Here is a 142,766-nt window from a genome sequence, read left to right as displayed (position 1 = left end):
AACTGATGGAAGTCAGCAGCCAAGACAGCACTGGCCTGCAGTAAGTGCCACCCAAGCACAAGTCCTCATAGTTGTTGGGGTTAGTGTGACAAACTATGCCATACTATGAAGTCCCAGGGCCTCTGAAAGAGCTGGGACCACGCCACTCTCAGTAACTACCGAATGAATACGAGTTGACAAATGAATGAATTGCAGTCTTCCCCTAAAATGTGAGACCCGTTTCCCTTCTCTGGAGCTCGACTCAGCTCCAACCTGGATCCAAGACAGAAGCAGCTAGACTTATTTTGGAATCGGCTCTGGGCACAGTCTCCTTTCTCAGCTGAGTGGGTTCAGTTGTGCAAGAGCTGCAACCTCACGGTGCCCTCTGCTGGTGACTCTAGGACTGGACTGGAAAACTGAGACTCACATGGGGGCCAGGTGAGGGTGGGGTCTCTTGAGCCCCTTCTCTGTCACTGCAGATGCTCCTGCTTCCCCCCCTCCCCTTCTGCCCTGGGTGCTACACCCACTTAGCATGCCTTTTCTAAATGCCCCTGGGCTGTGGGGCCTGCTCCAGACGCACGCTCCCACTGGATGACCATAGGGCCCTCTTGTCCAGCAGCCCAGGTGCTGGAGGAACTTTCTGCTCCTTGTCTGTGTGTCTGTCTCATTTCATACCTTCCCTGTGAGCTCTTCAGAGCAGGACCCATTCGCCATCCCCGCCCCCTGCTTGTCTGCCCCTCTCAGATCTCTTGCTAGAGTCCCTGCAAGGACAGGACTGGCGCAGCGGAGGCTGCATGCACGCACATCTCCCTGAGCTATCTCTGTGAACTTTGCGGTATCTCTGGGAAGTCCAGTCAGAATTAAGGCCTAGGCTTCCACCAAACCCTACCCCTTGCCATCAGCAGGGAGAGGTTCTAGACTCTAAACTGGTTTTCTCTAAACCAGCTCCTTTTGGAGAACATTGCTAAGTGTTTACTTACGATCTTGGTGGTGACTCCACACTCTCTCAAAAGTTTAGAAGAATTCAGGCTGAGGACCTGTAACTAAGTAAACTTGAGACACTGTCTAGGGATGTGTGAGGACAGCAGAATAGAAGCCCAGAGAGAGAGGGCGGGATCTGCTGCAAGTCTCAAATGGAGATGACATTGTTGGAACTCTGTCGTTGGGCTTCCTGGAAGCCCAGCCGATGGAAGCTCTGGGATTCTTGCAGAGGTCCCAGAGGTGGCTTCACTTGGCTCTCTGCTGAAGCTCAGGGGACCCCCTACTTGGGTTCCCGAGGTCATGCGGAGCAGTGCCCCCTTAAGCCAAGGATGGCATCTCCAGCAATGTGCTGCCCCTCTGCTACCCCATGTCAGTGGCAGACATAGCAAATCAACTACCTCCTACTCAGCCTGGATGAGACCCTAGAAGGCTTTAACCCTGCAGTTATTACCAAGGGATCTGAGACTGGAAAATAACTTGTCCAGCTCTGCCTGGTATTTCTGCCAAGCTCATGTCTTGTTCACATAGGAACTGTGACTGAGAGGGGAGAAACCAGAGCATGCAGGAGAAGGAGCCTGCAGGAGTGACTGACTCAGCCAGTTCAAGATTATCCACATCCTATAGATCCCTGACTGATCTCCTGGGGACTTACATACTCACAAGAAAGATAGGATCTGTAAATAGGTAGGACCAGGGGTCCGGAAACCCCTTCCCCCTCGCGGCCCCGCCAAAACGCCCGTGCCCCACCTTGAGTCATGAGGTGCACGTAGGACCTCAGACAAAGGAATCACAGGCCCCTTGCATGGACACTGTGAAAGGCGTATAAGATGTAAGATACCTAACTTTGGAGAGCTCATGCTTTGGTGCTACTCGCCCCATGTGCTCTGCTGGCTACTTCAAATTCTCCTTCCTCGCCTGACCTGTGGTGGCGCAGTGGATAAAAGCGTTGACCTGGAAATGCTGAGGTCGCTGGTTCGAAATCCTGGGCTTGCCTGGTCAAGGCACATATGGGAGTTGATGCTTCCAGCTCCTCCCCCCCTGTCTCTCTCTCCTCTTTCTCTCTGTTTCTCTCTCCCTCTCTCTCTCCTCTCTAAAATGAATAAATAAAATAAAATAAAAATAAACGCAAATTCTCCTTCCTCTATTAAGCTGTCTGAGTGTCTTACCCTCCATCGGTGTTGTTTCATGCAACGCGACATTGGCAACCACAAAAGTACTATCACATTCCATGTGGAGAGTTGCAAGTGTGAGCCTTTTCCCCAGCAAGAACATACTCTGGAGAATGACCTTGACCACTTGTGTTGATCTTTTTTGTGTCCTGTGTCCGCACTTCCTAGGTGATCATCTCCCCTTACACTGATGAGGTCTGCTTCCCAGCACTCCAAAGGCAGGTAGGGGGAAAGGTGCTGTGCGCTTTGGACGCAGTATCAGAAAGAGAACTGAGGGGTCCCGAGCCGGAAGCACCACTGGGTCTGACGAGGAGGATGAACGGATGCATCCGAGATGCCTTAACACCACACCCAACGCCATGCTTTTATTTGTTTTAACTTCTAACAATGAAAGTAATGTATTTTTCTCTGAGTATGGCTTTACTCCATAAATTTTACATACTTACTGTTGTTTAATTTGAATTTTCTTAGTTACTACTAAGATACTATATTTTCATGTTTCATAACTATGAGCCATCAGTACTTTTTTTTTTTTTTTTTTCTGAAGCTGGAAACAAGGAGAGACAGTCAGACAGACTCCTGCATGCGCCTGACCAGGATCCACCCGGCACGCCCACCATGGGGCGACGCTCTGCCCACCAGGGGGCGATGCTCTGCCCATCCTGGGTGTCGCCATTTTGCGACCAGAGCCACTCTAGCGCCTGGGGCAGAGGCCAAGGAGCCATCCCCAGCGCCCGGGCCATCTTTGCTCCAATGGAGCGTTGGCTGCGGGAGGGGAAGAGAGAGACAGAGAGGAAGGAGGAGGGGTGGAGAGGCAAATGGGCGCTTCTCCTGTGTGCCCTGGCCGGGAATTGAACCCGGGTCCCCCGCACGCCAGGCCGACGCTCTACCGCTGAGCCAACCGGCCAGGGCCCATCAGTACTTCTTATTAATTTTCTCATTCTTAGACATTTCTCTCCTCATTCCTACCTGGATATTTATCATTTTTGTTGATTTATCTGTTATGTACTTTGCAAATGTACAGGTCTAATGCTTGGGCCTGTTTTAGATGCCTTTTATGTTGTTGTTCTATCCATTACTGTGTCAGTAGCACGCTATTGCAATTTTATTCTTTCTGTAAAACACTTTTATGTAAGAACCGAGTCCATTTTCATTGTTTTTTTTTAAAGATTTTATTTATTCATTTTAGAGAAGTGGGGAGAGAGAGAAGGGGGAGGAGCTGGAAGTATCAACTCCCATATGTGCCTTGACAGGGCAAGCCCAGGGTTTCGAACCGGCAACTTCAGTGTTCCAGGTTGATGCTTTATCCACTGCGCCACCACAAGTCAGGCCATTTACATTGTTTTTTAAAGTAATTTTTCTACCCAGCAAATATTTTAAGGTCAATTTAAAAAAATTTTAAAGGGGGGAGTCATATCCTGGAACTCCTACAGGTCTACCATATCATGCTTTTTACTTAAAAATTTTTAAATTTCTTTTGAATGCTGAGGAACAGGAGACGCCAAATTTGTTTCTCTTGCAAACTTCTACCTTCTTTTATTTGATCCAGCTAATAACTCTGTTTTGTCTTTTTCCAAATAGCTCCAGATATACGGAAAAGGTTTATATAGGCAGATGGGGGTCTTCAAACCCCTCAGCGAGATCTTCTGAGCATGGCTTTTAAGGCACCAAGAGACAGAAAAAGCCCAATAGAGATCAGGTGAACTACCAGCTTTTCAGATACGCCCTTAAAGGAGGATTCCATCTGGGTCCTGCTTCAATAGTGAAAAGGAAGGTCATTGAGCTAAAGCCTGCCAGGCTTACATGCCTTTGCTGTGAGGAAAAAGGGACACTGGAAGGTAGGCTTCCCCCTTGCTCCTCTAAGGGAGGGTTCAGTCTCTTCCAGCCCTGCTCCAGCCACCTATGACCTAACCTTGTCCAGAATGCTGGGGTTTGCCACTGATGGCTGAAGGTGCCCAGGGCCGTCAGCCCCATCTACGACACTGTGGACAAGCCTAGGGTATTTCTTCCAAGAAGCAGGTAAACTGATCTCATTTGCACAAGGGCCACTTAACTATGTCTGGCTGAATAGTGAGGTTTTTTTATTCTTCCTTCGAAGATCTCTGTTGTGAGTGTTGATAGTCCTATTTTCTGCTGCTTTGTTTAATATATAGTGTTTCCTTTATTCCTCCTACCTCAATGCCCCACTCATATTTCAGGCTGAGACCTACTCCTAATTTAGAGCTCTCTTTCCCCCTTTTGCCAACTTCTATTACGAATTTACCTTTGCCATCCAGCTTAATGTATCCCAAGGTTCTCTTTACCATGCCACAGTTGCAGAGCTCCAGGGAAAAGCATACTGGTCTCATCTCTCCAGGCAGAGGAGAACAGAAGCTCCATCCCCATACATGCTGCAGATGGCTTTTCCAGTCTATCTGAATCATTACCAGCTAGAAGCAGTGGTCATTGGGACTTGGACATGAGCTGCAAATTATAGAATGGTGACAACAATTTCAGTGCCATGCAGACTTTTCCTGGCTGTGTACTTTTCCTGGACTCCTGCTCCTTGTGACAGGTCCTAACGAACTGGAGTTGAGTTGCATTTGCAGGGATCTGGAATGGTGTTGGTGCCAACTTGGACTTGGTGAACATGTTAAGGACACTACTCTTTTATGGATTGTTGTTGTATTGGCCAAGAGTTTGCTTAAAGGCTTTAATCACTGTAAAAAAAAAATAGAAGACTGGATAAAGAAGATGTGGCACATATACACCAGTGCTACTCAACAATAGAAATGATGACATCAGATCATTTACAACAAAATGGTGGGATCTTGATAACATTATATGGAGTGAACTAAGTAAATCAGAAAAAAACAAGAACTGCATGATTTCATACATTGGTGGGACATAAAAATGAGACTAGGAGGCATGGACAAGAGTGTGGTGGTTACGAGGGGGAGGGGGAAGGGGGAGGAGGATGGGGAGAGACACAAAAAAAACTAGATAGAAAGTGACGGAGGACAATCTGACTTTGGGTGATGGGTATGCAACATAATTGAAGGACAAGATAACCTGGACATGTTTTCTTTGAATATATGTACCCTGATTTATTGATGTCACCCCATTAAAATTAATAAAAATTTATTTATAAATTTTTTAAAAAGTAATTTTTCTGACAGTCCTGGGATGTGTGTTCTTTCCTAAGGCCGATGTTTGTTCTTTTCTAAGAGGAGGTTTTTGGCCCTGTGACCATGCCTTTGGAGAACTCCCCTCTCCTACATCCTCCTCCTGTTCTCACAGCAGCCTCTGTAGCCAGGGCCAGGCTTTCTGCTGTCTCAACACCCAGCACTGGGGATACCCTCCCTTCCTGCTTTGATCCAGCCGCCTGGTCACAGAATGCATTTGTTTGGCCAGAACTTGTCACCTGAACTTTCTGCCCTGGCCTGGTCTTGCCACTTACTGTGAAAGGAAGAATCAGGGGATGTGCAGAAGTGCAGAGAGGCTGGCAGTGTGGTCACAGCACTACGGCCTCGGGTCAAAGGCCTGGTAACATCTTGAAGACACTCTTGCAGCCCTACGCACAGGCATACCGATAGGAATGTAGGATTTCATTCCCTCAGCTCTTCCAGATTCACTCATGTCATTCACTCTGCCTACTTACTAAACAAATTTAAAAAGTACCATTTTGCTCATATATGGAAGGCCCTCCTGACTTCCTCTGTGGCTCCAAGTCATTGAGCCAGCCAGTCTGAGAGAAACGGTAGTGGTCAAGTAGATGGAAGTCAGATAGGATAATACTCAAAACTCATCCAGTGAAGATGGGCTATGAATGCTGCACTAACAACCCCTAAATCCCACGCAAGGACCAGGTAGACCCATCCAGCTGATCTCAGATGATCTTGTTTTCCATGCATTTGCTCAGTGCTGGATTATACAAAAATGCACTGGTGAGTGCTTCTGTTATCACCATGGCAAGACAAAAGAGAGAGTTTCAGAACCGTGCGCTGGCCCTCACCTGCGACACAGGTCATGGGCCTGCCTTCATAAGCTCTCTCCTATTGTAATATTGGAAGAGAAAAAGTAGAATCTATCCCAAGATACCTGCTATTAGCCATACAGAGGCCGAAGAGTCACAACTAGATTGAACAATAATGAGTGTCTTGATCTCTGAGCAGCTTGCTGATTGCACAGAGAGATGGCTCCCCTTTATTCTCCAGTTAAAAGATGTTACAGTCATCCACTCATTTCAGATACACTTGCGCAGCACCTCTCTTGGGTGCAGGAACACAATTCTACAGCTTATCCTTAACGTTAAGGACAGGCAGGGCTGTCGCATCTATGAGGGTATGACCAGGGGCCTGGATAAATATTGGACTTCTAAATTAGTATTTTGTTCTCCCTAATAGATACCTGGTTTCTTGGCTCTAGTTTATAACACACAGCTAACTTGAAAAGGTCAAGCACATCATTAAACTTGAATTAAGGACATCCAAAAGATAAGAGTGGTTGAAAGAGCCTTGAACTTAAGCAACTCAGTTGTCAGGGATTTCTATTAAGAGAATTCAGAACACAGACAGGATCCTAAAAGAGCAAATGTCAAGCACTCCCCACAATCAGTTCACTGTGGGATGTGGGCTGGTTTAGTGGCAGGAGGGCTGAGAATCAGGAGGTGATTTGAGAATATACCGTTAAACTGAAAGGGGGCTTTTGTATGAAACTGCTGTGGTTGTCACCTTCCAGACATGGAAGGATCCCCGTGGGCTCCCGTGATGTCACCTGGCACTGTGAGGATCGTAACATCTCCTGAGATGTAAGAGTCACAACAGTCCTGGCTTCCCTGGGCACCTAAGCTCCTAAGCTAGAGACCACGGATACTATGGTTGGGGTGGGCGGATACTGTTGACCTTTGCCCATGATGTGTGTAGGACCAGTGCCTGTTGCCATGGCCATGCAGGTTCACACTGAATTCAGGCAGACAGGAAAGGATCTGAGGAGTCAGAGGATGGTGGGCCATTCTGTTTGTAAAAGTATCATAACAGAGGACAAGCTAATAAGGCAGGGAAAACTGCTTCTCTTTCCTCAGGGCTTCCAAGCCCTGATTCCAGCTCCAATTCCACAACCCAGACTCATTCTCTGGACTCATCCTCTGGACTCCACGGCCCCCACAGGTAAAACAGCAGTCCCCAGACAGCTGGCCCGTCTGAAACCCCTCTGGACTCCACGGCCCCCACAGGTAAAACAGCAGTCCCCAGACAGCTGGCCCGTCTGAAACCCCTCTGGACTCCACGGCCCCCACAGGTAAAACAGCAGTCCCCAGACAGCTGGCCCGTCTGAAACCCCTCTGGACTCCACGGCCCCCACAGGTAAAACAGCAGTCCCCAGACAGCTGGCCCGTCTGAAACCCCTCTGGACTCCACGGCCCCCACAGGTAAAACAGCAGTCCCCAGACAGCTGGCCCGTCTGAAACCCCTCTGGACTCCACGGCTCCCACAGGTAAAACAGCAGTCCCCAGACCGCTGGCCAGTCTGAAACCTCAGGGCTCCCCAAACCCCTTAACACACTCTCTCTCTCTTTGCCAAAACAGGCTGTGGAAAGAAACCCCTTCTCCAACAAACAATAGCAAACAATGGCCCCTCCCAAGCAGGAAGGCAATCCACAACTTTTAATCTGCCACCCTGAGGGCAAGCACTGCAGCCTTTCACAGACTACACACATGTGGCACTGCCCCAGTACAAACCTAAAAACACTTATTACAAACCTCTTCGCCCAATATTCCACCCCTTTAGGATTGCTTGCTTCACAATCTATATCACAGGTATCACTGTGCAAGGAATGAGGTACATTATTACATGTATTACCAAGGGTTGCCACCGTCGTGGCCATGCACATGCAGGTTCTCATTAAGTTCGGACAGACGGTAAAGAAACAATGGAGCCAAAAAATGGTGGGCCATTCCTTGATTAAAATCTGGTACTGGCAGATGAGCAAACACACAGGGAAAACATTTCCCTTTTCATTCAGGGCTCCCAATGCCACTGACGCATTCTCCAGTTCCACAACCAGAAGAATCTTCTTCAGTTCCTCCTAGAATCAAAGGCCCCATCAGTCTTAGTGGAGCTCACAACACCTCTCAGCTCTGGTTCCCCATTTGCAGACCTTCTCTCTCTCTGCCAACGTGGCTTCTTCTTCAGCACTCTGCATTCTCTCTGCTCCCTCTGATCCTCTCTGCAAATATAGCTTCTTTCTTACCTCTTCTCCTTCTTCTCTTTCTCTTCAAAACTTTCTGGCACAAAAACCTTTCCTCCAGCAAACATTAGCAAAACAATGGCCCTTCCCAAGCAGGAAGGTAATTTGCAATCTCACAGACCACATTTACCTGGCGCTGCCCAGCCCCAAATGGAAACTATAAGCAAGCAAACATAAAAATCATACTTTCCAAACTTATTTGACCAACATTTCATAAACAGATTATAGCTACAACACAAGTTATATAATTGCAACAATTTCAAAGATGTCCTTCACAATGTTTCCCTGAGCACTCTGCCCAAGGTGCAAACTGAAGGCCCATCCCTAGCCTCCTACTCCGCTATAGATGGGAGGGCCTGTATATTCCAGGGCTGTGGCCCTGAAAACCTTAAAGCATCCTTGGAGTGTCTCTCCAACTGGATGAGAGCAGCTTTCTGGTGCAGGAGGCCTCCAACAGAGCTGGGTACTCCGCATCAGGGTCTCTCATACTGTCCAAAAGCTACACGTCTATTCAACAAGGGAGCTAGTGCTCCCATTGGGTTGCAGTCCAAGAGTCAGTCTATGATAGATAGCCCTGCTGACTGCAAATCACCAAGGTAAAGGTCCATTACAGGCAACTAGGTTCACATAGGGCCTCCGGCCTCCAGCCTCATCCCTGCTGTCATGGCAGCTCTGAAGATGCTGCCCCAAAGAGCAGCATGTGGCAACATTGGCCAACCTCTCCCCCTCTGCTCCAGAGAGTATGCTGCCATCCACCCCTTTGTCTCACAGTTGCAGCAAGCCTACCACGGGCTCAGTAGGTACTCTTTGCTGCTGGGATTTTACCTTCTGAATGACCACTGGCGGGGCTCTGAGTGTGTGGACGGCAACTTCAGTCCAAGTCTCCTCATCCTCAGAAAAGGAGATGGAAACACCTGCTCCCACTGACCCAGAGCCACTCTGCCGTCACAGCTCCGTATTTGGCTCCTGCAGCTGCTGGCTCTTGGCCTGAAGCTGAACCTGCAGTTGTTCCTCCAACAACCGCCGCTGCCAGCGTTCAACTTACAGGGCAAACTGCAACTCATGAACCTGTAGCCTGCTCCGGTTCCAGACAACACTGGTGCTCAGCAGCTCTTGAACCTGCTTGGCCTCCTTTTCAAGTGCTCGCTTTAGTTCAGGCCGATGCTGCTGCCCCATTTGACCTTGGGAAGCCTCTTACACAGAGCTCTCTGTTTCCTCGCACAGGGCTGTAAAAAAACAAGCCAGCCCACGGTCCCCTAAAGGGCAGACATAGGGAACCATAACAATGACCAGTCCTCTATCCCACTCCTGAAGAGTGACTGCGGATCCAAATCTTGCTGACTCCACCAGATGTAAGACCAGTGGCTGCCGCCATGGTGCTATGCGGGTTCCCATTGGATTTAGACAGACGGTAAAGGAACTGTGGAGTTAGGGGATGGGAGAACATTCCATTTATTAAAGTTTCATAACGATGGAGGAGCAAATAGGCAAGGAAAACTGCTTCCCTCTCCTCAGGGCTCCCAAGCCCTGACTCAGTCTCCAGTTCCAAAAACCAAGACTCATTCTCTGGACTCACCCTCTGGACTCGAAGGTCCCCACAAGCAAAACAGCAGTCCCCAGACCACAGGCTGGGCTGAAGTCTCAGGGTTCCCCAAGCCCCTTAACACACACACACTCTCTCTCTCTCTCTTTGCCAAAGAAGGCTAGGGGAAGAACCCCTTCTCCAGCAAACAGTAGCAAACAATGGCCCCTCCCAAGCAGGAAGGCATTCTGCAATTTGCATTCTGCCACCCAGAGGGCAAACACTGCAGCCTTTCACAGACTATACAGACATGGCGCTGCCCAAATACAAGCCAGCAAACCTAAAAAACAAACTAGTCTGCCCATGATGTGAGGCAGGAGAGGTCTCTGGTAAGGCCGGAACTTTCTGAGATCCTTGCCTTGGTCTTCTGCTTTAGTCAGGCTGTGCCTACAGAGTCCAATGACCCTCCTTTCTTGTCCTCTGTGCTGGAGAGCAAACCAGAGCCCAAGTGGAGGTTGATCTAAAGCTTCTTCCTGGACAAGGGGTCTCACATGCCTCACCTTCATCACCATGGGAGAGTTTTTCTGCCTCCTGAGTCCCATAGTTCTTCCATTTTCTCCTTCAGTTTTGTCAAAGAATTGGTTTGGGCACTGGTCACTTACAGAGGGCCTTCCCAGACCATCATGACCATGCATGGGTCCCACAGGCCAAATCTGTCCTGTGTGGTCAACCCAGGTTTAGCTTAGTGGACCACAGGTGGGCATCTGAGACAAGTAGGTTCATTCCACAGGGATTTTTGACTTGACATCAAGAAGAGTTGTCTGATCTCTGGGACACATGATTCCCTCTGCCTGGGCATCGACAGACCAGAAAGGTGGTATGACAGGAGACAAGAGGCTGAAGGATAGAAAAGAAAGGCTCTTAACATGAATAATTTTTGGCAAAACTTACTTTCTCTAAAACAAAGAGACTTTTAGCAGAACTTACTTTTTCTGCAAAGACTCCCTATTCCTGGCCTTAAGGCAGTTTCCCAGACTGTGGCCTTGGGCTAGCTTTGCAAAGTTGCAGATGTTCTCAGAATGTTTCTCCCTGAATTAACCCTATAGATAAACATTGTAAGAAAGCTTGTTTCCTTGCTCTGTTTTGCTGCTATGCTTTCTCTCCTCCCCATTCCTCAGTCAGAATGTAATTTTCCCTTTAAAAGCTAGCCCCAAACTGTGTTAGTAGCCACATTGATTTGAATGACTTAGGTCTCTATGTGGTCCTTGCAACAGGTTAATTAAAGACTCCCTAATTTGACTAATTGATTGTGTGGCAAGACGTTTGTTTCTGGCTGTTCTGATACAACAGATTAATGAAGGCCCCAGCAAGATAAGAGTCCCTTGGACTCATTTGTATTTTTGTCTTTGCAACACAAGCAGGGCAGCCGACCTCCTCGGTCTGACTGCCAGGAGCAGAAACCCAGCAGGAGAGGCACCACCTGAGACGTTCCAGGGCCCTGCTGGTCTTTTCTGTCTGCCTGACAGTCAGCTGTGGGCATTCAGCATGCCCATCCACCCATTTGGAGGCATTAAGAAAGCCTCTGGAGGTAAGCAGAGCAGATTTGCAATCTGCTCAATCTGTGGTTTGTTTGTTTGTGGCTAGCCATTTCTACTATTGTGATCGAAGTTGGACGCGATCGAACTCACACAATAGGCTCTCCAGTGCCATGACATTGGCAGAGAGTTATTTGGAAGAGGGATCTGTGTGCTCTTGGGAGGACAGTTGCTGGGACTGAGTCCCACCTCAAGCTTCCCAGGACACGTTTGGATTTGCTTTCATATGTCTGTCCTTTGTTTGTTTTGCTGTTTTTGTTTATTTTTACAGGATAACCTTAGAGATATCTCCTGGTTTGATCCTTCTTCGAGATCTTCTTCCTGCATTCTTCTCTGGATAGAGGACCTTTATTTTCAAGGGTCCCTCTCTGATTTTACTCCTGCCAAGATCTCGTTCTTCGCTTTTGTTTTGTTATTCTGTCTGTGTTGAAACCTCCTGAGTGAATGTGTGAATAAAGAGCTCAGGTACCTGAGCCTGAGTTTCCAGTGTGTGGCTCTTCATGGGCACCCCCTTCCCTTTTGTCTGAAAGTTCTTTGTCCTTTGATTCTCCAGGATATGATCCAACAGGGGACATTTTAGAAAACTGGCACAAACCTCAGTTCTTGATCCCTTTTGTGATTTTGGGAAGTTCATTTGTACTCGTATTGTTTGTAACAATAGAGGAAGGGTAAAGTAAGAGTCAAACTCCTCTTGAGTGTATGCTTAAGAATTTCCAAATTGGATTTTCTGATGATTATGATGTAAAACTAAGCAAGGGAAGACTTTGAACTCTTTGTGAACTAGAATGGCCATCCTTTGGGGTAAAGTCACCAAAGCAGGGCTCATTAGATCCTAGAGATGTCAGAGCTGTATGGAATATAATGGCTAAGCCTCCAGGCCACCCAGACCAGTTTCATATATAGATCAGTGGAAGGCTGTAGTAGAGAACCCCCCTCCCTGGCTGAAAGGCTGTGCTATTAGAGACAATCATCATGTTTTGTTAGCAACAGCCCCAAAATCAGACAAGAAGGTCCCTGTTTTACAAGCTATTCAGGGAGATTCAGGATTGCCCCTTCCATATCTTCCTCCTCCATTGGCTCCATCTGCCTCGGAGAAGCCTCGGGCTCTAACAGGACTGCTGGAATCTGTGCTGTACACACATTGCCCCACCTGAGACTATTGCTAGCAGCTTTTAGTTACTTTATTTACTACTGAAGAGAGAGAAAGAATCAAATTAGAGGTAAGAAAAGCTGTCATACTAGGGAGAAATAGCTCTGAGGAGGACAATCGGGACCACCTTGATAAGGTGTTCCCCATTGTCTGGCCTAAATGGGGCCTTAACATTACTGCGGGACAGGAAGCTTTGAACACTTTTCACTAGTTTCTGTTAGCCAGGATCAGCGGAGCTACTAAAAAACCCATGAATCTGTCCTTAGACTCTAAGGCCTTAAAGGTTATCCAGGGCCCCAGGAAACTCCCTCAGCTTTCTTAGAGAGACTGCAAGAAGCTTACAGGGTCTTCACACCTCTAGACCCTGAAGCACCAGAGAATGCTAGGGCAGTTAGCTTAGCTTTTGTGTCACAGTCCACTCCGGATATCAGGAGGAACCTACAAAAATTAGAAGGCTTCCCGGGGATAGTAATTTCCCAATTGTTAGAGGTAGCTCAGAAAGTTTATAATAACAGAGACATCCTCAAGGAGAAACAGACTAAGAAAATAACAAAGGTAGTTGTAGCTGTTTCAAAACACCAGAATAAAAAGAAAAGAAAGCCTGAGTTAAGCAGAAATATTGCACTTATTGTAAAGAAGAAGGACATTGGAAGAAAGGCTGTCCAAAGCTGACAGGAAAGTTATAGCAGACCCCAAGAATCCTTACTCTAAAGGAGGACTGACGAGGCCAGGGCTCCGTACCTGTTAGCCTTTTCAAGTAGGAGGCTATCCAGTAGACTTCCTCACTAACACTGGAGCTTCTCGCTCTGTTCTCACTGCCCCTGCTCGGACCGCTCTCAGGGGAGCCAGTGCCCATACAAGGTGCTACTGGGAATTCAATTCTTTGTCCATGGACTTCCTCGTGGACTGCCAATTTAGGAGATAACACTGTCACCCATTCCTTCTTGGTTATTTCAGACTATCCTTATCCTTTACTTGGGAGAGACTTGTTAAGAAAACTAAAGGCTACTATCTCTTTCAGTCATAACTCTGCTGAGTTCCACGCTTAGACTGATAGCCAGGTATGGCTTATGGTCACTTGCCCTTTGTCAGAAGAATATCTATTAAATATAGATACTAAGGAAGAACAAGGAATTTCAAATGACTATTAAACAGACCTACAGCATAGATTCCCTTCAGTTTGGGCAGAAACCAATCCACCTGGGTTTGCAAAGCATAAAACCTTAGTAGTTGTTCAGCTCACTGCAAATGCCATCCCCATATGGGTGAAGAAATACCCTATGTCAAGGGAAGCTAAAAATGGAATAACCCCCCATAGTAAGAGACTGGTAGAAGCTGGTATTCTTTTCATTTTATTACTGATTTTAAATTATTGTGTTTACATAGATTCAAGTGTCCCACCAAATACATCCCTCCCACCCCCATGTTCCCCTCAACATCCCCTTTGCCCCCCTCCGCCCAATGCCCTCCCCCCATCCCTCCAGGATTTGATTTCCAGCTCTCTGTTATATACATAATGCTGCGTTATGTGTATATAATTTCACCAATCTCTTTCCCTTCTCTGATCCCATCCTCTCATCCCCTTTCCCTTTGTCTGCTTTCCCTCTGGTCCCTTTGATCCCACCTCTGCCTCATTTCGTTCCTCAGTTCACATTGTTCATTGGATTCCTCAAATGAGTGAGGTCATATGATATTTTTCTTTCTCTGCCTGGCTTATTTCACTTAGCATATTAGTTTCTAGTGTCATCCATGTTGTCGCAAAAGGTAAGATTTCCTTCTTTCTCATGGCCATGTAGTATTCTGTATATGTACCACGGCATTTTAATTAACTTATCCACTGACAAACACTTGGGCTGTTTCCAGATCTTGGCTATTGTAAACAATGCTGCAATAAAAATGAGGGTGTATTTCTTCTTTTGAATTAGTGATTTGGTACTCTTAGGATATATTCCTAAAAGTGGGATAGCTGGTTCAAAAGGCAGTTCCATTTATAATTTTTTGAAGAATCTCTATATTGTTTTCCACAGTGGCTGCTCCAGTCGGCATTCCCACCAGCAGTGCAGGAGGGTTCCCTTTGCTCCACATCCTTGCCAGCACTTATTCTGTATTGCTTTGTTAATGATCGCCATTCTGACTGGTGTGAGGTGATATCTCATTGTGGTTTTAATTTGTATTTCTCTAATGATTAGTGCTCTTGAACATTTTTTCATCTTCCTATTGACCATCTGCATGTCCTCTTTGGAGAAGTGTCTGTTCATTTCTTTTACCCATTTTTTGATTTGATTTGTTTGTCTTCCTTGTGTTGAGTTTTACAAGTTCTTTATAAATTTTGGTTATTAACCCCTTATCACATGTATTGTCGAATATGTTCTCCCATTGTATGGTTTGTCTTTTTATTTTGTTCATATTGTCTTTAGCTGTGCAAAACTTTTTATTTTTTTTTTATTTTTATTTTTTTTCATTTTTCTGAAGCTGGAAACAGGGAGAGACAGTCAGACAGACTCCCGCATGCGCCCGACCGGGATCCACCCGGCACGCCCACAAGGGGGCGATGCTCTGCCCACCAGGGGGCGATGTTCTGCCCATCCTGGGCGTCGCCATGTTGCGACCCTCCTGGGTGTCGCCATATTGCGACCAGAGCCACTCTAGCGCCTAGGGCAGAGGCCACAGAGCCATCCCCAGCGCCCGGGGCCATCTTTTGCTCCAATGGAGCCCTGGCTGCGGGAAGGGAAGAGAGAGACAGAGAGGAAGGCGCGGCGGAGGGGTGGAGAAGCAAATGGGTGCTTCTCCTATGTGCCCTGGCCGGGAATCGAACCCGGGTCCTCCGCACGCTAGGCCGACGCTCTACCGCTGAGCCAACCGGCCAGGGCCTGTGCAAAACTTTTTAGTTTGATATAGTCCCATTTATTCATCCTGTCCTTTATTTCACTTGCCCGTGGAGATAAATCAGCAAATATATTGCTGCGACAGATGTCAGAGAGCTTACTGCCTATGTTTTCTTCTAAGATGCTTATGGTTTCACAACATACATTTAATTATTTTATCAATTTTGAGTTTATTTTTGTGAATGGTGTAAGTTGGTGGTCTAGTTTCATTGTTTTGCAGGTAGATGTCCAATTTTCCCAACACCATTTGTTAAAGAGACTGTCTTTACTCCAGTGTATGCTCTTACCTCCTTTGTCAAATATCAATTGTGCAAAAAGGTGTGGGTTTATTTCTGGGTTCTCTGTTCTGTTCCATTGATCTGTATGCCTGTTCTTATGCCAGTACCAAGATGTTTTGAGTACAATGGCCTTGAAGTATAACTTGATATCAGGAAGTGTGATACCTCCCACTTTATTTTTCCTTTTCAAGATTGCTGAGGCTATTCGTGTTCCTGTTTGGTTCCCTATAAATTTTTGGAATATTTGTTCTATATGTTTAATGTATGTCATTGGTATTTTAATAGGAATTACATCAAATTTATAAATTGCTTTGGGTAATATAGACATTTTAATGATGTTTATTCTTCCTAACCATGAGCACAGTATATGCTTCCACTTGTTTGTATCTTCCTTGATTTCTTTTATCAATGTTTTATAATTTTCTGAGTACAAGTCTTTAACCTCCTTGGTTAAATTTACTCCTAGGTACTTTATTTTTTTTGTTGCAATAACAAAGGGGATTGATTCCCTAATTTCTCTTTCTGACAGTTCATTGTTGATGTATAAAAATGCCTCTGATTTCTGAATACTAATTTTATATCCTGCCACCTTACTGAATTCATTTATCAGGTCCAGTAGTTTTTTGACTGAGACTTTAGGGTTTTCTATGTACAGTATCTTATCATCAGCAAATAATGATAGTTTTACTTCTTCTTTTCCAATTTGGATGCCTTTAATTTCTTCTTCTTGTCTGATTGCTGTGGCTAGGACTTCCAGCAAAACTAGGGGGAGTAAGTTAGTCCAGTTTTCACTAGTTTCTAAAATGGATTTAGTTAGGACTTAAGAGCTCGGGACAAGGTGAAAGAATGAACTGAGGCCCTGGCTGGTTGGCTCAGCGGTAGAGCATCGGCCTGGCGTGCGGGGGACCCGGGTTTGATTCCCAGCCAGGGCACATAGGAGAAGCGCCCATTTGCTTCTCCACCCCCCCTCCTTCCTCTCTGTCTCTCTCTTCCCCTCCCGCAGCCAAGGCTCCATTGGAGCAAAGATGGCCCAGGCGCTGGGGATGGCTCCTTGGCCTCTGCCCCCGGCACTGGAGTGGCTCTGGTCGCGGCAGAGCGACGCCCCGGAGGGGCAGAGCATCGCCCCCTGGTGGGCAGAGCGTCGCCCCTGGTGGGCGTGCCGGGTGGATCCCGCTCGGGCGCATGCGGGAGTCTGTCTGACTGTCTCTCCCCGTTTCCAGCTTCAGAAAAGTAAAAAAAATTAAGAAAAAAAAAAAAAGAATGAACTGAACTCTGAGGCCTGTAAGCATAGTGTAATTTCTAATTAGTGTTGAGTGCCTTTCCTACTAGCTGTGAGACCTTAGATACAAATACAGTCCCGTTATTGGACCCAATATTGATGGGCAAGCTAATTCTGGGAATAATATAGCAATTTCTTAACAATTATTATTGCGGTCTCATTTCCAGTAGGAAAAGCCTCTACCTATCCTGAAAAGATATCAATAAAAACTAATAGATACTTATATCCCTATGCTGGCAGCTTTATCTCAATAAAATCTATCATCTAATGTTTACCTGAGAAAGCTCCTCTAGTTGGTTATAAAAAGGCGTCTCTGGCAACAAATGTTATGGCAAAGTTACTAAGATTTGTAAAAGCCCTACTGGTTTTTCTTTACAGAGACAGAGAGAGAGTCAGAGAGAGGGATAGATAGGGACAGACAGGAACAAAGAGAGATGAGAAGCATCAATCATTAGTTTTTTGTTGTGACACCTTAGTTGTTCATTGATTGCTTTCTCATATGTGCCTTGACCACAGGCCTTCAGCAGACCGAGTAACCCCTTGCTCGAGCCAGTGACCTTGTCAGGCTAGGCCCTACTGGTTTTAAAGCGACTTCTTTGGCTGCCTTATCTGCTGCCTGACTTCCTTTTGCCTCTATTGAGTTCCCTTTCTTTCTTTTTTTTTCTTTTTTTTTACAGAGACAGAGAGAGAGTCAGAGAGAGGGACAGACAGGAACAAACAGGAATGGAGAGATGAGAAGCATCAATCATTAGTTTTTCATTGTGCATTGTGACACCTTAGTTGTTCATTGATTGCTTTCTCATATGTGCCTTGACCACAGGCTTTCAGCAGACCAAGTAACCCCTTGCTCGAGCCAATGACCTTGGGTCCAAGCTGGTGAGCTTTGCTCAAACCAGATGAGCCTGCTCTCAAGCTGGTGACCTTGGGGTCTCGAACCTGGGTCCTCGGCATCCCAGTTCGATGCTCTATCCACTGCACCATTGCCTGGTCAGGCTAGCCCCTACTAGTTTATTTGTTTGTTTGTTTGTTTTTGTATTTTTCTGAAGCTAGAAACCGGGAGAGACAGTCAGACAGACTCCCGCATGCGCCCGACCGGGTTTCACCCAGCACGCCCACCAGGAGCAACGCTCTGCCCACCAGGGGGCGATGCTCTGCCCCTCCGGGGCATCGCTCTGCCACAACCAGAGCCACTCCAGCGCCTGGGGCAGAGGCCAAGGAGCCATCCCCAGCGCCCGGGCTATCTTTGCTCCAATGGAGCCTTGGCTGCGGAAGGGGAAGAGAGAGACAGAGAGGAAGGAGAGGGGTAGGGGTGGAGAAGCAAATGGGCACTTCTCCTGTGTGCTCTGGCCGAGAATCGAACCTGGGACTTCTGCACGCCAGGTCAACGCTCTACCGCTGAGCCAACCAGCCAGGGCTGGCCCTACTAGTTTTAAAGCGACTTCTTTGGCTTCCTTATCCTCTGCCCAACTTCCTTTTGCCTCTATTGAGTCCCCTTTCTGGTGTCCTGAGCAATGAATAAGTGCTACAGTTTCTGGCAACCAAATAGCTTCTAGTAAAGCTAAAATCTCTTCTTTGTTTTTAATGTCTTTACCAGCAGATGTCAGGAATCCTCTCTCCTTATAGATTGCTTCATGAACATGGGCAGTAGCAAAAGCATACCTACTGTCAGTGTAAATGTTGACCTTCTTTCTTTTGGCCCACCTCAATGCTTGGGTGAGGGTGATAAGTTCTGCCCGCTGAGCTGAGGTCTCATGGGGCAAGGCTTGGGCCCATAAGGTTTCATCAGGAGTTACTACAGCTGCTCCAGTATATAGAACCCTATCTACGACAAAACTGCTGCCACCAGTGAATAGCTATACTTCTACGTTAAAAAGAGGTACATCAGTAAAGTCTGGTCTTGCAGTTTGAACAGAGTCTAAAACTTCAGAGCAGTCATGCAGGGGGATGCTTGGTTCTTCATCAGACATCAGGCTTGCTGGGTTGATAGCCTACAATATAAAAGTAATTAAATTTATATACCCAGCAATACCACTTCTGGGTATTTATCCAAAGAAAGTGAAATACTCATTTTAAAAGCTATTTGTACTCTCCTCTTCATTGCAGCATTATTTACAGTAGTCAAGAGATGGAAACAGCCTGTGTCCACAATGAATGAATGGATAAAGAAGATGTGAAAAACACACACACACACACACACACACACACACACACACACACGGAATGGAATAGTATTTAGCCATAAAAAGAAAAAATCCTGCCAATTGCAACACCGTAAGTGAACCTTGAGGAAATTATGCTAAGTAATATACTCTTTAACCAATAGAAAACAGACTAAATTATGATCTGCTGTGTCATTAGGTAGAAAAGCATGCTGTAAATACTATGTTCGATACTATTCTCTTTCATAAACATGTGCAGACATGGTACGGTGTGTGCATGTGTAACAGACTGAAGAACCACAGGAAAGGTTGTGCGAAGTGTTGAGATGTGTTCTCAGTGGCACAGTTAAGGTCATCTTCACTTTCTCCTGTTTATCTCAATGACCACATATTTCTATTGGAAAAATAAACAAACATTTTAAAATAGACCTGTTACCTCAAGAAGGGGCTGCCTAAGCTGGAGATTACAGAAGATTTACCCAAAAAGACTAAAGGGAGCCAATGCCTATTAATATTTAAAAATCTTAAACTCAGTTCTATGAGTTTGGTTATTCTTTTTATTGAGGTTAAATGTAGATAATGTAAAATGAACCTTTTTAGAGTATACAGCTCATTGGTCTTTAGCACCTTCACAATGTCGTGCAACTACCAGCACTATTTAGTTCAGAAACATTTAATCACCTCAATAGAAACGCTCACAGCCATTCAGCAGTCACCCTGTCCCGTCTCTCCTGCCCCAAGGCCCTGGCTATCACTATTCTGCTCTCTGTCTCTATTACCTCTTACGGATATTTCATATCAATGGGATCAATCAAAATATGACCTTTTGTGTCTTTTTCTTTTTAACTTGGAATGACTTTTTGAGCATTATCCACTTTGGCATGTCTCAGTACTTCATTCCTTTGTATGGCTCAATAATAGGCCACAGTATGAGGAGAACACATTTTGCTTTGTCTCTCCCTGTTGATAGAAAGAGATCATGGTTTGGCTTCTGGGTCCCACGTTGGTTGGATGCTCAGGAGAGCTGGGAGCACCAGTAACGAGCAGGGTGGGAACCACAGCAGCACCAGTAGGACCAGCAGGAACCTGAGACACACAAGCTAAAATCTCCATTTGAATTAAAGAAGTGGGCATCTCTCACACTATTAATGAAAGCATTAATTGTCATAACCTTTTAAAAAGTAATGTGGGCCCTGGCCGGTTGGCTCAGCGGTAGAGCGTCGGCCTAGCGTGCGGAGGACCCGGGTTCGATTCCCGGCCAGGGCACACAGGAGAAGTGCCCATTTGCTTCTCCACCCCTCCGCCACGCTTTCCTCTCTGTCTCTCTCTTCCCCTCCCGCAGCCAAGGCTCCATTGGAGCAAAGATGGCCCGGGCGCTGGGGATGGCTCTGTGGCCTCTGCCTCAGGCGCTAGAGTGGCTCTGGTCGCAATATGGCGACGCCCAGGATGGGCAGAGCATCGCCCCCTGGTGGGCAGAGCGTCGCCCCTGGTGGGCGTGCCGGGTGGATCCCGGTCGGGCGCATGCGGGAGTCTGTCTGACTGTCTCTCCCTGTTTCCAGCTTCAGAAAAATGGAAAAAAAAAAAAAAAAAAAAGTAATGTGGGCCTGACCAGATGGTGGCACAGTGGATAAAGCATCAGATTGGGATGCAGAGGACCCAGGTTCGAGACCCTGAGGTCGCCAGCTTGAGCGCGGGCTCATCTGGTTTGAGCAAAAGCCCACCAGCTTGAACCCAAGGTCGCTGGCTCCAGCAAGGGATTACTCAGTCTGCTAAAGACCTACAGTCAAGGCACATATGAAAAAGCAATCAATGAACAACTAAGATGTTGCAACGCGCAATGAAAAACTAATGATTGATGCTTCTCATCTCTCTCCATTCCTGTCTGTCTGTCCCTGTCTATCCCTCTCTCTGACTAACTCTCTGTCTCTGTAAAAAATAAATAAATAAATAAATAAATATTTTTTTAAAAAGTAATGTGGAAGTAACTATTAAAATTGAAAATCTGCACAGGAAGAGAAACCATCAGCAGAATGAAAAGGCTACCTACCAAATGGGAGACAATATTTGCAAATCATATATATCTGATACAGGATTAATATCCAAAACATATAAAGAACTTCTACAACTCAATAACAAAGAGCCAATAATCTGATTTTTTTTGAAAGGAAGGCCTTTATTCTCTTTTCTTTCTTTCTTTTTTTTTTTTACAGAGACAGAGTCAGAGAAAGAGATAGATACGGACAGACTGACAGAAACAGAGAGAGATGAAAAGCATCAATCATTAGTTTTCCGTTGCAACACCTTAGCTATTCATTGATTGCTTTCTCATATGTGCTTTGATTGTGGGCCTTCAGCAGACCGAGTAACCCCTTGCTCGAGCCAGCGACCATTGGGTCCAAGCTGGTGAGCTTTGCTCAAACCAGATGAGCCCATGCTCAAGCTGGTAACCTCAGGGTCTCGAACCTGGGTCCTCCGCATCCCAGTCCAACACTCTATCCACTGCGCCCAGTCATTACCAATAATCTGAATTTTAAATGAGCAGAGGATTTCCAGTCAAGATGGCGGCACAGGTAAATGCGTACTTGAATCCTCCCACAACCACATCAAAATGACAACTAAACTACAGAACGACCATCATTGACCACCTGAAATCGAGCTGAATGGAAGTCCTACAACTATGGATTTAGAGGAAAAGCCACATAGAGTCTGTTAGGAGGGGCGAAGACGCAGAACAGGCTGGTCCCACACCTATATGTGGTGAATACAGAATGGGAGGGATAGCTGTGGTGTTTCCTCTGAGGAGCGCAGGTCCCAATCCCACACCAGCCTCCCCACACAGCGTTCCAGTGACAGAAAGAGAAGTCCCCAAAACTTCTGGCTGAAGAAACCAGCAGGAATTCCAGCTGAATGAGACAAAGGGCTGCAGGAGTCCCAGACAGTTTCTCTAAAGGGTCCCCACACAGACTTAGGACTTACTTGGACTCACTCCCACGAAGCTCCAGCACGGGGCACCAGGTTGAAAGGAACCAGGACATACAGGGAGGAACTGAACTGTCTGACATCAGCATGGGGGGGGGGGGGCAGCTTTTAGCCAGACAATAGTGCTGGCAGAAGCCTCTCTTCCTTTTCTGAGACTGCCAACCACACACACACACACACAGCTGGCAGGCAGGTACAATATCTGAGTCTCCATCAACCCAGCTAAAACTATTTTACCCCTGCACCCCTGGCAATTTGGAGACCTAACCCCACTGAACCGTCAGGCCCACCCAAGAAGGAAAAAAAGAAAAATAGACAACAAATCAGATGCCACCATTATGGGGCTTAAATTCAACTGAAAAGAGATAATAAAAATTAAATGTACAAGATGTGGGTAATTGCACCAGAATTAGTGCCACAGAGGAAATGAACAGAGTGTTGTCAGGGGTTCTACTAGCAGGGTGGCCAGAGAGGGGCTCACTGAGCCGGTGCTCTGTCCATTGCACCAATGCCTGGTCAGGCTGAATATTCTTTTTTTTTTTTTATTCATTTTTAGAGAGGAGAGAGAGAGACAGAGAGGGAGAGAGAGGAGAGAGAGAGAGAGAGAGAGAGAGAGAGAGAGAGAGAGAGAGAGAAGGGGGGAGGAGCTGGAAGCATCATCTCCCATATGTGCCTTGACCAGGCAAGCCCAGGGTTTCGAACCGGCGACCTCAGCATTTCCAGGTCGCTTTATCTACTGCGCCATCACAGGTCAGGCAGGCTGAATATTCTTATTTTGCCTTTTCCCCAAGTGTCAATTCCTGTAATAGATGCCACCACAGTATAGATTCCTCAAACAAAAATAGGCAAAGGCCTGACCTGTGGTGGCGCAGTGGATAAAGCGTCGACCTGGAAATGCTGAGGTCGCCGGTTCAAAACCCTGGGCTTGCCTGGTCAAGGCACATATGGGAGTTGATGCTTCCAGCTCCTCCCCCCTGTCTCTCTCTCTTCTCTCTCTCTTCTGTCTCTCTCTCTCTCCCTCTCTCTCCTCTCTAAAATGAAAAAGAAAATAGGCAGAGGCTCTTTCACAAATTACCTGACACAGTATTTCAGGTGCCCATCCCTAGGAGAGGGGTATACACCACATTAAAAAATAAACTTTGAGCCTGGCCAATGGTGATGCAGTGGATAGAGCATCGACCTAGGATGCTGAAGACCCAGGTTCAAAACCCCAAGGTTGCTGGCTTGAGCATGGGCTCATCTGGCTTGAGTGAGGGCTCACCAGCTTGAGTGCTGGATTGCCGGCTTGAGCGTGAGATCATAGACATGACCCTGTGGACACTGGCTTGAACACAAAGGTCACTGGCTTGAGCCCAAGGTTGCTGGCTGTAGCAAGGCACATAGAAGCAATCAATGAATAACTAAAGTGATGCAACTACAAGTTGATACTTCTCATCTCTCTCCCTTCCTGTCTGTCAGTCTTTCTCTTTCTCTCTGTCTCTGTCTCTCTGTTTCTTAGTCTCTCTCTTTCATTAAAGAAAAAGAAAAAAGTTTTGAAAAACTTTTTACTTTCTAATCCTCTAGACTAAGAGTCCTCTAAAATCTCAGTGAACTGGAATTATTTACCCTGAAACAATCTCAGAAAACCTTGCTCCAATTAATTACATATCTTTTGTGCTACTGGGAAATGAAATCACTCAAAAAATACAAGATCTAATCAAGATAAAGCTCTTTCCGAGGGAATTTTGCAGGTACAGTACTCTACTTCCTAGGAAAAAGTAAAAACAGAGCAGCCCTCTGAGAGAACTGATAAATCACAAGTCATGTTTCCATCATTTGTTGTTATTGTTTTGTTTCCATGAAGAGCAAAAGGCAGTGGAATATAATGGAATTGGGTCCTTGGCTTTTGAATGACAACTCTGTTCAAACTGTTACCTCATTTCACTAGCTGTATCACCTTGGGTAAATTTTATCCTCTCTTTGAGTCTCAGTGTCTATTCCCCTCTTGATCTGTTTATTTCCTTTTCTTCCTGCCCCCATTTGCAGGCAACGATTACAATGTGTTTTCTTTGCATGTATTCTTGCAAAATATACATCGTTGTTTTGTGAGCATGTTTTTTATTTGTTTGTTTTGTTTTAGGTGAGAGGAGAAGAGATAGTGAGGCAGACTCCTGCATGAGTCCTGACCGGGATCCACCCAGCAGCCCCATCTTGGGCCAATGCTCAAGTACTGAGGCTGACATGCTTGGACCAACTGAGCTACCCTCAGTACCACACTCGAAACAATCAAACAACTGGCTAAAGGAGGGGAAGAGGGAGAGAGGAGGAAAGGGAGGGGGAGAGAAGCAGATGGTCACTTCTCCTGTGTGCCCTGACCGGGAATCGAGCCTGGGACGTCCATATGCTGGGCTGATGCTCTATCCCAGGGGTCCCCAAACTTTTTACACAGGGAGCCAGTTCACTGACCCTCAGACCATTGGAAGGCCGGACTATAAAAAAAAACTATGAACAAATCCGTATGCACACTGCACATATTTTAAAGTAAAAAAACAAAACGGGAACAAATACAATATTAAAAATAAAGAACAAGTAAATTTAAATCAACAAACTGACCAGTATTTCAAAGGGAACTATGGGCCTGCTTTTGGCTAATGAGATGGTCAAGTCTGGTTCCATAATTGTCACTGCTAGCCGTAATAAGTGATGTAAGTGTGTGGTGCTGCCACATACAGTACTCTCACTGACCACCAATGAAAGAGGTGCCCCTTCCGGAAGTGCTGTGGGGGCCAGATAAATGGCCTCAGGGGGCCACATGCGGCCCATGGGCCGTAATTTGGGGATCCCTGCTCTATCCACTGAGCCACTGGCCAGGGCCATGAACATGTATTTTTAACTTAAATAAATAGTGTTGTGATAAGACCCAGTCATGTTACAATATGTCAACTGCTGCTGAATTCTGGCATCTTGAGGACTCCAAGGACAGTGTGAGTTTGGTTACTGGATCTGATTTCCATTTAATTCTCGACACTTTGCTAGCAAGAGCCAAGTTGCCTCCTCCCCTTGGAGGAGGGGAAAAAATCTGTCTCTAAGACAGTGTGAGTGCCAACTGGAACCTATTTGTGAACAAGACCAGTAAAAACAGAGAAAGTCCAGGCTGGCCAACTAGTATGGCTTATCTTTGATACCTCCAAAAATCTATCTTAATTTTGCCGGATTTTGCTACAATTGCACTAATCTACACAGGATGTTAGATAAAGACATGTTTGTGTCTACTTGTAATCAGAAAGCTGGAAGGGACTGCAGAAATCTTCAGACAGGCCCCCTCAGTTGACACTGGGAGAAACAGAGGGCTTACAAAGCAGAGTAACCCCCAAAGCCACACAGCTGATCTGGTGGCAGATCTAGGTCCCTGAATCCTCAGTATTTCACCAAGCTGCTTGTCAGCAGTGTTGGATGAAATGTCCAAAGTAATGTTCTCAGCAGCTTGCCTCACCTCCCAAACATTTTACAAATATTACCCAAGAATGACCCATTTAGAGCGAGAATAGTTTCCTTCATTGTTAGCTGCCCTAACCCCCTACATCCTGTTCATGTTATTGGCGCCTGCTTTTGATACCGTATCCATGGCAATGGACAAATACTGTAAACACTCTGCAGACCTAGGGATTTTCTTGCTTTGCTTCAAGGTGAGGCAATAATATGTTGCACATGTACACAGAATAGAGGTATTCATAGCATTTATGAAGCTGTAACATCTGCACAGCTAGAGAGCTTGCTGGGTTTTCAGAGTACTACAGACTATTTTCTAAGAAACTGAAAATAAATAATATTATAAAATTTCCATTTTCAATGTGTCACCAATATTGTCCTGGCATCCTGTCATGCTTGTTGCAAAACACGCTGATCGCCAGAGGCAGGAATTCCTTATGAAATCTCATTATATCCTTTGAATCTGCAGGAATGCCACTGAATGACATCTTTTTTAATATTATTAAGAACCAACATTAGCCTGACCAGGTGGTAATGCAGTGGATAGAGCATCAGCCTGGGACACTGAGGAGCCAGGTTTGAAACCCCAAGGCCACCAGCTTGAGTGTGGGCTCTCTAGCCTGAGCATGGGGTCACTGGCTTGAGCATGGGATCATAGACATGACCCCATGGTTGCTGGCTTGAGCCCAATGGTTGCTGGCTTGAACAAGGGATCACTGGCTCGGCTAGGGCCCCTCGGTGAAAGTACATATGAGAAAGCAATTAATGAACAACTAAGGTGCCACAACTATGAGTTGATGCTTCTCATCTCTCTCCCTTCCTGTCTGTCTCTCTCTTTCATGGAAAAAAAAAAAAGAACAAACATGAATTTGTGGTAAGGTGCCAAAGAACTGTAAAACTTAGTATTGGCAAAGCCGTTTTAAAGAGGGAAAGTCAGGCTTTCTGTTCCATCCTGTCTTTGGAAAATGGAGGGAAAAGCATTTAGAAGTCTCTTGACTTACAAGGACAACTGGGTCATTTAGTTTTAGTTCTCTGAAAGAATTAAGGTTATCTGAAGAACTTCCTTTCCCTTTCAATAAGAGACAGAATTTACATACCACCCTACACTGATTTTGGCTCTCCCTCCCTTCCTGAAATACTGAGATTAACGTGTACCTCTAGGCAAAGGAGGGGAGATAGATACTAAAAGGTTTATGAATGTATTTTAAAATGACATCACCATTGTGTTACCTTGAAAGTTTTAACGTTTTTTGAATCCCCTAGATAAATCTTATAAGCTTGTTAATGATTGTGTCATGCTGTCATGCTCCTCCAACCTGTGTGTGGTCAAAGGGTATATAACCAGCCTCTGAGATACATTTGGGGCTGCATGATTTGAGTCTGATATGCCCCATGTCAGTCATATGCAGCTGGCATATTAATAAATCTCCTCCTTTGAATAAAACCCTTTAAAATTCATCTGGATTTGGTGTCTCTACGTAAACCCACAGAAGTGAGGTATGGTACTTTACAAATTTGGGGGCTTGTCTGGGATCTAGTATTTCGTGTCACTGGTAGAGACACCCTGAATTGGCTGGTGTCTCCAGGGGACTGCCCAACACTGCTAAAATCTTGAGGAGAAGCACCACCTGAGACTTTTTCAGGGCTCCCCATTTTCCTGTAGGGTTCAGACAGTTCTTCGGCAGACACCCCCCCGGTTCCCAAATTTGATGACTTGGACAATTCGGCAGAGAAATCAAGGAGGTAAGTAAAGCAACTCTTTTGCTTTACTGAATTCTAGCTTTCTTGCTTTTGCTTTTCTATTTGGGACTAGTCAATTTGGACTACCGCATGAGGATTGGATGCAATCTTACTCATGCAGTAGGCTCTCCAAAACTGAGACATCAGTGGGGAGTTTTTAGGTCCTGCTTTGGGCTTCTCTAAGAGACATCTAGTTGTACTCTGGAAGGATGATTGGTTGGGATTAGGTCCTGTCTTGGACTCCCAGGGACATCCATTCGTACCCTAGGAGAACATTAGTGGGGACTGAGTTAACCAGGTTGGTCAGTCCTACCTCAGACCTCTAAGAATGTCTGTTTGTGCTCTAGGGGGACAATTAGTAGGGACTTCAACCTTCCCAGGGCACCCAGGGACATCTAGTAGTGCTCTCAGAAGAAGACATTAGTGGGACTATGTTCGTGCTCTAGGAGGGCATAGTGGAGATTGAATTAGTCAGGATAAATCAGTCTCACATCACACTGCATCAGTGGAGACTGAGTTAACCAGGTTGATTGATCTCAGCTCGGATTTCCAGAGACATCTTCTTTTCGTGCTCTAGGAAGGTGTAAAGCCAGTAGCCGCGGCCACCATTGCAGCTGCCTGGCCTGTGCAGGTTCGCATTTGATTCAGACAGATGGTAATGAAACAACAGAGTCAAGAACTGGTGGATTATCAGCTTTAATCCTAGCTTGCACCCAGCGGACAAGAAATACACACAGTGGGAAGACACTTCCCTTTCCATTCAGGGCTCCCAAAGCTACTGACTCATCTGAGTTTCCTAGAATCAAAGGTTTCTAGCTCACAAGCCTTATTCACTTCTGTTTCTGAATCTCCTTCTCTCTACACAAACTCTGCACAAACTGGCTTCTCCTTCAGCACTCCGCCATCTTGGTTGCCTCTCTTCTCCTCCATAAGGCCTTTCTTTGCTCTCTCCTTTAATGCTAATCTCAGGAACTGAGAGAGAGAGAGCTCTCAGTCTGCCCTATTTTATAGTGTAGAAATCAAAACCTTTAATCCAATATAAAAACAAGGAATTCTCTGATACAAAGTCATGTAGGGTGGGAAAGGCTTAGTCTTAAAACTATGCCTTAGGGCAGTGGCCCTGGCCGGTTGGCTCAGCAGTGGAGCGTTGGCCTGGCGTGTGGGGGACCCGGGTTCTATTCCCGGCCAGGGCACATGGGAGAAGCACCCATTTGCTTCTCCACACCCCCCCTCCTTCCTCTCTGTCTCTCTCTTCCCCTCCCACAGCCGAGGCTCCATTGGAGCAAGGGTGGCCCGGGCGCTGGGGATGGTTCCTTGGCCTCTGCCCCAGGCGCTAGAGTGGCTCTGGTTGCGGCGGGGCGATGCCCCAGAGGGGCAGAGCATCGCCCCCTGGTGGGCAGAGCGTCACCCCTGGTGGGCGTGGGATCCCGGTCGGGCACATGTGGGAGCCTGTCTGACTGTCTCTCCCCATTTCCAGCTTCAGAAAAATACACCAAAAAAAAAAACAAAAAAAAAACTATGCCTTAGGGCAGTGATTTTCAACCTTTTTTTTTTTTCATGGCACAAACACACACTAATTACTAAGGTCAGTGCCTGTTGGGAGCCGATCCACTAGTGCTGGCTAACAAGGTCACAGCAGAAGAAGATCCACAACTGCTGGTTGACAAAGTCACAGCAGAAGAAGACCAATGGCTGCTGGTTAATAAAGTCCCCGCAGTGGAGACTAACAGCTGCAGTTGACAAAGTCACCGCAAAGGAAAGGCACAACGATACTTCCCCCTTTTGACCTTTTTGAATTAATCTGGCCTTATATCCCCCTTTTTCTGGGTGTGTGCTATCATTTATGGCACAGGGATAATAGTACTGTACTTTCCCTATAGATTCGTAGTAATGTCTTTGGAAATGAGACAGAGGGTGTGAGTTCCACAGAAAAGCCTGTAAGCCCCTTGAACTAGGCTCATAGATATAAGAGGCTGGCTATGATATCCCTCATAGAGGGTTAAGTTGATAGGAGAATTTCTTCTTATTAATCATGTTAGAAACAATAGATTGTGACTTATGAATAGGTAAGAAACAGTAACTATACACAGAGCACCTTTCAGCCTTCACTTAATTCATCACTTTACCTCCCTAAGCCTTTTCATGTAGTAGAGTAAAGAAACTTTCCTTTCTTCTTGCATACCTGACCTGCAGGTGGTGGAACACTGAGAAAAATAGAGTTGGAACTTAACTAGAGTATGAATATAGTAATAAATAAAATTTGACTAGACAATAGCATCATAGGTAAGGTAGAGTTGTTATTCAGTACTGACCTTTTAGAAGTTTGTACCAACATTGTAATTGCTGTTCAGGTTATTGTATAACTGTACTTTGAATCACTTACCACTTGATTTATAGTTACCTAAAAAATGTAAGCATAGTGATACAAAAACAATAATTAATCAATGTATTCTGAATATCATGTGATTGTAACTTAGTGTGTGTGCATAAAAGGAAAGCTAGACCAGCAATTGAGAGAGATGCCTGGCAGTAAATGCTAACTAGAGAATAAAGAGAAAGAAAAGAATTCGGCTCTTTCACTCGATTCGTGCCAATGCCGTCTCTTCCTGTGGGACCCCTGGATTCCCCCCAGGGCTGGACCCCGGCAAGTGCCCCTGACTAAATACAACCATTTTCATGTCATGGCACAAATAAATTAGTTACTAAAGAAAAAGAGGTCAGGGCCCCCTTTTTTTTAGTAATTAGTTTATGAGTGCATGAGAAACAAAGGTTGAAAATTACTGCCTTAGGATATAACAATCCTGCCTGCTTACAGCCTGTCCCCCACACTCAATGCAACCTATAAGCGAGCAAACCTATATATCATATTTATAAACTGATTTGACCAACATTCCACCCCTTTTGCTCACTTCACAATCTAAAGCACAGGTATACCTGCACAAGGAAATTAGGCACATTACACAAATTACAACAACATAACAAATCATACAATTTCAACAATTACAAAGATACACTTCATCAGTGTATGACCAGGAGCTGCCATCATGGCCATTCACATGCAGGTTCCCATTGGATTCAGGCAAACAGTAAAGAAACGGCGGAGTCGGGGGGTGGTGGGCCATTCTGTTTATTGGTATCTCACCAAGACAGGCAAGCCACAAGAGAAGAGAAGGGAAAAGGAGAAAATCTGCTTTTCCCATGAAGGGTAAGGGCTCAGGGAGGCCCCTGCAATGGCAATAGCAGGAACCGAGAGAGAGCAAGCTCCCGGTCTGCCCCACTTTATAGTGTAGAAATCAAAACCTTTATTCCAATATACAAACAAGAAAGTCTCTGATACAAAGTCACTTATCTGAGGCATAATGGAATTCCTCATGACGTGCACCACCCCACATCATGCAATCAGTCAAGGGTGTAGGAAAAGCTTAGTCTTAAAACTAAGCCTTAGGCTATAATGACCCAGCCTGCTTACAGCCTGTCCCCCACACCCAATATAAACTATAAGCGAGCAAACATATATATCATATTTACAAACTAACTTGACCAACAACCAGTCTCTGAGCACTTTGCCAAAAGCACAAAATGTCTTCAGCCTTCTTTCTAGCCATGGGAAGAGCTTCCTGGGGCAGGGGAGTGCTTCCAGCAAAGCCGCCCCCCACCCCCATCAAGGCATTTCACATTGTCCAAAGTCCATAAGTCCATCCAACAAAGGACCCAGTGCCAACTCCAGTTGTAATCCAGAAATCAGTCCATGCACATGGGGCCTCGGACACCCCCCTCATCCCTGCTGTCCTGGCAGGTCTTACACTGTCCCAATGAGGAGCACGTGGCAATGGCAGTCAGCATTTCCATCTCTGCTCCAGAAAGCATGATGGCATTCACCCCTATGTCCCAAAATTGCAGACCTACCCAGGGCATAGCAGGTACTCCTTCCAGCTGGGCTCTCATCTTCTGGAGATTACAGATCATAACTCCAGACCAATTCTCCTCATCCTCCAAAGAGGAACTAAAAACATCAGCTCCTGCTGCTGGCCTTGCAGCCCCTGGCCCAGCCTCAGCCCCGGCCTCAGTCCCGGCCTCCCACCGCTGCTGGCTCTCCACAACGTCCAGGGCAATCTGCAACTCACGAACCTGTGATTCCTTCTCCAGCAGCTGCTCCATCTCCAAATGAATCTCACAAACCTGGTTGGCCTCCTTCTCTGGTGCTTGCTCCAGCTCCAGGGTCGGCATCTCTTTCTCCCACATTTGCTCCAACTCCTTCCACTGCTCAGTTTGTAGGTCCCAGGAAGCCTCTTCCACAGAGCTCTTGGTTTCCTCACGCATGGCTGTAAAAGTCAGCCAGCCTATGGTCCCCAAAAGAACAGCCATGGGGAACCATAACAGCAGCCAGTCCTGTGCTCCACTGCTCAAAGGTGGTGGTGGCTCCAAACTGAACTGTATCGAATCCTGCCACAGACTATGTCAAATGTAAAGCCAGTAGCTGTGGCCACCATCACAGCCACCTGGCCCGTGCAGGTTCACATTTGATTCCGACCGTCGGTAATGAAACGACGGAGCCAAGAACTGGTGGGCCATCAGGTTTAATCCTAGCTTGCACCTGGTGGGCAAGCAATACACACAGTGTGAAGACACCTCCCTTTCCATTCAGGGCTCCCAAAGCCACTTACTCATCCGTGTTTCCTAGAATCAAAGGTTTCTACCTCACCAGCCTTATTCACCTCTGTTCCCCATCTCCTTCTCTCTGCACAAACTGGCTTCTCCTTCAGCACTCTGCCATCTTGGCTGCCTCTCCTCTCCTTCATGAGGCCTTTCTCTGATCTTCTTTCTCTGCTCTCTCCTTTAATGCTAATCTCAGGAACTGAGACAGAGAGAGAGAGGGAGAGAGAGAGAGAGAGAGGGCTCGGTCTGCCCCATTTTATAGTGTACAAATCAAAACCTTTAATCCAATATACAAACAAGGAAGTCTCTGATACAAAGTCACTTAGGGTGGGAAAGGCTTAGTCTTAAAACTAAGCCTTAGGGTATAACAATTATGCCTTATGCCTGCTTACAGCCTGTCCCCCACACCCAGTGCAAACTATGAGCGAGCAAACCTATATATCATATTTATAAACTTATTTGATAAACAGAAGGCATTAGTAGGGATTGAATTAGCCAGGATTAATCAGTCTCACATCGCTCTGCATCAGTGGAGACTGAGTCAACCAAGTTAATCGATCTCACCTTGGACTTCCAGAGACGTCTTTGTGTTTGTCAGGTATTTGTCAGATCTCGTTCTTTGTTTTTATTGTTTCTGTCTAGGACCCCTGAGAGATTGGTGTGTAAGTGGGAATCTCTGGTGCCTAAGCCTAGGGTTAGACACTTTCCACAAGTTTCTGTTAGCCAGGATCGGAAAAGATACTGAGGCAGTCAACTTAGCCTTTACATAGCAATCAGCTCTAGAAATTAGAAAATACATTATAAATTTTAAAAGGGCAGTATCATTAGCTGCTAAAAATAAATAAATGAATAAAACTAAGTATTTCTGAAGGAACATTGCTCCTCCCTCAATCACATAACTCTGTCTGGCTCCCAAGATGGCTGGTTAGTCAACGATAGGTAAGATTCCTGAAAGAAGGAACAACCTAAGACAGGCACAGTCAAAGAGGGGCCATAAGGAGAAGGCTTAAGAACTAACAAAGGTGAGGCTCAAACCCTCACCCCAACAATGCAGGAGCCTGCTTCCCTGAGATAGTGGCTTTCATCCACTGACCAGGACACCAAAAGCAGGGAGACTCCCTAAAACTTAAGAAAAACCAAACAGCTGAACATGCTACCTAAAACCAGTGGGGCTTCTAGAAAATTTTAGTAACTTTACTAAAACTCTTATTGCTAAAGGTTTATTTTTTCAACAAGAAAGGAATAATTTAAAAAGCCAGACTTAGAATCTATTGCAGAAGGCGTATGTCCGAGTGTTTAGTTTGTGCCCAAATAAATACTAAGCATAAGTAGAAAAATTATAAAAAATACAGAGAGAAAGAAACTTTCCCAGGTAAACATTTAGAAATAGATTTTACTAAAGTAATTGACAAGTAGGTAGAAGCTTTTCCTACAAATGAAACCACAATAACAGTTGTTAGGAAGTTGCTATATGAAATTCTTTCCAGATTTAGCTTGCCCATTAATATTGGGTCTAATAATGGGCCTGCATTTGTATCCAGGGTCTCGCAGCTAATGGGAAAGGCACTCAATATTAATTGGAAATTAATTAGAAATTACATTGTGCCTACAGACCCCAAAGGTTCAGGGCAAATAGAACGCATAAATCAAATCATAAAGGAAACGTAACCACTCCTTCCTTAAGTACTTGCAGAGTCTGCAAATTACTCAGAAGGCTGTTCAAAAAACTGTCCAACAGGTGCTTCCAGCACTGCCGGAGATTCAGTACATCAGGTGTCCCCAAACTACAGCCCCGCAGGCCGCATGCACCCCCCCCCCGGCCGCCACACTTCCGGAAGGGGCACCTCTTTCATTGGTGGTCAGTGAGAGGAGCACTGTATGTGGCGGCCTTCCAACACTCCGAGGGACAGTGAACTGGCCCTCTGTGTAAAAAGTTTGGGGATCCCTGCAGTACATCCTTTTCAGCCTGGGGACTCAGACCGGGTAAAGAAGTACATCACCCAAAGACTGACTCCCACGTGAACAGATCCACACACCATGATCATGACCACTCCCACCGCTACCAAGGTAGAAGGCATGTCCGCCTGGGTCCACCATAGCCAGTTGAAGCCTGCAGTCCCAGCAGAGGCACCTTTGTGAACACCAGAGACTGACCCACCAACCCTTGTAAGTTAACCCTGAGAAGGACGCCGTGCCCCGCTCCAACTACAAACCGGAAGCTGGTTGGTCTACATACAGCTAATACATGAAGAAACTCACTGAGGACCTCCTTTTAATCATATTTTGGGGGGAAAGGGGAAACTAGGGTAAAAGGAAAGCCAGCTTGGTTGTCACTAAAGGTTAAGATTTTTTAAGAATTCTTACTAAAAAAGAATTGTATAATTTTAGTAATAAAAGGTATAGGGTATGGCAATACTTTTGAAAGAGAAAGGAAGAAAGTAAATTGTTATAAAAATTAGTTATTTCTGAATAATTAAGAAAATCTATAAAAATTTAGGATTGCCTCATGCACCTCGTTAAAATGAGTCAAGGATTTGACTCGGAATATAAACCAGTGGGAAATGTGGTAAGGTGACAGAGAACTGTGAAACTTAGTATTGGCAACGCCATTTTAAAGAGGAAAAGTCAGGCTTTCTGTCCCATCCTTTCTTTGGAAAATAGAGGGAAAAGGCTATAAAAGTCTCTTGACTTACAAGGACAACTGGGTCATTCAGTTTTAGTTCTCTGAAAGGATTAAGGTTATCTGAAGAACTTCCTTTCCCTTTCAATAAAAGACAGAATTTACATACCACCTTACACTGATTTTGGCTCTCCCTCCCTTCCTGGAATCCTCTAGGCCAGAGGTCCCCAAACTTTTTACACAGGGAGCCAGTTCACTGTCCCTCAGACCATTGGAGGGCCAGACTATAAAAAAAAAATGAACAAATCCCTGTGCACACTGCACATATTTTAAAGTAAAAAAACAAAATGGGAACAAATGCAATATTTAAAATAAAGAGCAAGTAAATTTAAATCAACAAACTGACCAGTATTTCAATGAGAACTATGGGCCTGCTTTTGGCTTTGTGGCGTCACCACATACAGTACTCCGGAGCACAGGATGCGGATGCCAGCCTCCAGTTTGTGGTTGGAGCAGGGCATGCTGTCCTTCTCAGGGTTAACTTACAAGGGTTGGTGGGTCAGTCTCCGCTGACCACAAAGGTGCCTCTGCTGGGACTGCAGGCTTCAACTGGCTATAGTGGACCCAGGAGGGTATGCCTTCTACCTTGGCAGCAGTGGGAGTGGTCATGATCATGGATGCATCCTGTGCTCCTCTCACTGACCACCAATGAAAGAGATGCCCCTTCCGGAAGTGCGGCAGGGGCTGGATAAATGGCCTCAGGGGGCCGCATGCAGTCCATGGGCCGTAGTTTGGGGACCCCTGCTCTAGGCAAAGGAGGAGAGATAGACACTAAAAGGTTTATGAATATATTGTAAAATGACATCACCATTGTGTTACCTTGAAAGTTTTAACGTTTTTAAATCCCCTAGATAAATGTTATAAGCCTGTTAATGATTGTGTCATGCTGTCATGCTCCCCCAACCTGTATGTGGTCAAAGGGTATATAACCAGCCTCTGAGATACATTTGGGGCTGCACGATTTGAGTCTGATATGCCCCATTTCAGTCATATGCGGCCGGCATATTAATAAATCTCCTCCTTTGAATAAAACCCTTTAAAATTCATCTGGACTTGGTGTCTCTACGACGTAAACCTGCGGAAGTGAGGTATGGTACTTTACAACAAATTGAATACTCACCATGTGCGATGTATGATGCTAAGACTTTGCCTGCATTCTTTTATTTCATCCTCACTTTAACCCTTTGAGTAGTGAGTTTCTTTCATACTCTCTGACCCCTGGGAGTGAGTTTGGGTTTTTTTTGTATTTTTCTGAAGTTGGAAACAGGGAGGCAGTCAGACAGACTCCGGCATGTGCCTGACCAGGATCCACCCGGCATGCCCACCAGGGGGCGATGCTCTGCCCCTCTGGGGCATCGCTCTGCCCCAATCAGAGCCATTCTAGCACCTGAGGCAGAGGCCACAGAGCCATCCTCAGCGCCCGGGCCAACCTCTCTCCAATGGAGCCTCGGCTGCAGGAGGGGAAGAGAGAGACAGAAAGGAAGAAGAGGGGGAGGGGTGGAGAAGCAGATGGGCGCTTCTCCTGTGTGCCCTGGCCGGGAATCAAACCCAGGACTCCTGCACACCAGGCCGACACTCTACCACTAAGCCAACCGGCCAGGGAGTGAGTTGTTTATTTTTTTCAAAAATGAAATTAGTTCCAATTATAGTTTTATTAATTTAAAATCATGTTTGTTTGATAATCAATTTATGGAAACAAGAAGAACATACATTTGCCTTTTTTAATGTTGCCTTACACATTTTTAAAATAAAAATTTTTGTTACAATCATGCTCTGGACGGTCAGGAGGCATGAGGACGTACATGAACACTCATACTACTCAAAGGGTTAATGGAGATAGGTGCTGCTATGCTGTTTTTCCAGTTAGAAACTGAAGCCTAATGAAATTAAGTAGCTTGTTAATAATCATAGCTCGTGAGAGGCAGAAACAAGAATCAAAATCTAGATTTCTGTGACTCCAAAGCAGGGGTCCCCAAACTTCTTACACAGGGGGCCAGTTCACTGTCCCTCAGACTGTTGGAGGGCCGCCACATACAGTGCTCCTCTCACTGACCACCAATGAAAGAGGTGCTCCTTCTGGAAGTGCAGCGGGAGCCGCATGCGGCCAGCAGGCTGTAGTTTGGGAACTCCTGCTCCAAAGCCTATGTTTGTACGTGTGTGTTCATGGCCTATAGGTTGTAAATTACAGGTATAACCAGAGCCTTTAAAATCACTCCCTGGCATCAGTATTTTCACAGTGAAATATATGTGTCTGTGGAATATATATTTAAAATGGACTCCACCATCTGATTCCTTATGTAGAAATTATTCCACTTCTATTTCAAGCAAGGGACCCATTTGAAACATCTGTTGGAAATGTTATTTAGTAGGAAGATATTTCCACCTGAACATTAGTCTGAGCAAGGTTTGGCTAAAGCAGCCTGCTCTGACCACTGGGAAACTGTACAGCAGAGGCTCGGAGCCTTGTAAAAGATGCCAGTGGTACTTCTTGACTTCCTACCCTAAGTTCATTCAAGGGGAGGAGGAGGGGCCAGCTAAGGAGCGCAGAGCCAGCCATGCTGCCTGGTTGGGAGGGAGGGTTGATGTGGCTAAGAACCATGGTCCAAGGTCATGTCAGTGGTACTGAGAGCTTCTGGGAGTAGGTGTGGCCAGGCGCTGACCCTGAGCAGGTACCAAGCCTTTCTTCCATGGTCATTGTGGTAAAGATAACCCCAGACCCTGGCCGGTTGGCTCAGCGGTAGAGCGTCGGCCTAGCGTGCGGAGGACCCGGGTTCGATTCCCGGCCAGGGCACATAGGAGAAGCGCCCATTTGCTTCTCCACCCCTCCGCCGCGCTTTCCTCTCTGTCTCTCTCTTCCCCTCCCGCAGCCAAGGTTCCATTGGAGCAAAGATGGCCCAGGCGCTGGGCATGGCTCTGTGGCCTCTGCCTCAGGCGCTAGAGTGGCTCTGGTCGCAATATGGCGACGCCCAGGATGGGCAGAGCATCGCCCCCTGGGGGGCAGAGCACTGCCCCTGGTGGGCGTGCCGGGTGGATCCCGGTGGGGCGCATGCGGGAGTCTGTCTGACTGTCTCTCCCTGTTTCCAGCTTCAGAAAAATGAAAAAAAAAAAAAAAAAAAAAAAAAAAAAAGATAACCCCAAGCAGGTCAGCCGTAACTGCTTCATCCAGAGTAGGTGGAGGGGGTAGGTAAATGGACGTTGGCCTTCAGGGCCTTTGAATCAGAGAACAAGCAGCTTCAAGAAGAATCAAGGTAGATATTAAAAAACCACTAAGACTAGAGTGGGCTGGGAACCCAAAAAGGTTCCGGGAAGGGGGGAGGAGCTTAATCATCCATCCCTGTGACATTGGGAGTGGGCTCAAAGAGGACTGTCTTACAAAATGTAGAAAGAAGAACCTGGCCTTTATCATTGAGAAGTTCTAACATAGAGGTTCATATCCAGAGGTTCATGGATGGGTCAATGAACTTTTGATACTGTCTGAGATCCAAGGAGGCTCAGCAAACAGTTCCTCTTCCTTTGTTCTTTTGGATTTTTAAAAATCAGCTTATCTGATTTGTAAAATGATGCCATTTTTATTTCATTTGTAGCTCATTTAAGTTATAAATTAACTAAGGGAATATTGACATTTCCATGTTGATTCTTCTTATCTGAGAACATGGTATCTTTCCATTCATTCAAATCTTCTTTGGTATTCACCAATAGCATTTCCAAGTTTCTTCATGGAGATTATAACAGTTAGCAGTTACTGTAGTAAGCCATCCCCGAATTTAATAGTTTTAAACAATAGCCATTATTTAGCTCATGATTCTGCACATTATCAATTTGGTCTGGGCTCAGCTGGGTGGTTTTTCTGCTAGTCTTTGCGGATCTCAGATGGGCTCACTTATGAACTTGTGATCAGCACCTTGTTTGGGAGGACTAGAACGATTTAGGACTCCACATGATGTCTCCTCCTCCAGAAGACTAGTTTGGGCTTTTCACATGATGTCTCATACACTGAGATTGTCAATTGGTTATTTGAAATTATATACAAAATTGTATGTGCATATGTGTGAGTGTAGGTGTATACTGAGGGCACAATCCTTTCCTTTTATAAAATCCTAAAACAGGGCCATGTTCCAAAAAAAATTAAGAAGCAAATGTTGCAATCCTCCTGCACCTACTTCAGGAAGCAGAGTCAACTGCTGGTTCTTCCTTTGTCAGAAGTTGACTTTCCTGACTCCTTGGCTTCTGTAGGCCTGGCAGGTGTAGCACTCGCCGGGTAAAACAGACACTGGAGACGCTTGGAGAGTTTAAGACAAATCTTTATGGCCAAAAGAATTAGAGAACAAAACAAAGGAAAATAAACCTGCGCAGGGGTGGACTCTAGTGGTAGTAATAAGAGCCACACCGAGCGCCTACAGTCTAGGGGTTTTTATAGCGTAGCAAGCAAGCAGTTCATACAGAAGCAAATTTGGCATTTAGCAATTGGCTCCCCTAAATTAAATTCTAGTCACGTGCCTTAGTAACCAGTCATACAGTTGAAAGCCCCAGCTGGAAATATCCCTATCTATCCCCTAGGATGTGGTTACATTTACTGTCTTAGGAGTTCTTTGTGACTTCCTTATCTCAAGGACTCCTTAGCTCCTAACCATCCTGGGAGTCTAACGACTTCTCTATCTCAAGGACTCTTCAGTTCCTAGCCATCCTGGGAGTCTGGGCTCACCTGTTTACTGGACTAGTTCCTTTGAAGTTATTTCTAAAGCCTATTAATATATCTTATAGCTTTTATTCGAATGTCACAGCAGGCACCCCTCACACTCTTTGTACCCTCAGGAAACTCCCAATGTGCAAATAAATAAGGCAAGGGAACAGTGACAGGTTGGAGAGACCTAGAGAAGTAGGTCAGAGGCAGACAAGGGAATTCACAATTTTCACTGTGAAGCAGGTGTTATTGTTAGTTCTCTATGCTAGTGAGGAAGTTGAAGCTCAGAGAAGGCGAGTGACCTGCCTGAAGCTACGCAGCAGTGAGGCTAGAGTCGGGTTTGAAGCCTTCCCTCGCTGAGGCCTGCTGGCGGAAGTGCTCTGAGTGGTTGGGCAGACCGGGTCCTCAGCCAGTTTACACTTGACTCCAGCAGATGTCCCATCTTCCTTACCTGGGACGATTCAGGACTGCATGCAAGAGGGTGGGTTATTTGGGGGTTTTTTTTGTAACAGGCTTTATTGAAAGGAAGAAAGGAACCCAGCCGGGCACTTCTCCTGGGGAGAAGAGCCCAAGGGGGTAGATTTTTTATGAAAACAAAAAACTTCTTAAATCTTGCCTGGCCTGTGGTAGAGCAGTGGATAGAGCATTGACCTGGAATGCTGAGGTCGCTGGTTGGGAACCCTGGGCTGGCTTGGTCAAGGCACGTATAAGAAGCAACTGCTATGAGTTGATGCTTCCCACCCACCCCCTGTACCCTTCTCTATCCTCTTTCTAAATTCAATAAGTAAAATCTTTTAAAAAATAAAAAACTTTTTAAATTTCCATTTGTCAAGTCCCCCTTCTTTTTATTCCCCCAACAGAGACATTCATACCCACACCCCACGGGTTCAATTTCTCTGACCATAATTTGTGTGGCTCTGGGCCCCTGCATCTCCGCGGAGAGGAGGTAGCCTCTCCTGGACCTGGTCTTGGGGTGCCACGACGGAAAGACAAGGAGGCTCAGTGCAGCTCCCCCCTCCCAGCCACCAAGGCCCTCCAAGCAGCTGTCCCTCTCCCCGCATCCCACCCTAGAGAAATGGTCAGCCCTTGCTTCCTGTTTCCTGGCCGCCCGCCAGGGTGTTCCCCCACCACCTGTCCTCCCAGCACAGCCAGGCTGGGGGGCCCATGCACACCCGGGGGCATTGCTCTGGAAGTCCCGGGAACAAATCCCACACATCTACATGGGCACCTCCTACCATCTCTAAGCCTCCCACTGTGTTCACTGTGGCTCTTGATGCTGCCTGCCTCACAGGAGCATTTTGAAAGAGAAGCTGTATACATTACGGCATTTCGTGCATGCAGATGGCTAAGGGTGGGCTCCCCCAACTGCTGAGAACTTGCTACTCTGAGCCCACAAACACCCACTTGTCCACTTCTTACTTCCACCTCTCTCCAGATTCCCTCACTACCTAGCTGCTCTCCTGTGGCCTGACAGGAAAGACGCCTGACAATGCTAAAGAGCATGAGGTTTAGTGTTGTAGACTGCAAGTGGCAAAAAGCCTTTGTAAGCCTGGCCAGGCAGTGGTGCAGTGGATAGAGCGTTGGACTGGGATGTGGAGGACTCAGGTTCGAGACCCCGAGTTCGCCAGCTTGAGCGTGGGCTCATCTGGCTTGTGCAAAGCTCACCAGCTTGGACCCAAGGTCACTGGCTTGAGCAAGCGGTTACTCGGTCTGCTGTAACCCCATGGTCAAGGCACATATGAGAAAGCAATCAATGGACAACTAGAGTGTCACAATGAAAAACTAATGATTGATGCTTCTCATCTCTCTCAGTTCCTGTCTGTCCTTATCTATCCCTCTGACTCTCTCTCTCTCTGTCTCTGTAAAAAGAAAAAAAAGCCTTTGTAGATTCTAGGCTTAGCAAAAGGCTAAGTTCTCCCCCCCACCACGTCCATATTGGCCACGTCCATATTGGCCACGTCCATATTGGCCACGTCCATATTGGCTATGATGCTGAGTATTTGAACCCAGTTCACTTGTTTGCTTAAGTTGCTGGAAGCAATTTACATGCCCTTCCTCTCACTCTTTGTTCAGATGTAGGTTGATTTTACTTTATGCATGGTGGGGGATTCCTGTTTATGCCTTGGGAGAGTTCCTGTTTTAGCCTCAGATGTGTAACTTTGTATCAAGGACTTTCTTGATTTGCATATGGCTATATAATAAAGCAAACTGGGGCTCTGGGACACCCGGATATTGCCATCAGCATTGAAGAGCCTCCCGATCCCATCCTTTTTTCTCAATGGGTCTGTTTTCTTAATTCCACACCGTTCTCCCTCAAGACCCAGAACTACGAGCTGCGCTGGTCCGCGGCAGTTTAGAATCGGACCTACCTGCTTCCAACCTTGGATCTGCCACCTCTGACCTTGCTCAAGTATATTGTACTTAAAAAGTGATAGAAGAATACCTACCTGACAGGTTTATTGGTGCACAGCCTTAGCACAATGCCAGGTTCTAAGAAGGTCAGTAAATAACAGATTAATGATACATATTGCCATTAATTCAACTGGCCATCAACCTGCTCTGAGGTCTGGCATATGGGTGACACATTTTCTAAGTTTCTGGCACTGACGTCAGTGTCTGCTATTTTTAGTTTCATTGGTCATTTCTAGAGAATTTTGGAAGGAGGACATTAGCAAACTGAGTCCTTGCACAGAAGTTTTCCTGTATGTGTTTAGGCTGATTTCTGTTGGTGTAAGAAAAGAAAATTGATTTCCAAACATATCTTAGTTCCTCTGGTTCTACTGGATTTTCTAAGAAAGCAATAAAATTTACCACTGTTTAGCAATATTTTGTCTCCTTCATAACACCTCTGCTTTTCCTTTGTGCATCATTGCCATGATCAGACCCTGGATAATTAATAGTGCTGATGGTGGCTCCTTTCCTCATGCCTGGCTTAACAAGAACTCTTCTCTCCTTCCTCCAGTGTGTACGTATAACTATTCTTTTAAGAAAAAGGTGGTTATCCCGTTAAGGAAATGTCCCTTTGTTTCCTTATTTCTGCCTCTTAGGTTTGTTATTGTTTTTAAGTCTGGGATGGCTGTTTAAATTTAATCAAATAATAGTTTCAGTATGAATTAAAATAAGTGTTTTTGGTTGTTTTTCTGAGAAAGAGAGAGGGACAGACAGGCAGGAAGGGAGGGAGATGAGAAGCATCAACTCATAGTTGCAGCACTTTAGTTGTTCATTAATTGTTTTTGTTGCATCCACTGGGTGCGAGAACAAACGTCGGAGACTTTCAGGAGTGTAGATGGTACTTTATTGGCCAGTTTAACCTGCGCAGGGGCGAACTCCCAAGATGTCTGGAGACACCATACTCACAAGGAGCTGCAAATGAGAGTCGCGCCTGGCGCTTACAGCTAGGTCCTTATATATCCTAAGAGAGCAAGCATTATACAGAAGCAGATGTGGCAGTTAGCTATTCACTAGGGAGGTCGCACGCAGCATAGCAAAAGGGGCCGGCATAGCAACAGGGGCCGGGTTTAGCTTAGTGGCGAATTTCAAGCATAAACTTCTGATAAGGATCTCTGACCTTCTTTGTTCTCAGCCTCACAGGGGCCCTATCTCAGCCTCACAGGGGCCCTGCTCCTTCAATAGTTACATTCTAGCAGCCACAGCACACCTCCCTGAATCTAACAGTTTTCTCAAATGTGCCTTGACCAGGGGGCTCAAGCTGAGTCAGTGACCCCTTGCTCAAGCCAGCATCCTTGAGCTCAACCACCGACCTTGGGCTTCAAGCTAGTGACCTTTGAGCTCAAGCGAGGGACCACGTTGTCATGTCTGTGATTCCATGCTTAAACTGGAGAACCTGTGCTCAAACTGGTGAACCCACGTTCAAGCCTAATGAGCCTGTGCTAAAGTCAGCGACAACCTCAGGGTTTTGAACCTGGGACCTCAGAGTCCTAGGCCAATGCTCTATTCACTGCGCCACTGCCAGGTCAGGCTAAAATGGTAAGTTTTTATTTTTGTTTCCTTGACCTTATGATAGACATGGCTAGAGATTTTCTGGACCTCCACTTGAGAACGAATAGCTAACCAACAATTTTTTTATGTTCAAATTAGTGGCTAAAGGATGACCTATGCAATAAAGAGCATTAGGATTTTAAATGTCCATTTGGGAAAAAAATTAAGTTTGAATCTTACAGACATACAAATTCTAAATGAATGAGAGGTTATGCCTTTAAAAATACTTAAAACTATTTGAAGAACATATTGGAAAATATTTTTATAGTCTTGGTGTGAGGAATCATAAACAAACCTAGAAACCATAAAGGAAAATATTGAGAAATTTGACGACCTAAATATATAAATATTCTATATGATGAACAATACCACAAAGATAGTTAATAACAACAGGAGAATGGAAGAAAATGTTGCCAACATATATAAGACAGTGAATTAATAATTGGAATCTGTAGAAGAAAAAAGGGGAGAGAAAAAAGCATTTGAATTGGCAAATGAAGCTCAACTTTATTCATAATAAATAGCATATAAATAAAAACAACAGGATAGGATTTTTCATCATTAAATTGTCTATATTTTAAAAGATATATATCCAGTGTGGGAGAATGTACAAGGCTACTAGATCTAAAACTTCAGGTCTTTCCACCACATGTTATTTTACATAAATAACACCACCTGCAGCACAACTCCAATACAGAATAAAATTAATTGGGGGTCCTCTGGAGTAGCTCTCAATGCCAAGCCCCTCTAATGGGCTTAGTGAGAGTTTGGGGCATAGCCAGAAAAATGTAAAAGGCCCTCCAACTCAATGACTCCTCTTCTAGAAATCTAGCCTTCTAGAAATACATGAGTATGTAATGTGTACACCAGATATATGCAGCCTGACCGGTGGTGGTGCAGTGGATAGAGCATCAACCTGGGACTCTGAGGTTCCAGGTTCAAAACCTCGAGGTCACCAGCTTGAGTGCAGGCTTATCAGCTTGAGCGTAGGGTCACTGGCTTGAAGCCGAAGGTCACTAGCTTGAAGCCGAAGGTCGCTGGTTTGAGCAAGGGGCCACTAGCACAGCTGGAGCCCTCCAATCAAGGCACATATTAGAAGCAATCAATAAACAACTAAAGTGCCACAACTATGTGTTGATTCTTCTAATCTCTCTCCCTTCCTATCTGTCTGTCCCTTTCTCTCTCTCTCTCTTTCAAAAAAAAAAAAGATATATGCAAAAGGATGTTCATTAAAGATTGCTTTATACTGGGGAAAAAAGAAAACAAACTACACGTCTGTCAGAAAGGGATTGTCTGGACAAATAATGGTGCCTCCATTCACAAGGTATTTGCAAGTCTTCAAAGAAATGAGCTAAATTTATGTGTACTAACATAGAGTGATCTTCAAGAATTGATGCTATGAGTGAGACAAACATGAATACAAAAGCAATTGCCAAAAATATCTATTTTTCAATCCCAGGAACATGTTTGTGTCTGTCTGGATATGTATTAGGTAGATAGGGACTGCACAGGCAGGAAGAACCCACCCAGCTGAGGGGACTAGACTGGAATCACTGCTCCAGGAGAATTAGCAACAGAGAGGAGTTTCACATTTTCCTTTCTGCTTCAATACTTTGACTTTAACACAAGAAAATATTGCATGTGTGTCATTCTTACTGCAAATTCAAAATATTAGGTAGCCCACTGGTTCTGACCTGCAGAAAGCCCTGTGGGTTTGGCTGTTCTTTGATAACTTGCCACCTGACTAACCTATCCAGGAATGTCCTACTAAAAAAATGTGGGAATTCTTGACATTCTTAAAATAAATCCTTCTGAGCCAGCTCATCTGGGCATAGTAATCCCCATGAAAGCATTTTAAGAATTAGATCCAAGCCCTGGCTGGATATATCAGTTGGTTAGAGAAGGGGTCCCCAAACTTTTTACACAGGGGGCCAGTTCACTGTCCCTCAGACTGTTGGAGGGCCAGACTATAAAAAAAACTATGAACAAATCCCTATGCATACTGCACAAATCTTATTTTAAAGTAAAAAAATAAAATGGGAGCAAATACAATATTTAAAATAAAGAACAAGTAAATTTAAATCAACAAACTGACCAGTATTTCAATGGGAACTATGCTCCTCTCACTGATCACCAATGAAAGAGGTGCGCCCCTTCCAGAAGTGCGGCGGGGGCCAGATAAATGGCCTCGGGGGCCGCATGTGGCCCGCGGGCAATAGTTTGGGGACCCCTGGGTTAGAGCATTGTCCGGATATGCAGAGCTGTTTTGATCCCTCGTGAGGGCACATACAGAAACAGATTGTTTCTGTCTGCTGTCTCTTCTCTTTCCCTTCCTCTCTCTCTCAAATCAATGTATGGCCAGTATCCACTGCCACCATCACAGCCGCCTGGCCCATGCAGGTTCGCATTGGATTTGGACAGACGGTAATGAAACAACAGAGCCACGAACTGGTGGACCATTATCTTTAATCCTAGCTCGCACCCGGTGGGCAAGTAAAAGCACACTAGGCTCCAAAACCCACTCATTCAGTGCTCACAAAGCTACTGACTTATCCGAGTTTCCTAGAATCAAAAGTTTCTAGCTCACTAGCCTCATTCTCCTCTGTTCCCCATCTCCTTCTCTCTGCACAAATTCTGCATAACTGGCTTCTCTTTCAGCACTCCACCATCTTGGCTGCTTCTCCTCTCCTCCACGTGGCCTTACTCTGCTCTCTAACCTGCTCTCTGCTCTAATGCTAATCTCAGGAACCGAGAGAGCAAGCTTCCAGTCTGCCCCACTTTATGGTGCAGAAATTAAAACCTTTTAATCCAATATACAAAATAGGGAAGTCTCTGATACTAAGTCTACCCCACATCAAAAAGGGTGGGAAAGCCTGACCCGGCGGTGGCGCAGTGGATAAAGTGTCGGACTGGGATGCGGAAGACCCAGGTTCTAGACCCCAAGGTTGCCAGCTTGAGTGAGGGCTCATCTGGTTTCAGCAAAAGCTCACCAGCTTGAGCCTAAGGTCGCTGATTCAAGCAAGGGGTTTCTCGGTCTGCTGAAGGCCCGCGGTCAAGGCACATATGAGAAAGCAATTAATGAACAATTAAGGTGTTGCAACACTCAACGAAAAACTAATGATTGATGCTTCTCATCTCTCCATTTCTGTCTGTCTGTCCCTGTCTATCCCTCTCTCTGACTCTGTCTCTGTTAAAAAAAAAAAAAAAAAAAAAAGGTGGGAAAGGCTTAGTCCTAAAACCAAGCCCCAGGCTACAAGGATCCTGCCTGCCCACAGCCAGCCCCCAACACACATTAATATAATTATGCCCATTCCAAGCATAAGGGCAACTAATATCATCACCTCAGAGATGGGCTTCCATGTGGGCAGCGCCATCTTTAACAAAGTGAGCATAATACAGTGTGTCCGTAAAGTCATGGTGCACTTTTGACCTGTCACAGGAAAGCAACAAAAGATGATAGAAATGTGAAATCTGCACCAAATAAAAGGAAAACTCTCCCAGTTTCATACCTATTTAGTGCAGTTCGATGTGGGCTCACGCACAGATTTTTTTAGGGCTCCTTAGGTAGCTAACCCGTATAGCCTCTACAGACTCGTCACTGACTGATGGCCTACCAGAACGGGGTTTCTCCACCAAACTGCCGGTTTCTTTCAACTGTTTATCCCACCAAGTAATGTTATTCCTATGTAGTGGCGCTTCCTTATAAACATGCCGATATTCACGTTGCACTTTGGTCACGGATTTGAATTTAGCGAGCCACAGAACACACTGAACTTTCCTCTGTACCGTCCACATCTCAACTGGCATGGCCGTGGGCTGCTCCACTGTATACACGGTGTTACGTCATCATCTGCGCATGTGCACATGCTGCCACATCATCCTACAGAAACTGGGAGGGTTTTCCTTTTATTTGGTGCAGATTTCACTTTTCTATCATCTTTTGTTGCTTTCCTGTGACTGGTCAAAAGTGCACCATGACTTTATGGACACACTGTATATTTTATCTGCCCAACAACCCACCCCTATGCTCACTCTACTACCCACAATCTTCAGCACTGGCATCCCTGTGCAAGGAAATTCGGCACATTACACAAATTACAACAACATGACAAATCATACAATTTCAACAATTACAAAGGTACATTTCACCAGTCTCTGAGCACTTTGCCAAAGCGCAAAATGTCCTCAGCCTTTTTCCTAACCATGGGAAAAGCTTCCCAGGGCAGGGGAAGGGCCTCCAGCAAAGCCGCCCACCACCCCCATAAGGGTATTTCACATTGTCTAAAATCCGTAAGTCCATCCAACAAAGGAGCCAGTGCCCTTTGTAGTCCAGGAAATCAGTCTATGCACATGAGGCCTCAGCCTCCCCCTCATTCCTGCCATCCTGGCAGGTCTTACACTGTCCCAAAGAGGAGCATGTGGCAATGGCAGTCAGCATTTCCATCTCTGTTCCGGAGAGCATGATGGCATTCATCCCTTTGTCCCAAAATGTCAGCGAACCCACCAGAGGCTTAGCAGGCACTCCCTGCCATTCCAGCGACCACTCCGTGATGAAAGCCTGGCTTCCGGGATGTCTGTTTATCCTCCCGCCGCAACTGCCGCCGTTTACCTTCTGGAGTCTGCGAGTCGCAACTCCGGCCCAATTCTCCTCATCCTCCAAAGATGAACTGAAAACATAAAGCTTGCGCTGCCAGAATCGAGGCCCAGGCTGGTGCCGCCTTCTGCTCAGCAGGCCTTGCAGCCCCAGCTCCCATCTCAGCCCCAGCCTCGTGCCGCTGCTGGCTCTCCCCAACGTCCAGAGCAATCTGCAAATCACGAACCTGTGATTTCTCCTCCAGCAGCTGCTCCATTTCCAGGCGAATCTCACAAACCTGGTCGGCCTCCTCTAGCGCTTCCTCCAGCTCCAGGGTCAGCATCTATTTCTCCCACATTTGCTCCAGCTCCTTCCACTGCTCGGTTTGCAGGTCCCGGGCAGCCTCCTCCACAGAGCTCTCAGTTTCTTCACTCATGGCTGTAAACGTCAGCCAGCCTATGGTCCCCAAAAGGACAGCCATGGGGAACCATAACAGCAGCCAGTCCTCTAATGCACCACTCAAACGTGGTCGTGGCTCCTTGCCGATCTGTATCGAATCCTGCCACAGACTACACTAAATGTAAAGCCAGTGGCCACGGCCACCATCACAGATGCCTGGTCCATGCAGGTTCGCATTGGATTTGGACAGACGGTAATGAAACAACAGAGCCACGAACTGGTGGGCCATTATCTTTAATCCTAGCTTGCACCCGGCGGGCAAATAAAAACACACACTGGACTCCAAAACCCACTCATTCAGTGCTCACAAAGCTACTGATTTATCCGAGTTTCCTAGAATCAAAGGTTTGTACCTCACCAGACTTATTCACCTCTGTTCCCCATCTCCTTCTCTCTACACAAACTCTGCACTAACTAGCTTCTCTTTTAGCACTCCGCCATCTTGGCTGACTCTCCTCTCCTCCACATGGCCTTTCTCTGCTCTCCACCCTGCTCTCTGCTCTAATGCTAATCTCAGGAACTGAGAGAGCAAACTCCCGGCCTGCCCCACTTTATAGAGCAGAAATCAAAACCTTTTATCCAATATACAAAATAGGGAAGTCTCTGTTACAAAGTCTACCCCACATCAAAAAGGGTGGGAAAGGCTTAGTCCTAAAACAAAGCCCCAGGCTACAAGGATCCTGTCTGCCCACAGCCCGCCCCCAACACACATTAATATAATTGCACCCATTCCAAGCATAAGGGTAACTAATATCATCACCTCAGAGACAGGCTTCCATGTGGGCAGAGCCATCTTTAACAAAGTGAGCATAATATATTTCATCTGCCCAACAATCAATAAATAGATTTTTTAAAAATTTGATCCAAGTCTGTCTAAAATCTGCTGATTCAGAAACAGAATGTCTGCACCTAAGGCTGATATCTGGAGGAGGAAGTGAGAAGTGAGGATTACTAGTCAGTGTGGTGACCGTATGGGATAACTGCACAGCCACAGTTGGGAATGGGAAGACAGAGAGGCAGCCTTGATCTGCGAGGACTTGGGTTAGCCCTGATGCGGCCCCGCTGGGTGAAGACGTCCTCCGGGCTTGGTGGTCAGGCACTCCACTGAAGCCAGGCTCTGCACCCGAGGCTCTGCAGCGCAGATGTTAGGGCTGCTGCAGTTTTTGCTTTCATTTGACTAAAACTTAACTGTTTTTGCATTTGTTGGGTGTCTATTGGATAAGTGTTCAGTTATTGTGTTCTAAACTGGAAGGAGGTGGATTTGAAGTTCACTGAAAAACCCACCCCACTCTTCTTCTGGGCTTGCTTAGAATGAAGAAAGACGAGCAGGCTCTCAGGGATGCAGGCCGTAATATGATCTGAGGGCTGGCCCGAAAAGGCAGTAGAACTGGATTCAAATCTTTACTTCACATTATACCAGCTGGGTGCCTGCCAGCCAGGTTTGCAACATTTCTGAGTCTCAGCTTGTTGGTTTGCAGAATGGGTGTAATGACAAGCCCCTCATGCAGTTGCAGTGAAGATCAGAGAGAGGGTGGGTGTAAAGGTAAATCGAGCAAAGCTCATCTACTATTTATTACTATTATGGTGGTTGCTAGATGGTGAACTCAAGGGCAGACATAAGTGAATGAGAATTCTTTTCTTCCTTCCACCAGAGCCTCTAGAACAGAGCTGAACACTCTGATTCTTATTGTATAAGGGCTCTGGGTCTGTTACTGCCTTTAAGCTGCTTTACAAGTCTGTACATCATAGATAGGAATGCTAAGTAATGCTTGTCTGTATAAGCAAATTATTCCTGTAATAGGTTCAATTAATTCTCCCTCAGAGTGTGGAAGAAGCCGGTTCCACCTTTGTCTGCACATTCATGTCAATACTCCAGATCTGTGTCTGTCCTTCCATCTGGTTGTCTCTCACTGATTCTTCATTAATAATGTTCGTTTTACATCTGTCATGATTTTACCTTGGAGATAGAGAAAAACTTCCACTCTCCACACAGACAGGGAGTTAGATACTGTGCCACCGCAGGAGGTGACACTGAGGAAGAAGGCACTGCTCTTTAAGCTTGAGTTGGCCGACCGGTCTATAAAGAGGGATCGTAACGACTCCTGTAACGACTCCCGGCCCTGGGAGAGTCCTCTGGAGCCCATGCCTTCGCCTTTCTCCCTCTGCGCTGCGCCCCGGCCCCCGGGAGGCGCGGGGACTCGAGGGTGGCTCCTCGCAGGGCAGGCGCCCAGGCGGGCACGTCCGCCTACCGCCCGAGGGGGTCTCTGCGCTCCGCGCGGCACGCGGGGTGCGGAGGGGCCTCTGGAGGGGGCGGGTGAGCTCAAGCCAGAAAGTTCAGAGCCGCCCAGGAATTTTGGCAGGGACTGCGCGCATTTCCTCCCGGGCGGCCGGCTCGATCGGGCGCGACCCCAGGGAGGGCGGCGGCTGGCGGACGGCACGATGCGACCCCTGCTCTGCGCGCTGGCCGGGCTCACCCTGCTCCGCGCCGCGGGCGCCGACGCCGGTGAGTGGGGCCCGGACGCCAGGACTCGAGAGAGACGCGCACCGCGAGGTGAGGAAAGCGAGAGAGATGGAGGAGGGAGGGACAGGGAAACAGGGCCAGATGGAGAGAGAGGGGAAGATGGTGAGAGAAAAAGAGAGAGGAGGATAGGAAAAGGCAGAGAAATAAAGGCAGGGGACTGAGACGATGAGAGAGAGACCTAGGGAAGAACAGAGAGAGAAGGGTAGAGACAGAGAGACGGGATAAACAGATGGGTGTGAACTGTGAGTTGTGAAAGGGGACAGAAGGAAAAGGAGTTTGAGGGGCAAAAGGAGCAAGAGGGAAAGAAATAGAGGAACTGACATGGCAAGAGAAGTGGGGGCATACAGAGGAAAAGAGAAAGATCTGAGAGACCAAAAGGAAGAAAGACTGGGGGGAAACCCCAAGTCTGAAGGAGAGAGAGGAGGAGACAAGGATCACAGGGAAGGAGGGCAGGACTGCAAGTGGGGCAGCCCCAGCTCCTTCTACGGGGTCCACAGAGCCTCTTGGGCCTGGCTTCACTGCCCTTGGGAACGGAGCCCCAGTAGGCGGTGACCCAGCCTGGCCCAGCACAGAAGGTCTGGGATGGGCAGGCAGGCCGGCCCAGGAGAAGGCCCCTGTTTCACTTGCCAGGTGGCCTGAAGGGGCCTCTGCAGTTGGGGCGAGGAGGCCTGTCTCCAGGCCCCCAGAGGTCCCTGAGAGCCTGAGCTGCCCTGGGGGGAGGGAGGGTGCAGGAGGGAGGAACCCTCTGGGTGCCCCGCTGGCTGCGTTCTTTGCCTAGTGCTGTTCCTAGGCTGCCCTGACAGTCTAGTGCTGCCCCTTCATAAGTGAGGCTCAGCTCAGGTGGCTGCAGGTTTATTTATTTACTGTAAATATGGTCATCCCCCCAACCCCCAGCAAGAATCTGCATGTTGCACAGTACATTACAGCTGACCAGCCCTGGTCCCATTTACTTAATGTCTCCCGAAGGCCTCAGCCAGAGGCAGTTGGTGCTCATCCAGTTGTCCAGGTGAGGGGAGGCCCGGGTCTCCCTGTGGTGCAAGGCACAGGCCTCCCTGAACACCCAGCCTCTGCCTCCAGTCAGGCCCTTGCCCCAGGCTGCGCTGCTCTCCCATCAACCTGGAGTCAGTGGGGGTTGAACCACCCAGGCACAGTGCCCTCCCTGCATTAGGATGGCAGCCCCAAACCCAGTCCACCTCAGGGACTGTGGGAGTAAGCACCAAATGCAAGAACGGAGGCCGTTCTGATGCTGGGCAGCCTCTGGCTCTGGAACCTTGGGTCAGTCGCTTCACCTCTCCGAGGCTATTTCCTCCTCTGTTGGTGGGGAGAATGATACTCACCCCACAGACCTATCTGGAGCTGGGGGGATTGGTGAAAGAGGAAGCGTACAATATGTCAACACACAGTGGTTCCTCCTCTGTTCCCTCGACCGCCCCATGATCCCTCTGAGCCTCATTTCTTCACCCATTAAGAGGACCTCACAGGCTGTGTGAGGTGTGGCTCAGCACGGTATGTGTCCTTCCCCCACCCCCCGCGTTCCCCTCTCCTGTAGTCCCACTGCCTGGAGCTGGAGGAGACAAAGCCGTCTGTGTTCTCCCAGAAGGAGAAGCTGACTACCTGCCCACAAGTGGTTGACTTTCTGTGGTCCCTTTAGCCACAGCTGTTATATCCTCTTTAATTTAAGAGTGGTTTTAAACATTATTCTCTTTCTGATTATGCATACTGATTGATCCAGATTAAGAAAAAGGAAGAAAGTATAAATGTATTAAAGTAATTTCACTCTGAGTTCACACATTTTTTTTGTGTATAACCTTTCAAACTTCAGACAGTGTTTTTTCTTAACTTTTAATTATAGAATCTTTGGGATAGAGAGCCATAGCTCAAAGATATTGTGGGCTCAGTTCCAGACCACCACAATAAAGTGGCTATAGCAATAGTCAGTCACATGATAGTTTTGGTTTCCCAAGACCTACAAAAAGTTATGGTTACACTATGCCACCCATAGCCTAGTAAGTGTGCAATAGTACTATGTCTTTAAAAAATAATTTAAAAATACTTTATTGCGAAAAGAAAATGCTAACCATTATCTGAGCCTTCAGCGAGTCATCATCATTTTGCTGGTGGAGGTCTGGCCTTCAATTTATATAAAACTAATTAATATCTGCAAAGCGCAAGAAATTGAGGTATGCCTGTAAAAATAGAATAAATAGTTTAATGAACCCATGTACCCATCAATCCCTTCAGCAAGTACCAATTCGTGGCCAATTTTCTTTCATCTATAATCTTTACCTCTTTTCCCCTCCTTCAAATTGTTTTGAAGAAAATTCCAGACATCATATATTTTTATCTCTAAAAGTTTCCTGATGTATCTCTAAAAGATAAGTAATCTTTTAACAAACAGAACTACAATGCCATCATTACAAACTAAAAATGGACAAGAATCTCTTTACATTATTAAATATTCATCCAGGGTTCGAATGTCCCTAATTGTACCATGTTTTACATGTAGTTGGCTTGATCCAAATAAGATGCATACATTACTTATGGTTGATATGTCTGTTAAGTTTCTTTAAATATAGGAGTTCTCTTTCCTGCCTTTGTTTTTTCTTAAAATGTATTTGTCGAAGGAACTAGGTTGCTTGTCCTGTAGTTTTCCACATTTAGATTTTAGCTGCTTGTACCCCCCAGGTGTCGTTTACATGTTCTCTTTGCCCCTGTATGGTCTATAAACTAGTAGTTAGAGCTAGAAGCTTTATCTAATTCCAGTTTGAATTTTTTTTCTGCAAGAATACTGTAAGATGGTCTTTATTGCTTTAGTTTGCATTTCCTTGATTACTACTGAGATTCGACTTTTTCTTCAAATGCATATTGGTCAATTCTACTACTTCTTGTAAGCTGTTTTTGACTTTTCAGTTGTACCATTGGTTTATTTTCATATTGATCTGTAAAAGCTCTTTATGTATTGAGCGAGGCAGACTGCTTTGTGTCACTAGTAGAGTATTTTTTCTCAGGTTCGAGCTTTGGCTGAGCTCCTTTCCTATTTTGCTATCAGAGAGATCTGAAGTCCTAGAGCCTGGTCTTTCTACCCCATAGAACCGTTCTCACTGACGACTCAGGGCCCACTGGGGAAGCTCTCACTGTCACCACCGACCCAGGGCCCACTAGGGAAGCTCTCACTGTCACCACCGACCCAGGGCCCACTGGGGAAGCTCTCACTGTCACCACCGACCCAGGGCCCGCTTGGGGAAGCTCTCACTGTCACCACCGACCCAGGGCCCACTGGGGAAGCTCTCACTGTCACCATCGACCCAGGGCCCACTGGGGAAGCTCTCACTGTCACCACCAACCCAGGACCCACTGGGGAAGCTCTCACTGTCACCACCGACCCAGGGACCACTGGGGAAGCTCTCACTGTCACCACCGACCCAGGGCCCACTGGGGAAGCTCTCACTGTCACCACCGACCCAGGGCCCACTGGGGAAGCTCTCACTGTCACCACCGACCCAGGGCCCACTGGGGAAGCTCTCACTGTCACCACCGACTCAGGGCCCGCTTGGGGAAGCTCTCACTGTCACCACCGACCCAGGGCCCACTGGGGAAGCTCTCACTGTCACCACCGACCCAGGGCCCACTGGGGAAGCTCTCACTGTCACCACCGACCCAGGGCCCACTGGGGAAGCTCTCACTGTCACCACCGACTCAGGGCCCGCTTGGGGAAGCTCTCACTGTCACCACCGACCCAGGGCCCACTGAGGAAGCTCTCACTGTCACCACCGACCCAGGGCCCACTGGGGAAGCTCTCACTGTCACCACCGACTCAGGGCCTGCTTGGGGAAGCTCTCACTGTCACCACCGACCGCTCCAGAGCCCTGTGGACGTCCATCGCCCCTTGGGATTCTGCTCTTTGCTGCGGGTGCAGAGGAAGCTGCTGAAGGGAAGGGCAGTGGAGAGGACCACAGCATGTTTTCTTACAAAAAATACATGTTGTTGGGAGCGAAGCACTCGAAGGCGGTTGGAGCCAAGACCTACATGGCTCTGGTGCCCCAGGCCAGCTGCAAAGGCGTCAGGTGCACAGGCCCCTTTTGCCCCACACCTGTCCAGCCCCGCACTTTATAAAAGAGGCAGCTGTGGCCCCAAGTGGGAGGGCCTTAACTTACATAAGATCACACCACTGCCAGGACACTATATAGACAGTGTCAGGTAGGACTCAAGTCCTGTCACCACCACCTACTAGCTGAGTAATCTGGGGCATCACCATCTTTGATCTTTGCTTTTCTAATCTGTACAAAAAGGATGCAAGAGTACTGAGTTCATAATGAGTATTAAATAAGGCATTTAAGCACTCAACAAAAAGCACATAGTAGTGATCACAAATCAAGAGGAGCTTGAATATAGAGTATGCTATGCCCACGCTGGAGTTGAAGAAACCAGGAACCCAACAAGTGAGATTGGCTTGAAAGAGCTGGGTGAGCACTGAGCCCTTCTGTGTGGTTGGAGCAGCCCCTCCAGAGCACCCCGTGGACCGCTGCACGGGCTGAGTTCCAGAACAGATGCTTCCCCATGTTGAAGAGAGCTGGTTAGAGTGATCTAGCCCAGATCACTGACTCCATGCAGAGGGGGAGCCCTAGGGAGCTTTCACTGACCTGTTCCGTCTTCAGCTCACCTGTAAAAGCCTGACCTGGCATTTGTACATCACTTGGCAGTTCCAAGGCACCTTAGAGAGCAGCAATCCCCCAGAGGAGACAGAGCAGGGCAGACCCCTTCAAAACGAGGACGCTGATGGGGAACAAAGAGTGCAGTCAGTTAGCACGTGGAGAGAGGTGATCCTGACTTGCTCTTTAGAACTTCTCCACATTATGGGGGTGTGGACTGTTCTAGTACATTGTAACCCAGTGGGTTAAAAAACAATATTCCAAGAAAGAAGGAATCTCGGTCTTTGTGCAGCCTCAGGGAGCAGAGCCACCTGCCAGCCTTGACCACCAGCTAGTCTGCATTAACTGCTGCACGAGCAGGACGTGAACACGTGCATAATTCACAAGGCTCTTCGTTACAGCCCCCTACCTGTCTCCTAAGCAGAACGGTAACTTAGGCAGACACTGACCGGATCGGAATGACATGGTTCTGCTCTGAGTGATCAGCAAGGCTCAAATCTGCAGCTGGAAAGCAACCAGAGGTCAAGGGAGTCGGACATGTCTGTCCCAGAACAAAACAAAACTAAGCAAAACTGTGCCTTTCGGGGGCCAAGGGGGGCCTCTCCTGTTTCAGCCAGAGTGGTACCCCGATTGGAGTTCACATAATTGCCTGACAATAATGCTCTTCCGCTTTAAAAATAAAGCAAAACCATTGATGGTTTTGAAAGAATCACAAATTTTATTACAGATATCAAATGTGGTAAAATTTATTATTGTATTATAGTGACTGTGGTCAAATACAATTAACCCCCTAGTGACAAGGGTTGCTGGTCCAAGCAGAGGGTCTCTGACAATTCAGCAGCACCTCTGAGCGTCACCACTGAGAGGTGCTTGTGGTCACCTAGAATGGCAGAAATCACTTGAGTGGTGGGCGCTTTCTTTGTGTTTAGGTCCAAGATAAAAAAAAGATCTCTTCTACTTGTAAGTGGGAGGAAGCTGTCTTTCCTGCCCCCGAGGGGGACCCAGTGGCCATGTCTCTTTAACTGGAGAAGTCAGCCCAGCACGTCCGCCTGGGCTCCTGGCCTCTCCTGGCAGCCTCCTCTCACCAGCACAGGGCACCCCGCCCCTGGCCACCATCCAGGGTGTGCAGAGGCCCTGAGCAGGAGCCAGGCCCCGGAAAACAGCCCAGCATCCAAGAAGGGCCATTTCCCAACCGGCCGGAGCAGGGAGGGTGGGAGCAGAAGGGAGGGTGGGAGCAGAGGAAGGAAAGGAAGACAGAACCCCAGCCGGAGCAGGGAGGGTGGGAGCAGAGGGAGGAAGGGAAGACGGAACCACAGCCTTGGCTCCTCGAGGTCGATCACGGTCATCCTGCAGCTCTCCGCACTCCTTCTCTTGGTGCAGCTTTCTAAAAGCCCCTTTCTACCGATGGGGAAGCAAGGCTCTAAGGCGTGCGCGCACGCGTGTGTGTGTGTGTGTGTGTGTGTGTGTGTACAAACTCAAAAAAAAATAATAATAAGGCACTCAGTTCTTGCCCTGCTTGAGGTTCTAGTCCAGGAAGCAACTTGTCCTTGATTCATCCCAGTTCTGTCCTTGTAGCTAACTTCTGAGACCTCTTGGCAGGCTCTGAAAGACCCAGCGGCACTACGGATGAGCTGTACCTGGGCGCCAGTGCCCCTGGCTTTCCCCACCCGTGTTACTGAGAAGACTGCAGAGGCGCAGGGAGGAGAGAGAGTTTCCCACAGGCCCACACCACTCCATGGCTGAGCTGAGATGAGAACGGGGGTGTCCTGTGTGTTTTCTGCCATGCGTCAAGGTCAATGCCATGGGGACCCACGTAGCGGGCAAGGGTGCGGTGGCGCAGGGTGGTTGAGACGGCCCTGGCTCTGGCCCTGCTTTCTCTCTGCGATGAGCTCGTGGATGGTTGGGCCGTGGAGCCCAGGGCGAGGTTCTGTCCAGATGGGAGAGATTAATGCTGTGTGACGTGGAGAGCAAACTCAGTCCAGCTTTTTCCCTGGAGGGGTTTCGGAGCCAAGTTAGATCTCATCACAGACATGTAAAGAACAGTATGTTTTAGGCCAGTGGGAGTAGCATTTTCATATTGTTCATGAATTACAAAGCTGGCCGACAGGGTCATAGTGCTTCCTCTTGGCCTACTAAGCTGGGAGAACAAGGAGGAAAAAGAATAGGTTGGAGTCGGGGAGAGGGCAGAGGGACAACTTGACCAAAGCCCCCTGGGTAGACTTGACCAGGGTGGGTGTGGACAGAACCACATTGAGTCGGCCATCTCTTTCCCGATAACCCTCCATGGGGGTAACAGCAGCTCTTCCTGCCCCCTCAAAGTCTTTCCTCTCCGAGTTGAGCACCCCAGCTCATTCAGCTGAGATAAATAAGTCAGAATATGGAATCCATTCCGTTCATCCTGGCCACCTCTAGACCTTCTCAGGCCATGGGACACACAATGGAGCACCGGCCCACGGGGGGGGGGGGGGGGCCTCTCAGACGCCCCTCCCTCGTCTGGAATATTTTATGTCAGTGTATGCAGCCCACAACGTCTCCTGTTTTCTGCTCACAACCCATCAGACAACCGGCTTTTTTTAATGGAAAATTTCAAACCACACACACACAGAAAAGTAGAGGGAAGAGTACAACGAACGCCCAGGTCCTCGTCACCCAGTTTCAACAGTGACTAATCTTGGCCAGTCTTGTTTGTTCTACACTCCCACCCATGTCTCCGGCCACTCCCAAGCCTAGATTATTTTGAAATAAACCCAAGACATTATAACATTTCATCTGTAAACATTTTAGTATAGCTCTCTAAAAGACTCCCTTTAAAAAAAAGTAAGCAAAGCACCATTATAACATCCTCCTCCCTCCCCAAAGTCAACAAGAAGACCATTGTTTTTTGAAGAGGCTGTTGTAAGTTCAGTGGAGGGAAATAAGGAAATGGAGAGTGTAAAACACAAATCATTTTCCACCAAAGATGCTCAGAGTGGAAGGAAGTTTTGTCTCTGCTCATGGTTTTCGCTGAGTGGAAAAGCTGGGATTGCAACAGAATTGGAACCAGAGAATCTCAGGGCAGGGGTTCCAGCAGAGCTCCAGAAGGCCAGCCAGCTGAGGACGGTCTGGAGAAGGCCAGCCTGCTGAGGACGGCCTGGAGAGGGCCAGCCTGCTGAGGATGGCCTGGAGAGGGCCAGCCTGCTGAGGACGGCCTGGAGAAGGCCAGGGTGCTGAGGACGGCCTGGAGAGGGCCAGGGTGCTGAGGACGGCCTGGAGAAGGCCAGGGTGCTGAGGACGGCCTGGAGAGGGCCAGCCTGCTGAGGACAGTCTGGAAAGGCCAGGGTGCTGAGGACGGTCTGGAGAGGACCATCCTGCTGAGGACGGTCTGGAGAAGGCCAGGGTGCTGAGGACGATCTGGAGAAGGCCAGCCTGCTGAGGACGATCTGGAGAAGGCCAGCCTGCTGAGGACGGTCTGGAGAAGGCCAGGGTGCTGAGGACGGTCTGGAGAGGGCCAGCCTGCTGAGGACGGCCTGGAGAGGACCAGCCTGCTGAGGACGGCCTGGAGAAGGCCAGGGTGCTGAGGATGGCCTGGAGAAGGCCAGGGTGCTGAGGATGGCCTGGAGAAGGCCAGGGTGCTGAGGACGGCCTGGAGAAGGCCAGGGTGCTGAGGACGGCCTGGAGAGGACCAGCCTGCTGAGGACGGTCTGGAGAGGGCCAGCCTGCTGAGGACGGCCTGGAGAGGACCAGCCTGCTGAGGACGGCCTGGAGAAGGCCAGGGTGCTGAGGACGGCCTGGAGAAGGCCAGGGTGCTGAGGACGGCCTGGAGAGGGCCAGCCTGCTGAGGACGGCCTGGAGAGGACCAGCCTGCTGAGGACGGCCTGGAGAGGGCCAGGGTGCTGAGGACGGTCTGGAGAGGGCCAGCCTGCTGAGGACGGTCTGGAGAAGGCCAGCCTGCTGAGGACGGTCTGGAGAGGGCCAGGATGCTGAGGACGGTCTGGAGAAGGCCAGGGTGCGGAGGACGGTCTGGAGAAGGCCAGCCTGCTGAGGACGGTCTGGAGAAGGCCAGCCTGCTGAGGACGGTCTGGAGAAGGCCAGCCTGCTGAGGACGGTCTGGAGAGGGCCAGCCTGCTGAGGACGGCCTGGAGAAGGCCAGGGTGCGGAGGACGGCCTGGAGAGGGCCAGCCTGCTGAGGACGATCTGGAGAGGGCCAGGATGCTGAGGACGGTCTGGAGAAGGCCAGGGTGCTGAGGACGGTCTGGAGAAGGCCAGCCTGCTGAGGACGGCCTGGAGAGGGCCAGCCTGCTGAGGACGGCCTGGAGAGGGCCAGCCTGCTGAGGACGGTCTGGAGAGGGCCAGGGTGCTGAGGACGGTCTGGAGAAGGCCAGCCTGCTGAGGACGGTCTGGAGAAGGCCAGCCTGCTGAGGACGGCCTGGAGAGGGCCAGCCTGCTGAGGACGATCTGGAGAGGGCCAGCCTGCTGAGGACGGTCTGGAGAGGGCCAGCCTGCTGAGGACGGCCTGGAGAGGGCCAGGGTGCTGAGGACGGTCTGGAGAGGGCCAGGATGCTGAGGACGGTCTGGAGAAGGCCAGGGTGCGGAGGACGGTCTGGAGAAGGCCAGCCTGCTGAGGACGGTCTGGAGAAGGCCAGCCTGCTGAGGACGGTCTGGAGAAGGCCAGCCTGCTGAGGACGATCTGGAGAGGGCCAGGATGCTGAGGACGGTCTGGAGAGGGCCAGGGTGCTGAGGACGGCCTGGAGAAGGCCAGCCTGCTGAGGACGGCCTGGAGAGGGCCAGCCTGCTGAGGACGGTCTGGAGAGGGCCAGGGTGCTGAGGACGGTCTGGAGAAGGCCAGCCTGCTGAGGACGGTCTGGAGAGGGCCAGCCTGCTGAGGACGGTCTGGAGAGGGCCAGCCTGCTGAGGACGGTCTGGAGAGGGCCAGGGTGCTGAGGACGGTCTGGAGAAGGCCAGCCTGCTGAGGACGGTCTGGAGAGGGCCAGCCTGCTGAGGACGGTCTGGAGAGGGCCAGCCTGCTGAGGACGGTCTGGAGAGGGCCAGGGTGCTGAGGACGGTCTGGAGAAGGCCAGCCTGCTGAGGACGGTCTGGAGAGGGCCAGGGTGCAGAGGACGGTCTGGAGAAGGCCAGGGTGCGGAGGACGGTCTGGAGAGGGCCAGCCTGCTGAGGACGGCCTGGAGAAGGCCAGGGTGCGGAGGACGGTCTGGAGAAGGCCAGCCTGCTGAGGACGGTCTGGAGAGGGCCAGGGTGCTGAGGACGGTCTGGAGAAGGCCAGGGTGCGGAGGACGGTCTGGAGAGGGCCAGCCTGCTGAGGACGGTCTGGAGAGGGCCAGCCTGCTGAGGACGGTCTGGAGAGGGCCAGCCTGCTGAGGACGGTCTGGAGAGGGCCAGGATGCTGAGGACGGTCTGGAGAAGGCCAGCCTGCTGAGGACGGCCTGGAGAAGGCCAGCCTGCTGAGGACGGCCTGGAGAGGGCCAGCCTGCTGAGGACGGCCTGGAGAGGGCCAGGGTGCTGAGGACGGTCTGGAGAGGGCCAGGGTGCTGAGGACGGTCTGGAGAGGGCCAGGGTGCTGAGGACGGTCTGGAGAGGGCCAGCCTGCTGAGGACGGTCTGGAGAGGGCCAGCCTGCTGAGGACGGTCTGGAGAGGGCCAGCCTGCTGAGGACGGTCTGGAGAGGGCCAGGATGCTGAGGACGGTCTGGAGAAGGCCAGCCTGCTGAGGACGGCCTGGAGAAGGCCAGCCTGCTGAGGACGGCCTGGAGAGGGCCAGCCTGCTGAGGACGGCCTGGAGAGGGCCAGGGTGCTGAGGACGGTCTGGAGAGGGCCAGGGTGCTGAGGACGGTCTGGAGAGGGCCAGGGTGCTGAGGACGGTCTGGAGAAGGCCAGCCTGCTGAGGACGGTCTGGAGAGGGCCAGCCTGCTGAGGACGATCTGGAGAGGGCCAGGATGCTGAGGACGGTCTGGAGAGGGCCAGGATGCTGAGGACGGTCTGGAGAAGGCCAGCCTGCTGAGGACGGTCTGGAGAAGGCCAGCCTGCTGAGGACGGTCTGGAGAGGACCAGCCTGCTGAGGACGATCTGGAGAGGGCCAGGATGCTGAGGACGGTCTGGAGAAGGCCAGGGTGCTGAGGACGGTCTGGAGAGGGCCAGCCTGCTGAGGACGGTCTGGAGAGGGCCAGCCTGCTGAGGACGGTCTGGAGAGGGCCAGCCTGCTGAGGACGGTCTGGAGAAGGCCAGCCTGCTGAGGACGGTCTGGAGAGGGCCAGCCTGCTGAGGACGGTCTGGAGAGGGCCAGCCTGCTGAGGACGGTCTGGAGAGGGCCAGGGTGCTGAGGACGGTCTGGAGAAGGCCAGGGTGCGGAGGACGGTCTGGAGAGGGCCAGCCTGCTGAGGACGGTCTGGAGAGGGCCAGGGTGCGGAGGACGGTCTGGAGAGGGCCAGCCTGCTGAGGACGGCCTGGAGAGGGCCAGCCTGCTGAGGACGGCCTGGAGAAGGCCAGGGTGCGGAGGACGGTCTGGAGAAGGCCAGCCTGCTGAGGACGGTCTGGAGAGGGCCAGCCTGCTGAGGACGGTCTGGAGAGGGCCAGCCTGCTGAGGACGGTCTGGAGAGGGCCAGCCTGCTGAGGACGGTCTGGAGAGGGCCAGCCTGCTGAGGACGGTCTGGAGAGGGCCAGCCTGCTGAGGACGGTCTGGAGAAGGCCAGGGTGCGGAGGACGGTCTGGAGAAGGCCAGGGTGCGGAGGACGGTCTGGAGAAGGCCAGGGTGCTGAGGACGGTCTGGAGAAGGCCAGGGTGCTTGGGGTCTAGTCACTTGTGACTGTGTGACCTTGAGCAAGTCATTCAACTTCTCAGAGTAACACATTCATCACCAGCAAAACGGCTTAACATTCCCATTCTTACCTCAAGACCTGCCAACCTTCTGGGCAACTTTAAATGTCCCCTTGGACAACCGAGCCGACACTGAGGCCTTACAGTTCCAGGAGTTTTGCACCTACAGAGGTTAAGTGCAATAATTCTTACCCCCCTCTACTTCAGATGTCCACGTCCATAGCCACAACCCTGATGCTGTCTCTGAAGTTTCTCCACCTTTAAAGGCTAATATTGGGCCCTTACCGGATGGCTCAGTGGTAGAGTGTTGGTCCAGCACGTGGATGTCCCAGGTTTGATTTCTATTCAGGCACACAGGAGAAGTGACCATCTGCTTCTCCACCCCTCCTCCTTCTCTCTCTCCTACTCCCACAGTCATGGCTCAATTGGTTTATACGCATCGGCCCCAGCTGCTGAGGATGGCTCTGTGAAGCCTCAGCCTCAGGCACTAAAAATAGCTCGGTTGCGAGCATGGTCCAGATGGGCAGAGCATCAGCCCCAGATGAGGGATCCTGGTCAGGACACATGCAGGAGTCTGTCTCTCTATCTCCCTTTCTCTCACTTGGAAAAAAAGAAGAAGAAGAAAAGCTAACATTGCAGTATTCCTTACTGCCTGTGCCTTCTGTTTCTGCTGTCATCACATCAAGACTGCTAGTCCCTTCAAGCCCTCTGCTTCTCCCAGTGGTCTTCTTGTTGACCTCTTTTCTTCTTTATCTATGCAAGATTCCAGAGCTCATTCCCTGAACCCCTTACTGGTCAAACCCTCAGGCCCTTGCCCTCTTGTGGCCCACCACACTCATTCTGGAGACCCGGGCTCCAGCTCCAGCCAGCCATCTTCACTGCTCTACACCTGTCCTGCTGAGTGGCTGGCTAGGACTCGCGCTCCCAAAGTTCCTCGCTGACACCAGGTCCCTTGGGCGGAAATTCATCAACTCTTTGGCCCTCTTAAGTAGACCTTTTTCCTCCCTTTTTTGCTGCATTCCCTCTCTCTTCCTTTTATGTGTTCTGGATTGTATGACCTCTAAATACATCCCTCAGTTCTCCTCTCTTCTTGTCCCTCAGGATATAGCATGACTTTGTTTCTAAATGGCAATAAGACAACGACAGCAAACTTTCTCTATACCTTGTGATCTGCTCTTGCTTCCATCATGAGAATCTTTCCCAGGATCCAGGTCTCCACCTGCTGAGCTCTCCTTCCCTTTTCATCTCACTGCAGCCTTTGCTCTGCTCCACCTCTCCACCAGGAGTGCAGGGCTGGGATTCCGCAGTGACTTTCCTCTTGCCTTTTTTCTGCCCTTATCTTGCTAGACCTCTGGGCTGCTTTGATCATGCTGACCACTTCACCCGCTGTGGAGCTCTTTGAGACTTGTTCGGAGGTTCCAGCAGGGGAGCGCAGCTACTCGTGTGCCCTTGACCGAAGAACAGTCCTCTCCTCTATCGGGGAAGGTCGTCCTCTTCCACCGAGCGCGCATCTTCGGGAAGGACGCACCTGGAGTGGTGAGAGAAGAAGGGGACAGCCGCCTGCCAGCCAGACCAGCCGATCAACCCTGGCGACCAATGGGGTGACAGATGTCGCAGCCAGATCACCCTCACACCCGAAGCTCTTTGCTCCTTTTAGTTTCTGGGATAGTACCTTCCTGAGTGTCAGCATTCATCAAGGTTCCAGCCAACCCTGAGGCCCACTGGCATCTCAGAGCCACCAACGCTAAAACCTGAGCTCAGAACCAGGGTTCTAAGACTTCTGGTATGAGGGCTGGTGGTGCCAAGAAGAATCAAGGGGGCTGCCTGACCAGGTGGTGGCGCAGTGGATAGAGCGTCAGACTGGGATGCAGAGGACCCAGGTTCGAGACCCCGAAGTCACCAGCTTGAGCGCAGGCTTACCTGGTTTGAGCAAAGCTCACCAGCTTGGACCCAAGGTTGCTGGCTTGAGCAAGGGGTTACTCGGTCTGCTGAAGGCCCACGGTCAAGACACATATGAGAAATCAATCAATGAACAACTAAAGTGCCACAATGAAAAACTGATGATTGATGCTTCTCATCTCTCTGTGTTCCTGTCTGTCTGTCCCTATCTATCCCTCTCTCTGACTCTCACTCTGTCTCTGTAAAAAAAAAAAAAAAAAAAAAAAAAAAAAAAAAATCAAGGGGGGATCACTGTTGGGAAGCAAAATGATGACTCAAAGGTTGAACAAGTGGAATCTCAGACCTTCCTCTTCCTATCTGTGAGTTAATACATTTGTTTAGCACACTGTGTGGTACATAGTAAGCACTCATCAGGTGTCAGCTGTTACTAACTGGTCACCAAGGTCAATGCTGCTATGAAAATTTCTCCACTCCTTTCCGTCTCTCCATTCCTACTGCCGCTGCCTCCTTTCCCCCCTTCTTACTCTGCTTACTGCAGTAACTGCCAGCCTCCCAAGACAGATCCCTCCAAGCCATTACTCAAATTTGAAAAAGTTCGTATATGACTGTATGGCCCTCCTGTTAACCCCAGAACAAGCATTGGGATGGGCTTATTAGGGCTCCCGCTTGGTTTCCATGAACCGCCTCTGGTCTCATCTCCCAGCCACGCTGTGCGATCAGCCACAGGAACTCCCCAGGGTCTGCATACCAAGCCCTGCTCATCTATGCTTCTGGGTCTTGACACATGCCTCTCTCCCTGGTGGAACCTTTCCTCCCTCCTTAGCATGCCCAGCTGAGGCAGCACCCCGAGAGGGAGCGCACCTGGGCTGCAGGGGAGCCCAGAAGCCACAGCAGGTGAGTGCCTGCAGCGCCCGCCTTCGCCCCTGACCCAGTGGGCTTGCCTTTGCTTCTCTCTGTGATTGTTTTCAGGACCCCTCACCTGTGCTGGTGCTTTACAGGATTCTCCAGTGTTACAGGGACACTGAGGGTCCCCTAGTGACAAGATTCGTTTTCCCACAGCTGCTGAGCCCTTCATCCCCTCCCGAGGAGACCCAGCTCGGAGCACAGGCTGTGACGCACACATGGCTGTCCACGATCGTTTAGATGTCACAGAGGAGGTAATAAGGGTGACCTGAGGGACACCTGCCAGGCTGGTGGCTGTAGGCTTGGGCCAGCCTTGTTTTGGAAAATTAAGGAAATTCAGGCCAATCCTCTCCCTGCGCTCCCTGGGCTGTGAGGCTGGCTGGTCCCCAGTGGACCCTCCACCCCGGGCCTTGCTTACACCCAGCCACAAAGCTCTGCATAATTATAGATGAAAAGAGGAAATTCAGTCGCTTGTGTTTTGTTGTACAGGCAGAGTTTGTAACCTGGTATACATAAACTTGTGTGGGAAAAACATTATACTTTATTTTCAAAAACCTTAGCATTCCCATTTATTATAAATACAATGAACCACAGCAGTAACAGTACTGTGATTTTTGTCAACAATAGAAATCAGATAATTTCATCCCATTACAGTTCTTGTGTCTATCTCAATGTATTTATTCTAATTAGTATGTCAAAATTGCAGTAGTTGTTGTTATACCTTATGGTATAGATCATGTTATTTCGTGAGTTAATAAAAACAAAATTTTATATCAAAAATTTAATTTAAAATTTTTTTTTTTATTTTAGTGAGAGGAAGGGAGACAGAAAGACAGACTCCTGCATGCACCTGGACTGGGATATACCCAGCAAGTCCACTAGGAGGCCATGCTCTACCCATCTGGGGCTGTTGCTCTGTTGCTCAGCAACTGAGCTATTTTTTTTTTTTAGCACCTGAGGTAGAGGCCACAGAGCCATCCTCAGTGCCTGAGGCCAACTTGCTTGAACCAGTTGAGCCATGACTGCGGGAGGTCAAGAGAGAGAGAGAGAGAAAAGTGAGAGGGGAAAGGGTGAATAAGCAGATTGTCACTTCTCCTGTGTGCCCCAACTGGGAATCAAACATGGGACATTCACACACCAGGCCAACGCTCTACCATTGAGCCAATGGGTCAGGGTCCAAAAATTTAATTTTTTTTTTTTTTTTTTTGTATTTTTCTGAAGCTGGAAACAGGGAGAGACAGTCAGACAGACTCCCGCATGCGCCCGACCAGGATCCACCCGGCACGCCCACCAGGGGGCGATGCTCTGCCTCTCTGGGGCGTCGCTCTGCCGCGTCCAGAGCCACTCTAGCACCTGGGGCAGAGGCCAAGGAGCCATCCCCAGCGCCCGGGCCATCTTTGCTCCAATGGAGCCTTGGTTGCGGGAGGGGAAGAGAGAGACAGAGAGGAAGGGGGGGGGGTGGAGAAGCAAATGGGCGCTTCTCCTATGTGCCCTGGCCGGGAATCGAACCCGGGTCCCCCGCACGCCAGGCCGACACTCTACCGCTGAGCCAACCGGCCAGGGCTCAAAAATTTAATTTTTAATACTTAAATTATTTTAATGCAATTGATGTCTTTGTAAATCCTATGTCTTATTTTTAATTAAATCATTTTTCTAAGAAGCAGTCTGTAGGTTTCACCAGACTGCTAATGGGGTATATTCATGAAACAAAGTTAAGAACTCCGAATAAAGGAAATTTCCAAGTCCCAAACCTGTCATTTGGCAGAGTTACCACCAGGGGGCGGGACAACAAAATGAACGTGAGCTTCCAGCGATGAAGTCCTTGAAAAAGGAATCCTAGTCACTCCCAACTTCTGAGAAAAACCAGAGTACCAGAGCCAGGAGCAACCATAGGGAGGGTGGCCCTAAGACTTTGTCACCTGGAGAATGGGGAGGCAGACAGTGGCAGAGGCAGAGGCAGAGGCTGAACAAGGACTCAGGTCCCCTGGCTCCCAGTTCTCACCAGCGGACCACCTGGTGCTACTGATTAAGCAGGACCTGGCACCACTCTTGTCCTCTCCCCATATCAAACCCTGTTCCCATCTGTCCTTGTTCTAGAAGGTGGAGAAGACGGTGGAGTACCTGGAGGCAGAAGTGAAAGGCCTGCTGAGCCAGCTGGAGGAGCTGGCCTGGAACCTGCCCCCAGCGCCCTTGGGCCCAAACCCTGACCTACTGGGAGAAGGTGAGTGGCTCAGGCGGCAGAGATGACAGCCTCTGGGCCAGGCAGGCTGGATGGGATGGGTGCACTGGTGTAGCCTGGATGAGCCAGAGGCTCTAGCTCCTCCTCTGGACAGCAGTGGGAAGGTATTTTCCCAGCTCACCCCAAGTGTTCCTGGCCCCAACCCCACCCCTTGGTCGCTGCAGCCCAGCATCATTCAGGGCTCCTGGGGACTTGCCCCATTCCCCAAGTCCCGCTCAGCACCACCACCCTGACCCAGCAGCTGCCTCCTCCACTGGCCATTGTCATCCCGCCAAGCTCCTCGGTTCCTTTCATCTCCCCAAGGCCAGCACAGAACCCTTTCTGTAAAGACTGGCACCCTCTGGCCAGGCACTGGAGGGATTGCCACTCTGCTCCCTCCTTGAACCCTGTGTTCCCTGGTGCAGGAGTTCCCGGGGAACCAGAGAGGAAGGCAGGGCGACTTCATCCCCTTATGCCGAACCACCCCCTTTCTTCCAGATCAATTTTGAGCCCTGGAGATGGAGGTGCCCAGCAGCTGGAAGTGACACACCTGTCAAACAGCTGCCCTCCAAGAACAGAGCCCCGCATCCTGGCCTGCCTTACTCAGCTTATGCGAAATAAGTTACTCCTGTGATCCCGTGTCTGCTGACAGTGACGCCTGTAGCCACAGCCCCTTCTCTGTCTACCCCCACACCCTGAGGCCACATCCTCCTGAAGGCTCAGACAGGGCAGGGGTGGTTCAGAGACGCACCAAAGTTCAGAACTGTCAGATGACACGGTGGAAGGGCCCTTTGGGTGGCCTTGCTACTTAGTGTGGTCACAGGTGAGCAGCATCAGCTTTACCTGGGAGTTTGTCAGAAATGCAGAATTTGGTGCCTCACCCAAACCACCTCAGTCAGAATTTACATTTTAAAGAGATGACCCCCGCCCTCTCCAGGGAATTTTTGTCCCTATTAAAATTTTAAAAAGATTTTTTTTCTACTGAGGTAAAATGCACATAACACAAAATTCAATCTTTTAACCATTTTAAGCTGTACAGATTCAGTGGCTTCACAATGTTGTGCCACCATCAGCACTCTAACTCCAGAACATTTTTATCAGCCCAAAAGGAAACCCTGCACCTGTTTAAGCATCACTTCCCATTTCCTTCCCCCCATCCCTTGGAAACTACTGATATTCCTGTCTCGCTTATTCTGGACATTTCATATAAACAGAATCACACAATATGTGGCCTTTGTCTGACTTCTTTCCGCTTAGTATGTTTGCAAGGTTCACCCGTGTTGCAGCATATATTGGAACTTTATTCTCCTCTGTGTGGACAGACTTCATTTTCTCGAATTTGTAACTAGGGATGAAATATTGCTTATTCAAATAGTAACTGTTTAAATGTTTAAGGAATCACCAAACGTTTTTGCATAGTAGCTGTACCCCTTTACACTCCCACCAGCAATATTTATGTAAGGATTTCAATTTTTCCACATCCTCGCCATGTCTTGGATTACAGCCATTATACTAGGTGTGCACTGGTTTATCACTGTAGTTTTAAGTTGCATTTACTTAATAACTAGTGATGCTGAGTATCTTTTCATATATTTGTTGGCTATTAGTATGTTTTTTTTATTTCTTCTTAGTGGCTATTCAAATCGTGTTGCATTTTGTTGTTAGAATACTTTGTGTGGTGGACGCTAAGCTTTTATCAGATAGGTAATTTGAAAACATTTTCTCCTATTCTGTCTTTTTACTTTAATAGTGTCCTTTGAAACACAAGTTTTCGTTTCAGTGAAGTCCAATTTATTTTGTTGTTGCTTGTGCTTTTTGTGTCATCACTAAGAATCCATTGCCAAATCCCAGGTCATGAATATTTACTGTTTTCTTCTAAGAATTGTATAGCTTCAGCTCTTATATTTAGTTGTTCGATCTCTTCCGAGTTAATTTTTAGATATGAATGTGAGGTAGGGGTTCAACTTCATTCCTTTCCTGGGGGATATCCAGTTGTCCCAGCACCATTTGTTGAAGGGGATCCTTGTCAAAATCAATTGAGCAGAGATATTTAGGTTGATCTTTTAATTCTATCTCATGGATCTATATGCCTATTATGTCAGTATTACACTATATGAATTACCACAGATTTGCATTAGGTTTTCTTTTTTTTTTTCTTCTTCTCCAAGTGAGAGGAAGGGCAATAGACTGACTCTCACATGCACCCTGACTGGGATCCACCCTGCAACACCACCTAGGACCAATGCTCTGCCCAACTGGGGCCATGCACGGAACCAAGCTATTTTTTTTAATGCCTGATGCAGAGGCTCCACGGAAGCATTCTCAGTGCTCAGGGCCAATGTGCTCGAACCAAATGAGCCATGGCTGTAGGGGAGAGAGGGGGGGGGAGGGAGAGAGAGAGAGAGAGAGAGAGAGAGAGAGAGAGAGAGAGAGGGAGGGAGGGGGGTGGGAGGGAAGGTGGGACATGCACATGCAGGGCCAACACTCCACCACTGAGCCAACAGGCTAGGGCTTGCATAAAGTTTTGAAATTAAAAAGTATGGGCTCCCAGACTGTTTCCTTTTCCAGGACAGCTGTGGCTGTTTGGGGACCAGTTCCTTGCAATTCCATATGAATTTTAGGATGCACACTAAGGCATTTTTGATTTTTTAATCTTTTTGTGTGTGTGTGTGTGTGTGTGTGTGGCAGAGACAGAGAGAGTCAGAAAGAGGGACAGACAGGGAGATGAGAAATACCAATTCTTCGTTGCGGTTTCTTAGTTGTTCATTGATCGCTTTCTCATATGTGCCTTGACCGAGGGTGACAGCAGACCGAGTGACCCCTTGCTCGAGCCAGCGACCCTGGACTCAAGCTGGTGACCTCGGGGTCTCAAACCTGGGTCCTCCACGTCCCAGTCCGACGCTCTTTCCACTGCGCTAATAAGTTTGGGGCCCTGGTCTACGGGCGCAAACATGAAGTAGAAGAACACACGCAGGCACCAGGGAAACGCTTCCAGAATGTTCCAGAGCTGGCTGGCTTTAATTTAGAAAGAGCTTTTGGCTATAAACATTCCGGTTTAAGGCACAATGTCAATTACAAGGAGCCCGGCCCCCGCCCGGAGTCAGCTACACTCTCCGGCTTTTACGTGAAAGGAGGAACAGGTGGCTTCCGGGCTTTTTCATTCTTTTCTACAGCGCAGTGAGTTTGGCAGCAACAGAGCTCATGACACATTCTCACCAGATTCAAAGGTTACCCTTAAAGGTCTCCCCTCTTGCTCCCCAGTGTGGAACGGCGCCCCCCCACCGACCTCTCTCACCCGCACTGTGCATGGCAGCAGAGACTTGTGTGCACCTGTCTGGCAATGACTACAAAAAAATACCTCTAAATAAACATTACAATTATATGACTACATGAAGCCGAGTATCTCAGCTACAAGCAAAGGGGAATGACTGTGCTGGTCAGGAAACAAAACATCCACTTTAGCAGCAAGAGGCTGTGAGGGGCGGGGCTGAAAAGGCATCTGAGAAAGTTCCAGACCACCCAGGTCCCTGGGCACAAGCAAGATACAGGATGGGCGGGGGGCAGTGGAGGACCGCGTGGAGGACAGGACTGAGTGGGGGACAGGGCCAAGTGAGGGACAGGGCTGAGTGGGAGACAGGGCTGAGTGGGGGACAGGACTGAGTGGGGGACAGGACTGAGTGGGGGACAGGGCTGAGTGGGGGACAGGGCTGAGTGGGGGACAGGACTGAGTGGGGGACAGGGCTGAGTGGGGGACAGGGCTGAGTGGGAGACAGGACTGAGTGGGGGACAGGACTGAGTGGGGGACAGGGCTGAGTGGGGGACAGGGCTGAGTGGGGGACAGGGCTGAGTGGGGGACAGGGCTGAGTGGGGGACAGGACTGAGTGGGAGCAGGACTGAGTGGGGGACAGGGCTGAGTGGGGGACAGGGCCGAGTGGGGGGATGGGCCCAAGTGCCGGCACAGGCCAAATGAGGGATGGGCAGAGTGGGGGACAGAGCCAGGGCTCTACGGACTGTTGGAACTGGGGTCCTGGGGACAGTTGTCGTGGATAGAAACAAAGGACATTCTTCTGGCCTTATCCTGTCATTACTGCTGCTGGCAGGTGGACAGAAGGGAGCCACCAGTCACTGCTCAGTCGTTGCCACCACAGATCTTCAGCAGAATCTTCCGGTAATCCCCCGAGGTGTCTCCCTGGTCACAGAAACAAGCACATCAGTTAAGGGATGTGTGGCCGGCTTGAGCCCCCTGCTCCCTCTTTTGCTTCTGCCCCAAGTGCCCTGACAAGTGGCCAGCCCCACCCCAGGGCACACCCCATCACACAGGTCCAAGAGCAGCCAAACTGCACAGGCCTCGGACAGTGCAGTTCTATGTCCCCAACCCCCCTTAAAGAAGAGCTATAATCACCCTAACATCAACGTCAGAATCTGAAAAATAAACGTAACAATTAGTCCACGATGCCAGTACCCAGGGCTCCCCTGGTGGCATCTCCCCTGCCACAGCAGCACCGTGTCCCACTCAGGGATGGAATGGACTGATGGGACCTTCCAGTGGAAGGAGCTGCTATTACTGGGCACCCAGTGCAGACTGCTGTCCCCTCCACCTGAGCCCAGAAGCTGCTTAGAAGTGCGGCCTCGCTCAACCAGGTTTATTCCTTGTCAGGAAATGCAGGAGAAGCAACCGTTTGCTTCTTTCCCTCCCTCTCTCTCCCTCTCTCATAGCCATTGTCTTGATTGCATCGAGCATCAGCCCCAGGCGCTGAGGATAGCTCATTTGGTCTGAGTATTGGTTGCAGGTTGGGAATCCCGGTCGGGGTGCATGTGGGAATCTGTCTACCTCCCCTCCTCTCACTTAAAAAAAAAGAAAAGATTCAACACTGCCAAGGAACCTATCATTATACTTGTCTTAAGGATGATGGAACTAGGGTTCAGGGAGGTTAAGACAGCTGCTCAAGATCACACAGACCTTGAACAAGCAGAAAAGCCAGAACTGGGCTCCAAGCAGCGAGACTGGACCCCAGAGCCCTCACTCTGAACTGCCTTCCTTACTGCCTTCGCCATAAAGCTGAGAGAGAAGCGACCCACAGAGAGCCCAGCCTCCGTCCCGGTAGCAGTCACAGGGTGGCCGGGACTGTGAAGGCCAGGCGCCCGGTCGGGAAGGTCCCATGTGTCTCTGACGCCGTTGTCTGAACCCCCTTCCCCATCCGCTTACTGAGCAGCACATGGCGGGAGGCTGAGGGCACAGGGTGGGGGTGCAGCAAGGAACAAAGAAGTAGAACAGGTCCACAAACAAGAGGCCCATGGGCTGCGGAGGCCGCAGGGGCGTGGGGTACTTAGAGATGGCCCCGCTGCACCACAGCCGTACCGTGATGTCGTGGTACAGTGACTTGCCGTACAGCCGCTTGTACTCCATTCTGATGTCCAGGAGGTCGATCTCACTGCGAGACACCAGGATGCGAATCAGGGTCCGGTCCTTCGTTCCTGCTCCCTAAAGAGAGTCCAAGGGTGTGAGCAAGAGGCCGTCTCACTGTCCACCTTCCCCGGACACTCGGGTCCCCTCCCCCCCCATGGGCCCTGTCCTCTTGAGGTGTGGCTCTCCCCATGCCTCCCACAGGTGGGCTGACACCCTCGCCCACCCAGACCCTCCCTGTAGGAGTTGCATACCCTCATGGCCTTGTTGAGCCTTTCGGCAAAGAAAGCAGGGGTATTCTTGAGACATTTCACTAGGAGAGAGAAATACAGCATAACTCGATCTGCAGGAAAGTCCATGTCCAGGGGGTATGGGGTACAGTGTCCTCTTAGGCCATTTTCCTCTCCCCTCCCCTCCAGGCTCAATCAGTTATCTGTGGTCTTGGCTCCAGTTCTTTGGAACAGAAACATGCAGAGCCTGGACAGCAACCCACCCCCTTTCCTGGCAAGCAACATGGAGATGGGAGCTGTGCAGGAAGAAATGGACGGGAAGCGGGAGGGGTGAGCTGGCGATGCCAGGAGCCTCCTGGAGAAAGGGTGCTGAGTGGAGTGCGTCTCCCTAGCGCTCAGGCCAGGAAACTGGCCACAGGGACACTCAGGGAAACGAGATGGATTCATCATCTCTCCCACCAGGAAGCTCCAGGAAAAGCAAAGCAAAAGGTGGGAAAACCATGAGTTTCCTGAGTGGGTTTAAAGAGGGACCAACCCTGGTAGGGGCAAGACCTGGAGCCCTCACTTTGGAGGGCAAGCACGGGCCTGCAAGAAGCAACCATCAATCCGGGAGCTGGGCCAGCTTTGCTCTAGCAAGGCGTGCGAGGCGTGCGTTGTTGTTGGAACTACATGTTTCCATCACAAACATCAGACAACTGCCCGCAGCGATGTATTTTTAGAGGAAACTTGGCAGGATGTGAGTCATCGCCTCTAGCAGGGAGCTGGCTGCTCTCCCATTAGTGCCCACATTGCAGCTCCGTCCCCAGAGCTGCACTGAGAACAGCAGCAGGATGCCTCCGGGAAGGCTGGAGGCGTACCACGCAGTGATCTGGGAAGCAACGTGGCTTCCTGCCACGCAGGAACGCTGGACTAGGCTACCTTGGGTCCTGTGGCTCTTTGGCTGCACTGCCCGCCCCTCCAGGCCAGCAGGTGGCGGACGAGGCAGGCCTGGCACTTACCCACGGCCAGCATGCCCTGCTCCAGGTCCCCGGACATCTCGCGGCAGATGCTCTTCTCGATGTCTCGACCTGTCATTCGCTGATACTCATTGAAAACTAGTGAGGAGAAGGGACATGTTACAGGCTGAATTCTGCTGTCCCCCTAAATTCATATGTTAAAGTCCTAGCCCTCAGTACTTCAGAACATGACTGTATGTGGAGATACCTAATTACCTCCTGAAAGGTAAATGAGGCCCTTAGCCTGAGCCCTCACTCAATCTGACTGGTGTCCTCAGAAGAACACCAGGGATATACACACAGAGGAAAGGCCATGTGAAGACACAGCAAAAAGGCGACCATCTGAAAGCCAAGGACAGAGAGCTCAGAGGAAATTAAGTGTGCTGACACCTGATCTTGGACTTCTGGTTTCCAGAACCATGAGAAATATTCTGTAGTTTGTCACTCAGCCTGTGGTGTTTTATTATGGCAGCCAGAGTAAACTAACGGCTACACGGTGGAGGCCTCTGTCCCTTCCTAAGCCCCCACGAGTCATGCGTACTCCACCCCCACGCCTTCTCACGCAGCTCAGTCTGGGTTGCCCACACCAGACCACTCACCCAAATCGCAGCTGAGCCCCTATCCAGGACCCCCACCAGACATGACAGAGCAACCCTTCTCATCTGAGAGCCCGGCACCGCCAGCCCGCCTGCGCCTGCCACACAGCAACCTTGTCTTCTCAAGCTGACTAGGAGCCAACACCCATCCAGCCCCCTAGGACGAGCTATGGGGAGTGAGCCGGTTCCTAGAGAGGCAGGTGGCACCGCAGAACCCTGGGTCTTAACTCCAGCTCTGACTTCGGATATGAATCCTTCTGTGGCCTGGAACTCGGTTCCTGTCATTGTTCTCCAAACTTCTGTCATCTGCAGATCAGTGTGGTGACTTCTGCTGTATATATCTACATTACTTTCTTCAGATCAGCTCCTCTTTTCTCCTAAGTAATGTCTGTGACACCAGGGTTGATATACTACTTACATATTCTATATTCATTAAAACAAAGAATGACCAAGATGAACATATGTTCACTCATGCACCAGTGCAGAGATTAAAAAGGACACTGGAGCCAAAAGCCTGAGCTGGAACCTGAACTCTGCCATGTTCCCGACTGGGTGATCTCATCTCCCCTCTGCCCTGGGCCTGACTTCCTCATCTCTGAAGTGGAAGCACAGCGCTCACTGGTGTGCATTACAGGACAGTGCACACGGTTTTCACCCAGGCGCCCACCCTGCTAAGGGCGGTCATCATTCCTAGTCCTCGCCTGCCCTCCCACATTAGCTCTAGCACTCCCCTTTCTCTGGGTGTTTCTTCTTAAGTCTCCTGCCAGACCAGAACCCTGTCCTCAGACCAGGCTCTGGCTTGCTGCTGAGCGGCCTCTTGCAGTCCCAGACCCTCAAGCACCTTTGACTCCCCATTCACTGCTCCCAAGCTCCCATCTTTAGCCCAGAACTCTCCTGAGCTGCAGACTCAAAGTCCAGTTTTCTACCTGGTACCTGTTGCCCAAGGTTCCCGCTTCCTCCCCTCAGGCCTGCTGTCCACAGCTCCCCGATTCCCTCTCCCACAGGCTTAGTCAGAAAAGACTGCTTTCCTGCACAACACTCCTCATCCAACTGGCAAACCAGGCCAGAAGCTGACCCTTCTCACCACCTGCCCCACCACCTGGTCCAAGACGCCACCTCTTCTCTGGATACAGAAGCAGGCTCCAGACAGGGGTCCCGCTCTGCCCTTTACTCTTCTCAACACAGCAGCCAGTGAACTGGGCAAACTTAAGTCACACCCTCGTCCACACAGCACCCTCAATGCTTCCTGTTTCACTCAGGATAAAAACCTACGTCCATGGCGTTGTCAGCAGGGCACGACCATCTCTGACCTGCCCCTCTCACTCCATCTGCTCCAGCCTCAGCAGTCCCCATTCCCTGTGTCTCGGTCATGCTACGAGCCCCCTGCTTAGGACCACGGCACCTGTAACCCTAACCCTAACCCTCACCCTGCGATGCTGTTAACTGAAATGCCGTTACTTCTGTGAAGACTGTCCCCACACCCCCAATCCTCACCACTCCGTTTCCAACTTAGTTACTTTTCTCTAAATGACTTACCGTCTGGTACAGTTTTTACTTAATTATATTTTACTGCCTGTCCCCCCAAACAAGAAGGTGAACCCCATGAGAATGAAGATTATGAAGTGGTATTCCCTAACCCTACCCACACCAACTCCAAAAGGCAGGAGCTCAACTTCAAATCTTTGAGTGAATGAATGAATGACTGTTGTTAGGCTTATTTTTGTGTGCTGTCCTTTGGGAAACGCTGGCCTCGGTGCTCTGGGAGCCCCGTCCGTCTCAGCCCCCCGTTCCAGCGCACGGCACCAGCCAGCAGGAGGCTGCGGCCCCTCTCCTCTCCCCTTGCTTCCCTCCAGAGCCCATGTTTGCCGAAACAGGAAACCCACTGATACCATCGGGGAGGGGGTGGTAGTTTTACAAAAATTTTTTATTTCCTCAGTAAAGCCGTTTTTATTTATTTATTTTATTATTATTTTTGTCTGAAGTTGAAAACAGGTAGGCAGTCAGACAGATTCCCGCATGCACCTGACCGGGATCACCCAGCATGCCCACCAGGGGGTGATGCTCTGCCCCTCCAGGGCCTCGCTCTGCCGCAATCAGAGCCATTCTAGCGCCTGAGGCAGAGGCCACAGAGCCATCCTCAGTGCCCGGGCCAACTTTGCTCCAATGGAGCCTTGGCTGTGGGAGGGGAAGAGAGAGACAGAGAGGAAGGAGAGTGGGAGGGGTGGAGGAGCAGATAGGCGCTTCTCCTGTGTGCCCTGGCCGGGAATTGAACCCGGGACTCCTGCACGCCAGGCCAACGCTCTACCACTGAGCCAACCGGCCAGGGCCAGTAAAGCTGTTTTTAAAAAGTGATTCTAGCCTGACCAGGCGGTGGCGCAGTGGATAGAGCATAGGACTGGGATGCAGAGGACCCGGGTTCGAGACCCCAAGGTCGCCAGCTTGAGCGCGGGCTCATCTGGTTTGAGGAAAAGCCCACCAGCTTGAACCCAAGGTTGCTGGCTCCAGCAAGGGGTTACTCGGTAGCTGAAGGCCCGCGGTCAAGGCACGTATGAGAGAGCAATCAATGAACAACTAAGGTGTTGCAATGCGCAATGAAAAACTAATGATTGATGCTTCTCATCTCTCTCCATTCCTGTCTGTCTGTCCCTGTCTATCTCTCTCTCTGGCTCTCTCTGTCTCTGTAAAATAAATAAATAAATAAAAATTAAAAAAAAAAAAAGTGACTCTACCCCTGATCAGATAGCTCGGTTGCATCGTCCTGAAGCACAGAGGTTGCCGGTTTGATTCCCAGTCAGGGTACATACAGGAACAGATTGATACTCCTGTCTCCCTCTCTCCCTTCCTCTCTCTAAAATCAACTAAATAAACATTAAAAAAAAAAAAAAGAAATCCGATGGTCATTACCAAGACTTTTAGATGCAGCTTCTCATCTGCTGTGGACATGACCACAAAACATTAAAGAAAAAAAAGGTGGCTTTACTAATTCCAGAGACAGTGGGGACAGAGGTGCAGGGTCGGACAGCACTGTTTCAGGAAGTGGATAAAAGCTATATTTCCAGTTAACATATTTTTTAGATAATGGGATTTTAATTGTGTAAATTAAAATTTACATGATATTAAAAATAGATATTTTATCCATTTTGAAAAGTTTATTTAAAATTACAGGTGAGGTATTTTTTTAAAACAGAGAACCACTTTAGTATAAAGAAAACTTGATAATATATTAAGTATAACTTCCATCAATTTCTTTAGTTAGTCCAAAGAGTATAAAACCACTGGTTTAATTATTTATATTTCGCCTTAATTATTCCAAAATCCACACATCAACTTTGGCATTTTATTCTTGCCTGATACTATGAAACACGGTAAACCTTGATTAAGTGGCCAATTCCTAACTTTCACTCTTCAGCCAGTTTTCCTGATCTTCCTGCTCTGACTCCACACATTCTGGAATAGTGACTTGGGTTTGTAATGAACTTCCAAGATGAAGGGAAATTTCTTTCTCATTAGTTGCCTAAAATTTCGACTTGTGTTCATCTTTTTTAAAAAAAGATTTTATTTATTGATATTTTGTGTGTGTGTTGTGACAGAGGACAGAGAGAGGGACAGAAAGGGACAGACAGGAAGGGAGAGAGATGAAAAGCATCAATTCCTCATTGTAGCATCTTTAGTTGTTCATTGATTGCTTTCTCATATGTGCCTTGACCAGGCGGTTACAACAGACCAAGTGACCCCTTGCTCAAGCCAGCGAGAGACCTTGCACTGAAGCTGGATGAGCCCACACTCAAGCCGGCAACCTTGGGGTTTCGAACCTGGGTCCTCTGCATCACAGTTAGACGCTCTATCCACTGCACCACCGCCTGGTCAGGCTGTTCATTGATTTTAAAGAGAGGGGAGGGGAGGGGAAAGGAAGAGGAGAAGAGAGAAAGAAGAGGGGAGAGGGGAGAAAGAAAAGGGGAGGGGGAGGGGGAGATGGGAAGAAGAAGAAAGAAGGAGAAGGAAAAAGAAGGAGAAGGAAGAAAGGAGAAGGAAAAAGGAAGAGGAAGAGGAGGAGGAGGAAGAGGAGGAAGATGAGGAGGAGGAGGGGTGGGAGGAGCTGGAAGCATCAACTCCCACATGTGCCTTGACCTTGACCAGGCAGGCCCGGGGTTTCAAACCGGCGACCTCAGCGTTCCAGGTCGATGCTTTATCCACTGCGCCACCACAGGTCAGGAGGCTTGAGTTCACCTTATTAACAAAATGTATGCTCCCAAATTTAGCTACTAAAACTCTACTTTAAAGATCTTTGCCATGCTCTGGTTTCTCTTCAGATCGTATAAATCTTTCGCCTTTTAAAGATCTTTGCCAATGGTTCCATAGCACAGGCCATCCTGACTTGTGTACATGCACGACTAATATTTTTTTCTTTTCATTAACTTTTTGGGGTGACTTGGTTAATAAAATTATATAGGTTTCAAGTGTACACTTCTGATACATGATCTTCATATTGCATTGTGTGCCCACCACTCAAAGTCAAATCACCCTGTTACCATATATTTGATCCCCTTTACCCTTTACTCCCGGGAAGTGAAAGCCTATGCGGAGAAACTGCCAAGTGTCCCTGCACGCTGTTTCCCTTGTCTGCCCTTGTTCCTGGCCCTGGGGAGCCCCGGCTGTCTCACCTGCAACCAGGTGGGCCCGGCTCCGGGAGCACAGGATTGCATTGAACTTGGACTCATCTGTTCCCAGGCGGTTCTCCCCAGCTGCGTACAGCTCCTGCAGAGAGAGAGGGGTGATGGGTATGCAGTGCAGGCCTCACTCCAGTCACCAAGCCCATGTCACCTATAAGAGCTAGGCAGACTCTGGGCCCTGCAGGCCCACAGGGGCAGGAAATAGGAGCATGCCCAAGCTGTGCCCCGTTCACTGTGCAGAACGGAACGAGACACCACCCACATATCTCCTCACCAAGCAACACAAAGGTTTCTGAAGCTGGGAGAACTCAGAGCCAGGAAACTTGAGGCCAAACGGAGCCCAGGATGGGCAAGAAACAGCTTTAACCCAACCACGGAAGCAGCAGCACCAAGGAAAAGTGGAAAAAGAGGCCTGGGTCTGAGGCCTAGCTCTGCGGCCAACTTGATGCGAGACCCTTGGCAGGCCACCCTCTGGGCCTTGCTTCTGCACCTCTACAATGGGATGGTCACAAACCTGAAAGTTCAAAGAGGTCAGCTGCATAACCTGAGAAAAACAAGCCAGTTGTAGGGCTGGGGGTTGGGGTGGGACCAAGGCTAACCACACAGAGGAGACGAGGAGACGGGTGCTACTTGTCACCACCAGCTGAATACAATGACAGAAATGCAGGTCACAGCTGCCAGATCTGTCCGCACAAGAAGCCAGAAATCTAGATTTCTATGTAAAGGTTCCTGTTGTTTAGAAGCAACTTCCCTATCTACACAAGGGAACATGTGAGACAATAAACATTACAATTGATAAATCAGTTATAGATGTGCAATTTCGTGTGACGGGCACTTGCCCCGTGTTTGCTTGCATATGCTACTATATTTGCAAGTGGGCAGAATCTGCATTTGCCTGTTAAGCTTTTGAAAGTGTGAGCCCCAAATATTTGCCAATTTGCAAACCCTACAACAGATGGTTTGAAAGTGCCTTTTGGCTTCAGGTAAGAGCTCTTGGGTCTAAAGGCACCAACACACAGGGGAACAGGGAAGCCCTCAGGGGCTCAGAGATCCCACAGGTCAAGGTGAGACAGGAGCAGGGCCAGAACTATGAAGGCAGAGCCACAGGCATGAGACCTTGAAGCTGAGGCAACGTTAGCATCAGCTGAGAAATAACCGGTAATAGAAACAAGAAAACAGAAATAGGAATATTCCTACTGCGGCCAGAGCCAGAGTCTGGGGGCTATGAAACTGTCCAGCCGAGTCTGGGAATGGGAATGGGAGTCTCAAGCCAGGGAGATGCTGAGGCAGATCCTGCAGGAGGCCCTCTGGGACCAAGGAGTCTGTGTGCTCCCTGTAGGGAATACAGCCAGGAGTCTGGGCTCCAGGCTTGACCTCCAGGTTTCTCTGGACACATGCTCAACCTTTCTGAGCCTCAGTTTCCCCATCTGAAAAGCAAAATGGAACAGATCATAATAATGGCTCTATTCCAACCCTGACAGGGCACCCACAAAGGTCCCCTTCCTTCTGCCAGAGGGAGAGAAGACGGCCTGGGGAAGGGCAGCTGGAGGGGCAGGAGCAGCGAAGACGGAGGGGACGGCAGTTCCTCCCCAGGGAGCGGGGCTCTCTCCAGAACTTCCATGACCTGAATTTCTTAATGAGGGACTCAAACTCCTCTAGGATACTCAGATGCCTGGACAAAGAAGAAATGGTGACCGTCCCCTTTTTGTCTCAGTTCAAGCCAGGCCGGGGACAAGGGCAGAATTCTAAGACTGCAGAACTAATGTGACAGCTGATTTCTAGACTCAAACCTTCCAAAACTTCATAAGCAAGTGTGAATTCTTCCCATTTGCAAACATAATGGCATATGCAACCCAACAGGAAAAATACCGAGTCACACAAAGTCCCACATTCATAACTGTGATAGACCATTTGCTGTGACAGTTATCTCCTATGTTCTCTCTTACAGGTAGGGGAGCTGAAGCCCAGACAGGTCGGGGGACCGGGGGACCTGCTCAAGGCCACACAGTGTATAAGTAGTCGAGCCGGTCTGAAAGTCACAGCATCTGGAACCCACTCTTTATTGGTTCTCTTTCCATCCAGAGCTTCCTCTCTCATAAAGTAGGAAAGTGGGGCACCCTCGCTGGCTTAGGAAGCCCAGCTAGGGTGCCTGACCTGGCCATCACTCACCTGGACATCTCTCTGGACTAGGGACATGTCCACATTTGTGCTTTCATCACGGTTTCCCTGAAAGGAGACGGGCGTGTGGTCAAGGCCAATGCCTGGAGCGGCACCCTTCCCGCCCTGCCCCCTCTCCTCCTTGCTCAGGGGTCCCCTCTCTGCTGAGCGCCGCCTGGGCTCTGCTGTGGGAAGGGTACCTGAGAGAGAGAGATGAGGAGCCGCTGGAAGTGCCCCGACGTGTCGCTTCGAATGGCCTCCTCCAGGGTCTTTTTGAATTCTGGGAGACATAGGGAAGGCCCACCTTGTCGCCCCATGGACAGAGCTGCCCACTGCAGACAGAGTCAACAGTGGGCACTGGCAAGGGAAGGGCAGACGGCCCACACAGCTCTCCAGGGGCAGACAACCGGAAAGCCAAGAGGGGTGATGGACTCCATGTTGAGCAGGCCTCCCCTCACGGCATGGCCCACACCACACCCCCGAGGTTTTCCTCAGCCTGCCCGCCCCTAGTCACCAGTCCTGTGTGCAGGTGGCAGGCAGGGGGAGTCTGGGATCAAAGCCCCATGTGTTGGTTGTGGCAGGAGAGGGAAGTGGTAAGAATGCAGGGAGAAACCTAGGCCCTGGGAGGGGGTATGGTCAAGGTCTTGAGCACACAGGGCCCTGCAGGGGGCAGGGGGCAGCCTCACCTGTTTTGTAGGCTCTGCTCAGCTCCTGGATGTGCTCGTTGCTGCGCGAGGCAAGGATTTCAATCAGGCAGGCTTCATCAGTGCCAGCCCCCTGCAGAGCACACAGCAGCACAGGCTCTCAGAGTCCGCTCACTAGCCCCAGGAAAGAGAGCAGGGGCCTCCGCCCTACCTCCCAGGGGACAAGTCCCAGCAAAGGAAGCCATGAGGAGCTCCTGGTGCTGCTGCTGCCTCTCTGAGAGCATCCAAGTCCCAGGAACATACCAGATAGTGGCAGTGACGTGGTGATGAGGTGGGAAACAGAACCAGAGGGGAGCACCTTGTCCTAGGCCACACAATAGAGCGTGGTTGAGATGTGCACAGGACTGTTTTATTCCAGGCTCAGCCCATGATGAGAGGAGAAACTGAGACAATGAGTGTAAAGCAGGAGCGGACTTGGGGGAAACGAGTCTCGGGGCATCTGGGGGCTTCAGGAAAAGGCAGCAGCAACGAGGACGGGAGGCAGGATCGCGTCAGGGACAGGGAGACCGTGGGAGACAAGGTCACCATCCTGGCTTCGATGTCAGTTTGAATCTCAGCTCTGCCAATGACTAGCTCTGTAACCTTACACACATTACTTAAACTCTGTGCCTCAGATTACCTGTGCATAAAATGGGAGTGATACTGGCACCCTCTGCATAGGAAACGCACGAGGACTAAATGAGTTAAGTAAGTTAAGTTCTCAGAACAGTGCCTGTCTCACACGGAGCACAACAAGGCTTAGCTATTGTGTTACTGTTACTGCAGATGACTCAGAGGTCACAAAGCATTTTAGTCAGCCTCCTGGCTCACTGCTCACCATACGTCACCAGGGAGCAACCACATTCCCATTGTACAGGCTCTCAAGGACACCCAGCTAGGCAGTGACAGCTGAACCCCAAACCTGTGCTGTTTCCAGCACTCCTAACCACCACCAGCACACGGATGGATGGACCCAGCCCCTGCTGGGCAGAGGTCCAGGGACCACTCCCCAGTGCCCGCCCCGACTGCACTCGGACTCCTCTGTAGAAGACAGCACACAGAGCCTTCTCTCCCTTCCAGCCCCACATGAAACTCCCTACCTGTCCTCCGGGGCAGGAAAGTTTACTGTGTCTCTCTGCCTGAGTAAATGTTAGATTCCTTCTGAAGCACCTGTTCAAGGGTTCTCCTTCAGTGACTGCCCCTGATTCCTGCTGCAGGTCTTGGGAGCCACAGGAGTGCACAAATGTGGAGGACCCTCTGCCTCGTCCTAACTGCTTAGGGGTTTGGGGGCAGATATTAAACCAAACTAAGCCATTCACAACCCGCTCCCTATTTAGCATCTGAACCCAGGAGCAGCTGGTTTCGTCTGCGGCTGGATCCCTGAGAGGTACATGGACAGGGACCCTCTGTCAAGCAGACATGGTGGAGAAGCAGGGACGCAGGAATACAGTGGACTCAAGCAGCAGACACGAGAGCGCCCTGCCTGCCTGTCTGCTCGTGACACCTGTTCCACTTCTTCCCAGACCAGGCTGCTCACCTCCGGCCTCGTCCTCGTAACCAATTCTCCACTTTGTTCTGCTCACAGTCCTCAAGGGCGGCTCTGTTATTTGCTAATATCGAGCCCTGATGAATAAGGATGACTCCACCCATGCCTCACCCCCCTCTGCAACCCCAACTCCCATCATGGAGAGATGGGAGAAAGATGGAAAGTCAGATGTTTCCTGACAATGACTGACACTTCCTTTTCCTCTTGAGGAAGCCACCAGAAGTTCCCTTTTCTACAGTGCTTGAAACCCAGGCCGAGGGGGAATAGAAGCCAAAATTACAACAGTAGCAAGTGATGGGTTAAGACACACCAGGCAGCCCAGGCGCTGTGTCCGTGCATATTCACACACACACACACACACACACACACACGTGTACCTTGATGGCTTCTTTTATCTCATAAGCATCAAAGAGGACCGGGGTCTTCATCAGAGCCAAGATTGTTTTCTCAAAATTTCCTGACAGTTCAGATTTCAGATCTTTGATCAAATCCTGATTGGATATTAAAACAAACAAAAAACCATATTTAGAGAATCCACAGAAGGTGACTAACGGACAGAATCACAGATCTGAGGGCTGGGAGATCAGCAGAAAAGCCAAACCTCTATTCCCAGTCCAGACCTGCAAAACTGGAGTCTGCATTTGAACCCAATCCCCAGGGTAGCCGGGGCACAATGCTGGAGAAGGAATAGTCTAGAACACTAGCTTATTCATTATGTACCCAGGTTTTATCTTTCTAAGATTCAAAACCCCAAAAGTTCAAAATGTACCCCTTTTGCATTTGTTCAGTACCAAAGCCTTTTCCTTGGAAGCCCTTCCGTCAGCTACACCTCCCAGGGTGGCTGTGAAGAGGGCAGGGGTAGCAGCCTGGGTCCCCAGGAGAGGACACAGGCCAGGTGGGAGTAGAGGTGAAATCATGTGCCCAGAGTCTCAGGGCATTGCAGCGAGTCAGGGTAAGAACCCAGATCTCTGGGCACCTCTCTACAAATCTCAGTACCCGGCGGACTCCGGGTGTCTCCCATAGGGTACTGTCACCCCACAGACTCTATGCATAGAGGATGCCATCAGCTGAGAGCCTTCTAGTTGAGTGGGCAGCAGGGAATACCCCGTGTGTCTTACTATCTGTCCAGGAGATCTACGCCTACTCGTCACCAAGTTAAAGCAGGGGTGAGTACAACTGTGCTGTAGGCTATGCCTCAGTTCAGGAGGGGCCAGGCTCCCTGTACACCCCCCTACACACACCTTCCCGTAAGCTGTCTTGAAGGACAGAAGGATCTGCTGCCGCTGCTTGTTGGAGCAACTGCCCAGGCAGTCGATGATGGCCTGCTCGTCAGTCCCTGGAAGGGCAGAGGAGGAAGTGAGCAGGCTGTGGGCTGTGGGGATGCTCTGCAGCTAGGGACTCCTCAGGCATGGGCCCTCCCTTCTTCTGGGTACCATAACTGTACCCCACATCCATCTTCTCTCCACTTCTACTGGGGCCAGGCTGCCTCCAACCAGCAAGCCCAGCCCACAGAGCCGGGGGATGGGGAATGTATGGGGGGAGGGGAGCCACCAGGACCTCTCACCAAAGCCTTTCATCGCCTTCCGCAGAACCTCGGCGCCTCTCATGGGGTCGAAGCCAGGAGCATCGGTGACGGTGCCTCGCTTTCCAAACTGCTCGGACAGACAGACTCAGGTAAGATGCTGCAACCCCAGATGCAAGAAACCCCCACCCTAGTCTCTGGAAACACCTTTTCTGTATAAGTTGGGGTACCTGAAGGAGTTCACAATTAACAGCACAGTGGACTCCACATCGAGTGGCCCTTTTATCTGTCCTATGCCCTGGTACTAAAACTTCTGCCTAACTCCCATGGCCAGGAGCCTATCTACAGCTGAGTCTTGATGCTGAAAATCTGCCCTACACCCAGGTCCTCCGGGGCTGGCCTAGATTCCTCCTGAAAGGGAGGCCTCACATGCAGGAGCACTGGCTTCTCCCCAATGCCTTACCACCAAGAGGAGCACACACCAGGGTCCTCCAAGCTGGGCCTGCTTAGTACACGAAGCACCTCTGTGCAAATTTCAGAAAGGTGCTTTTTCTGGGGGGGGGGGGGGGTTAGGTACCTAACCTTCACGATGGTCCGTGCAGCGTGACGGCCCCCTTGACCAGCCCCGGCCTCATGCATGTTTTCTAGACTCAGCAAGCTGCCTGCCCTCCTCACTTCGCCCTGACACTGACTGCTGTGCTCCCAGCCAGCCTGACTGTTCCCGCCCGGACAGTCTCCTGCTAGAGTGTCTTCTGTGGCTAATACACACTGCTTTAAACAGAGTTAAGGAGATAAACTCAGAAAAAAGATGAGGTAGAAGGAAGGGAGGGAAGACGGAGAGCAGGGGTGGGGGCATGTATAGGGGCAGAAAGAAGAGGAGATCCTCCATCTAAAAATAGTCATCAAACACATACCGCTAGCCTTGTACTTGGCCGTGTAACCATGACAATGAATTCTAGGCTCTGCAAACATGGACTGCTCTCCAAAATGAGTCAAGAGCAGTTCTGAAGGAACTGCCAACAGAACAACCTTCCCTACCCAAAGGAGCTTTTACAAACTCTCTCAAGTAAGCTGTGTGTGTGTGGGGGGGGGGGGGGGGGGGCGTGGCAGGCAGCACACCTAGGAGATGAAGACTGAGAGCTGCTGGCATAAAGCCTTGGGTCCAGCGGCCAGAGCAGTTCTTACAGAACAGAGCCCAGGCAGGAACTACACTACCCAGGATGCAGAGCACCCCAGGACACACACCACACACGCAGCTTGCACACACAACAGCTGACCACACTGGGTGAGGCCGGGCGGGCCCAGGCCTCCAGGCACACGACCCGGGTCTGGGCGCCTATGAGAAAGTGACACTCTGTTAAAACAAGAAACCACCACTGGACGACTGCGCCCTGGCCTGTCCCCCACGCCTCCTTGGCCTTTGGGGCCAGGATGGGGCTGATGGTAGCACAGGGCTGGCACTCACCTGGGCTGGGGGCACAGCAGGGGTGACGGTCCCAGACCCTGGGTATCCCGGGTAGCTTGGCACTGGCTGTTGCTGCTGCTGCCCAGAAGGTGGCATGGGTGGCTGTCCTGGGTAGGTCATTGGCAGCTGCCCAGGGTAGGCCCCTGAAGACTGCTGTCCAGGAGGGGGCATGGGCTGGCTGGGCACAGGAGCCCCCGGGTACGGTGGGTACGAAGGCATGCCAGGTGGCGGGTTTCCTCCAGGGGGCGGGTACATTCCATACGGAGGAACAGGCTGCTGGGTGGAGGGGGGCTGCCCAAAGCCCCCAGGGGGGACAGGAGGGTAACCGCCCCCAGGGGCCCCAGGGTACAGGTTTGGCATGTTGGCTCCTCCAAATGTCCCGGACATGTTGGCCGCCTGAAAGTCCACAAAACAGAGCCTAAGACTAACGAGAAGGCCAAGCAGGGCCGCAGGGACCACACTACAGACCACAGAGGAAACACCCAGGCAACCACGTCCAGCCCAATCCCACTGCCAAGGGAAGAGAAGAGGGAGTCTTCTCGCCTTCCTTCCTGCCCTCAGTCCTGCAGCAGGGTCCCAGGAACCGCACTCAGAGCTCAAGTACCATCTGAGCTCCCTGACACGGTCCACAGGCATTCCACCTGACCTCTCCTGTGCCTGAAGCCCACACACCTATTGTGATACCATGCAGCCTACTTATGGCGACTGCCTGTCTCTTCCCAGTGGATGGTACCGACTCCGGGCTGAGTCTGTGGTTTGTTCTGCTCACACATTCCCAGAACCCAGAAGTGTCTGACTCGATTTTGACTGTCTATTGGCTGCACTGTTTACACTGAGCACATTTATTTTCAGATTATAAAAAATATTGTTCTAAAAACAAATCAAAAACTAAAAGTAGCACATCTTCCCATGCTACCAGGCACCAAATAGCCATCCACACGTACATATACATGCACAAACACATGTGCACATGCACACTCATGTACCCGACGTGACCCGCCCTCGCCTTCCTGAGGGTGCAAATCTTGAGCTCATAAGGAAGATGCTCAGCACACATTCCATGAAGGCACCGCCCCTTCCAATCCCGCAGAGCTGAAAGGGACCTGAAGCTGTGTGCCTAGTGCATCCCTGCCCCGGATTTCACCGCTCAGCAGTGGAGACGCAGAGAGGGAGTGAGCAGGTGAGAGCCTTGATAAAACCCATGTGTCCTAAGGTGTCCCTCCATACACTGGCACCCACAGGTATCACCCACACAGACTCCTCTGACAGATGACGCCAGCAGGAGTGGGCCTAGGGGCAGCCGAGCAGGAGGGCTGGACTCACCATTCCTGAGAGGTAGTCCGGGTTGAACTGCCCTGCGTAGTTGGACACGTTATCCAGACCAATAGGGGGCATGTTGGGTGGGGGGTAGCCAGCACCTCCCCAGGCACCGCCACCTGAAAGCAAAGCAACACCAAGCCCCTGTTAGCCCCTGGTCAGCCCCCAACAGGGAAAGGCAGAGAGAGCAAGCTCCCAGGGCTGGGGGGAGGCCATGCAGGGTCTCGGGGACTGCACTACAGACCACAGAGAAAACACCCAGGCAAGCACATTCTACCCAGTCCCACTGCCAGGGGAAGAGAAGAGGGAGCTTCCTCTCCTCCCAGGGAGGAAGGGGGTGGTTCAGCAAACTCCCAAGCCCCTCCGTGGGATACTGAGGATGCAGGAGGGTCAAGGACAGACCTGCTCTCCTGGGCTCACCACAGTGAAGGAGGAGTGAAGACACAATGACAAGTCATTTTAGGACACTGTGCTGAGCCCCTGACAGCAGTGAGCTCAAGGAGACTGAGATTCCAGGGAGATGTAAAAGCATGGGTGGGAGTGGGGGAAGGTCTGGCCTTGTGCCGTTTGAGGCCAGGAGGAGCAGGTTGGGAGGATGGAAGGAGACGGGCCTGAGTCACGGTAAACACAGACACGCCCTTAGAAGGGAGAGAGTGGGGGAACATCAGTGAAGAGCCCCAGCTCTGAAAGCAGCAGAACCAGAGTATGTGCCCTGGGGCGAGGCACTTACTAGGGCAGTGAGTGACAAGTGGGAATGATAATTACTGCTTGCCTCAGGTCACTGTGCTGAGGACTAGGAGTCAAGGCCCATGCAGGGCTCAGCTGGGAGCCGAATATCTCCCATGTTACAGCTGCCACTGTGACAAGTAGCACTGAAGCTAGCTCATCAGGAGGGCTGCTGGCCTGTTTGGCAAATCTGGACAAGGGCTTGTTCAGAGTGAAATGGCCCAGCTCAATCTCTGAGAGGCCAGTGGCCGAGCTGCCTCCCAGCTCAGGGCCTGTCCTTCACCAGCTGATGGGAGGTGGGTCCAATGGCCTGCGGAGCCCTCAGTGCTAAGACTCAAGAACCTCAGCTCAAGAGAAATGAATGTGCTCAGGGGGCTTGTGGGGCAAAAAGCAATGCAACTCAGGCCACCTCAGGATGCCAGCCTGGAATGGTCCCTTTCCCTGTCCCCTGTCGCAGGTGCCCTCATGGGCCTCTCCTGCCCTGGGGGCCAAATCTCCTTTCAGGAGCCCAGAAGGTGCCAAGGCCAGAGAAGATGCCCTACAGGTGTGAAGAACAGCGCCAAGCAGCGCTGTGGCCAGGCCAGGCTCTGACCACCTTGCCAACCGGTGCAGCATCGCGGCTACTGGCCCGCAGCGCTGGCAGCCGCAGAGAATACCTGACCCTTGGAGGCTGCTTCCCTTCCTCCCTCCTGTACTGCAAAACCATGCTCCTCAGTACAAGGTAGAGAAGTGACAAGTCACCGAACAGTGCTTCAAGGCCACCATGCCGGAGGCTTTCTCTGGCTATCTCGTTAGTATCTGGAACAGCCCAGTGAGGGAGAGATCCATGAAGCCATTTGCAAAGGAGAAAACTGAGCCAGAGAAGAGAAGGTATTTGCCCACTGCTCTCAGCTAAGTCAGGAGACCTGGTGCTGGCCTTCCACAGGCAGCTGCCACACCAGGCTCTCCTGGCCTCAGGGTCCCTGCTCTCCTCCAGCCCCTCCCCCACCGGCTACACTGCAGGGGCAATGGGAGTGAGGCAATGACCCAAAAGCAATCTTATCCCCTCTCTACTCCCGGAGGTGGAGCTGAGCGGGCGCCCCCCCCCCCTCTTACCTGGTGCAGCTGGGGGGTAGCCGCCAGCAGGGGGGGGATAGCCTGGGTAGCTCATGGTCAGATCTGAAAGAAAGAAAGACCCAGTCAGGCTCTGCTGGAGCTCCCACCCACCTCACCAGCAGTTTCTGAGAAGAACAGCAGCACCCATGAGCCAGGCCCTGCAGGAGACATTGCATCAGGCTGGCCTGAGGCAACCAGTTTACCCTCTACCAGCCAGGGCCTTCAGCTAGAAATAGCAACCTGGGCTCATCTTCAGGGCTCAGCTCAGGACACATCCAGCACTACAGGATTCATCATGCACTGGGTTTCCATGAAAATCTGTCAGCCAAGTCTCACTCCAGCCTCCTGACAAGGGAGGCTGCCTGTGTGCGGGAGGAGTTCTCCCGCCTCCCAGGAGCACACTGCCTCCTTCTCAGGATCCAGGTCTGTTTGTCCTTATCTTCCCATGTCCTTATCACCATCCATGCAACAGGGGACCAGAGCCCACCTCCCTGTGCCCAAGCCCTCATCTCAGCGGGCCCCAGACTGGGTCCGGCCCAGGCTACACTTTCCTTCTCCGTCCTTCAGCTCATCCCACAAGGGAAACCGGCACTGCCTCATTGTTCCCATAAACAAAAATGACCTCAGGAGGGCTCATCTGATCCAGGATCTGGAACCAGGCAAGTGGGGCAGCACCATCCTGTTTCTACGATGAGGTAGTTGGGCCCAGAAAGTAGGTAAGTGACTTGCAGATCAGCAGTAAGGGCAGGAAATCGGCCTGGAAGGCCAGGCTCTTGCTGCTGGTGCTGGGTGGGATCCTTGCTCCCAAGTCCCTTTGTATACAGACCCTTCTGCCATGTCCCATCCCAATTAAACTGCCCAGAAAGGACACAAATTTGCTGTGACTGTCATACTCTTGACATACTCTGCTTACTCTTGCTCATCAGTGGCTGCTGTAGTTTGCGGGTGCACCAGTGACAGGCGAGGCAGTGGGACAAAACCTGCAGGCCCTTAGCAATCACACCTGCTGGCCCCAAGTGGGCCATCCATGCACGCTGGGCCCCACGCCAGCACAGACCGCTGGTTCTCAAACTGCAGAACCGCCTGGCGGGCTGTGAAACACAAGAATGGGCTCCGTCTACAGAGTCTGAGTTAGCTGAACCAGAACGTGCACGTCTCACAAGCTCCCAGACGATGCTGCCTGCTGGTCCGGGGCCCCCTGAGAAATACTGCCATCTACCTACAAGATTCTTGTGGCCCTTCCCAGCTATGTTGAAGTTTTCAAGGAAGTTGCAGGCCTTCCTCAAGGTACCGGTCCCCACCGGTGGGCCTGGTTCTGAGTCCTGTGAGTGAGGTTACTGGTTCTGGTCAGTGGGCCCAGAAGTGATTGCAGGCAAAGCAATGGGAGGCCAAGCAGATGATGGCCAAGCAACCTTGGAGAGAACTAGAACTGGCTACTGCGCCATGGACCAAAGACCCTTTCCCTTGTACACGTGGTGTGATGGCCAAGACCCAGTGGGGCTGCCCTAAGGGTGACTCATCTCCCTGTGGCTGGTGAGCTGTCAGCACACAGCCTTCCAGATTCTGCCCTCGGCCTAACCCATCTGCCAGACCTCTCCGCCCTCGCTGGTGCAGACAGCCTGGGAATTTCAGTGATGGATGAGCCAGGAACCATCTGATGGGAGAAGGGGAAGCTCCTCTGCGAGAGAACAGGGGCAGCTGAGGTGGTGATCCTGACATGTCTCTCTATGGAGACCACCAGTCCACAGCTGTGGGCACCAGACCCTGTCCACGTCTCATCTCCTCCCAGAGCAATGAGGCCCAAAGGCCCCAGCCACAGCCAGGCTGCAGGAAGAAAAGAAAGTGGGTTTAACCTGTTCCATACCCTAAAATAAGTTTCAGCCAGGCTAAAGACGAAAATGTAATAAGTGGCTGCCCTGGCCAAGTAGCTCAGTTGGTTAGTGTCATCCTAATAGACCAAGGTTGCAGGTTCAATCCCCAGTCAAGGCACATACAAGAATCAACCAATGAATGGGTAAGTAAGTGGAACAATCCCTGGCTGGTGGCACAGTGGATAGATAGAGTGTCATCCCAGAAAGCCGTCCAGAATGCAGGGGCCACTGGTTCAATCCTGGAGTTACTGTCTTGTTCCCACGGTCACCAGCCAGACCCTGAGGTCACCAGTTTGAGACCTGGCCAGGGCTCAAGCCCTAGGGTACCAGCTCAATCCCAATGGTGCCAACTGGACCCCAGAGGTCACTGGTTCTAGCCCCAGTCAGGGCACATAGGAAAAGCAATCAATGGCACAACTAAGTGGAACAAGTTGATCTCTCTCTCTCTCTGTCATCATGCTTCCTCTAAAAAAAAAAAAAAAAAGTAATAAATAGAGCAACAAATCAATGTCTCTAATATCATTAACTAAAAATAAATAAATAAAATTTAAAAAATGTAAGAAGTAGCCCTAAATCCCAGACATAAAATTAAAGTCCTGCATAAGAAACAAATAAGGAAAAAACATAAAGACAAGAAAATGACAAATTTATAAAAAATGTTTTATAAGAGCCTGACCAGGCGGTGGCGCAGTGGATAGAGTATCGGATTGGGATGCAGAGGACTCAGGTTCGAGTCCCTGAGGTCGCCAACTTGAGCATGGGCTCATCTGGTTTGAGCAAAGCTCACCAACTTGGACCCAAGGTCGCTGGCTCGAGCAAGGGGTTACTCAGTCTGCTGAAGGCCCACGGTCAAGGCACATATGAGAAAGCAATCAATGAACAACTAAGGTGTCGCAACGAAAAACTAATAATTGATGCTTCTCATCTCTCTCCGTCCCTATCTCTGACTCTCTCTGACTCTCTCTCTGTCTCTGAAAAAAAAAACGTTTTATAAGAAAAAGACCAATAACCACTAGAAAAACTCAAATGATGTGAATAGGTGATTACAAAAAAGGAACTTAAAAAAAAAAAGGAACCCTTACGCCAAGAATCTCCCATTAAAAATACAGAGATGCCTGGTCTGTGGTGGCATAGTGGATACAGCATCACTCTGGAAGGCTGAGATTGTCAGTTCGAAACCCTGGGCTTGCCCGGTCAAGGCACATACCACCAGCAATCAATGAACAACTAAAGCAACTACGAGTTGATACTTCTTGTTCCCCCCCCCCCATCTCCTCTCTCTGTAAAGTCTAGAAATAAAAATCTTTTAAAATTAAATAAAAAATACAGAGAAGTCAAAATTTAAAATGACACACTCATTGACCCAAAAACTCGACTTCTGGAAATCTATTTCACAGATACACTTACACCTGGTCTAAGAGGACATTGGCCATCCACACACGGACTTGACTGTGGCTTTGTTTTAACAACAAACTCCTAAATTATGCACCAATAGGACTTGTTAACTAAATCACAGGGAAGCCACACAACAGATACTCTGTAACTACTTTTAGAATTAGCCAGCTCTATATATGGGGATATAAAATGATCTTCATTATGAATCAAGGTATAATACTAAGGTAATATTTTTTAACAAGAAAGCATAAACATACCAACTTAGTGGAGTGTGTACATATACACACAGAGACCATCCCTGGAACAATAAACAAGAAACTGGGTAACACTAGTGCCTTTAAAGGCAAAAACTGGGGACAGAAATGAAACTTACTATTTATATTTGCATTTTTAGCACATAAGTATTGCCTATTTAAAAACAACTTTTAAAAGGCCCAATTCAGGTGGGGATTTCTGAGCTCACTGGAGGCTGCAGCTGTTCTTGCAAGATTGTGTATAACACACAGGATCCATTCAGTTCAAGACAGCCCCCCTCTGAGCCAGGAGTTAGCATATTATATAAATATACCATGGGACTCAGGCTTGGCCAGCTGGTGTTTCCTGCCTGGGTGTTCCCCACCTGGGGCAGGACCACAGGTCAGCCTCAGTCTGCTCGCAAGGTGAGGTGCTCATCCCTACCAGGGCTTCAGAGCTCCCAGCAAGAGTAGAATCTATCCTCTGGCAATGAACTCGGCCCTCCAGTGCCTCACCGGCTGGGTCTAACTCCACGTCAAAGGAGCAGTGAAGTCCTTCATCTGGGTCTCCCTCTCTCCCCAAGAAACCTCTTTCTTCCTCTCCTGAAAAAAGTCACTTTCCCCACCATTCCTGCCTGAAATAGTTTCAAGTCCATGACCCACTCCCTTCTTTTCCTCTGAGACTCTTCAGAACCAGAGGCCCCAAATGTGGTCTGGAGAGTGTAGAGCAGAACCATCCTCCTCCTCCCTACCTCCCCGTACTGGTAACACTCAGGTGGTCTGGATAACGCAGGCCTGAGGCAGATTCCTGCTCAATTCCTCCCTTTCTTCTGCCCAGAATTCCAGCCTGCTGAGAGCACCTGGGATTCTGACCAATGTCAACCACTCTGTAGTAGACAGACGGACAGGAGCAGAAAGTCCCAGGTGCCTAGCACCTGGCAAAACTAGGAAAACAAGGACCTCCCTCCCGGAAGAACCTTTCTTCTACTAGCATATCACTGCTGTTACAGTTTAGACACTCCCCTGACCTTTCCTCCCTTGGCAGGTTGCTAGTCATGCAGTGTGGACTCCCTTAGCAACAGAGTGAAGAGAGCTGGAGAATAAATAGCCCTTAAGCATTAAGCCCTAGGGATAACTGCTAGGCCTCAGTTGTGTTTCAGCCCCAGGCCCAGAAAAGCAGCAAACCAGACAAGCTATATGCAATAGTTGGCCTCAGGACCAGCTGCATTGACTAATAACCCCCGGCCTGGCGCTGACCAATCACTGGAGACCACAACCCTAAAAGGACACATCTGGGGAGCTGAGATCTTCCCCTGGGACCTCTTCTAAGACCTCCACACTTAAAGACCTTAAGATGGAGGACAGGACCCAGCACTCTCTTCCTGGGAGCACGCCTGCGCCTTTCCCTTCCCTTTTCTTCCCCCACAGGTGTGCATCTCCTAAACTCTAAGGGTCCTCAGGAGACTTGCAACCAGGGGAGCAGAGGGCAGCAGCAGCTCCCAGGCCAACCTCCTGAACCTGCTCCAAGGCCCTCTTTCCTCTGGCATCCCACTGACCCAAAGCAGCCCCGTCTAGGCTCTCCTGTTGCTTCTTCTGTTCCAGGCCTTTCCTGTTTCACTGTTCCCAGCTTTAATAAACTTATTCTCAAAATAACCTGGACTCAAATTATGAAATTTTTCTAGCACAAAGTCAAGAACCCACACACTAATGGCTGGCGTAGGCAGCCCCAAAGGGCCGGGCCCTGTTTGGTAAAAGTCTCAGTGTGCTCTCTTAGCTTTATTATTATTATTATTATTATTATTTTAGATTGTATTTACTGAGGAGAGGGGGAGGGGATGGGGGAGGGGGAGGGGGGAAGGAGTGGTGGTGGGAGGAGTGGAAGCATCAACTCATACTTGCTGCTCATATGTGCCCTGACCAGGCAAGTAGACCTCAGCATTCCAGGTCGATGCTTTACCCACTGCACCAGCACGGGCCAGGCTCTCAGCATTATCCAAGGACAGACACTCCTGACTGTCACTGCCGACCACTCCCCAGCTGACAGCAGCAGGCACAGGTACTCACCAGCCACCTGGCCAGCTAATTACGCCACAAAACGGCGCACGTGTGCCCACGGTATTTACAACAGTATAAGGAGGCCTCCATCAAATGAGGGTTACAACACGTCTCCCATGCTGAGAGCCCTCCAACTGAAGTCCCAGGAGGAAAGCCGGCCAGCAGGGCAGCCGTGGTGTGCACCACCCAGCCCAGGGCCTGCCTCTCCCCTCCGCGACCGCAGGGCAGCCATGGTGAGCACCACCCAGCCCAGGGCCTGCCTCTCCCCTCCGCGGCCAGCAGGGCAGCCGTGGTGTGCACCACCCAGCCCAGGGCCTGCCTCTCCCCTCCACGGCCAGCAGGGCAGCCGTGGTGTGCACCACCCATCCCAGGGCCTGCCTCTCCCCTCCGCGGCCAGCAGGGCAGCCGTGGTGCGCACCACCCAGCCTAGGGCCTGCCTCTCCCCTCCATGACCACAGCAGCCAGGAGGCTGCGGGAACTGACACAGCTCTAACTCAACATTAACAGTCTTCCCACTTCTCTGAAAATCCATGCATCTGGGCCCTGGCCGATTGGCTTAGCGGTAGAGCGTTGGCTTGGCGTGCGGGGGGACCCGGGTTCGATTCCCGGCCAGGGCACACAGGAGAAGCGCCCATTTGCTTCTCCACCCCCCTCCTTCCTCTCTGTCTCTCTCTTCCCCTCCCGCAGCCAAGGCTCCATTGGAGCAAAGATGGCCCGGGCGCTGGGGATGGCTCCTTGGCCTCTGCCCCAGGCGCTAGAGTGGCTCTGGTCGCGGCAGAGCGACGCCCCGAAGGGGCAGAGCATCGCCCCTGGTGGGCATGCTGGGTGGATCCCGGTCGGGCGCATGCGGGAGTCTGTCTGACTGTCTCTCCCCGTTTCCAGCTTCAGAAAAAAAAAAAATACAAAAAAAAAAAAAATCCATGCATCTGCTCAGCCTCCAGACCCTAGGAATCTTTGTCCTACACTTCTCAAAAGAAGCCACTACCAGGGCCTGCTGTCCTTGGCAAAGTTCCCAGGACCCTGGGGCTGCTATATCCCAGCGCAGAAGGGAGTTCGGCAAGGCTTCCAGAAACTCCTCCTCCCTGCCCAATGCTTGTCCAACCTCAGTGTTCACAACCGAAGGGAACACAGTGCCTTCCAGTCCGGCAGACTCAGTGGCACCCACCAGTATCACACCTGCACTCTCCAATGCCTCTTCCCTCTTTCTGTCCTCGCGTACAGAAAACCGGTGCCTGGTAGGAAGCTCCACACTGCTCACACCCTTCTGACAGGACACATCCCGCCCTATGGCGGCTGGGCCACAGCGCTCTGACACAGGACTCAGGGCAGGCAGCTGGTCTTTCAGGACTGCTCCAATTCTTAGAAAGCAGCTTCCAGGGACCCGCTGGCCTCTCTCTGATCCTGCCTCTCTTGGGGCTGCTGCAGTACAAACAACACCGTCCTTCCTCACTGGGCCCATCTCCCTGCAACTGTACCTGACTGCATCCAGCCACCTCCCTGGGTAAACTGGCACTTCTCAAACTTCAGTCTGCAAAACAATCACCTGCTGGGCTTGTGAAAACCAGACTGCTGGCCCTGGCTAACGGCTCAGTGGACAGAGTGCTGTCCTGGTGTGCCCAGGTCGCAGGTTCAATCCTTAGGGCACAAGAGAAGGAGGCAGTGAGCACATGACTAAATGGAACAAGGGGAACAAGTTGATGCTTCTCCCTCTCTCTCTCCACCTCTCTCTCTCTCAAATCAATGGGAAAAAAACACACAAAACAACAATCTGATTGCTGGGGGTCCTACCCCGAGAGGGCTCCAAGTGCATGACAATCACCCAAAGAGCTCGCTAATAAATGCATCCCACTGGACCCAGCCATTCTGGGCCTTTCAACGTGGATGGGCCTGGGAACCTGAAATTTAAAGCCCCCCCCCCCCCCCAGTGATCCTGTGCTCCACACTCCCGGAAACAATCATTCTTTAAGTACTTGGGTACTTTCTAGCTTCACTCCTAGCAGCTGCCTCTGAGAAGCACCAGCTCCTAGGGGCCCCGGGATCCCATCAGAACCGAGCCTCAGAGCACTAGGGGACTGTTGAAAAAACAGTGGGCTTTTGGGGGACTGTAAAAGGACCTGTTCCCTAACACTGTGTATGCATACACAAGTACATCATTAAATTTCAAGGGCTCCATAAGGGCGCTAGACACAGTCCCCAAACACAGAAACCTAGTAATGCTATGTTGGGAAAAGAGGCAGAACCACCCCGAACAGGAACCTCACTCCCCCCACTAACAACTCAAGACGGAGATCGGCGGTACTCTGCATGTCATACATCTCCTGGACTCCTGCCTGACTGCCAAGGACACAGAATAAAAGAGGTGGAAGGCTGGACGTGTGTGGGGACAGGGACACAGGGAATTTTCACTTGCCACTCAATTCTGCCGTGGAACCGAAACTGCCCTAAAAATGAAATAACATTTGAAAAATAAAAAAATAAAAGGAATATTAAGAACACTAGAGGGAAATTTAAACAGAACAGAAAGACACAGGTGAAAAGCAAGTCACTCTCCACTCTCCACACACATAAATGTGTTTGTGTATATTCGTTTATGTATTCATACGTGTGTGTAATTTTTTAAAAACAAGGTACTTATTTGCTAATCAGTAAACTCTTCTCCCCCTCCAGTACAAGGCTGGTGCAATGAGGCTCTGCAATCGGTCACCCACATTCCTGCCTGGCTCCCATCCCAGTGCTGCTAGGGAGACCAAGTTAGCCAGCCTGCAGCTGGTCTGAGCAGCTCCTGGCCTCCACACACCACCCAGAGCACTGGACATTCCTCCCCAGGTCACTGTGATGGACAGTGGAAGGCAATGACCTAGAGGCTGTGAATGGGGCCCAAAGCAAGACAGAAAGATCTATTTAAGGTAGTTCAGTTCCAAGAATCTTGCATGAAAAGAGATCTCAAGCAGTGTGACCTCCATAGACTTCACCAACCCATGGGTGTGACAGGGGAGTTCACTTCTCAGGGCTCTTCCTTCCCCTGGTTGTTTAGGACTCCTGAAAGGCACACCTCTTTAGGTTTTCAGCCCAATCCTAGATTTACAGACTCCCAAAATGTTCACAATGGAAGGGATCTTGAAGATTATCTAGTTTCCAACCGCTTTTGTCACTGTAATATGCCAGGGCCACGACTTGCTCAAGTCACAGACACACTAGGATGCAGGCTCATGCTAGAACTCGGGCTGCTGCGGGCATGGCTGCCCTCCTTCCCCTAACAGTGCTGCAACCTGCTGCAAAACCTGCCACCCCTTCCGTCTGAGCTAGGCTGGCTTGTTTGGCGGCCCAGCTCATCCCACAGCTAGTGACCTGCTTTAAACCCCCTCCTCCAAGTGCAGTAGGAAGTCAGTGCTTTGAACTGAGGTCGACCAGGCCATTCCTCATGTTCAAGAGGTTCCAAAAACACTCAGGAGAGCCTCTGAGGGAAGAAGGGAGGCCAGCACAGCCCAAGCTCTGCCACTTGCAGTCATTCAGTCTGTCTCAGGCCTGACCTGATACCCATCCCCAGCTCAGTGCTTCCTGAACTGTGTTCTCTGATACCAGCTTAGCAAAGGAGCTTGCTGCTTAACTTTATCCCCAAATTTCCCAAACTTATTAGGCAATAATAGTTAACCTTTATTGAATACTTAGTATATGTACTAGGCACCGTTGTTAGGTGCTTTACATGGAATTTAACTTTACAACTCTATAAAACAAAGACTAAGATTATGACCCCCCATCCTGGCCAGGTAGCTCAGCTGGTTACAGCATCATCCCAATGTGCCAAGGTTGAGGGTTCAATCCCCAGTCAGGGTACATGCCAGAATCAACCAATCAATGCATAAATGGGTAAAACAAAGAATCGATGTTTCTCTCTCTCTTCTCTCCTCTCTCTCTCTCTCAAATCAATAAATTTAAAAAAAGGAATGCCCTGACCGGACAGCTCTGCTGGCTAGAGAGTCATTCTGATACACAAAGGTTGTAGGTTTAACCTCCAGTCAGGCCACATATAGATCAATGTCTCTCTCTCTCTCTCTCTCTCTCTCTCAGGTCAATAAATAAAAAGATTAGGAGCTAACCTGTGGTGGCACAGTGGATAAAGCGTCAACCTGTAATGCTGAGGTCACTGATTCAAAACCCCAGGCTTGCCTGGTCAAGGCATATACAGGAGAAGCAACTACTAAAAGGTGATGCTTCCTGCTCCTCTCCCCTTCTCCCTCTCTCTCTAAAATCAATAAATAAAGTATTTTTTTAAAAGACTGGTCACTGCCTGACCAGGCGGTGGCGCAGTGGATAGAGTGTTGGACTGGGACGCAGAGGACCCAGGTTCGAGACCCTGAGGTCGCCAGCTTGAGCGCGGGCTCACCAGCTTGAGCAAGGGGTCGCTCGGTCTGCTGTTGCCACCGCCCCTGCCCCGTCAAGGCACATATGAGAAAGCAATCAATGAACAACTAAGGTGCTGCAACGAACAACTAAGGTACTAAAAAGATTGGTCACGATATCACAGGTAAGGAAACAGTATGTAACTCCCATATAATTACAGCTGGTAAATGAACCAGAATTCAAACCCAGGCAGTCCTGGGTCTGAAAACACAGGGCCTTCATCCCATGCCTTACTTCCTCAGAGCCCATCGGACACAGAAACTAGTATTTCAGACTGAAATGTTACAAACACTAAGTGATGGAGCAGCAAGGAATTAGGAATCAGGATGTCCTGCTTCCTGTCATTAAAGGCAGGACAGGGTGGTGGACGGAACATGAACTCTGAAGCCAGACTGTCCAGGTCGAACTCCAGTTCTGCTCTCTCTACCAGGTGTATGAGCTCATACTTAACCTTTCTGGGCCTCCATTTCCCATAGCTGAAAAATGGGGATGGGAACAGTTTAATACTAAATGTTCTCATGTTACTCTCACAACACCACTTACCCTCATCATATCAGTTTCCCCCATAAAAAACAGCAGACAGGCCCTGGCCGGTTGGCTCAGCGGTAGAGCGTCAGCCTAGCGTGCGGAGGACCCGGGTTCGATTCCCGGCCAGGGCACATAGGAGAAGCGCCCATTTGCTTCTCCACCCCTCCGCTGCGCTTTCCTCTCTGTCTCTCTCTTCCCCTCCCGCAGCCAAGGCTCCATTGGAGCAGAGATGGCCCGGGCGCTGGGGATGGCTCTGTGGCCTCTGCCTCAGGCGCTAGAGTGGCTCTGGTCGCAATATGGCGACGCCCAGGATGGGCAGAGCATAGCCCCCTGGTGGGCAGAGCGTCGCCCCTGGTGGGCGTGCCGGGTGGATCCCGGTCGGGCGCATGCGGGAGTCTGTCTGACTGTCTCTCCCCGTTTCCAGCTTCAGAAAAATGAAAAAATGAAAAGAAAAAAAAAAAAAAAAACAGCAGACAGGTCAGAGGGTCTCAGAAGACCGTGGGCCATTTGGTAATCGGCACGTGAGTATGACGAACAGAGGAGGGAGGAGTGGGGTGAGAGCCTGCAGGTGCCTTCTTCCACGCTGGGCCCAGCCCTCAGCGGCAGGTCCCACGCACAGATGCGGTGGATCTTTCCAATCTCCCCAAGGAGAATTCACTAACAGGAAACTGGCAATGTTTTCTTTCATCCCTCCTGCACGCCTGGGTGCCCAGGGCCTAGTCCAAGATCCAGCCCTGGGGAAGGGCAGGAAGCAGAAGCCAGAAGCTGGCAGTGGGGGAAGGTTGTGGGGAAGGGGGAAAGCACCTTTGAAAAGGACTCTTGCCTGACCAGGAGGCGCAGCAGATAGAGCATCAGACTAGGATGCGGAGGACCCAGGTTCGAGACCCCGAGGTCGCCAGCTTGAGAGCAGGGTCATGTGGTTTGAGCAAAGCTCACTAGCTTGGACTCAAGGTCGCTGGCTCAAGCAAGGGGTTACTCGGTCTGCTGTAGCCCCCGGTCAAGGTACATATGAGAAAGCAATCAATGAACAACTAAGGTGCTGCAACCAAAAACTGATGATTGATGCTTCTCATCTCTCTCTGTTCCTGTCTGTCTGTCCCTATCTATCCCCTCTCTCTGACTCTCTCTCTGTCTCTGTAAAAAAAAAAAAAAAAAAGACTCTTGGAAAAAAAGTGGCCTGAGAAGAGGATTGGAGGAAGCAGGGCCTTGGCCTGCTTCCACAGAGAGCGCCAGCCCTGCAGCACCCAGGAGCCGCTGTCTGTACAACTGCCTTCGGTATCCACAATGCCGCATCCACCGATTCAAACAACCATCAATAAAAAAATTTGAAAAAGAAAAATCCAGAAAGCTGATCCCTAAACAATACTATTTACACAGCATTTACACTCTACTGTGTGTTATAAATAATCTACAGATGACTTAAAGTATACGGGACGATGTGCATAGCTTATATGCAAACACTAATCATTTACATAACCTGAGCATCCTTGGATTTCGGTCTCCCATCCCTATGAATACCGAGGGACGGGATACTTCCACTCTGGGCCCCTACCCTGACAGACAGCATTTCTCTCCTCTCAGCTGCCTTTCCGGACCAGGTCCTTGGAACTGAGAAGGGGAGAGAGTGAAGTGGGAAGGACCACTTTCACGGGGTCAAAGGTTCATACTTGAGCTCTTTCTGCCAACCTGTCCAGAGCACAGCTCCCTGGCAAACCTGGCTCATTCCTATTCACGAGCGAGTCCCCTCTGACACTTGCCCACACTAAACAAGCTTTTGGAGCAGCCATCACTTAAATACCAACACCAAATCGGGACTGCTGAAGAGTGCAAAGCAGGCAGTAGAGGAAGAAGGCAAACCCAGACAGGGTGTCGACATCTGGCTGAATCCCAGGCCCAGAATGTGATGGGGCTCAGGTTGTGGTTCTTATAGGCGCCAAGGTTCTTATGACAGTAGCAGAAACAGAAAAAGCCCTCCACCTATGTCTTGAGTTCAAAGTATGGTCAGGAACTCTGGACTACAAGAACAGCTCTCAAAAACCAAGGAGCAAAGAAGAAGCCACACTGAGCCTGGTAGGGAGCACCGAGGAGCGGTGGGTTTTCCCTGCTTACAGGAACAGTGTAGGGGTGAGGCTGAGAAGGGCTCTCACTTCAAGGAAAAGAGCAGAAAATACCGCTCACAGCCACTTGCCTGGGGAACTGGGAACAAGGTGTGTTGAAAGGGCTGGCTTGTTTTCCAAAAGGAAACGGGGGGGGGGGGGGGGGGGTGACAGATGGTGAGGGGCAGAGAAATGCATGGGATGACCTGAGAAGCTGATTCATCCAGTGCTGCAGGCAGCCATAGCTGATAGAGGGGTTGATCCTTCCACACAATACAAGACTAAAGTAGTTCGGGGTCACCCATCTCCAGATATCTCCCCAGCTCCAATCAGCACAACAAGACACAGCTGAAAACAAGAAGTGGGGAGGAGGGGCAGTAACTCAGGTCTCCATGGAGATCTGAGACACACATCCCCCTACTAAAGCTGAGAAAACACCATGCGCCCCACCCCCCACCCAGAGTAACTGGCAGATCAGGCTTTCAGAGTTTCAGGTTACACCAAGCATTCCTGGATACAGTTTCTAATAAGCCCCCTGCTGAGATCAGTAAACAAGACTACCACTGTTAAGAAAACAAATTAAGACTTCAAAGCCCCTCCACTAGGAAAGCTAAATCCCATAGTGGATTACAAATAACAGCTGGTAAAAACCCAAGAGACCTAGAAATAACACAACTGAAAATTAGAGGCAGACCCTGGCCAGTTGGCTCAGCGGTAGAGCGACGGCCTGGCGTGCAGTAGTCCCGGGTTCGATTCCCGGCCAGGGCACACAGGAGAAGCGCCCATCTGCTTCTCCACCCCTCCCGCTCTCCTTCCTCTCTCTCTCTTCCCCTCCCGCAGCCGAGGATCCATTGGAGCAAAGATGGCCCGGGCGCTGGGGATGGCTCTGTGGCCTCTGCCTCAGGTGCTAGAATGGCTCTGGATGCAACAGAACAACGTCCCAGAGGGGCAGAACATTGCCCCCTGGTGGGCGTGCCAGGTGGATCCCTGTCGGGCGCATGCGGGAGTCTGTCTGACTCTCTCCCCGTTTCCAGCTTCGGAAAAATGAAAAAGAAAATTGGAGGCAGACAACACCAAGCCTAGACTCAACCAGCTCTACAAATAATACACCCAAACACACAGACATAATGAGAAGACAGAGAAGTGCAATCCAAATGAAACTACAAAAGAAATCTCCAGAAAATGAACTGAGTGATATGGAAATAACCAAACTTGCACATGCAGAGTTTAAAATAATGATTGTTAGGATGCTTAGGGGTCTTAGAACAACAATGGATGGTCATTACAAACACCTAAATAAAGAAATAACCAAGTATAAAAAAGGACATTGAAATATTAAAAAAGAATCAGTCGGAGATGACAAATACAACATCAGTAATGAAGACAACAATGGAAGGAATTAAAAACAGGATGGAAAAAAAAACAAAACAGGATGGATGAAGCTGAGGATCAAATCAGTGAGCTGGAGGACAAGTTGAATGAAGGCATGGAAGCAGAGCAGAAAAAAGAAAAGAGACTCAAAAAATCAGAGGAAACTCTTAGCTCTGTGACAACATGAAGAGAAATAACATCTGCATTATAGGGGTTCCTGAAGAAAAAGAGAAAGAACAAGAGACAGAGACTTTGTTCAATCATATCATAGCTGAAAACTTCCCTAAATTAATGCAGGAAAAACTCTCACAAGTTCAAGAAGCACAGAGAACTCCATTAGAGAGCAACCCAAAGAAATCTACACCAAGACACATCATAATTAAAATACCAAAGCTAAATGACAAAGAGAAAATATTAAAAGCTGCTAGAGAAAAAAAGGTTATCACCTACAAAGGAGCCCCCATAAGGATGACATCCGACTTCTCAACAGAAACACTGAAGCCAGAAGGGAATGGCAAGAAATACTCAAAGTAATGCAGAACAAGAACCTACAACCAAGACTACTTTACCCAGCAAGGCTATCATTTAAAATTGAAAGAGAAATAAAAAGCTTCCCAGACAAAAAAAAAAAAACAAAAAACTCAAGGAATTCATTACAACCAAACCCATGCTGCAGGAAATGTTAAGGGGCCTGTTGTAAACAGATCAAAATGGGGAAAGAATATAGCAAAAGAGGAATACAGCTTTAAAATATGAAATGGCAATAAACAACTACATATCAATAATAACGTCAAATGTAAATGGATTAAATGATCCAATCAAAAGACATATGGGGCCCTGGCCGGTTGGCTCAGTAGTAGAGCGTTGGCCTGGCGTGTGGAAGTCCCGGGTTCGATTCCTGGCCAGGGCACACAGGAGAAGCGCCCATCTGCTTCTCCACCCCTCCCCCTCTCCTTCCTCTCTGTCTCTCTCTTCCCCTCCCGCAGCCGAGGCTCCATTGGAGCAAAGATGGCCCGGGCGCTGGGAATGGCTCCTTGGCCTCTGTCCCAGGCGCTAGAGTGGCTCTGGTCGCAACAGAGTGACGCCCCGGAGGAGCAGAGCATCGTCCCCTGGTGGGCGTGCCGGGTGGATCCCGGTCAGGCGCATGCGGGAGTCTGTCTCTCCCTGTTTCCAGCTTCAGAAAAATACAAAAAATAATAATAATAACAATAAGACATATGGTAGCTCCATGGATAAGAAAACATGACCCGTACATATGTTGTCTACAAGAGATACACCTTAAAACAAAAGATGCATATCGACTGAAGGTAAAAGGATGGAAAAAAATATTTCATGCAAATGGAAATGAAAAATAAGCTGGAGTAGCAATACTTATATCAGACAAAATGGACTTTAAAACAAAGATTATAGTGAGAGATAAAGAAGGCCATATAATGATAAAGGGAGCAATTCAACAGGAAATATAACCATTATAAATATCTACGCACCTAATATAGGAGCACCTAAATATATAAAGCAGACTTTGATGGATATAAAAGGCAAGATCAACAGCAATACTATAATAGTAGGGGATTTCAATACCCCACTAACATCACAAGATAGATCCTCAAGAAAGACAATTAACAAAGAAATAGCAGACTGAAAGGACACACTAGATCAACTGGACTTAAAAGATATCTTCAGAACCTTTCACCCTAAAGCAGCAGAATATACATTCTTTTTAAGGGCTCATGGTACATTCTCTAAAATAGACCACATGTTATGGCACAAAAGTGGTCTCAACAAATTTAAGAAGATTGAAATCATATCAAGCATTTTCTCTGATCACAATGGCATGAAACTAGAAATCAACCACAACAGAAAGGCTCAAAAATTCTCAAACACATGGAAACTAAAGAGCAGGTTGTTAAGTAACAAATGGATTAAGAATGAGATCAAAGAAGAGATAAAAAAATTCCTAGAAACGAATGATACTGAGCATACAACAACTCAAAATTTATTGGACACAGCAAAAGCAGTACTGAGAGGGAAGTTCATAGCACTACAGGCATACTTTAAGAAGTTAGAAAAAGCTCAAATAAACAACTTAACCCTGCATCTAAAAGAACAAGAAAAACAACACAAGCAAGTAAAGCCCAGAGCTAGTAGAAGGAAGGAAATAATAAAGATCAGAGAGGAAATAAACAACATAGAGGCTAAAGAAACAATACAGAAGATCAATGAAACCAGGAGCTAGTTCTTTGAAAAGGTAAACAAGATCAATAAACCTTTAAATACTCACCAAGAAAAAAAAGAGAGGACTCAAATAAGTAAAATTAGAAATGAGAGTGGAGAAATAACTGACACAACAAAAATACAAAGTATTGTTAAGAAATTACTATGAAGAACTGTATGCCAAAAAACAACCTAGATGAAACTGACAAATTCCTTGAAACATACAATCTTCCAAAATCAATCTGGAAGAATCAGAAAACCTAAACAGACCGATTACAACAAATGAGATAGAAAGAGTTATCAAAAAACTCCCAACAATGAAAAGTCCTAGGCTAATGGCTTCACAAGTGAATTCTACCAAATACTCAAAGAAGAACAAACTCCTATCCTTCTCAAGCAATTTCAAAAAAGTCAAGAGGAAGGAAGACTTCCAAGCTCCTTTTATGAGGAGCATAATTCTGATTCCACAACCAGGCAAAGACAACACAAAGAAAGAAAATTATAGGCCAATATCCCTGATGAATATAGATGCTAAAATCCTCAACAAAATATTAGCAAACTAGACCCAGCAATATATGAAAAAAAAAAATCATATACCATGATCAACTGGGATTTATTCTTGGGAGGCAAGGCTGGTACAATATATGTAAATCAATCAATGTGATTCATCACATAAAAGAAAGGAGAAAAACCACATGATAATTTCAATAGATGCAGAAAAAGCATTTGATAAAATCCAGCACCCATTCATGATCAAAACTCTCAGCAAAGTGAGAATACAGGGAACATACCTCAACATGATAAAGGCCATCTATGACAAACCCAAAGCCAACATCATATTCAATGGGAAAAAATGAAAAGCAATCCCCTTAGGATCAGGAACAAGGCAAGGGTGCCCCCTTTCACCACTCTTATTCAACATAGTCCTAGAAGTCCTAGCCACAGCAATCAGACAGGAAGAAGAAATAAAAGGCATCCAAATAGGAAAAGAAGAAGTAAAACTATCATTGTTTTCAGATGATATCACATTGTATATAGAAAACCCTAAAATCTTAGTCAAAAAACTACTAGACCTGATAAATGAATTCAGCAAGGTGGCAGGATATAAAATTAATACTCAGAAATCAGAGGCATTTTTATACACCAACAATGAACTGTCGGAAAGAGAAATTAAAGAAACAATCCCCTTCACTACTGCAACCAAAAAAAATAAAGTACCTAGGATTAAACTTAACCAAAGAGATTAAAGATTTGTACTCGGAAAATTATAAAACAAATCAAGGATACAAACAAGTGGAAGCATATACCGTGTTCATGGTTAGGAAGAATAAACATCATTAAAATGTCTATATTACCCAAAGCAACTTATAAAGTCAATGCAATACCAATTAAAATACCAATGACATACTTCAAAGATATAGAACATATATTCCAAAAATTTAAATGGAACCAGAAAAGAACACAAATAGCCTTAGCAATCTTGAAAAGGAAGAATAAAGCGGGAGATATCTTACTTCCCGATTTCAAGTTATACTACAAGGCCATTGTACTCAAAACAGCCTGGTACTGGCATAAGAACAGGCATATAGATCAATGGAAGAGAACAGAGAACCCAGAAATAAACCCACAGCTTTATGGACAACTGATATTTGACAAAGGAGGTAAGAGCATACATTGGAGTAAAGACAGCCTCTTTAATAAATGGTGTTGTGAAAATTGGACATCTACCTGCAAAAACATGAAACTTGACCACCAACTTAAACCACTCATAAAAATAAACTCAAAATTGATAAAAGACTTAAATGCGGAAAGCAGCACAGCAGATTGGGAAACCCTGTCCAAGGGGTCCTATACTACAATCTGTCCCTTCATTTGGAGTTAATCCTCAAAGACTCCTACCAGGAAAACTTTGGCAAATGGATGTTACTCATATACCTTCCTTTGGCAAACAGTCCTATGTCCACGTTACAGTGGATACCTATTCTGGATTTATAGTAACCTCTGTCAGAACAGGAGAGGCTGCTAAGCATATTGTAGTTCATTGTCTGTATGCATTTTTCTATTATTGGAATTCCTAAACTGGTTAAACTGATAATGCTCCTGCATATGCAGCAAAAGCATTTACTATATTTTGTCAAACCTTTCGAATTATAGGTATTTCTTACAATCGTTATAAAGTCAAGGTGTTATTAAAGTGTACCTAGCAAATATTTTAAGGTCAATTTAAAAAAACTTAAAAGGGGGGAGTCATATCCTGGAACTCCTATGGGTCTACCATATCATGCTTTTTACTTAAATATTTTAAAATTTCTTTTGAATGCTGATTAACAGGAGACGCCAAATCCTTTTCTCCTGCAGACTTCTACCTTCTTTTATTTGATCCAGCTAATAACACTGTTTTGTCTTTTTCCAAATAGCTCCAGATATATGGAAAAGATTTATATAGGCGGATAGGGATCCTCAAACCCCTCAGCGAGATCTTCTGAGAATGGCTTTTAAGATACCAAGAGGCAGAAAAAGCCCAATAGAGATCAGGTGAACTACCAGCTTTTAGAATATGCCCTTAAAGGCTCCAATGCCCCAAAGGGGTCTCATAGGATGCCATCTGGGTCCTGCTTCAATAGTGGAAAGGAAGGGCATTGAGCTAAACCCTGCCAGACTTACATGCCTTTGATGTGAGGAAAAAGGGACACTGGAAGGTAGGCTTCCCCCTCACTCCTCTAAGGGAGGGTTCAGTCTCTTCCAGCCCTGCTCCAGCCACCTATGACCTAACCTTGCCCAGAATGCTGGGGTTTGCCACTGATGGCTGAAGGTGCCCAGGGCTGCAGCCCCATCTATGACCACTGTGGACGAGCCTAGGGTATTTCTTCCAAGAAGCAGGTAAACTGATCTCATTTGCACAAGGGCCACTCCACTTAACTATGTCTTGCCTGAATAGTCAGGTTTTTTATTCCTCCCTCGAAGATCTCTGCTGTGGGTGTTGATAGTCCTATTTTCTGCTGCTTTGTTCAATATATAGTGTTTCCTTTATTCCTCCTACCTCAATGCCCCACTCATATTTCAGGCTGGGACCTACTCTTAATTTAGAGCTCTCTCTCCACCTTTTGCTAACTTCTATTGTGAATTTACCTTTGCCACCCAGCTTAGTGTATCCCAAGGTTCTCTTTACCATGCCACAGTTGCAGAGTTCCAGGGAAAAGCAACCTGGTCTCCTCTCCAGGCAGAGAACAGAGGCTCCATCTCCACACATGCTGCAGATGGCTTTTCCAGTCTACCTGAATCATTACCCGCTAGCAGCAGCGGTCATTGGGACTTGGACGTGAGCTGCAAAGTATAGAATTGTGACAATTCCAGTGCCATGTGGACTTTTCCTGGATGTGGACTTTTCCTGGACTCCTGCTCCTTGTGACAGCTCCTAACAGACTGAACTGGGGTTGGGTTACATTTGCAGGGATTTGGAATGGTGATGGTGCCAACTTGGACTTGGTGAACATGAGTTTGCTTAAAGGCTTTAATCACTGTAAAAAAAAAAAAAATAGAAGACTGGATGGAGAGGATGTGGCGCAAGTACACCGTGGTGTACTGTTCAGCCATAAGAAATGATGACATCAGATCATTTACAACAAAATGGTGGGATCTTGATAACATTGTACGGAGTGAGGTGGGTGGGTCAGAAAATACCAGGAACTGCAGGATTCCATACATTGGTGGGACATAAGGACAAGACTAAGAGAAATGGACAGGAGTGTGGTGGTTGGGGGGGGGAGGAAGGAGGGGGAGGGGGAGGGGAGGGGAAGGGGAGGAGAGGGGGAGAAGCACAGAGACAACTAGATAGAAGGTGATGGAGGACAATCTGACGTTGGGTGATGGGTATGCAACAGAATTGAATGACAAGATAACCCAGACGTGCTTTCTTTGAATATATGTACCCTGATTTATTGATGTTACCCCATTAAAATTAATAAAAATTTATTTATTAAAAAAAAAGACTTAAATATAAGTTGTGAAACCATAAGCATCTTAGAAGAAAACAGGCAGTAAGTTCTCCGACATCTCTTGCAGCAATATATTTGTTGATTTATCTCCACGGGCAAGTGAAATAAAAGACAGGATAAACAAATGGGACTATATCAAACTAAAAAGTTTTTGCACAGCCAAAGATAATAAGAACGGAATAAAAAGACAAACTACACAATGGGAGAACATATTCGACAATACATCTGATAAGGGGTTAGTAACCAAAATTTATAAAGAACTTATAAAACTCAACACAAGGAAGGCAAACAATCCAATCAAAAAAGGGGCTAAAGAAATGAATAGACACTTCTCCAAAGAGGACATACAGATGGCCAATAGACATATGAAAAAATGTTCAACATCACTAATCATTAGAGAAATGCAAATTAAAATCACAATGAGATATCACCTCACACCAGTCAGAATGGTGCTCATCAACACAACAACACCGAATAAGTGCTGGCGAGGATGTGGAGAAAAGGGATCCCTCCTGCACTGCTGGTAGGAGTGCAGACTGGTGCAGCCACTGTGGAAACAGTATGGAGATTCCTCAAAAAATTAAAAGTCGAACTGCCTTTTGACCCAGCTATCCCACTTTTAGGAATATATGCCAAGAATAAAATAGCACTGTTCCAAAAGGAGAAATGCACCCCCATGTTTATGGCAGCATTGTTCACAATAGCGAAGATCTGGAAACAGCCCAAGTGTCCGTCAGAAGACGAGTGGATTAAAAAGCTTTGGCACATATATACTATGGAATACTACTCAGCCATAAGAAATGATGATATCGGATTATTTACAAAAACATGAATGGACCTTGATAACATTATAGTGAGTGAAATAAGTAAGTCAGAAAAAACTAAGAACTAGCCTGACCAGGCGGTGGCACAGTGGATAGAGTGTCGGACTGGGATGCGGAAGACCCAGGTTCGAGACCCCGAGGTCGCCAGCTTGAGCGCAAGCTCATCTGGGTTGAGCAAAAAAAGCTCATCAGCTCAGACCTAAGGTCCCTGAGCAAGGGGTCACTGGGTCTGCTGAGGACCCCCGGTCAAGGCACATATGAGAGAGCAATCAATGAATAACTAAGGTGTTGCAACGAGAAAACTGATGATTGATGCTTCTCATCTCTCTCCGATCCTGTCTGTCTGTCCCTATCTATCCCTCTCTCTGACTCTCTCTCTGTCCCTGTAAAAAACAAACAAACAAAAAAAAAAAACTAAGAACTATATGATTCCATACATAAATGGGACATTAAAAACGAGACTCAGGCCCTGGCCAGTTGGCTCAGCGGTAGAGCATCGGCCTGGCATGCGGGGGACCCGGGTTCGATTCCCGGCCAGGGTACATGGGAGAAGCGCCCATTTGCTTCTCCACCCCCCCCCCCTTCCTCTCTGTCTCTCTCTTCCCCTCCCGCAGCCAGGGCTCCATTGGAGCAAAGATGACCCGGGCGCTGGGGATGGCCCCTTGGCCTCTGCCCCAGGCGCTAGAGTGGCTCTGGTCTTGGCAGAGCGACGCCCGGAGGGGCAGAGCATCGCCCCCTGGTGGGCAGAGCGTTGCCACTGGTGGGCGTGCCGGGTGGATCCTGGTCGGGCGCATGCGGGAGTCTGTCTGACTGTCTCTCCCCGTTTCCAGCTTCAGAGGAATACAAAAAAAAAAAAAAAACAACAAAAAAAAAAAACGAGACTCAGAGACATGGACAAGAGTTACGGGAGGGGGGGCACAAAGAAAACCAGATAGAAGGTGACGGAAGACAATTTGACTTTGGGTGAGGGGTATGCAACATAATCAAATGTCAAAATAATCTGGAGATGTTTTCTCTGAACATTAGCACCCTGATTTATCAATGTCATCCCATTAAAATTAATTTTAAAAAAAGTATGGTCAGGACATAAGGAAACACCCCCCCCAAAAAAAGAGGGAAACTGTGGGCTGTGTTTCTAAGTGCAGCGCCTCAGGCTGGGGAAACAGGTCTGTCTGTTTCACAACTTCCACTTCCACCTGGGGAGGTTGCTCCCAATTACACCACCTGGTCAGGGCTCCTCCCAGGACCAGCCTGAGAAACAAAGGAGGAGGGACCAGCAGATGTTAATCAAACACAAGTCCCAGAGGCATCTGAGCCCCTTGTCACCCCTACTTAGCTGTCACATGCCTCCATTTCAGGCAAAGTCCAACCCAAGTACTGTTTCCCCAGGATCACCTCAGCCCACAGGGGTGCCCTTCTCTCCAGGCCCCACAGCAGTTCTGATCTGTACAGCACAACCCTTCTAGCTCAGCTGGAAGAGAACTAGGGAGCTCCTTCTCTGAGCCTCTCCCTCATCCAGGTGGGGCAAGGGGAAGCTGAGTGGCTCACCCCAGATCACGCAGCCTAAGGAGCACCTACACTGGGTCTCAGAAGGTCCTACTCCAGACTCTGCAGGTCCTTCTCCCATACTCTAAACCAGTTCCCCCATCTACACACACACACCCATTAAGAGCCACAAACATCACGGGACAGTCACAAGATTCTCGGCTCTGCTGTGTGAAGCTTACCCACAGCCCACAGCCCAGGGTATCATCTTCTAACTCTGCTGCTCAGGAACCAGAGCAACACACAAGGTTTGTAGCAATGACAGTGAATCTTATCCTAGCTCTGCCACTTGCTGGCTGTGCGACCTTAGGCGTGTCAACTAAACTTCAAGCCTTTCTCCTGGCCTATAAAATTGGAGAGAATATATCCCCCTTACCATGTGTGACTGTGAGGTTCTGAAGCACTGATACACACATATAAAACTATCTACCATGTAGCTAATTAGCATATAACAGGTAATCAGTTCATTTTAACTCACTTCCTGTAGACCAAAAAGGGGTTCTATGAAAAGGAATCTCACGGGTGATCTGATCATAAATTTCTAATGGAACAGGCTATGGTGGGTAGTCATGCCCCAGGCCTGCAGTTTTTTAGTAAAATGTTTATTTTTCCCTTAAGGAAGCTTGTGCATTGTTTCTGTGCATCTAGGTTAATACACCTTTGAAATATGGCCCAAGAGAGCACATAATCTTAATTTATCCTATCTCCAAATTGCTTCCTTCCATCTTTAGGTAATCTTCCTTAATCTCAAATGCATTAAAAAAAAAAAAAGAGCCTGACCTGTGGTGGTGCAGTAGATAAAGTGTCGACCTGGAATGCCAAGGTCGCCTATTAGAAACCCTGGGCTTGCCTGGTCAAGTCACATATGGGAGTTGATGCTTCCTGCTCCTCCCCCCTTCTCTCCCTCTCTCACGCTCTCTCCCTCCTTCCCTCCTTCACTCCCTCCTCTCACTCCTAAAAAAAAAAAAAAAAAATACCCCAAACTGAGTCTACTCCCTGATCCCCCAGAACCTGTGACTACGTTCGTTCCCTTACACAACAAAAGGGACTTCACAGATGTGGTTAAGGTTACCAATCTTGAGATGGGAGATTATCCTGGTGGGCTCAATCTAATTACATGAATCCTTTCCTGGCTGTGTTAAGGATGAAAAGAGAGAATAAGGAGAAATAGGATGAAAAGGAAAAGATAAGCTGGAAAAGACAAGAAAACAAATTCTCCTCTAAGCCTCCAGAAAAGATACAGCCCAGCCAACACGCTCTGCGAGCCCCGTGAGACAAAGCTGTGACACCCAGCGGTCACGTGGTAAAACGGCGCAGCTGCTGTGACACCCAGGAGGACCATAATCAAAAAATCAAAAATGTGATACAGCAATTCCACTTCTGGGCATATACCCCAAAAAACTGAAGTCAGGGACTCAACATGTTGTACACCGATGTTCATACCAGTATTACTCATTTGAACAAAAAGGCCACACACTAAACCTGAGAAGCTCAGGGTAGGCCTGCATGGCAGCCTTACAAACTCAGACTAAAAGTCACCACACAGGACAGTCTGGGCAAAAAAATTCCTAACTAAAAGTGAGTCACAGCGGAAGTCATGTCCTAAGCCTATCACTTCCTTGATAAAGATAATCAATTCTTACCTTTAAGTAAGCCTGTCTTTTTGCATCTAAGATAACACACCCCTGGAATGTTAGCACAATCCCCTTTTTCTGGACCCCTCAGGCCACAGTACAAAACCACAGGACCTCTCATTGTTACCTTGTTCCCCAAACACCACCCTATGCGCTCTATGTGTGGTAGGCAGCTAGACAGACATGGCCACTGCACGGAGGATAGGCCAAGTATGGAAGGTCACCAGAGCAAGGACACACCTGGAGGGAGCCAGAAAATAGCCCTTAAGCATTAAGCCCTCATCAAATACTTTTAGGCCTCAGTTGTGTTTCAGCTCCAGGCCCAGAAAAGCAGCAAAACCAGACAAGCGACTCCATGGCTGATCTCAGGAACAGCTGCATGAGTTAAGGACTCCCTGCCCTGCCAGAGACCAACCCAGAGACCATGAAGCTGAAAAGACACACCTAGTGAGCTGATGAATATTGATCCTCTCCTGGGACCTCCCCTAAAATACCCGCCCTTAAGAGTCCTTAGGACAGAAAACCCAGCGGGGCGCAAGCCCCTGCCTGCGGCTGCCTTCCCCTTTCTCTTCCCCAGCCCCCTGCCCTCCCATACCTTATCCTCTTTCTCCTAAGCTCCAAAGGCCCTTTTTCTTTTGCCCCTGTAATTTGTTTCCTGAGCCCATTTCTTCTACCTCTATGACTTTCTAAATAAACGTTCTCTTATACTTTGAGACTTGGCTCTGAATTCTTTCCTAACCAGCACTCAAGTACCAAGGTTGCTGAACCAAGGACTGGCCTGACCCCCAGTCTAACACCTGACGCAGTTTGCCTTCTCACTGCCACCAACATATTCATTGTTAGCTGTCCAGTACCCTCCAATGTAAAAGTAGTATGTGTACCTCCGTTTTACTCTTCATTTAGTCTCAACCACTCTGCTTCCTCCAACCTCCGTAATCTGTCACCAGTGGAGTTCATGTAACCTCTTTACCTCTCCTCCTTTTAATGTATAAAGTAAGGTGAAAAACTGCCATTCTCCAGAGCAGGGGTCAGGAAACTTTCTGGCTGAGAAAGTCATGAACGCCACATATTTTAAAATGTAATTCCGTGAAGGCCATACAACAACCCATGTACATTACGCATTATCCAATAAAAATTTGGTGTTGTGGCCCTGGCCGGTTGGCTCAGCGGTAGAGCATCGGCCTGGCGTGTGGGGGACCAGGGTTCGATTCCCGGCCAGGGCACATAGGAGAAGCGCCCATTTGCTTCTCCACCCCCACCCCCTCCTTCCTCTCTGTCTCTCTCTTCCCCTCCCACAGCCAAGGCTCCATTGGAGCAAAGATGGCCCGGGCGCTGGGGATGGCTCCTTGGCCTCTGCCCCAGGCGCTAGAGTGGCTCTGGTCGCGGCACAGTGACGCCCTGGAGGGGCAGAGCATCACCCCCTGGTGGGCAGAGCTTCGCCCCTGGTGGGTGTGCCGGGTGGATCCCGGTAGGCGCATGCGGGAGTCTGTCTGACTGTCTCTCCCCGTTTCCAGCTTCAGAAAAATACAAAAAAAAAAAAAAAATTTGGTGTTGTCCCGGAGGACAGCTGTGATTGGCTCCAGCCACCCACAACCATGAACATGAGCAGTAGGAAATGAATGGATTGTAATACATGAGAATGTTTTATATTTTTAATGTTATTATTTTTTATTAAAGATTTGTCTGCGAGCCAGATGCAGCCATCAAAAGAGCCACACGTCTGGCTCGCAAGCCATAGGTTTCCAATCCTGCTCCTGAGAATTTTCTCAATTCACTGACATTCTGCCTCCCAGAAATTGTGGTCAGATGGCTCAAATAAACTCAAATACTTTCTACAGGTTTGGACATTTCTTGTGTTGACATTTACAAAAATCAAAATGTGGAAACAACAAATTATGGTGATGGATAATGTGACACTGGGTGATGGGCAAACAATGCAATCAACAGTTCAAATGCTATTGAGATGTTCACCTGTGCACCCTTACTGATCAATGTCACCCCATTAAATTTAATTTCTAAAAAAAAAAAAAAGTGAAAACAAACCAAATTCCATCAACAGATGAACAAAGAAAATGTGGTATATTCATAGAATATATATATATTGTATTTTTCCGAAGTTAGAGGTGGGGAACAGTCAGACTCCAGACTCCTGCATGCGCCTGACCAGGATCCACCTGACATGCCCACCAGGGGGCGTTGCTCCCTTGTGGCAGGAGCCATTCTAGCACCCAAGGCAGAGGCCCTGGAGCCGTCCTCAGTGCCCAGGCCAACTTTGCTCCAATGGAGCCTTGGCTGCAGGAAGGGAAGAGAGATAGAGAGGAAGGAGAGGGGGAGGGGTGGAGAATAGATGGGCGCTTCTCCTGTGTGGCCTGACTGGGAATGGAACCCACGAATTCCACAGGCCAGGCCGATGCTCTACTGTTGAGCCAACTGGCCAGGGCCTAGAATATATTTTTTTAAATTTAATTTATTGATTTTACAGAGAAAGGAGAGAGAGGAGTGGGGAATGAGAAGCATCAACCCAAAGCTGCCTCATTTTAGTTGTTCAAGTTGCTTGCTTGTCATATGTGCCTTGACCTGGCAAGCCCAGGGTTTCAAACCAGTGACCTCAGTGTTCCAGGTCAAAGCTCTGTCCACTGTGCCACCACAGGTCAGGCTACATAGAAGGTTATTTGGCTTTAAACAGGAAGTTCTGATGTGTACTACAACATGAATGAAACATGGCAGTACACTAAGTGAAATAAGCCAATGCTAAAGAAAAATAAAACACAGGCCCAAAATGGCATCACTCTTATTAAAAGCCCATGACACCAAACCTAAATTTTTTTTCCCAGTGGAGAACAAACAGTCCCCTACTACCACGAATGCAATCGAGTTTCCCCCATTTGGAGAAATCGCAGGGTTCAGCACATACAGAGTGCAATGGATAAGCCTCGCCCTGGTGCTGGTCAAATAAGTTTGTAAAATGCAATTTCTATGTTTGCTTGCTTATAGTTTGCATTGGGGACTGGGCAGCACCAGGTATATGTGGGTCTGTGAAATTGCAAATTGCCTTCTGCTTGGGAAGGGCCATTGTTTTGCTAATGTTTACTGGAGAAGTTTTAGCACCAGAAAGTTTTGAAAAGAAAGAGAAAGAAGCCAGGTTTGCAGAGTGAGAGCAGAGAAAGAAGCCATGTTGGCAAGGAAAGAGAAAAAAGCCATGTTTTGCAGGAAGAGCAGAGAGAATGCAGAGTGCTGATGAAGAAGCCAGTTTGTGCAGAGAGGAGACGGTGTGCTGATGGGGAACCAGAGCTGAGGGGCTTTTGTGAGCTTCACTGAGACTGGTGGGGCCTTTGATTCTAGGAGGAACCAGAGAAGATTCTCCTGGTTGTGGAACCGGATAATGTGTCAGGGCTTTGTAAGCTCTGAAAGAAGAGGGAAGTGTTTTCCCTGTGTGTTTGCTCGTTGGCCGGTGCACGACTTTAATAAAGGATGGCCCACCATTCTTTAGCTCCAGTTTCTTTACCATCTGCCCAAATTCAATGAGAACCTGCATGTGCATGGCAGCGACTACTGGCCATACATCTAGGAAAACCACCTTCGTGATCATGGTCTCTCCCCTGCCAGGTAAGTATCAAAATGAGATTTAACACCTGATCTAATTGCAGTTTGACCTTTCCCAGAAATATCATCTTAAACCAGTGTGGAATTTCCTGGGCAAGCATCAGAAAAGTATTCTGTCCCATTAGGCCCTCTCCATCCCCAACCCCCACAGGAAGAGGCTATCTATACCATAAAAACCCTCTGGGCCCTGGCCGGTTAGCTAAGTGGTAGAGCATAGGCCTGGCGTGCAGGAGTCCTGGGTTCGATTACCGGCCAGGGCACACAGGAGAAGCGCCCATCTGCTTCTCCACCCCTCCCCCTCTCCTTCCTCTCTGTCTCTCTCTTCCCCTCCTGCAGCCAGGACTCCAATGGAGCAAAGTTGGCCCGGGCGCTGGGGGTGGCTCTATGGCCTCTGCCTCAGGCGCTAGAATGGCTCTGATTGCAACAGAGCAACGCCCCAGATGGGCAGAGCATCGCCCCCTGGTGGGCATGCTGGGTGGATCCCGGTAGGGCACATGTGGGAGTCTGCCTCCGTTTCCAACTTCAGAAAAATACAAAAAAAAACCCAAAAACAAAAGAAAAAAAACCCTCTGTTCCCTTTCCCCCAAAGAAAATATGTCCAGTCCCCGAGATAATTTTTTCTCATCTCTCTCCCAATCTGTCCCTCTCTCTGTGTCTGTCTCTTGCTAAAAACAAACACAAACAAACAACCTTTGTGCAACCTCTCAGAGTAGAGGCAGGATTCATGAATTGCTTAATAAAACCAACACATCATCAAATTTACTCGGTTAACACTGGTCACAAAAAGGTAAGTACTGTATCATTCTACTTATATGAGGTACCTAGAGCAATCAAACTCAGAGACAGAGTGCAAGGGTGGTGGCAGAGGCTGAGGAAGGGACAGGATTAGTTATACGGAGACAGAGTTCCAGTTTTACAAGACGAAGACGTTCTGGAGAAAGATGGTGGTGACGGTCGCATGACAATGTGAATGTATTCTTTTCTTTTTTTTTTTTTACAGGGACAGAGAGAGAGTCAGATAGAGGGATAGATATTGACAGACAGGAACGGAGAGAGATGAGGAAGTATCAATCATCAGTTTTTCATTGCAACATTGTAGTTGTTCATTGATTGCTTTCTCATATGTGCCTTAACCCCCGGCCTTCAGCAGACTGAGTGACCCCCCCGCTCGAGCCAGTGACCTTGGGTCCAAGGGGGTGAGCTTTTTGCTCAAGCCAGATGAGCCCGTGCTCAAGCTGGCAACCCCGGGGTCTCAAACCTGGGTCCTTCCCCATCCCAGTCAGATGCTCTATCCACTGCGCCACCCCCTGGTCAGGCTATTCTTTTTTTTCTTATTGATTTTAATTTATTATTTACATAGATTCTAGTGTTGCCCCAAATGCATCCCCCCTCCCTCATATTCCCCTCAACAACAATGTGAATGTATTCTATGTCATGGTACTGAACACCCAAAAATGGTTAAAATGGTCAATTTTAAGTTAGGTATATTATACCACAAAAAAAGTAGTGATTTTAAGCCACAGCATTTGTGATTTGTTAAACAGCAGCAAAAGAAAATGAATACATACAGTTGTTGTAAGGTACCAAAAAGCTGCAAATTAATATTGATATTCTAGGAAGAAAAGGTCAGGCTTTCCTGTCCTTTCCTTGGAAAATGGAGGAAAAGGAATGTAAAAGTCTCCTGACTTACAAGGAGGACTAGGGTCATTTGGTTTTAAGTTCTCTGAAAGGATTAAGGTTAACTGAGAAACTTCTTCTTTCAATAGGAGGCAGAATTTACATACCACCTTGCATTGATTGTAGTTCCTCCATTTCCTGGAATCTTGAGAGTAAAATACCTCTAGGCTAGTGAGGGAAGAGGAACCCTGGAAGATTTGTAAACATCTTTGATTGTGTTACCTTGAAAGTCTTAATGTTTCTGTGTATCCCGTAGACCAGTAGTAGTCAACCTGGTCCCTACCGCCCACTAGTGGGCATTCCAGCTTTCATGGCGAGTGGTAGCGGAGCAACCAAAGTATAAATAAAAAGATAGATTTAACTATAGTAAGATGTTTTATAAAGATTTATTCTGCCAAACATAGCGAAAATCTGACATAAAGCACTTGGTAAGTAGTTATTATTATATGCTTTAACTTGCTGTAACTCAGCTTTATAAAGTTACTTCCCTACTTTATAAATCACCATTACCGTGGAACCGGTGGGCAGTTAGAAAATTTTACTACTAACAAAGATACAAAAGTGGGCTGTAGGTATAAAAAGGTTGACTACCCCTGCCCGAGACAAATGTTATAATCTTTTTAATGATTGTGCCATAATGCCATGCTCTCCCCCGCCCGTGTGTGATCAAGGGTATATAAGCAGCCCTTGAACTATTTTGGGGGCTGCATGATTTGGGCCTGATGCCCCATATCAGCCATATGCGGCTGGCATATTTAAAATTTCCTCCTTTAATAAAACTCTTCAAAATTTATCTGGACTGGGTGTCTCTACGTGGACTCGATGAAGTGAGGTACAGTGCCTTTCAGAATCTGGGCTGCAGCACTTTATAACACAGTGACTGCTGCTTCTCTCCTTCCTTCCATGGTATTGTAAGGCCAGTAGTCATGGCCATTGCCACCATTCACACGCAGGTTCCCATTAGATTCGAACAGATGGCGTTGGGCAAATAAGTTTGTAAAATCTGTATTTTCTGAGTTTGCTCACTTTTATTGTTAAAAATGGCACTACCCACATGAGTGGCTGTTGCCCAGGTAATGCGGATAATTACCTTTCTGCTTGGGAAGGGTCTTGGTTATGCTAATGTGTGCTGGCAGAGGGTTTTCACGCTGAAAAGTGTTTGTTTTTTTGTGGCAGAGACAGAGAGAGTCAGAGAGAGGGACAGACAGACAGGGAGGGAGATGAGAAACATCAATTCTTCGTTGCAGTTCCTTCGTTGTTCATTGATTGCTTTCTCATATGTGCCTCGACTGCGGGCCTTCAGCAGACTGAGTAACTCCTTGCTCGAGCCAACGACCTTGGGTCCAAGCTGGTGAGCTCAAACCAGATGAGCCTGCGCTCAAGCTGGCGACCTCGGGGTCTCGATCCTGGGTCCTCCACATCCCAGTCCAATGCTCTATCTACTGTGCCACCACCTAGTCAGGCCCCGCCAAAAAGTTTTAAAAGGAGGAGCTAGAAGGCCATTTTGGGAGAGAAAAGGCCACGCTGTTGCAGGGAGAGAGGCCACGTGGTGGCACAGAGGAAACAAGCAAGATGGCAGAGCGCTGAAGGGGAACGGAGGTGAAGGGCTTTGTAAACGCTGCTGAACTGGTGAGGTGGGAGCCTCTGATTCTAGGGAAAACCAAAGATTCTTCTGGTTATGGAACAGAACACGTGAGTGGGTTTTTTGGGTTTTTTTGTGAGTGGGTTTTGATGCCCCTTGTGTTTGTTTTTTTACTCATTGGCCGGTACGAGTCTAGAATAAAGGATGGCCCACAGTTCTTGGCCCCATTGTTTCATTACCCTCTGTCCAAATCTAATGTGAACCTGCATGTGAATGGCCACGATGGATGCCCCTGGCCATACAGGTGGTAAAGAAACAATGGAGCCAAAAACTGGTGGGCCATGCCTTTATTCTAGCCTCACAACCAGCCAGCGAGTAAAAACACACAGGGCACCAAAACCCACCCACATGTCCTCCGGTTCCACAACCAGAGGAGAATCTTTTCCAGTTTTTCCTAGAATCTGTAAGAATGAGACGGCACTCGAACTCCAGGTGTGCAGGCTTTATTAGAGGAGAGAGACCTGCCGGGGCACTTCTCAGGGAAGAAGGGCCCCAAAATCAGACTGAGGTAAAACTTACAGGGTTGAGGATAGCCTCGAGCAAGGGTGTGCTGGTATGTTCGGCTTTCTGGAATACTCTTCTCAGGGGTGATGGACCAGCTTCCTGGAATTCCTTTGTCCCAGGGGCGATTGTTCAGTAATTAAGGGTGGGTTCAGGCAGCCAAGCAGAACAGCAAAAGGGCAGTTTGGAATTCACGTATCTATCAGAATCAAAGGCCCCCACTAGTCTAACTCATCTCTGGTTCCCCATCTCCTTCTCTGCACAAACTCTGCAAAACATAGCTTCCTTCTTCTCAAAACTTTTTGGCCCGAAAACCCCTCCTCCAGCACACATTAGCATAACAAAGCCCCTTCCCAAGCAGGAAGGTAATTAGCAGTTTCACAGATCACATATCTGGGCAGCAGCCATTTTTAACAATAAAAGTGAGCAAAATCAAATAACACAAATTTTACAAACTTATTTGCCCAACAGGTAGGTATCCTCTTTGAAAAGGCCTCTGCTCTCTTTGTGTAAGAGATCTGTGCATGATGAGTCTCCCTCACTCAGCAAGCTCTCCTTGCTGGGGGAAGTAATAAACCACTAAGACCACAAAAAACTCATCCCGACAGAGAAAGGTGGACCAAGGAACTCACCTCTCCAGCAGGTCTAGGAGTAAAGAGCTTAAAACAGTTTTGCTCACTAGTGTATCAGTCAACATGAGTCACCATGGTGACTCTGAATGGGTTCCCTGTGGCCAGGCCAGACACACCCAGCAAGCAATGCAAATGCTCTAGGGAAGGAAAAGGTCCCAGTATAACCTGCACAAGCACGTATCACACCCAGTGGGCTAGGACCATGCAAATGGGATGCCAGAGGTCGCTCAGCCCTAGACATGACTCAGTTCATTTACTACCCACTCCACCTCCACCCTCGTTTCACAAACAGGGAAACTGACAACCAGAGGAGGAAGTGATATGGCAAGGAAACAGCAAGATCCTAACAGGGCTGACCAAGGACACCCCGCCTCCTGCCCCTAACTAGTTGCTGGTAAAACCCAGCATTTACAGGGGAGGTCCAGGTTATGCAGAACCTGGAGCCTTTACAATTTTAGGGGCCCCCTTTAAGCAAATGAACATGTAACGACACTTTTTGGTGAATTGTACAAAAGCATTTGGAAGGCCCACAGACAAGTGCTGCGAGGGGGTGGGGTCTAAAGCTGAAGCTTAACTTTCAATAGCTTCACACTAATCCCATCTCTAGGTGAGACTCCCTGGGCACAGAGGAAGGAAAAAACAGTCTTGGCCTACTCCAGGTCTCCCTCTCAGTTACAGGAAATATCCACTGAGGACCTGTTTCAAAGCCATTCCCACAAGAATGGAGATAAGGCGGAGAATAAGGAAATGCGATCTTTGGGAGGAAGTGGGTAGTGTCTAGAAAACCTCCTCTCCGACAGGCAAACCCAAGGCTCTGAGCATCTCTCCTCCTCAGGTATTAAATGAGTGCACCTGCAGGGAATCCAGGTTGTCAGCTTGTGCTGCACAGAACCTGGGGCTCTGTGAAGGTTCTGTGGTTCACAACACTTATTTCTTTGTGGGCAGGGTAGCACTGCAAAAGAAACTTTGACTTAATTTTGTTTTAATGGGAAAACAGGAGACCTGGAATTTGTAATCAGTGTTGGGCAGATAAAATATATTATGCTCTGCCTGACCTGTGGTGGCGCAGTGGATAAAGCGTCGACCTGGAACGCTGAGGTCGCCAGTTCAAAACCCTGGGATTACCTGGTCAAGGCACATATGGGAGTTGATGCTTCCTGCTCCTCCCCTCTTCTCTCTCTCTCTCTCTCTCTCTCTCCCCTCCTTCTCTCCTCTCTAAAAAAAAATGAATAAATAAAGTCTTTAAAAAAAAAAGTGTAAAGTTAGAGTTTAAAAAAAATATATATATTATGCTCACTTTGTTAAAGATGGTGTTGTCCATGTGGAGGCCCATTGCCCAGGTGGTATTAATGTGTGTTGGGGGCGGACTGTGGGCAGGCAGGATCCTTGTAGCCTGGGACTTGGTTTTAGAACTAAGCCTTTCCCACCCTTTTTGATGCGGGGTGGTGCAATCCCATCATGCCTCAGATAAGTGACTTTGTATTAGAGACGTCCAATATATTTTGTATATTGGATTAAAGATTTTGATTTCTGCACTATAAAGTGGGGCAGACCGGGAGCTTGCTCTCTTGGTTCCTGAGATTGGCATTAGACAGGTGAGCAGAGAAAGGCCACGTGGAGGAAAGGAGAGGCAGCCAAGATGGCGGAGTGCTGAAAGAGAAGCCAGTTAGTGCAGAGTTTGTATAGAGAGGAGATGGGGAACAAAGGAGAATGAGGCTAGTGAGCTAGAAACCTTTGATTCTAGGAAACTTGGCTAAGTCAGTAGCTTTGTGAGCACTGAATGAGTGGGTTTTGGAGCCCAGTGTGTGTGTTTACTTGCTCACTGGGTGCAAGCTAGGATTAAAGCTAATGACCCACCAGTTTGTGGCTCCATTGTTTCATTACCGTCTGTCCGAATCCAATGCGAACCTGAATGGGCCAGGCTGCTGTGATGGTGGCCCTGGCTACTGGCTTTACACACAGCAATAAATGTCATCCTGGGCCCTGCCAGTTAAGATGCACGAGCCATCTCTCACCTCCATGTCAAAGTCTGTACAAGTCCTCTCTCACAATGAAATGGGGAAGAGGGTTGGAGGATAGGGGTAAGACTTAAGATCTAAAGGCAGCAGAGAGTCTTCTGGACTTTAGCAGAGAAGTCCTGATATACCCTGGGGCCTGTTCAAACAGCTTTGGAAACCCCCATCAAACCTAGAAGACTTGAGAGAGTACCTTTGCCATTTCCCAATGACTGAGACACCTCTGCTTTGCCAAGAAGCAGCAGGAACTTTCAAATAGCATGTACTAAGGGCTGCTCTTCTTCTTCTTTAAAAAAATTTTTTTTATTGATTTAGAGAGAGCAGAAGGGGCGGGGGAAGAAGCATGGATCTGTTGTTCCACTGATTTAGGCATTTGTAAAGCCAGTAGCTACGGCCACCATCACAGCCACCTGGCCCATGCAGGTTCACACTGGATTCGGACAGACAGTAATGAAACGATGGAGCCAATAACTGCAGGGCCATTAGCTTTAATGCTAGCTTACACCCGGCGGGCAAGAAATACACACAGTGGAAAAACACTTCCCTTTCCATTCAGGGCTCCCAAAGCCACTGACTTATCCATCCAAGTTTCCTAAAATCAAAGGTTTCTAGCTCGGCTCTGTCCAGTTGGCTCAGTGGTAGAGCGTCGGCCTGGCGTGCGAAGTCCCGGGTTCAATTCCCGGCCAGGGCATACAGGAGAAGTGCCCATCTGCTTCTCCACCCCTCCCCCTCCTTCCTCTCTGTCTCTCTCTTCCCCTCCTGCAGCCAAGGCTCCATTGGAGCAAAGATGGCCCGGGCGCTGGGGATGGCTCCATGGCCTCTGCCTCAGGCGCTAGACTGGCTCTGGTCATGACACAGCAACGCTCCGGATGGGCAGAGCATCGCCCCCTGGTGGGCGTGCCGGGTGGATCCCAGTCAGGCGCATGCAGGATTCTGTCTGACTGCCTCCCTGTTTCCAGGTTCAGAAGAATACAAAAAGAAAAAAAAAGGTTTCTAGCTCACCAGCCTTATTTACCTCTGTTTCCCATCTCCCTCTCTCTGCACAAACTCTGCACTAACTGGCTTCTCCTTCAGCACCCCGCCATCTTGGCTGCCTCTCCTCTCCTCCACGTGGCCTTTCTCTGCTCGCCTCTCTAATGTTAATCTCAGGAACTGAGAGAGAGCAAGCTCCCAGCCTGCCCCACTTTATAGTGTAGAAATCAAAACCTTTAATCCAATATACAGCCTGACCAGGCAGTGGCGCAGTGGATACAGCGTCAAACTGGGATGCGGAAGGACCCAAGTTCAAGACACCGAGGTTGCCAGCTTGAGCGCGGGGCCCATCTGGTTTGAGCAAAAGCTCACCAGCTTGGACCCAAAGTCGTTGGCTCAAGCAAGGGATTATTCGGTCTGCTGAAGGCCTGCAGTCAAGGCACATATGAGAAAGCAATCAATGAACAACTAAGGTGTCGCAATGCGCAACAAAAAACTAATGATTGATGCTTCTCATCTCTCCGTTCCTGTCTGTCTGTCCCTGTCTATCCCTCTCTGTGACTGTCTCTGTAAAAAAAAAAGTATCTAATCCAATATATAAATAAGGAAGTCTCTGATACAAAGTCACTTATCTGAGGCATAATGGGATTCCTCATGAGAGTGCACCATCCCACATCATGCAGGGGTCCCCAAACTTTTCACAGGGGGCCAGTTCACTGTCCCTCAGATCGTTGGAGGGCCACCACATACAGTGCTCCTCTCACTGACCATCAATGAAAGAGGTGCCCCTTCCAGAAGTGCGGCGGAGGCCGGATAAATGGCCTCAGGGGTCCACATGCAGCCAGGCCATAGTTTGGGGATGCCTGGTCTAGGGTGTGGGGAAAAGCTGTCTTAAAACTAAGCCTTAGGCCAGGGGTCGGGAACCTTTTTGGTTGAGAGAGCCATAAACGCAACATATTTTAAAATGTAATTCCGAGCCTGACCAGGCAGTGGCGCAGTGGATGGAGCATCGGACTGGGATGCCAAGGACCCAGGTTCGAGACCCTGAGGTAGCCAGCTTGAGTGCAGACTCATTTGGTTTGAGCAAGGGATCACCAGCTTGGACCCAAGGTCCTGGCTCAAGCAGAGGGTTGCTCGGTCTGCTGAGGGCCCGCAGTCAGGGCACATATGGGAGAGCAATCAATGAACAACTAAGGTATCACAATGCACAACGAAAAACTAATGATTGATGCTTCTCATCTCTCCGTTTCTGTCTGTCCCTGTCTAGCCCTCTCTCTGTAAAAAAATAAAAATTAAAAAAAAAAATGTAATTCCATGACAACCATTTGTCAATTTGTGGCCACATTTTGATTTATTTAAAAAAAACTATTTTTTTCCCCGTCCACAAAGAGAAGTAAGGTAAGAGATCTTTTTTTTTTTTTTTTTTTTTTTTTTTTTGGAGAGAAAGAGGGAAACACCAATTTGTTGTTCCACTTATTTATGCATTCATTGGTTGATTCCTGTATGTGCCCTTACTGGGGATCAAACCTCCCATAGTGATATTGGGACAATACTCTAACCAACTGAACTACCCAACCACGGTGCTCGAGATCATTGTTGACAAGACACCCAACTAGTGCCAGAGCTAGAATTAGTTTCTCCTAGGCCTCACAGTGAGATCATGTCCAGGCTGTAGGACAGACCTCTCCTCCTCCTGCCATTGGCCACACAGGGCTGGGCACAGTGAGAGCTAACTCCAAGACACTAATGGACCCTGATTCATCTCTTTCACACCTGGGTGGCACCGGTTCCAACAGCCTCTTCGGTCAGAGTTTCTGGTACGTAGGCTTCAGGAATTGTGGGGGCAGAGGACATATCTAGGACATTCCTCTCTCCCTCCTGTGTAAAGGCAGGACCTCAGGGGTGTATGAACATCCCCAGCTGGGCTACAAAGGGGGCAGTGCCCTAACCCCTGCAGGCACTGCTGAGCCCAGTGCCCTGCCCTCACTGGGCTCCATCTCACCTCTGAGGGGTGAGTCTTGGATGCCATTACAGCACAGAAACAAGCCAGAGAGAGCCTGGGGCCACACTCCACCAACCCTGACCGTATTTCCCAGGCACTGAACAAAAAGCCCACAGAAGGTGCTCTTAAACATTCACCCCCACCACCCACATGCCCTGAATTAATAATAGCTGGAGCCTAAGTCAATCATTAGCCAGGCAGGGCCTCAGACCTGGGGCTCCCCAGTCCGGAGAAGTCTGGGTAACGCAGGCTGAGAGAGAGGAGGTGGGGCAGTGTCTAGTCTCGACCAAGGGGCTGAATGTGAGCAAGCAGGTTCTAAAATAACCTCTTAGAAATAAAAGGTCAGGCCTGACCTGTGGTGGCGCAGTGGATAAAACGTTGACCTGGAAATGCTGAGGTTGCCGGTTCAAAACCCTGGGCTTGCCTGGTCAAGGCACATACATATGGGAGTTCATGCTTCCAGTTCCTCCCCACTTCTCTCTCTCTGTCTCTCCTCTCTAAAAATGAATAAATAAATAAAAATTAAAAAAAAAAAAAAAAAAAAAAAAAAAAAGAAATAAAAGGTCAGTTCCCGTGCAGTGGCATTTGGATCACATAAGAATCTTACAACACAGGAGCCGGAAGGGGCCTTCATGAATTCATTTGGTTCAACCAGCTCATTTTCCTGAGGTGGGAGCTGAGGCCCAGAGAGTGGACGGGGCTGCTGAAGGCCTCAGGACTGGCTAGGGTGGGACAAATGCTAGGACCGTGTTTCTACACTTTCGGGCAGATGCACTACGGCCCAGACTGCTCCCCTCCACTCAGCACAGTTCTGGGCTTTACTCTACCTTCCTGCTGGAGAGTGGCCATGGGAAATGTGAAGGCTACCCTGGGAAGGACAGAATGAGAAAATTACTCTGGCCCTGGCCGGCTGGCTCAGTGGTAGAGCGTCGGCCTGGAGTGCAGGAGTCCCAGGTTCGACTCCTGGCCAGGGCACACAGGAGAAGCGCCCATCTGCTTCTCCCCCCCCCCCCTTCCTCTCTGTCTCTCTCTTCCCCTCCCTCAGCCAAGGTTCCATTGGAGCAAAGTTGGCCCTGTCGCTGAGGATGGTTCTGTGGCCTCTGCCTCAGACGCTGGAATGGCTCTGGATGCAACAGAGCGACGCCCCAGATGGGCAGAGCATCGCCCCCTGGTGGGCGTGCCGGGTGGATCCCGGTCGGGTGCATGCGGGAGTCTGTCTGACTGCCTTTCTGTTTCCAACTTCAGAAAAATACAAAAAAGAAAGAAAGAAAGAAAGAAAATTACTCTGCTGCCTCCCAGATGAAATCTCACAGAACAGTCACACAGAAAGTGTCATCTCCTGCAGGGGCTCTCTGGGACACTTATTCCTCAGGTTCACCTCCCTCTCAGTTATCAGCAGCAATCAGCAGGGTTGGCAGCCACTTGTTCTGATCTCACTGGGGTACCAGGAGCTGCACAGACCATTAGCTCCAGCTCAGATCAGGGCTCAAATGGCCTCTGTCCCCCAAGTCGCCTGGAAAGAGTCGTTTGGGGGGAGGAAGCACAGCAAGATACTCTGTACCCTGAAGCTGGGTCTTGGAGCCCCATCCTGTGGGGCCTGGAAAACCAGGAAGTGGCTCCATGTGGCAGGATGTACAGCTGTCAGACCTGAGCAGCAGGGAATCAACACATCAGCAAGTAGCAGCAGCAGCTCCTCGGCTGCGCCACCAGCCCCCAGGGTCAGAGGCCACGCCGTGCACCGCAGCTGGTACCCCACTGCCACAAGACACCAACAACCCCTGCTTCCTAGCCTGAGGAATAATGGCTTAGCCAATGGCAACAATGACCAGCATAGTAGTAGCTTCACATTAAGGACAGTAGTGCCTGACCAGGTGGTGGCGCAGTGGATAGAGCATTCGACTGGGATGCGGAGGACCCAGGTTCAAGACTCCGAGGTCGCCAGCTTGAGTGCGGGCTCATCTGGTTTGAGCAGAGTCAAGGTCGCTGGCTTGAGCAAGCGGTTACTCAGTCTGCTGCAGCCCCACAGTCAAGGCACATATGAGAAAGCAATCAATGAACAACTAAGGTGTCACAACGAAAAACTAACGATTGATGCTTCTCATCTCTCTCCGTTCCTGTCTGTCTATCCCTCTCTTCTGACTCTTGTCTCTGGAAAAAAAAAAAAAAAAAAAAGGAAAGTAGTGGGTGGTGTTCCAGAAACTTCTGGTTGTCCTCCTTAAACCATCTGTCCTCCCCGTGGTTCTAAAACAGAACACTAGCTGTAGCCTGGCACATGACAGCCCCAAATAAGGACTATGTTTCGTTCCAATTTTAGTATACATGCTGCCGAAGTGAGCACTGTTTCCAAGTCTCCCTGTTGACCAGACAGGGCCCTGTCACAGAGATGTAAACATTAGCTGTCCGGGGTCAGGCAGGTAAAGGAAATACCGCAGGTGAGGAAGCACAGTGAAATCCGAAGTGTGGCCCCCAGACTGGCAGCATCTGCATAACCTGGGTACCTATTAGAAATGAAAATTCTTCAGCCCCACCATGGACCTCCTACATCAGAGCCTTTGGGGCTGGGGTCCAGGAACCTGAGTTTTAACAACCAAAAACCATACCCTCAGGGAATGCTGGAAGCAACTTTATACCTGGACTGTGGTGCCTAGACATCCTCATGAAACAGACACTTACTAACTCTCCAATTTCTGAAGAGAGAGAAGCTCCACTCTTAATTCACAACCACACCTGAATCCTAATGTAGGCAGCGGGGAAGAGGAATGATGAGAAACTTAGCCAAGACAGCAGCAATCAGGAAAGAAGTAACACCCAACTACGTATAATAAATAATAAACAGAAAACAAAATGCAAGGAATAAAATCAAAACTATCCAGAATGGATGGGCCCTGGCTGAGAAGCTCAGTTGGTTAGAGCATCGTCCCCATTCGCCAAAGTTGCAGGTTCGATCCATGATCTGGACACGTCCAAGAATTAACCAATGAATGCACAAAGTAGAACAGACTGATGTTTCTCTTCTCTCTCTAAAATCAATAAGTAAAAATTAAAAAAAAAGAATATCTGGTATGTGAACAGTCTGAATTCTCTCCCAGACACACAGCCACCATTCAGTTTGCTGCCATAGTCATCGTGGTCTCCTGCCATCCTTTCTCCCTCCCCCACCCCACTCGTGGGCTGGTTACAAGTGGAACATTTTCTAAGTGAGAAAGAAAGGTTAAAAAGCAAGCGACTGATAAAAATATATTACACAAGAGAAAAATTAAAAGTGAAAACATTAACATTAAAAATATGTTGAGGACTTTTCAATAATCCTGCCTCAGCAGGCTGAGGGTTGTTCTTGCCAATTTTCAGCCATTTTCCTTCAGATGTGGAAAAACAGAACTCGGAAAACTACCCACTAGGATTTCATGGTACAAGGCTAAGCCGTTCCAGTCTGTTAAACTGTATATGTGATGTAAAACACAGCACAGAAAAGAGCATAGGACTTGGGGGCCCAAGTCTTTACATCTGCCATTTGGCCCTGAGTCCTTTCTCTATACTATTTTGTAATATCCTTTGGGGAACAGAGAAAGTCCAGCATATGAGGAAGGAAACATGTACTTGCAATCAGAGCTATTGGACCATATCCTTGAACCTAAAGGAAGCAGGTAGACACCACAAAGAGGGAGAAGAGATAGATACACAGGCCTGACCCTGGGGTTTGCATGCAAATCTCATTTTATACATTCCTCCTAAAAACCTGGTTTTCAGGGGAACCACTGGAACAGCCCAGGATGGGGAGCTCATGCTAATGGGACATTGAGAAGTAGGTGCGGGAGACCGGATTACCACCTCCTCCACAGCCTGCACTGAAACTAAAGGGGGCATAAATGATACCCCACACACAATCCCTCCTGTGACTGACATCTGCCTGTACATTTCTGAGCCTCTCACTGTTTTATAAAGTGCATTTAGTCATTTTAGGGCTGTACAGAAGGAGCGATTCTTCCAGATCCTTGGGTGATATAGTCTCCTAAACAGATAATATGGAATTTATGGCCAAAGGCCAACAGCCTTAAATAAGCAGCAAATGACACAGGGTGCAATCCACAAAGATAGACTTGATAAACTTGAACACATCAAACATGAAGGCCAACCTCATAAAGCTAGAACAAATATAAGTAAAGCCTGACTTAAAAAATATGTATTCTAGGCCCTGTCCAGTTGGCTCAGTGGTAGGCTCAGTGGTAGAGCGTAAGCCTGGTGTGCACGATTCCCAGCCAGGGCACACAGGAGAAGCGCCTATCTGCTTCACCCCTCCCCCTCTCCTTCCTCTCTGTCTCTCTCTTCCCCTCCCTCAGCTGAGGCTCCTTTGGAGCAAGGTTGGCCCAGGCGCTGAGGATGGCTCTATGGCCTCTGCCTCAGGCACTAGAATGGCTCTGGTTGCAACAAAGCAACGCCCCAGATGGGCAGAGCATCGCCCCCTGGTGGGCATATCGGGTGGGTCCCGGTCGGGCGCATGCTGGAATCTGTCTGACTGCCTCCCCAACTTCAGAAAAATACAAAAAAAAAAATATATATATCCACACACACACACACACACACACACACACACACACACACATATGTATGTATTCTAGCCTGGCCTGTGGTGGCACAGTGGATAAAGAGTTGACCTAGAATGCTAAGGTTGCTGGTTCGAAACCCTGGGCTTGCCTGATCAAGGCACATACGAGAAGCAACTATGAGTTGTTCCTCCTCCCTGCCTTTCTCTCTCTCTCTCTCTCTCTCTCTCTCTCTCTCACACACACACACACACACACACCCCTAAAATCAATAAATAGCCTGACCTGTGGTGGCGCAGTGGATAAAGCGTCGACCTGGAAATGCTGAGGTCGTCGGTTCGAAACCCTGGGCTTGCTTGGTCAAGGTACGTATGGGGGTTGATGCTTCCAGCTCCTCCCCCCTTCTCTCTCTCTGTTTCTCCTCTCTCTCTCTCTCTCTCTCTGTCTCTCCCTCTCTCTAGAATGAATAAATAAAATCAATAAATAAAATCTTTTTTTAAGGAAGGAGATTAGAGAGAGAGAGGAAAGAAGAGAGTGCGTAGAGATGACAAGCATCAACTCATAGTTGCTTTTACTTAAGTTGTTCATAGAATAAAATATTACAGTGAGACTTTTTGATACACCTCTCAGAATCTGACAAATAACTAAGCAAGGATAGAGGGCAAGCTCAAGTTAAATAAATTTAAAGTTGTGGCCCACAGAAAATACAGTCTTCCTCCTACATGTTCATGAAACTTTTTTTTTTTTTTAACAGAGACAGAGTCAGAGAGAGGGATAGATAGGGACAGACAGACAGGAATGGAGAGAGATGAGAAGCATCAATTATCAGTTTTTCATTGCAACACCTTAGTTGTTCATTGATTGCTTTCTCATATGTGCCTTGACCGTGAGCCTTCAGCAGACTGAGTAACCCCTTGCTCAAGCCAGCGACCTTGGGGTCTCGAACCTGGGTCTTCCGCATCCCAGTCCAACGTTCTATCCACTGCGCCACCGCCTGGTCAGGCCATGAAACCTTTTAATAGCAATCACGCAGTTGGCTACAAAGGAAATCTTTTTTTTTTTTTTTTTTTTTTTACGAGAGAGAGACAGACAGGAATGGAGAGAGATGAGAAGCATCAATTCTTTGTTGTGGCACCGTAGTTGTTCATTGACTGTTTTTTCATATTAGACTTAATGGGGAAGGATGAACCTCAAGCCAAACCATTAACCCCTTGCTCAAGCCAGTGACCACGAGGTCATGTCTATGACCCTATATTCAAGCCAGCCAACCTGTGTTCAAGGTGGTGAGCCCACACTCAAACTGGATGAGCCTGTGCTCAAGCTAGCAACATTGGGGTTTTGAACCTGGGTCTTCTACATTCCAAGCTGACGCTCTATCCAGTGTGCCACAGCCTGGTCAGGCACACAGAGGAAATCTTAATACAGCCTGATAAAAAGAGATATTGTAGCCTAACCTGTGGTGGCACAGTGGATAAAACGTTGACCTGGAATGCTTGGAATGCTGAGGTTACTGGTTGGAAACTCCAGGCTTGCCCAATTAAGAAGTTTCGCCTGACCTGTGGTGGCGCAGTGGATAAAGCGTCAACCTGGAAATACTGAGGTTGCCGGTTCAAAACCCTGGGCTTGCCTGGTCAAGGCACATACGGGAGTTGATGCTTCCTGCTCCTCCCCCCTTCTCTCTCTCTCTCTCTCTCTCTCTCTCTCTCTCTCTCTCCTCTCTATAATGAATAAATAAAATCTTAAAAAAAAAAATGAAGAGCCTGACCAGGCGGTGGCACAGTGGATAGAGCGTCGGACTGGGATGCAGAAGGACCCAGGTTCGAGACCCCGAGGTTGCCAGCTTGAGTGTGGGCTCATCTGGTGTGAGCGAAAAACTCACTAGCTTGGACCCAAGGTTGCTGGCTCGAGCAAGGGGTTACTCGGTCTGCTGAAGGCCCACGGTCAAGGCACGTATGAGAAAGCAATCAATGAACAACTAAGGCAGGGGTCCCCAAACTACGGCCCACGGGCCACATGCGGCCCCCTGAGGCCATTTATCTGGCCCCCGCTGCACTTCCGGAAGGGGCACCTCTTTCACTGGTGGTCAATGAAAGGAGCACATTGACCATCTCATTAGCCAAAAGCAGGCCCATAGTTCCCATTGAAATACTGGTCAGTTTTGTTTTTTTTTTAATTCATTTTAGAGAGGAGAGAGAGAGACAGAGAGAGAGAGAAGAGACAGAGAGAGAGAAGGGGGGAGGAGCTGGAAGCATCAACTCCCATATGTGCCTTGACCAGGCAAGCCCAGGGTTTCGAACCGGCGACCTCAGCACTTCCAGGTTGACGCTTTATCCACTGCGCCACCACAGGTCAGGCTGGTCAGTTTCTTGATTTAAATTTACTTGTTTTTTTATTTTAAATATTGTATTTGTTCCCGTTTTGTTTTTTTACTTTAAAATAAGATATGTGCAGTGTGCATAGGGATTTGTTCATAGTTTTTTTTTATAGTCCGGCCCTCCAACGGTCTGAGGGACAGTGAACTGGACCCCTGTGTAAAAAGTTTGGGGACCCCTGAACTAAGGTGTTGCAACAAAAAACTGATCATTGATGCTTCTCATCTCTTTCCGTTCCTGTCTGTCCCTATCTATCCCTCTCTGACTCTCGCTCTGTCTCTGAAATAAATAAAATATATTTTAAAAATAAATAAAGAAAAATAAAGAAAAAAGAAGTTCCTCTGGGCTCCCCCATCACCTTCCTCACTCTTCTCTCCCTTCTCTAAAATCAATAAATAGCCCTGGACGGTTGGCTCAGTGGTAGAGCGTCAGCCTGGCGTGTGGGAGTCCCGGGTTCGATTCCTGGCCAGGGCACACAGGAGAAGCGCCCATCTGCTTCTCCACCCCTCCCCCTCTCCTTCCTCTCTGTCTCTCTCTTCCCCTCCCACAGCCAAGGCTCCATTGGAGCAGCATTTGCCCAGGCGCTGAGGATGGCTCTGTGGCCTCTGCCTCAGGCGCTAGAATGGCTCAGATTGTGGCAGAGCGACGCCCCAGATGGGCAGAGCATTGCCCCCTGGTGGGCGTGCCGGGTGGATCCTGGTCGGGCGCATGCGGAAGTCTGTCTGACTGCCTCCCCATTTCCAACCTCAGAAAAATACAAAAAAGAAAAAAAAAAGTGGTGACCATTTTCAGAGGAAGCCAGAAAACACACACAAAAAATAAAATCAATAAATAAAATCTTTAAAAATAATTAGCGGTCTCAATACCCATCAATAAGGGAAAGGTTGAATAAATTATGGTACATCTGAACATCACATGCAGACCTGCTATTGACATATGGGAACAGTAACCTGGAGTCACTGTGATTCATTCATGTGAAATGAATCACAAGCACAAGAGACAGAGTGTGTTACACACCATGAATCCATCTGGAGAAACAAACCAGGTTTGACAGATGCCTGTGTCTATGTGACACAGAGAGAGGTAGGGAGGCACCCTTGGCTGCAGGCCATCCACACTGCTTACTTTACAGGTGAAATGGGATCAGAACAGGCTGAGAGAACAGAAACCAACATCCCTCAAGGCCATCCTCCTCCAGCACCACCCAGTCTTTCTCCTCCCCTCAAAGACCGCATCTCCAAAGCTGGTCTAGACTTTGTACCCTTACGTCACCACCTCCTGCTACTTCCCCACCTATTCATTTATTCCATGCGGCTCCTGCTCCCATCACCCCACAAAAGCAGCTGCAGCTCAGGTGACCGATCTCCACATCACTCCCACAGCAGCGATGGCCACTGCTGGAACGGGGTCACCTGGCTCCTGTGGGACCCTCTGGGTTTTCCTTCCTCCTCTTGTTCTTTTTCTGGCTCCCTTACAGGCTCTTCCTTTATTCAGCTGTCCAAAGGTGAGCGCCTCAATCTCATCATGCCTTTGACATACACCAGTTACAATCTAGACAGAAATGTCCCTCTAGCCCAGGCTCCTCCTGATCCCCAGACCCTTCTGCCTACCTGGTACTGAAGGCACCTCAAGCACAACATGACCAAACCTGAGTTCATGATCTTCCTCATCCTCCAAACTTAGTTCCCATCAGTGTCCTGTGTCTCAGGGGAGTGCAGAGACAACCCAGGCTTGGGGTTGGCCTCTGCCTCTGTGCACACAGCACAAGGCTGGGCAAACAGTGGGTACTCACTAATACAAAGTTCAACAGAAACATGCCTTGTCACCTACTTCCTAAAAATAACCATGACCTTTTAGGTGGATACCACAAGCTCATATCTGTTATCACCAGCCTCCGCCGCACCCCTACATACACACCCTGTTCCCCAGAGATGCCACTCCTGGGGCTTAATCTGCCATCTGCTCCTTCCACATCCCTAACAGCCGCTGAGTTTCTCTCTCCTCTCTCTGACTGTTCGCATCTCGCCATATTCCATGCCAGCCTCTCCTCGCGCTCCAGGTGTGAGAGGCTAGGGACACCTGACTTCCCTCTCAATTTCAGGAATGATTCTTCCCTTCTGTCCTGCTAAGACAGTGGGACATTCAGGAGCACAAGCACCTGGAACACTAGATACTAAGTGATCATAGTGTCAGGCATCAACCACCTGCACAGGCCACTCACAGCTTTAAAGCTCCCTGCAGTAACATATCCAAGATATCACCACTATCGCCTGACCAGGCAGTGGCACAGTGGATAGAGCGCTGGACTGGGAAGCTGAGGACCCAGGTTCAGGACCCCAGGTCCTTAGCAGAGGACCCAGGTTCGAGACCCCGAGGTAGCCAGCTTGAGCTCGGGCTCATGGCTTGAGCAAAAAAGCTCGCCAGCTTGGACCCAAGGTCGCTGGCTCAAGCAAGAGGTTACTCGGTCTGCCGAAGACCCATGGTCAAGGCACATATGAGAAAGCAATCAATGAACAACTAAGGTGTCACAACAAAAAACTGATGATTGATGCTTCTCATCTCTCTCCGTTCCTGTCTGTCTATCCCTATCTACCTCTCTCTCTGACTCTCTCTCTGGCCCTGTAAAAAATAAATAAATAAATAAATAAAATATTTAAAAAAATACCACCACTATCATCACCACAACCTAACTGATCTCAATCTGCTTTTGCAAACATCTTCTCACTGTATTCTGCAAACCATTTAAGGTAGGCATTTTACCATCTGAAACATCCTGGGTGGCTTCACGGTTTACCCCAGGTCACCTAGCACAAATGAGCTCAGTCTCCTGACTCCTTGGTTGCCCTCACCCATTAAGTTCTCACAGTAGTGTAGCATGGCCAGCTGGGTTCACTGTTCAGGCTGCATTGTTAGGATCCTCCCACAGAGACGGGGCAGTAAGAAGCTAGAAAAATTTCTGGGCACATAGAATGGAGAAACTGAGACAAATATCTGGACAAGCAATTTACAGCCAGATACTGAAGGTCACTTCCCTAGAGATCACATCTAGGCCTCAGTTGTATTTTAGCTCCACACCCAGGTGGGCAATGCCAGGACCAGCTACAATTAGTAATGACCCCCTACCCGGGCCTGAACACTCAGTAGAGACCACAACCCTGAAAGGGCATACCTGAAAAAGCTGATGAACAGTCTACTGAGCCCTAGCCCATTAGCTCAGTTGGTTAGAGCGTCATCCTGAAACACCAAGGCTGTGGGTTCGATCCCTAGAGTTAGGGCACATATGGAAATGCATAACTAAGTGGAACAACAAATGAATGCTTCTCTCTCTCCATTCCTCATTCTGTCCCTCAAAAAGCAATCAACTTGCCTGACCAGGCAGTGGCGCAGTGGATAGAGCGTCGGACTGGGATGCAGAGGAGCAGGGTTCAAGACCCCGAGGTCGCCAGCTTGAGCGCAGGCTCATCTGGTTTGAGCAAGGCTCACCAGCTTGGACCCAAGGTCGCTGGCTCCAGCAAGGGGTTACTCAGTCTGCTGAAGGCCCACGGTCAAGGCATATATGAGAAAGCAATCAATGAACAACTAAGGTGTTGCAACGCGCAATGAAAAACTAGTGATTGATGCTTCTCATCTTTCTCCGTTCCTGTCTGTCTGTCCCTGTCTATCCCTCTCTCTGACTCACTCTCTGTCTCTGTAAAAAATAAATAAATAAATAAAAATTTAAAAAAAATTAGAACTTAAAAAAAAAAAAGCAATCAACTTAAAAAATAATTTCAAAACTTTAAAAAAATTCTATTAAAATTCCCCCTAAATTACCATCTTTAAAAATCCTCAGAAGAGCCCGACCGGGTGGTGGCGCAGTGGATAGAGCGTTGGACTGGGATGCAGAAGACCCAGGTTCGAGACCCCAAGGTCACCAGCTCGAGCAAGGGCTCATCTGGTTTAAGCAAAAGCTCACCAGCTTGGACCCAAGGTCGCTGGCTCGAGCAAGGGGTTACTTGGTCTGCTGAAGGCCCGTAGTCAAGGCACATATGAGAAAGCAATCAATGAACAATTAAGGTGTTGCAACGCACAACAAAAAAAACTAATGATTGATGCTTCTCATCTCTCTGTTCCTGTCTGTCTGTCTCTGTCTAGCCCTCTCTCTAACTCTCTCTGTCTCTGTAAAAAAAAAAAAAAAAAAAAAAATCCTCAGAACAGCCTGACCTGTGGAGGCACAGTGGATAAAGCCTCAACATGGAATGCTGAGGTCACCTGGTCAAGGTACATACAAGAAGCAACTACTTAAGTTGATGATTCTCATTCCTCTCCTCCTTCTCTCTCACCTCTCTCTAAAATCAATAAATAAAACCTTTTTTTAAGAGCCTCTAAACAAAGAACCCAGCGTGCTCTCCTTCCCCTCCTGGGAGCACACCCATGCCTTTTCCCATCTCCCTGCCCCTCGTCTTCCCCCACAGGCGTGCATCAAACTCAAAGGTCCTCATGAGACTTGCAACCAGGGCAACAGTGGGCAGCAGCAACTCATCCTGGGCTAACCCCTGAACCTGTCTCCAAGACCTCCTTTTCTTCACTCATTTCTTTCCCATAAGGTTTATAGAAAGCCAAGGCAGGCTCTTTCCTGCTGCTTCTTCAATTCTAGACCCTTCTTTCACTGTCCCAGCGTTAACAAGCTTACTCTTAAAATCACTGGACTCGTGTTGTAAAATTTTTCCTGCACAAAATCAAGAACCCATACATTACTGGCTGGCCCCAGGCAGACCCAAAGAGCCAGGTTCCCTGTCCCATAACACACCTTGAGATATCAGACCTTCATTTCAGGGTTAGGGTCAGTAGATCAAATGTATGGCTTCAGGTTATTATATATGCCACTGAATTTCAGCAAGTCCTTTTAAAAATGCAGCCTGACCTGTGGTGGCGCAGTGAATAAAGCGTTAACCTGGAAACACTGAGGTTGCCGGTTCAAAAGCCTGGTTTGCCTGGTCAAGGCACATATGGGAGTTGATGCTTCCTCTTCCTCCCCCTTCTCTCTCTCTCCCCTCCCTCTCTCCTCTCTAAAATGAATTAATTAATTAATTAATTAAAAAATTGAGAAAACGTTTATTAAAAAAAAATGCAAATTCCCACCAAAGACACTTCCATTTCTTCCTTTCCCTTAAGAGCTTTCCTACCTAAGTGTCTTTCAAATTCTTGATGTTCCAGGGAAATGAGATCAGTTTTGCAGAGAAAAGGCCAGAGAAACTTGGGTCTATTTGTTTGGCTATGACTGTGAAGCACACTCACATACAGATTCTCACCCACGTGCCCCATAGAACCAAGTGCCAGGAACTGCTTCAGACATACAAGGAGATGACAGTTAAGAAAAGAGGCCCTAGCCAGGAAGCTCAGTTGGTTAGAGTGTCATCCCCATGCACCAAGGTTGTGGGTTCAATCCCTGATCAGGGCACATAGGAGATTCAAACAATGAATACATAAATAAACAAGAACAATAAATTGATGTTTCTCTTTCTCTCACTCTACCTCTCTTTCTCTAAAATCAATTTTAAAACTTTTTTTAAAGAAGAGAGAGTCGCCTGACCAGTGGTGGCACAGTGGATAGAGTGTCAACCTGGAACACTGAGGAGCCAGCTTGAGTGCAGGTTCATTTGGCTTGAGCGTGGGATCATCCAACTTGAGCATAGGATCACTGACATGACCCCATGGTCGCCTGCTTGAACACAAAGGTTGCTGGCTTGAGCAAGGGGACACTGGCATGGCTGGAGTCCCCTGGTAAAGCCACGTATGAGAAGCAATCAACGAACAACTAGAGTGCCGCAACAACAAGTTGATGCTCTCATCTCTCTCCCTTCCTATGTCTTTCTCTCTCTCTCAAAAAAGAAGGAAGAGAAAGGAAGGAGAGCTACAAAAAGCCAAGCGCCTCTGAACACAGAACAGATTTCGTTTCTACATTCATCTCCTGCCCACACCAACTTTTGTTCCTCTCTCTCCATTTTGCAGTAGATTCTCAAGAAGAACCCACTCTAACCTATTCTGGCACAATTTTCACTACTTCACCCCAAACTACCTGGCCTTCTCCAAATCACATGACTAAGGCATCACTAATCAATCTTGGCCTTCGAGGAACAGCAATTCAGGATGGGCCCTATCACCCTCCCCCTGGCTACATAAAGGAGTCAAAAGACTTCCTACTTGGCCTCTCAGCCAGCTCCTATTCTCACCACTCAGTCTGGACTCATTTCCATCTCAACGTCTAGTATTTTAACAACTTCCCTGGCCTGCCTCTTTCACTCAGCTAACATGTACTGGGCATCCACATTAGGCAAAGCCCATCCTGGGTGCTGTGAGACTAGAGACTAAGAGATAAGTAAGAAACAGCGCTCACCCTCCAGAGATAAAGGACAGGGCAGAGATAAGACACGTGGCCATACAGATACTATAAAAGGCCAGTACTGAGAAGTGGGTCAGTCCCAAAAAAGTGGAGGAGGGCAGCTTTGTGGGCTAACAGCATATACTGTCCCCTTCCTGCTGGGAGCAGGCACTTGAATGGCTCCCAGGAGGGTGGTGAACAATGGGCAGAAATGAGGGAAGGAAGGCATTACAGATTACAGGAGGGTGGAACAGCATGAGCTAAGACAGAGGGACAGGTCAGAGGAGTAGTTCAACTTGGCTGGACCTTCAGCTGCATGAAGGGAAGAATAGCCATCATTATAACTTTATCATTGACACTTACAGATGATTACTTATGCACAAGGCCCTGCTGTCAGCTTTATGTCTGAGTGACATCTACCTGGAACACACAGGTATGGTTTAACAGTCACCACCTGTTCTGCTCAGTGCTTGGGCTGTAAGGTTGTTAAATATATTAATTTATTTAATCCTCACAATCGCCCTGTGTGGTAGGCATTGCTATCACCCCGTTTTAAACAGCCTGACCTGTGGTGGCACAGTGGATAAAGCCTCAACCTGGAATGCTGAGGTCACCTGGTCAGAAAACCAAGGCATGAAGACTAGTAATAGACAAGACTAGGGGCGGATGCAGTGGCATCTCACCTAGTCACTCTTCACTCTTTATAAGGGAACACCTTGCAGTACAGAAAGTGCTGCTAATCCTCCTGAAATTCCCAACAGATGACTGAGACAAGGAAGGAATGAAAGCCAGTTAGAGGCAAGCAAGGTAACAGGCCCTGCCTGTCCAGCTCCTGGACTCAGCCTGGTCCTGCCCTGCAAGCTCTTTTTCCTATTTGTGGGTAAGGCAGAGGCTCACCCCCCACCCCCACAATGACACTCCAGACAGAGTTCAGGGCAGCAGGGAACAAAGTGAAGGGCCTGGAGAGAGAGCAGAGTGACCCGCTACCTAAATACCCAGGGTCTGTGCTAGAACATCCATCTCCACAAAAAGGTCACTGATTAGAGGGGCAGGAACAGAAATGTAACAGGCGGACTGTTCCCTGCTTGGGCTCGCACTGGCTAGTTTAACTTTCGCCCTCCAAAGTCTCTAGGTGAGAAACTTCACAACTCTCCTTTAAGACACAGACACAGTTCTACCTAGAGAAACTTTCAAGGGGCTGAGTTGAGGACTTAAGGGACATAAAAGTCCAAGAATCCTCCCTGAGACTGTCGCCAAGGTTGGAGGTGGAAAAGCTGAGAAGGTAAACACAGGTGAACACGGCGCGGGATGAACCCAGCATTCTTCCAAATAAAGTGCCTTACAAATAAACCCCAACAGTAGCAGCTCCCAGGATTTGCGTCTCCGCAGTTCCGGAAGAGTCCCCGAAGCAAACGCCACTACCAGCTCTCCTTAGTACAAGCCCTTCCCGGAAAGGCGCGCATACCCGAGAACTCAGCTGGTCTGAGGAGTCGGGGCCACCGGCCATCCCCCACACCACACCAGCCGGTCGCCTTCTGGTCACAGGATCAACCCCGTCCCAAGTCAGCCCAGGCTCGCGGAGCCCCCGACCCCGGCCACGCAGCGTCGTCACATGGCGCTGGCCATGGCGGGTCTACAGGGAAGGCAGTGCCCGCAGCTTATCGAGCTGATGCAGGCAGATGCACGCCCGTCCGCGACCAGCCGGACAACACCCCCACCCCCATGCTGAGCAGCCCGGAAGACGCAGGACGTGCCGGGGACCCTCACTCACCTGTCCGCTGGCCCCAGAGGAGCCGCGAGGGGCGAAAGGGGACGCAGATAGAAACAGATCTCTCCGCGGGCGTCCCGGGCTCGACGCCTGGGGTTGGTATGGAGCTCTATCCTGCTCCTCCCGGGCTCTCGGGACCTGCTGTTAACGCAGCCGTCTGGGCGGGGCGGGAGGAGGAGCCAGCTGGGCGGAAAACGGCGAGGAAGCGCCTGTTTCGCGCCAAGGAGCGGAGCGCCTCTCTCCAGGGGCGGAGCCCTGTCGAGGGGCGGGGTCTGAGCTCTGCCCCGCTCCCGTGGGCCAGCCAACCGCGAGCTTCCTCCTGCAGCCGGAGGAGGGAAGCCCCTAGCCTTCCGGCTCCTGGGGCCTGAAGGGGGGGTGGGGGGAGGAGAAGGAGTGCCCCAGCGAGCGGAGGTCTGCCAGGAGACCACCAACCCCCTCGGAGATTGTTTTCGCCCAGCGCCGCACTCATGGGGAGGGGAGACTCCAAATCCCCTCCACGCCAGTGTACCATTGTTAGTGACTCTTTTTGTGTGTGTGTGTGACAGAGAGACAGAGAAGGGACAGATAGGGACAGACAGGCAAGAAGGGAGAGAGATGAGAAGCATTAATTCTTCTTTGGGCTCCTTAGTTGTTCAGTGATTGCTTTCTCTTATGTGTTTT

The 142,766-nt window shown here is 48.8% G+C and overlaps 2 protein-coding genes and 1 pseudogene across 5 annotated transcripts; 2 read left to right on the top strand and 1 right to left on the bottom strand.

Annotated features, from left to right (window-relative positions):
• Nucleotides 1-50,572: 50,572 nt before the first annotated feature.
• Nucleotides 50,573-68,678, top strand: PLAC9 (placenta associated 9). 2 transcript variants are annotated; one of them, XM_066242664.1, is made up of 4 exons: nucleotides 50,573-50,960; nucleotides 65,391-65,488; nucleotides 67,332-67,455; nucleotides 67,951-68,678. In XM_066242664.1, the coding sequence occupies exons 1-4, from the start codon at nucleotides 50,600-50,602 to the stop codon at nucleotides 67,959-67,961; spliced, it is 594 nt and encodes a 197-aa protein (XP_066098761.1). In that variant the 5' UTR covers nucleotides 50,573-50,599; the 3' UTR covers nucleotides 67,962-68,678. The 2 variants fall into 2 exon arrangements, with proteins under 2 accessions (XP_066098761.1, XP_066098760.1); XM_066242663.1 differs by having other exon boundaries at nucleotides 50,585-51,008.
• Nucleotides 68,679-71,523: 2,845 nt separating this feature from the next.
• Nucleotides 71,524-142,278, bottom strand: ANXA11 (annexin A11). 3 transcript variants are annotated; one of them, XM_066242395.1, is made up of 16 exons: nucleotides 142,110-142,278; nucleotides 127,418-127,561; nucleotides 89,859-89,921; nucleotides 88,044-88,156; nucleotides 86,721-87,116; nucleotides 85,298-85,385; nucleotides 84,975-85,069; nucleotides 84,111-84,224; nucleotides 82,191-82,281; nucleotides 81,705-81,784; nucleotides 81,517-81,573; nucleotides 79,339-79,432; nucleotides 74,085-74,180; nucleotides 73,111-73,169; nucleotides 72,812-72,934; nucleotides 71,524-71,641 (listed from the first exon to the last, which is right to left on the bottom strand). In XM_066242395.1, exons 3-16 carry the CDS (start codon nucleotides 89,911-89,913, stop codon nucleotides 71,582-71,584), a joined length of 1,521 nt encoding a protein of 506 aa, XP_066098492.1. In that variant the 5' UTR covers nucleotides 89,914-89,921; nucleotides 127,418-127,561; nucleotides 142,110-142,278; the 3' UTR covers nucleotides 71,524-71,581. The 3 variants fall into 3 exon arrangements, with proteins under 3 accessions (XP_066098492.1, XP_066098491.1, XP_066098493.1); XM_066242394.1 differs by lacking the exon at nucleotides 127,418-127,561; XM_066242396.1 differs by lacking the exons at nucleotides 127,418-127,561; nucleotides 142,110-142,278 and adding an exon at nucleotides 135,588-135,715.
• On the top strand, nucleotides 77,572-77,649 carry LOC136313808 (small nucleolar RNA SNORA32; annotated as a pseudogene).
• Nucleotides 142,279-142,766: the final 488 nt, after the last annotated feature.

Source organism: Saccopteryx bilineata, chromosome 9 (assembly GCF_036850765.1).
Source record: "Saccopteryx bilineata isolate mSacBil1 chromosome 9, mSacBil1_pri_phased_curated, whole genome shotgun sequence".
Classification (NCBI taxonomy): domain Eukaryota; kingdom Metazoa; phylum Chordata; class Mammalia; order Chiroptera; family Emballonuridae; genus Saccopteryx; species Saccopteryx bilineata.
This window is presented reverse-complemented; position numbering and strand designations above follow the sequence as displayed.

Bases quoted from the DNA above. Each gene is read 5' to 3' on its own strand.
- PLAC9 (XM_066242663.1), top strand. From the start codon at position 50,600: ATGCCTTCGCCTTTCTCCCTCTGCGCTGCGCCCCGGCCCCCGGGAGGC. The intron at 51,009-65,390 runs GTGAGGAAAGCG...GTTTTCCCACAG, and splicing joins AGAGAGACGCGCACCGCGAG to CTGCTGAGCCCTTCATCCCC. The intron at 65,489-67,331 runs GTAATAAGGGTG...TCCTTGTTCTAG, and splicing joins GTTTAGATGTCACAGAGGAG to AAGGTGGAGAAGACGGTGGA.
- ANXA11 (XM_066242395.1), bottom strand. From the start codon at position 89,913: ATGAGCTACCCAGGCTATCCCCCCCCTGCTGGCGGCTACCCCCCAGCT. The intron at 88,157-89,858 runs GTAAGAGGGGGG...CTTTGCTTTCAG, and splicing joins CTACCCCCCAGCTGCACCAG to GTGGCGGTGCCTGGGGAGGT. The intron at 72,935-73,110 runs GTATGCAACTCC...GACTCTCTTTAG, and splicing joins GGCTCAACAAGGCCATGAGG to GGAGCAGGAACGAAGGACCG.